General features: G+C 35.9%; 8 protein-coding genes and 4 pseudogenes across 14 annotated transcripts; 4 read left to right on the forward strand and 8 right to left on the reverse strand.

The window, feature by feature from the left end:
* Positions 1-5,309: 5,309 nt before the first annotated feature.
* On the reverse strand, positions 5,310-10,464 carry LOC143570669 (sucrose nonfermenting 4-like protein). 2 transcript variants are annotated; one of them, XM_077056264.1, is made up of 12 exons: positions 10,264-10,464; positions 9,122-9,294; positions 8,784-8,891; positions 8,631-8,690; positions 8,172-8,261; positions 7,908-8,042; positions 6,807-6,942; positions 6,555-6,728; positions 6,408-6,471; positions 6,245-6,314; positions 5,995-6,088; positions 5,310-5,572 (listed from the first exon to the last, which is right to left on the reverse strand). In XM_077056264.1, exons 2-12 carry the CDS (start codon positions 9,203-9,205, stop codon positions 5,481-5,483), a joined length of 1,107 nt encoding a protein of 368 aa, XP_076912379.1. In that variant the 5' UTR covers positions 9,206-9,294; positions 10,264-10,464; the 3' UTR covers positions 5,310-5,480. The 2 variants fall into 2 exon arrangements, with proteins under 2 accessions (XP_076912379.1, XP_076912378.1); XM_077056263.1 differs by having other exon boundaries at positions 8,784-8,894.
* Positions 10,465-12,189: 1,725 nt separating this feature from the next.
* On the forward strand, positions 12,190-13,140 carry LOC143570681 (mitogen-activated protein kinase kinase kinase 20 pseudogene; annotated as a pseudogene).
* A 3,840-nt stretch (positions 13,141-16,980) lies between these two features.
* Positions 16,981-24,089, reverse strand: LOC143570670 (ultraviolet-B receptor UVR8-like). Its single transcript, XM_077056265.1, has 12 exons — positions 23,938-24,089; positions 23,151-23,337; positions 22,914-23,060; positions 22,734-22,815; positions 22,489-22,644; positions 22,208-22,381; positions 22,029-22,100; positions 18,415-18,486; positions 18,168-18,286; positions 17,467-17,552; positions 17,322-17,374; positions 16,981-17,238 (listed from the first exon to the last, which is right to left on the reverse strand). The coding sequence occupies exons 1-12, from the start codon at positions 24,050-24,052 to the stop codon at positions 17,170-17,172; spliced, it is 1,332 nt and encodes a 443-aa protein (XP_076912380.1). The 5' UTR covers positions 24,053-24,089; the 3' UTR covers positions 16,981-17,169.
* A 2,615-nt stretch (positions 24,090-26,704) lies between these two features.
* Positions 26,705-31,960, reverse strand: LOC143570682 (ATP sulfurylase 1, chloroplastic-like; annotated as a pseudogene). The gene is made up of 5 exons (XR_013141976.1): positions 31,248-31,960; positions 29,590-29,995; positions 28,303-28,555; positions 28,106-28,192; positions 26,705-27,122 (listed from the first exon to the last, which is right to left on the reverse strand). The product of XR_013141976.1 is annotated as an ATP sulfurylase 1, chloroplastic-like (transcript).
* Positions 31,961-49,282: 17,322 nt separating this feature from the next.
* Positions 49,283-61,694, forward strand: LOC143570671 (O-fucosyltransferase 11-like). 3 transcript variants are annotated; one of them, XR_013141973.1, is made up of 10 exons: positions 49,283-49,603; positions 50,595-50,673; positions 50,755-50,822; positions 51,006-51,098; positions 51,184-51,377; positions 52,441-52,645; positions 52,756-52,923; positions 60,036-60,208; positions 60,958-61,145; positions 61,219-61,694. XR_013141973.1 is itself a non-coding variant. In XM_077056266.1 (7 exons), exons 1-7 carry the CDS (start codon positions 49,283-49,285, stop codon positions 52,846-52,848), a joined length of 1,053 nt encoding a protein of 350 aa, XP_076912381.1. In that variant the 3' UTR covers positions 52,849-52,953. The 3 variants fall into 3 exon arrangements, 1 of the variants encoding a protein (XP_076912381.1); XR_013141972.1 differs by having other exon boundaries at positions 60,041-60,208; XM_077056266.1 differs by lacking the exons at positions 60,036-60,208; positions 60,958-61,145; positions 61,219-61,694 and having other exon boundaries at positions 52,756-52,953.
* A 645-nt stretch (positions 61,695-62,339) lies between these two features.
* LOC143570673 (increased DNA methylation 1-like) lies at positions 62,340-68,978 on the reverse strand (annotated as a pseudogene). Its single transcript, XR_013141974.1, has 7 exons — positions 67,843-68,978; positions 64,535-64,655; positions 64,373-64,458; positions 64,018-64,264; positions 63,751-63,837; positions 63,530-63,629; positions 62,340-63,335 (listed from the first exon to the last, which is right to left on the reverse strand). The product of XR_013141974.1 is annotated as an increased DNA methylation 1-like (transcript).
* A 2,501-nt stretch (positions 68,979-71,479) lies between these two features.
* LOC143570675 (disease resistance protein RPV1-like) lies at positions 71,480-79,338 on the reverse strand (annotated as a pseudogene). The gene is made up of 7 exons (XR_013141975.1): positions 79,250-79,338; positions 76,754-76,902; positions 76,114-76,418; positions 73,764-74,861; positions 73,328-73,678; positions 72,472-73,221; positions 71,480-72,381 (listed from the first exon to the last, which is right to left on the reverse strand). The product of XR_013141975.1 is annotated as a disease resistance protein RPV1-like (transcript).
* A 2,226-nt stretch (positions 79,339-81,564) lies between these two features.
* Positions 81,565-85,507, forward strand: LOC143570674 (putative serine/threonine-protein kinase WNK9). The gene is made up of 7 exons (XM_077056267.1): positions 81,565-81,847; positions 81,932-81,969; positions 82,040-82,267; positions 83,136-83,356; positions 83,437-83,594; positions 83,659-84,085; positions 84,705-85,507. The coding sequence occupies exons 1-7, from the start codon at positions 81,773-81,775 to the stop codon at positions 85,340-85,342; spliced, it is 1,785 nt and encodes a 594-aa protein (XP_076912382.1). The 5' UTR covers positions 81,565-81,772; the 3' UTR covers positions 85,343-85,507.
* Positions 85,508-90,734: 5,227 nt separating this feature from the next.
* LOC143570676 (cysteine synthase-like) lies at positions 90,735-97,814 on the forward strand. Its single transcript, XM_077056269.1, has 10 exons — positions 90,735-90,864; positions 91,037-91,146; positions 94,644-94,701; positions 94,814-95,077; positions 95,170-95,307; positions 96,069-96,120; positions 96,219-96,298; positions 96,437-96,496; positions 97,266-97,346; positions 97,600-97,814. Exons 1-10 carry the CDS (start codon positions 90,823-90,825, stop codon positions 97,690-97,692), a joined length of 978 nt encoding a protein of 325 aa, XP_076912384.1. The 5' UTR covers positions 90,735-90,822; the 3' UTR covers positions 97,693-97,814.
* On the reverse strand, positions 91,187-94,145 carry LOC143570662 (uncharacterized). The gene is made up of 2 exons (XM_077056257.1): positions 92,276-94,145; positions 91,187-92,188 (listed from the first exon to the last, which is right to left on the reverse strand). The coding sequence occupies exons 1-2, from the start codon at positions 92,875-92,877 to the stop codon at positions 91,300-91,302; spliced, it is 1,491 nt and encodes a 496-aa protein (XP_076912372.1). The 5' UTR covers positions 92,878-94,145; the 3' UTR covers positions 91,187-91,299.
* Positions 97,815-103,981: 6,167 nt separating the features above from the next.
* Positions 103,982-104,920, reverse strand: LOC143570683 (uncharacterized). The gene is made up of 3 exons (XM_077056273.1): positions 104,875-104,920; positions 104,597-104,796; positions 103,982-104,503 (listed from the first exon to the last, which is right to left on the reverse strand). The coding sequence occupies exons 1-3, from the start codon at positions 104,918-104,920 to the stop codon at positions 103,982-103,984; spliced, it is 768 nt and encodes a 255-aa protein (XP_076912388.1).
* Positions 104,921-107,043: 2,123 nt separating this feature from the next.
* LOC143570663 (putative uridine nucleosidase 2) lies at positions 107,044-112,343 on the reverse strand. The gene is made up of 9 exons (XM_077056258.1): positions 112,191-112,343; positions 111,906-112,021; positions 111,752-111,811; positions 109,060-109,245; positions 108,862-108,966; positions 108,693-108,789; positions 108,475-108,582; positions 108,198-108,333; positions 107,044-107,227 (listed from the first exon to the last, which is right to left on the reverse strand). Exons 1-9 carry the CDS (start codon positions 112,234-112,236, stop codon positions 107,122-107,124), a joined length of 960 nt encoding a protein of 319 aa, XP_076912373.1. The 5' UTR covers positions 112,237-112,343; the 3' UTR covers positions 107,044-107,121.
* Between the last annotated feature and the right edge of the window lie 31,836 nt (positions 112,344-144,179).

Here is a 144,179-nt window from a genome sequence, read left to right on the forward strand (position 1 = left end):
ATCAAATTTAAAGATTGTCGAAACACGAAATGAATCTGACCTGATCCATGACGATGTTTTCACGGATTTTCGAGATGAACGAACCACGTCTTGATCTTCTTCTCCGGTTGCTTGAGACCTGCAATGGTTTTTCGGGGGTGTGGAGGTGACTGCTAAGAAATCCTGAGGATCTCTTGTTTACAGACACAAAAAAGTGGTGGTGGCTCTTATTGAGCATGACCCCTTAATAAGGAGGTGGAGACCTCCTTATATAGAGAGTCTCATGGCCACCATTATGGTACCCTAATGGGCCTAGCCCAGTTAGGGTTACCTCCACAAAACCCCCTCAGCCCAATAACATTGTATTAGTCCATATAATAAAATAAGCCAAACATAATAAATTTAGGGTCGTAAAACCGGGTTTAGTACCATACCCCTACACAAGAAATGAATCTGACCTGATCCATGACGATGTTTCCACGGATTTTCGAGATGAACGAACCACGTCTTGATCTTCTTCTCCGGTTGCTTGAGACCTGCAATGGTTTTTCGGGGGTGTGGAGGTGACTGCTAAGAAATCCTGAGGATCTCTTGTTTACAGACACAAAAAAGTGGTGGTGGCTCTTATTGAGCATGACCCCTTAATAAGGAGGTGGAGACCTCCTTATATAGAGAGTCTCATGGCCACCATCATGGTACCCTAATGGGCCTAGCCCAGTTAGGGTTACCTCCACAAAACCCCCTCAGCCCAATAACATTGTATTAGTCCATATAATAAAATAAGCCAAACATAATAAATTTAGGGTCGTAAAACCGGGTTTAGTACCATACCCCTACAAAGATTTTTCTTGTTTTAACAACCCATTCGGATGATGCTTGAGTCGATCCACGTTGATATGACTCTTGAACACATTGCATAGCTTGCGCCAACAAATATGATTATGAAAAGTATATGAAATGATAATTAACCATGTAAATTAATTAGGCTATTAATTTCTCATGATTTCAGGATAAGTTGTTTGGTCTTTCTTGTATGATCAACTAATTAGATAATCGTGAGCTAGCATACACCTTTTGCCTTATTACCTATAAACTTTCTTATACTTGTTTAGCATAAAGTGTGTGGACATAAAATGTCCACCAACATATGTGTACTTTTTCTAAATGGATATGTGAAAATCAACATAGGCTTGCTTAGGGTTTTGTCCCTAAATATGGGAACAAAGAATTCCTTTAATAGATTTATATTAGGTTATAAAGATATGATCCTAGATGAGATTGCTATATCATATAAACTAATTATATGCTACAATGTGTCAGCACATCACTTGTTAGCCACCTTTTAGTTGCACATACACAGCATGTGATTGGTGAAACAATTGTGACAATACCAATGAAACATAATTATGCATCTATTAAACGATATAATACTAGATATATGCATCCCTTTAGGAATTTCTTTTCTACGAATAAAGATCGGCTATCCTGGATAACTTAGTAATTTTAGTATAAATGGGAATTGACTTTTTGATCAAGTTAATTGTAATTTGGATTTAAATAAGTCGGGTGCGGGGTGTCTTATTATAATTGGTACTTAGGGGCGAAGCCCCAAAGTCATGGAGGTTCCAAGGGGGCAACGCTCCCTTGGTGGGGGTTCCGGGGGCATTGCCCTTGGTACCAGGGTCCAAGGGGCGGCAGCCCCTGGTAGGGTTCATAATATAATGTAGTTTGATCGTATGATACAATCTCTGGTTCATAAAAACTCTCTTAATCTCCATACTGATTCTTGTACTCAATCTGAGTTTTATCCTGTCAAAACATTTGGGAATAGGGCTGTGCAACGGTTCAGAACCGTGAGAACCGAACCGGAACCGAAAATGAGTGAAAAATAGAACCGGAACCGGAACCGGAACCTATTATAGTAAACCGGTTCGGTTCCAGAACCGCTAAAGCCGGTTCTCGCTAAGCAGTTCTGGCTAGAACCGTTTCGATCACTTATTTATCAAATGAGTTATGGAAATTTTGCAAATTACAAAACAAGTTTATACAATTGTATGTCTTCTTTCACGGTAAAACTAATTTAGATTACAACATGAGCATCTGTTATTAAAACCTAAGTGTTGAAGTTAAAAAACTCATTAGCAACGATAGATTAATAGAAGATCATATCATTTTATATTAAATTACCTTGATAGCTTAAATCAAAATTGATCATGGTTGTTAGTTCTTGAACGTAAAGAAAGAAGATTTGAATTAAAAATGATTGAATGGATGCCGGTTAATAAGTTACTCTATAAAAATGGGGATTGGTAAACTTATTTAAAACGTTTTGAATATTCCGGTTCTTCGGTTCCAAGTTTAGAACCGCCGGTTTTACCCGGAACCGAACCGGGAACCGTTTAATGCAAATTCTGAGAACCGAGAACCGAACCGGTACACACATTAGCGGTTCTGAGGCACCGGTTCAGTTTCGGTTCCTCGATTCTGACGGTTCCGAACCGTTTTTTGCTCACCCCTATTTGGGAACCAACAAACAGTTTTGATTTGAAAGTGTTTCACGACTCTCAGATTTTCCAAAGATATACGATTTGCAGAAATTCCCCAACCTAATGATAAAAGCCTACCTATACGATCGTGATCACATACAACATTGGGAAGCCCGAACTAATCATCTTTTGTTTTGAGAAAACCCGTCGCTTGAAGGCCCACTGCGATAAAACATGTTTGAGATCGGATTCAGACTTTCTGTGGTCTCCACCCAACTCTTCACTTTCACTTCAATATTAGTTGAGCTAAGCTCATTGACACATCCCTTCCGAAAATAATGATTTTGTACAGTAGTACTGTCAAAATTTCCAAAATTTCTTTATGAAAATCTAAAAAAAAAGAACACTAAAGGAGTGGCCATTTCATTAGTAAACATTATATAATCCTATAGAAGACGTTCAAATTTGTTTCCCACGGTTTCATGTCATAACCTTTGAAAGCCACATGCCCTGGTTCAGTTGCGATTTACATGATACATAGATTAAACGAGTGTTGACAAGGTCCATTAAGTTTTCAATTAACAGATTCTAATGATTACAAAACATCATGTCTTTAGAAATTAAGATTTAATTAATGTTAACATGAATCATGTACATGCACTATTCTACATGAATCATGTAAAAAAAATTAATGTGCTAAATGAAATAATTGCCTTTGGTTCTAATTCCTAATTTGCAAAGAAGCAAAAGAGGAACTAAGTTCTGTGTCAAAGTTTTGTATCTTATTAATTTACACTGCATAATATTCAATGAATTTGTTGTGTTACAATTTTTTTTATTAGCCGATTTTTTGAAAAACCAAAAGAGAGACTAATTACAAGATGCAAGTAGCCTAAACAAAATAAGCAAAACAAAACACCATACAACCCAACTGAACATCTAATTATAGTGGAAAATTAACGAAGTTAAACCAGCATCATTTCTCCTAATTTTATTCGCTTGCTCATCTGCTTCACCCATAGAATGAGGTAGCCTTAATGTCATTCACTACTTTAGAATGCACGAAAGGGACGTTGATCTTAAGAATGTTGTCATTTCTAGATAGCCGAATCATCTAATACGTAGCAGCCAAGATAGATTGAACCGCATTACATGTCTCTTTACACGAAACCGACGTTCTTAAAATGTTACAGTTGTTACAGTGAATTTTGTAATTTCTGGAAATCATTATCATTATGGATAGCCTTTATCTCTTTAGTGAGTACTTCTCAAATGATTTTTTATTTTAGCTTTTGTGATATATACCTCTACCAATGAAGAGAGATTTTGAGAATCTTGGATACTCTAAAAAGAGATTATTCCCATATCACCCAGAACCTTCATTAGTATTATAAATACTTAACGAATATTGGATCAAGAATAATCATTCAATATCTCATAAATAAATCCCTCATAACCAACCACTTCATCTATCAAGATTTGGGCAATAGGGATTGCTTTATTCTTACAAAGATTTCTTGTCTATAATTTTTTGGTTATTTCTTTTATCATATATGATCATATAGTACATCTAGGTGATATGAATATATGATCCCATTTGATGTTCAAGTAAGATTTGTGTTCTAGTTTGATCGTATGACGCACATTGCACGTCACGTTTGAGATGTGTTAAGTACGTTCACCTACAATTTTATGAATGAAGAAGCCTAGAATGTAACCATATATATACACGTTGAAGACAAGAAAATGCAAATTTGTTTATAAGACTGCATATCTGATGATGTTTATTGCAATCGAGGTTTAATTTTAGGTTGTATGTACGTTACTGTTAGCTTAATTAGTCAATCGAAGTTTCTATTATAAAAACAGAAAGGAGCATATGTAGGAGGTATGTGTACTTTTACAGTAAATAGAAGGGAAATACGGGAAGGAATTAGTTGAACTGAAAGAAAGCTATTTAACTTCCAACTCAAAACTTACTTCAACGAACTTATATACGATAAGGACGTTCATAATTTTGTGGAATAGAATGCCCGATCAATGCATGCAAACGTAAACTAAAACATCTCACGGTGGTTAAACCAGTAATCATTACCACCTAAATACCCTTAGTTGTTCGGTTGGTTGTATTGTGTTTTGCTTCTTTTGTTTGGACTACTTTCTTTTGTTTGAGCGACTTGCCTCTTGTAAGTAGTCTCTCTTATGGTTTTTAATAAAATCAGCAAATCAAAAAAAATGTGTAAGAATAGGAAACTACCTTATTCTTTTACAACATAAATTGTGAGCTTCCAAAACAGTTAAAAACCAAAAACTAAAATAGAAAATAAACAAACACAAGACAAGACAAGACAAGACAAGACAAGACAAGACAGGAACTTTTATTTGCATTCAATTAACAACATACAAACAATATAAAGTTTCAAACTTTACTGTTAATTTGATGATAAGAAATAGTAACATGTGTATGTATATGATAAAGGCTTGATTGTTTACTAATGCACATCAAATTTTTATTCCGTTATATCAAATAAACATTGTTGGGTTCTAAAAACTTGTAAAAGCGACTCTGATAATACTGTTTGGATTTTCCATGTCCGTTTAAAAGTAAAAACACAAGAGGCCACAGTCTAATCCAATAATACTTTAAACCATATCTCACCCGAACCACTTTCAACCGTTACCTAACCCGACCCACCATTTCGCCAGTCTAAATAAAATCTTTGCAAAACAATTATTAACCGAAATCCACATAGTCGAATCCTCTTGAGATTTACAGAAATTGCTTATAAAACTAAAAAAGTTGACTTGACAATGATGCATTACATTAAAGCCAGGACAACAAAAAACATTGAATCTTGTTGAAATTTACAGAAATTTCTGTTTGAACTAGTACAATAAATTAAAAACAAATTAAAAAAGAAAACGTCTCAAGACTTGTACCAACCGAAAACTCGTCATAGCAAAGAACTTTGATTTCCTTTAGCGTTTATGAAGAGGACTACAACGGTTGTTGAATTATCCAAGCAAAAACCTGAATAAGTCGGTTAGGGAAATGATGCCCTCTACACGTTTGCTTCCTGCTTCCACTATAACAAGTCTCCTGACTCCTGAAAGCAAATGATTAAAGACAATGAGACTACGAATAAAATAAAAAACTAAAAAAAACATCTGAATAGAGCTGGCAAGATGATCAGGTCATGCTAGTTGGATATGAGTTAAAACGAGTCAACGAGTCATCTATAGTACGAGTCAAAATGGACGGGGTTGACCCACAAGCACACATATGCACCTTGAACATTTATAGTGTTTACTCAAGAGCCTAAATCTTTGAGGTTGTGTGCTTTCAAAAGGGCAATGAGTGCCTAACAACCATTTGACCCATTTTCATTTTAACCCAACTTATTGAGTTGACCAGTTTGAGATGAAATACAGTCAAAATTGGCCCATTAATAGGTGAACGTGAATAGGTCGAAAATGTTAAATCAATATTGAGGTGAGGATTTTAAACTTGGTTGCTGAGATAAATTACCAGGAATAGCAAGCCTATCCATGACTTTATGCAGTGGATCAGATCTCAAACACATGTGACATCTTTGTCCGTTTTCTTGAGTGAGTTGTAATGCCTGAATATACAAGGTAAATGTCTATTAGGATATAAACCTACATGATATAAAATAGCATTTTGAATAGAACACACGTTACAAAAGACATTAATTATACAGAACCACAAATCATGAACTAAATGACCTTAAAATCAATGTTGAGCCTGAATTACTTACCTGGTGAATGCTGAGTTCATTAAGGTGAATTTGTGCATATGCTCTGTCTTTTGCCAAAGCAGTGATATCACTGTCAATGTCAAACGTCAAATGTCAAATGCCAAAAATGCATCAAGAATATAAACAAGATCTCAAAACATTCCTAAAGTACACAGAAATTTACCTGCGGCTGTATATATCAAGCAATGAGTCATTATCATCCACTATAGGTACTGCACTCACCTCAGCTGTGATAAAAAGGAAGATTAAAAAAATGCAAACATATAGAATACTGAATAAAAAAAATTAATAGGTATACTTCAATAAGCACCTTGAACAAATAAAGACAAGGCATCACTAAGTGATGCATTTGGTCTCAACATCGCAAAGGGTCGTCCATTTGATTCCCCGATCTTGGGGACCCACGTGCCCAACGGGATTGAACAGATTGGTTGTTGTAGAATTGGCAAAGAGGCAGGTGAATGTTTAAAATGTCTGCAGATGCCTGAAATTGGTTGCTTTCTGTTGGTAAAGATGCATCATATACATATGTATTTAACCAATATTTCAAAAGATAACTAACATTTTAGAACACCAGTTAGGGATGCCAAATGTAGCAGCTGAGGGACCGAACCATCATGTGTGATTATTGGAACACTAGCAACCTTGTTTTGCAACAGTTTCAAAGCAACGTCTTTTAACGAATCATGAGGCCCAGCCTGCATGAAAACACTAGTTAAGCCCTGTAATCATTCTTAGTGTAAGTTAGGGGTGTAAACAAACCGAGCCCCTGTAAAGATCACCTCGCTAAAATCTTGAACTGAGCCGAGTTGAACGAGCATGGGCCTAAATCAAAGCTAATTTAATAAACTACCATGAGCACGAGCTCCGTATACCATGCTACTACGCTTGAGCTAAACAAGCTTATTATTTATATTTTCTATAAACAAATATATAACTAAATAATAAATACTATACTATTATTGTATATAATCATGATAAATATAACACCAATAAGAGAACTTCATTCATTAGTAACCAAGTTTCCCAAGTGTTAAGTTATTTATCCCTCTAAAGTCACTGAACTTTTATTAGATATTTTAATCCTATGTAATGCTTTCAAAATGTTTAATTTTTCTAAAATTTAGTCAAATGAAACATAGATGAATCTTCGTTACCAAAAAGTGAGAATTAATTTCCAATTGACTTGATGTATGAGATCATAGTGAACTTTTCATTAAATAATAACCAAGTTCCATAATTGTTAAATTAAATTCAAACTGGAGAATTTGCCGCTAAATAGTAACCAAGATCCATATATGCTTCGTTTTGTCTCACTTAATTTTTAACCTTTTTAACATTTATAAAATAACTACCTAGGATTGGAACACCTAATGAAAGTTGAGTGACTTCAGAAGAACAAAAAAATCTGAGTAACTTTAGTGGAACACTTGAGAAACTTAGTACCTGTTATGTGAAGCTACCCCTAATATAAGTTATGTTATACATGTAACTTTAACCATAAATATATATAAAAATAATACGTGTATATGAATAAAACAACTGAATAGTTTAATAAATAAGAAGCGAAGCTCAAACTTGAAAAAATTCTCATGAGACAAGCTCGGCTTGTTTAAACCCCTAGTAAGTGAATAATTATAATAACTACAAAAAGGGGACTTACATCAATGAAGCGTCTTGAATGCAAAGAACCATTGCCATCAAATTTCCTGGTAAGCTGTAATTTCCCCTCTTTCCAGGATGATATGGCATGAGTCTCAAGCTCTTCTTCAGTCAAGTCCGATCCATGATTTCCCAACTAAAGATTAATAAAAGTAAACAGACTTTTTTATTGTAATGGAACCCAATTTATGTGAAAAGATTATGCAAAATCATGATGAAATAGCAATTGTGATATTGTATACAAGTTAATTGGAAAGTGCTATACCTCTCTAAGTATCAAGATAAAGTCTAACGGGCTGAGTATTCCAACAAATCGACCAACATCATGATCCCAAAGGGGGGCAACTGATATTCCCTGTTAAAAAACCATATGCTCAAAATTAAGATATAACTGTTAAATTTTACTCAATTGAATGCAAATGATATTGTGTGATAAGAAAAATGCAACAGATATAAGAAATCGATGGAACATGATGAAATCATAAACTCGAGTCGCAACTAACAAAATGTATTTATAAATTATGTTTGTAAAATGGTATTTGAATGTGTAATTACAAAGCGTAATATGTTTACAACACATAAGCCTACTACCTAGTAGTTTAGTCCTCATAGCAAATTCAGCTTATCAATGTGCTAATGCAATGTCTCATTGACACACACAGCAAGAAGATTTACTGCTCAATGTTCTATGCTAGAATCAAAAATATGATTCATACAGTATTACCTGTTCATACAGAATGTGGAAAGCTTGCTTAACTGGTAGTGCGACATCCAAGGCAACAACCTAAACAATGCAAAGGGCAAACACTCAACAACTATAACAGCAGTCCAAATATGTCACAATAATTTGACGATGAGAGAATTTCAGATAATAAACCTTGCCAGATTCTGGGAGCAACTCGTATGCAGTATGTGTAGAAAGAAATACAGATATGCGATGGCGAGATAATTCCACATCAGCCTCCAGTATCTTTGGAACCGCCGCCTCCTGTAAAGTATCAATACAGACACATGCATACATATCATATTATGTTATATAGACATAGTATACAACATTACAACTGATATGAACAGTATGCTAAAATGCATCATAGACTATGTGCTCTTATAACAGAAAAATCACACAAACACCATGAAATAATTAAACAAGTTGATTGGCAAGATTCGACATTTTAATCCATAAAAAGATTAGCAGTTATAGAAAGATAATCTTACTGAGTGATGAAAAGGATCACCATCAATTTCCATACTATCTCCACTAAGGCCAGGAGTTTTTGACACTGGAAACCGAGGAATCATATCAAACTCTCTACCCTCAAAGATTGTGCTCAATACAGTATCAAGGACTGCTGTCCATCAGTTTACCATCCATGAACAAAGAGAATGCACTGCACAGAATTCACAAAAATATGTGAAAACCTTTGAAACATCTATCATGCAATTTCCATAATGCATTTTGGGTAAAACATATGCATAGATAACTAAGCATTAAACTTCTACAACCAAGTTATTAATAATGAGAACTATAGGATATTGGGATACCAATAACCAATTATCAAACATAGACTGCATATATAACTTTCTTAAAATGATGATAAATATTTTCGGTTATTGAAGTCAAAATCTCAAACCTAACACTATAGCTATAAACCTAGATACACAATTTCTTGAAAACTCATCATAAGCTTCAATATATATGATAAATCACCATAATTTTTAACTTATTTGTTAAACTAAACAGATAGTAAGAAATTCTTAGTAACTCAATAATTCCAAAGCAGAATCACACTGATACGTGATTGGGGTTAAACCGAACCATTTATTTTGCATTCTAGTCATGGTCTCCACGTAGTGGTACACTATGCATCTGCACGTTTACTTATTTTCATGTGTTTACAGTTCAATTAGAGTTAACGAAACCAAGCAGAAAACTGAATCAAGTTCATGTCATTTAGAGTTTATAATTGGTGTACATCTGATTATTTATTATAAATAGGGAAATAAAAGGTAACAATTAGCCGATGCATTTAGCAACCTAAAACTTATGCAACTGTAATCTTTATATCAGAATCTGCCTTCAATATTATTCCTCTTATTACTATCTCAAAAACCTAACCTAATTGCTATCAATTCAGAGATAGATAGATAGATAAAGCTTGAATTTGTAAAATAATAATAATTCCTCTAATATATTATTATTCTAAACCTCAACACGTGCCCTAATAATAATAATAATAATAATAATAATAATAATAATAATAATAATAACAATATGTTCCTCTTCCTTGTTAAAATAAGGAATGTTAATAAGAAAAAAATAGAGATAAAAGTATAAGAATGAAATTAGGTATTCTAACCGAAGAAATTGAAGCAATGAACAACGACGAGTGTAACGAAGAAGAAGAAGGTGTGATTGTAATTGTATTTGGTGAATTGAAAGCAGGATTGATTGATTGATTGATTGATTGATTCTAGGGCGTGTAATCGAGAAGCATGATGATGATGATGATGATGATGATGATGATATTATACGGAAGGAGGATTGGGGATTTGGAGATTGGAGTCGAGTGTGTTACCTTACAACGTAATAATAATAATAATAATATGGTCAATTTAACAGTGTGCTTTACCTTTTGATTGTCATTCTAATTCTTATTATTCTCATCGTGACCTAATCAAACTTTATATGATTGCGTTTTTTTATAAATTTCTAGGAATTTCAATTTTGTAGTAAACATTAATGGTCCATAAGTATTTTTATTACGTTTCGTGTATTCACGTAATAGATGCACAACAGTTTATTGCTTTATCCCCGTCTTTGTTTTCTTTTCTTCTGGCTGCTAAGTTGTTAAAGTTTGTTGTTGTGTTGATTTATCCTAGCATTTGATTAGAAGTACGACGTTTATTGATAAGCTTATTGTTGTTACTCCAGATAGTCCAGAATGGTAAGGATAAGTATATTACTATGCAAATATTTCTTTTGATTTTCATCTTCATATATCTTTTTACCGGAATCAAACTTTCAAATCAGCGACTCTGGTACATTTGCTAGATTTCAAAACAAAATTGTTATGGTCGCCCCCAATTGGAGGGCGAAGAGGTGGTGGCGTTCACTATCTAAGGGTGATAATAATATATGGTATTGAGCTTGGGCTTGATGAAGAGCTTTAACTTTTTAATTTGGGCTTAAAATATTTAATGCCAATGAAAAATATTCCTTCCGTCCCAGTCAAAGTGTCTTATTTTGAAAAACACAAAGTTTAAAGTAGATTAAATTATTTTTTTCTTACTAAATGACAATAATGCCTTAAAAATTGGGTCCATAAATCTTGTTTATTAATGTTAGTTGTGTGTGTTTAATTGTAAACTTGAAAATTGGCTAATAAATTTTTGAAATTGACATTTGTAATTGGACAGATATAAAAGGGAATATGGACACTATTAATGAGACGGAGGGATTCAAAATTAGAATTAAAAGTTTATAAATTTATTTAATATAAACATTTAAAACGCTCAAACTTGACTAAAAATAATTGATTAACGTCAAAATTATAATAAAACAAATATCCAGGTTGACAAAATAGAAAAAAATAAAAATAAAACAATAATTGGTTCAGTTTTAATGGTTACGGTTTTGTCCGGTCGCTACAAATTTTTTTCGGTTTCTACAGTATTTTCGGTTTGGTTTTCTTGGTTCTTCACAAAATAAAAAACCAAACCAAACCAAACCAAACCGTTATTTCGATTTTTTCAGAAAGCAAAGCCAAACCGTTGGTTTCTAGTTCGGTTAAGTTTTTTTCAGTTTCTTCAATTTCGATAAGCTGGTTTTTCGGTTCTATATATGCACACCTCTAAATTCCCTTCTAACATATTATCTTGCTTAACTCCAACCCATGAACGAACATAAGTGGCTTAACTTGGTCATTAAGAGAACCATGATGGATAATTGGATATACACTAAAATTGAAATATTTGTTTTCTTAACTATGTGATCTTATAACACACAACTTACCAAATTGAAATATTATTATCTTGATTTATTTGAATATTTCCGATCTCTTCGTTTTTCTTTTAACTTTCAAAATTTTTTTGAACTTTTAAAATCATTTTCTTATAAACATTTTTCATAAATATTCACATTAGGAGGAGACGTGACCGCCAAGTTTCATAACATAATTAACCGTTACCCATGCATATATAAACATGCATAACACACAACCATTGCACAACACATCAATCAGTCCATGGAATCGAAGAAGATGAAACGAAGGTTGTTTGGTAAGAGAAGTAAGCAAGAAGATTGTAAGAAGATGTATGGCGATGGTGTTTCTTGGTTCAGAGGTGCAATGATCGGTAAAGGCAGTTTCGGCCGTGTTTTCGTTGCGAATGTCAAGTCGAGATACAGCTTGTATCCCCCAATCATGGCCGTGAAATCTGCGGATGTCTCTGCTTCGGGTTCCATTCAGAAGGAGAAAGAGGTTCTGGATAACATTCGCGGTTGTTCGAATGTTATCAGCTGTTTCGGGGAAGAGGTTACGATTGGAGATGAAGGCGTGATGGTGTACAATTTGTTATTGGAGTATGGCTCTGGTGGAACCCTTGCTGATCTCATCAAGAACTCGAATGGTGTGGGATTGCCGGAGTTGGATGCGCGACGACACGCTAGATCCATTCTTCGCGGATTGAGTCACATTCACAGGCGCGGGTTTGTTCATTGTGATTTGAAACCAGAAAATGTATTGCTTGTAGCGGGAAAAACCGGTAAATGTATTGCTAAAATTGGGGATTTCGGATTGGCGAAGAGGACGAAACGTGCCAAGAAGAACAATTATGGTTGGGGCACCCCTATGTATTTATCACCGGAAGCTTTGATTAATGGTGTTCAAGAACAGCCTGCTGATATTTGGGCGTTCGGGTGTATCGTGTTTGAGATGTTGACTGGAAAACCGCTCTGGTTTTCGGATCGAGATTTGGGTGTTGAAGAGATGTTAACTCGCATTGGTGACGAAGTTGACTTGATTTCAGTTTCTAGCAGCATATCTGCAGAAGGGAAGAGTTTCTTGAAACATTGTTTGTGCAAAAAGGTTATGTGCAGATTAACTGCTAACATGTTGCTGAGTCATCCTTTCTTAAAAGGGTTGTGCAATGATGACGATGATCGTATAAAAGAAGTTGGAGAAACACGCGAGGTTTTTGACATAAACAACATAACGTCGTCATTGTTATCTTTCTAACATATCATGATTCTGTATATGTTCAAAGGTTTGATTTTAAAATTGTATAAACTCTTTCATGATTGTGTGTTATTATGTTAGTGATCATTCGTTCTTGTAAAGTTTACGCCCGGAAGTAAGTCAAATCTATACCTTCTATGATTATCTAATCTTGAAGTAATTGGATGAGAAATCTAATCATGCATGATTATAATATGACATAAATGTTACGTTGTTTTGTAAGGAAATGGACGGTTACACAGCTATGGTATAAAGTTATAAACAACTAGTCATAGCACCGACTCCTGGCCAGATCAATCAGTCCCATGCATGCTTGTTTCTTCAATGACTTAATTGCTTCAACCCCTATCAACCAATAAGATTGCACTAACCCCCCAACCCCACGGTTGTTTTGGCTAGCATTTTGGTGATGAACTTTGTATGCACATTACACAACATGATGAATTAGGCGTTTTGTGAGAGAGAGGGAGAGAATAATTAATGATTGTAGGAGAGTCGTGGACATTTTACGACTACGGTTGTTTTATGTAAAAAATATTGAAATGTTGACCAGACGTCTCATATGCCGGGAGTGTTTAGTTTTGACTTAACCATTTACCAAATTTGTAAACTTTTACCATATATAATATCGATAAAAATCATTTTTTGATAACTTTTTAACAATTTTAAATTCATACAAAGCATTAATTTTATGTGTTTTTAATTTTTTTTATTTATCTAAGTTACGTCATCCACACTCATGTAATTTTATTAAAATATTGTTAAAACCTTTAGTCTGTCTAAATAGTTTATTATTATTGTTATGTTTCTATTAATCCTTATTATTATTTCACCAAACTCTATGGTATTTAGATGAGAAGTTGGTCTAGTGGTAAGAGGGTTGTCCTATCTAAGTGGAGGTTCGATTCTCACTTGGGTCAAGGGACATATGGGTGTAAGGATGAATCGTGACTTTAATCCTGGGTTCGAATCCAACAGGGGGCGAGGGTTTACGAATTTCATCTGGTTCCCGCGCATCAGGGTGGTACGGTCTCACGACGGTCGAGGAATCAACCTTGAACATAGTCCCGAAAGAGTAAGTTTACACCTGAGATTTTATGCCGTTAGAAAGGAAAAAATTGATTTTAGAGTTAGGAAAGGTATATGTTCCTAACAGAATGGTAAAACTCATATGTACAAACAAATTTTCTTATACATAAATCAGATCTTAATTGAAATTCTAAAATTTCAACTCTTAAATAACACACAAATATGTAAATATTTTGGGCATAGTTGAATTAATATCATGTAACACAATGATCAAGTCCATCATCAAAGGCTAAAAAGTTATCCGTGTGTGTGAGGTAGTAGTTTAGAGAGAGATTATAATCTTGAAACTCATTATAATCACAGATATATACATATATCACAAGACTTAAATCCCATTCTTGAATAAAATGGCACCTAGAAAACATAAGCACGTGTACGTAGTAATAAAAGTACAAACGCGAAGCTGATAAGTTAATAACAAGCAACTAATTAAACACAAATACTAATAATAATGTGTACTAACACTGAGGAATCGCACCCAAACATCGTTTGGACCCAAAACCGGACATGAACAGCATATAAGAATCCTTCAACTTCAAGTTAATATGAGGCCGAAACGCTCCTCCCATCGCCATTTTCTTATAAAACTTCTTCTCCTTCATCATAACCGAACACTTGTGCTTCGTCACACGTACCATACAATTATCTTCCATAGCCTCAGATTCTTCCTTGATGGTTTCTAGCTTAGCTTTAAGTATTTGCTCGATATCCATTCGTGATTCGCTTGGCAAACTCTTCTTCGCCCACCACGTTTTTCGGCCTCCTTTCCTCATATTCTGTATGTTTGTCAAGTGTTAACTGTTATATGATGAAAGTGGGCTTATAATATGGTTGTATATAACATGTTATTAGGTATGTTCTAAGAAGGATGATGTTGATGCTTTACAGGTTGGTTTGATGATGAAATGTTTTCTTTGATAGTAGGTGAGTACCTTTAATTGTCCACCAAACTTTCTCCTAATTATTAGGGTGTTTAAGATAATGTATATAAAGGTACTCAACATTTGGTTTATTGTACAACAACTTTAGGTATGTCTTGTTGGTTAGGAACATTTTATATAATGGTGTTACCAAAAGCTTAAAAAAGAATTGGAATGCTCCATGATTAATTATTAAACTATTATAGTATGCTTGACACAAAAGTTGAATAAAATATAGAAAGTAATGTGGAATGGTATGAGAGGAATCATGCACTCGTGAGAGACTTTATTTAATCATCCAACTCATCTAATCATAGACGATTAGACGAATGTATTTTGTTAACACGGAAGATTAAATAAAAAAATAAAAATCACTAAAATATTTAAAATTTTTGAAAAACCATTTTAAACAATAATATTTTTTATACTTTTCCTCTTTTTATATGTTTGTAATAGTTTTTTAAACAATATATATTCTTATTATTCTTTAATGACCATGTTTTGGCACTTATCGTTCACTCTTACATTGATTCTCACAAATTTAAAACAAACTAAATCTCTAAAATCATTTATTACTATTTATATTTGTTAATTGATAACTTCTAAATACTAATTTGAGTGATGAATATATTTAAATAAATATTAGAAAACACCATTGTACAACGGTTGTCTTTCTAAAAATGCAAGATAAATTTATCGTTTTTTTGTATTTCGCATAATTATTTAATATTTTTTATCATCATCAACCAAGCTCATGTATTACACGAGTTTCAAGCTAGTATATATATGCTCACACACACGTATATGTAGCTCGTTATCTACATATATATATAGTTTGAGGCCCATGTATTACACGGATAATTGTTGAAAATTTTAAACTTTGACCATTAAGTGAAATACAGTCAACAAATTGATCATATATTGTTAATACAATTACAATGTATGAGATGCACGTAAGTTACATATATATTTGTATTTTTTTAAAAATATTTTTTAACAAAACTAACCTTATAATTAAAATAAATGAAAATATCAATTGATTGATAGTGGTTTTCATTATAACATTTAGTAACTCCTTACTCTAATAAAGCAACATGTTTGATGCCACATGACACATTTTTAACCATTGTTAAAGGTATTTCCGCGTCCATTCTCATATATTCCAAAAACAGTTACATGCAGATTCTTTGTAGATCCAAACGCAAATTATAATTTCAATTGCTAACCTTTGTTTTGACAAACATAACTTAAATTATCCATCTCTCACCACATTCTCTTGCTTCTCACATCGCCGGTTTTGTATTTTGATTTGTCGATTCTCAACTCGCTGTTGCATTTCCAAACCAACTAGGTATGTTCTTTTATTGCAATTTTGTGTGTTTTTCCCGAATGGTTCACATTCCGGTCTTTTTTTTGTCTTTCTAGTTGCCATTGTTATTCGGGGGTTTTATTTGATTGTAAATGTCCTCCTTATAACTTTGTTTATTTTTTTTACTAATGTTTATTACTTAATTCATTTTAGGGAATATTAAAATGGCACGATAATTATGATGCGCCTCGTGTTTTAACCCACGACAACCCAAATTAGAGTGGGCGGTGTACACACAATACAATTCCCATACTCGCTTTGACTTTTTTGTTCCATCCATCCTCACACATCATCCGAGTTCCATCTCCCTTCCTCTTGAGTTATGGTCCTCGGTCGCCAACCCAAATTCAACCTACTCGCTTCACGTCGCCCACCTGGCCTACTCGCCCCAAACCCACAAAGAACTCGCAAGAGAACAAAATATACTTAGCCGCACAAAAGTCTAACCAAATACTCCACACATCAACATCCTCATACAACATGATTACAACACCATATAATACAACAATCGCAACCAGCTAAACACAACATTCACTCTTACATAGTGGAAAAGATGCACAAAAACTAAACTAAAATGGAATTAATATTCAAACTTCCTTTTATTTCCTAACAACATGATGGACCTTTGTGGTTAGTTTGGAGCTGCAAAATTCAAAGCCTCATTCTCTTCACATCATTCTCAGGGACACTAGCGTCATTTCCATTAGCACCACCTTGAACCTGCATAACGCGTATAACCATCTTAACCTCGTCTATTCACATAAAAAAGTTTCATTTAATGTATTGTTAAAGTTAAATCATACGGTTTCATCAGGTACAACTGCATATCTATCAGATGGTAATGTTGAAAGTTTCCCTGCCAAAAGAATCATAGTTAAAAGATTAACATCAGGTTAATAATAATATTAAACATAAGTTTACAAACAAAGAAATATGAAAAGTTAGTACCTGCAGACGGGTTTGTGCTAGATGATTCTATATGTTGTCCACCAGATCCATCCATGCTCAAAGCTTCAATTATCTTGGGAATGTTTCTGCAAGTATTACATATAACACACATATAAGTTAATGGCACATTGCAAAGAAAGAACTACACAAATGGTCCCTGTGGTATGTCCAAATGTCACTTTCAGTCCTTATTCCTCCTACACGCCATTGATCCCAACTTATGCATAAATGTAACATAAATGGTCTCTGACATGGATGGATGTAAACTTTTTCTAGTTAAATTTTATAGAATGACTAATACATCCTTTACTGTGTTATGTTCATAGTACACGGCTAAAATACCCTTTACTGTTTTATAAGCTCGAGCTTTACAAATAGAACTCCAAACGAGACGATCTTGAGGAAAATAGAGATTTACAAATGACTAAATACCTTTTAATGTTATCTCTGTGGTAAAATGACTAAAATACCCTTTACTAAACTATAAGCTCGAGATTTACAAATGGAGCTCGAAACAAGCCAATCTCAAGAAAAATAAAGCTTTACAAATGACTAAAAGGGGTACTTTTTTGTCTCTATAGTAAAATGACTAAAATAACCTTTACTATTTTATAAACTTGGGATTTACAAATAGAACTCGAAACGAGCCAAACTCGAAGAAAATAGAGCTTTACAGATGACTAAAATGCCTTTTACCATACCTGTCAATAGCCTCCTTATGGCCAAGCTGTCCATTTGTACCTCTGCCCCAAGAAAATACATTGCTCCTTTCAGTAACAGCTAGTGTGTGTCTCCATCCACATGATATTTGAACTACTTTCTGTCAACAGATAGACAGAAAAAAAACTTACACTTAAGACAGATGAATAAATATTACACAAAAATACATACGATAATTTAATCTCCTAGACATGAAAGAAAGTAAGATCACATGGAAAAATGATGTGCCTGCTCATCTGGAAATTTCACTTCCATAGGAAAGCAATGATCTATATTGTCCCCGACACCGACTTGTCCAAACTGTCCACATAGAAAATATCAGGATAAGTTAATTAGAAATATTAGAACCAACAATCTTCAAGTTATGTAAATAAAGCATAATGATGTTAGATAAATTAACAAAAAGATAATATGATATCACAAAAGTCAGTAATTTATAGCCCAAATTCATAATTTTGGGCCGATGTTTTTTGAATTTTCAAGCCAAATCGCACCCAACTTGTTTGAATATTGGTTATTGTTAGGATTAAACGCACACACGAAACTGAACACACACACGAAAGCAGTAAACGAACACGAGGATTTAACGTGGTTCGGTCTAAACTGACCTACGTCCACGGGTGGCAACTAGGTATATCTTTATTGAGTGACCAAATATTACAAGTACATAATGTTGTTTATATAGAGACTGAACTAGGGTTAGTAAATTATTATGCAAGAAATCTAAACCGGGCCGGGCTTGGGCCCGACCGCCCACACCCGTCTCCTCTTTTGACTTCATATAATAAACCGGGCCAACAAGGCCTACGAACCCAACAATCTCCCACTCGGAGGCCTTGAGTACTCTCGTCTGCACTCCTGATTGTACTTCTGTAATCTGAACATTAAACTTCTTCTAGTTGCCACCGCCTTCTCATCAATTAACCTGAAGGCCCGTTGAAGCTCCCCGGAGCTCCAACACGTCAGTCACGGCTAAAACTGCCCCTGACCCGTTCTCTGTCCCTACCGGCTCCCATTGAAACAAACTACCGGATCCCGAGATACTCTGAGAACAAACACTCTTCATATTCAGCAAGTAATTCACTGGAGAGACTTTTACAGCTGGAATACTGGTTTTCTTAATCCACTGTCGACCTGGAACTGTAACTGAAACACGACCTGTGCTCCCACTGTTACGATGTCCCCCAACTGATTTAACCTTCCTAGCTCGTTCATCCTGAATCTTCACTTTGACTCTGGGTTTGTTACTTGCAAAACGAACCTTCTTCTGCCCACGAGATTCTGTGAACCGGATTTTGTCTTTCACCAAAACTGGATCCACTCCTTTCGATGACATGCCGACCATATACAATGAACCAATTTTCTTTCCACGAGCAACAACGAGATTCCCTTTGACTACTTTCCACTGCCCATTCCCGAACTTAACATCGTGCCCTTGGTCATCCAACTGCCCAACTGAAATCAAACGTTTCTTCAAACTTGGAATAACCCTCACGTCTTTCAAAGTCCAAGAAGTACCGGCTGAAGTTATCAAATCAACGTCTCCCATACCCGTAACCTCTAAAATATCATCATTCGCTAGTCGAACCTTTCCAAAATCCCCAAATTTAAGATTCTTCATCGTTTCACTACAGTGAGTGGCATGAAACGATGCACCAGAATCCATCACCCAAGCATCAACGCTACTCTCAACACTACAAACCAAAGCCTCATCACTACTGACCCCGTCATCTGTGTCGTCTTCTGTAACGTTCACCTCTTTCTTACCATTCGGACACTGATTCCTGAAGTGTCCTTTCTCTTTACAACCCCAACATTCAATATCCTTACGAGTCTTAGACTGACTCCTCTTCCTGCTCCCACTGCCTCGCTGTTTTCCCCTACCTCTACCTTCTGTGACTAGCATATTGCCTGATGATTCACCTGAACTTCTGCGTCTTGAATCTTCTCCCAGAATCAGATCTCGAATCCCATCGAAAGTAATATTTGTAGACGAACTACAAACTGCAGTCACTGTTTGCGACCAACTGTCGGGCAAAGAGGATAATAACAAGAGGCCTTGAACTTCATCATCAAACTTAATGTCAACTGACACTAAGCGGGACAAGATCGAATTAAGATTATTGATATGAGTTGTAACTGACCCACCCTCTTTCATTCGAGTTGTCACTAGCTCTCTGATAAGATAGACCTTATTCGCTGCCGAAGGCTTCTCATACATGTTGGATAGCGCCTCCATCATACCACGTGCTGTGGTTTCTTTCATGATGTTAAACGCCACATCTTCCGACAACGACAATGTAATACAAGCCCTAGCTTTCTTGTCTAACTTCTTCCAATCTGCTTCTGACAACTTTTCTGGTTTTTCATCCTCAAACACTACATCCAAGTCTTTCTGACAAAGTAGTGCCTCAATCTGCATCTTCCACCAAGCGAACTTCTGTCCGTCAAACTTCTGTATCGAAAACTTTCCGTCTTCTGCCATAACAATGACTAAAACGAAAAACTGGATAAAAAAACAGAGACAGACACAGCAACACGAACCTGAACTTAACGACTGTTCTACTGAACTCTGTTAAAAAAATCAACCTATTTATACGCAGCGGAATATCGAACTGAAAATCAGAAACCGAAACTTTAAACTGAAACGATAAACCTGACAAACGCGGTTGGCACTGGTTCTCCGTTTCTTTAACGCTTCTTCTGACTTGACAACGATTCTTCAATGAAAAATAGAATCCTGATTCAACTTGTTCTTGGTTCGGTTAGGCTGATCAGCGATAACAGGTAATCAGGCCGGCTTCACTGCTCGGCTACCACACTTATAATTCGACCACAAACCCGTAACGGCAGCTGGTTACTCAGTTCTGTCGGCTAGACTGCCCGACACGACTTTTAGCGGTTGATGCTTCTTGAATGACGATCGAACAAATCGGTAATAGGGTGGCACTACTGCCGGCAAACCCTAATCGAACTGATGACCAACAAGACGAACCCGGTGACCGCTGGGTTAATTTGGCGGCTGCCAAAAAAACGAAACCCTAGATCAACCCTATCTTCTGCAACTCAAAAAACAACAAGCGTTGGCTTACGGTGGTGTATGGCGGTGGACTGAACCCTAGTCGCGATCGTCGGGCTGGGTTTAGTGGCGGCGAAACAGCGGCGGCGTAAACCCTAACGACAATCGGAGAACCGTAGCGGCGGCGGAACCCTAGCGCAGTAGGGTGGCGGCGGCTGGATGGTTTGGCGGCGACTCGGCTGGTTCAACGTGTTCTTTGCGTGATCCGAACCTAAGCTCTAGATACCACTTGTTAGGATTAAACGCACACACGAAACTGAACACACACACGAAAGCAGTAAACGAACACGAGGATTTAACGTGGTTCGGTCTAAACTGACCTACGTCCACGGGTGGCAACTAGGTATATCTTTATTGAGTGACCAAATATTACAAGTACATAATGTTGTTTATATAGAGACTGAACTAGGGTTAGTAAATTATTATGCAAGAAATCTAAACCGGGCCGGGCTTGGGCCCGACCGCCCACACCCGTCTCCTCTTTTGACTTCATATAATAAACCGGGCCAACAAGGCCTACGAACCCAACAGTTATTGAGCTTATGGTCCAGATTATTTTGGGCCAAAAGTTTCAAGCCCAAACTAATGAGTAAGTGGTTAAAAACATTTTTAGGCCAACACCGACCCATGCATCGAACCGGGCCCATAAGTAAAACTGAAGTTTCGTTTTTGGTTCGGTTTGTGCCCAACACCGACCCATGCACACCCTAATGAAAAAAAAACATAATAAAGAAAAATAGGATATTAATATTAGCATTCCAACCTTATTCCATCCCCATCCATAAAGCTTTCCCTCTGATGTTAATGCCATCGTGTGCCTCCAGCCACCCGAGATCTGGGACATCAAAAGACACATTTAAAAACATCAAAATAATTGTAACATCCACACACAAGTATTCAATAATGGCATAATATGACACACATTAAAGGAAAAACATATACCTGTGATATAAAGTGGCCTTGCAATGCTTGGAGTTTATGTGGGACAAGATGGTCCTTAAAATCTCCATGACCTAGTTGACCATACTTGCTCCAACCGAAAGTATAAAGATCACCAGAAGATGACACAGAGATTGTATGCCTCCAACCGCATGCAACAAGCACCATTTTTTCCTCCTGTTAGTCAACTAGTTTACTTAAAAAGGCAGTAACCCAATATCCATTATATAGCAACCCGTGTGATAGTTACTTAACGATTGACAATATACCAAATGGCTACATACACTGATAACTGAAGCTTTCTCGGGAATCATGCGATCTTTTCTGTCACCTAAACCCAAATTACCATATCTCCCCCAGCCCCAGCCATAAAGCTCACCATCTTCAGTTATAGCGACTGTATGCTCTGCACCAGCAGCCACCATTTTCACATTTATACCCTAGTTAAAACACATAAAAAATCACAGGACATTTAGTTATAGTTATACACAACCATAATCAGAATAAAACAGAAATATTTAAATTTTACCTGAAAAGCTTCAATCTTTTGTGGGACAAGAGAGTCCTCAGTTGTACCTAAACCAAGTTGACCATTTTGGTTCCGACCCCAACTACATTAAAGTCAAAAACAAGAAACATAATCAATTTACTTCATTTTTGGATTAACACAATAATAACAACAACAACAACAACAGAATATAATGCAAACCTCTGCACTTCGCCTTCCATGGTAACCGCCAAACAATGGCTGTCACCACAAGCAATTTGTCTTATCCGTATCCCCTGTAATGCTTTTATCGGCTGAGGAATAAAGAAATCAGTAGAGTTTCCATGCCCTAATCTCCCAAAATCACCCCTGACACCAAAATTACAAAATCACCCTTGTTAGTACTTCTCATATACATGTGAATCTGAAGCAAACTATAACAGAGATAAGAGAACAAACCATCCCCAACTGAATACTTTGAGTTGTGACTCCGAAAATGCAGTTGTGTGATCAGCTCCACAAGTAAGAGACACAATTTCTTCACCATCTAAAGCACTTAACTGTGTAGGCGACAGCCTGTCTTCAGCATCACCATGCCCTAGTTGTCCATCTTCTCCTCTTCCCCATGAACAAACAATATATCCAGCTGATACAATAACAATAATAGTATGTCATGATCTTGTACAGTGTAAATCACATAATACACAATGCATGCAACTGGTCTGATGCGCTCTAAATCTCATAATGTGCGACACACTGAGTTAAAGTAAGTTCATGCATAGATTGTGATAGATTACTTGTACACATAGAGAAAGACTTATTTTGGTTATACATAAAAATTCTCTGATGGTGCTATAGCTTTTCTTTTTAATTCATTTACTTTATTCTCTTACTTTTAGTGTTTAAAAGTTAAAATATTATCTACAAAAGCATTTATTTAGTAATTTTTTAATAACAAACAAACACCTCACATAAGCATCATGCATATCATATCACACAGATCACTTGAAGTAATACTAATTCAGCCACGAAATCAATGACACAGTTCAAGTCAATCTTCAACACCTAACAATTTAAGCAAAAAACCTAAAAAAATGTTTTCAAATCAAACAAATTTCACCAAAAATGAAGTCAATCAAAGGCCGTACAACAAACACCTCAAATAAAACCAAAACGCCTCTAATTTCACACTCCAAGCTCAAAATCATTCAATTGAACAAATTAGGGTTTCGTAAATAAATCTTACATAAAAGCGCAACGGAGTGACTGGCACCAGCAGAGATCAAAAGCACCTGACGAATCGGAACAGAAGTAACAGTTGCTTCACTTTGAGTAGTAGTAGTAGTAAGTGTATCTTCCATTTTGGAATTGCAGGTAGTATGTGTGAATAATATTATTATTATTATGTGGTTGGAGCCGAGGGAGTAAATAGGAGTATTGAATTTGGGGTAGGCTTGAGGATTTATTATTGTTGTTGATAGAAGATGACAATGCGGCAGTAGTTGTTTCAGGAAGGATACAGACAAAATACATTCTATCGACTCATTTGCCTTTATACAGTCATCTTCTTATGTGTCTCTAAAAGAAGGATGCATCGTTTTCAATGGTTACGAAATCTTAGTTCACATGGCCACTTTACTATCTGGTTGATTTGCCTCCAATTTTAAACCAACTACACGATAATGGGTATACTTCATCTCTTTCCAAGGAATCAGAATATACTACTACATATATATACGCACGTTTACTTTACTTCCTATCTAGTTAGTTTTCTACTCTCCGGTATTGGTGTGAGTTCTATTGGTAATGGTTAAGTTTGTAACAATCTCGATACAAAATTATAAAATTAATATGTCAGTGCAGAAAACAGTATAGACATTAGACATTAGAGCACCCGGGGCACCGCGTGATGGGTTTATCAACACCGCCGCCACTCCCTTGTCAAGCTTGAGGGATGAGATTTGCGTGATGGCCATCACGCATGTGATGGGGTGAAAACCAAGGAACGGAGCCGTTGGGTGGATTATTTCATCACATCCATCACACACCACACACCACGCCACCACCCCTAGTAAAAAACCACCACATGTGATGGATTTGGGGTTGGTGATGTGGCACAATTTGATTGGGTGGGTTGTGTGATGAGCAGTGGCGGAGACAAGAATTTTATCCTATGGGTTTGGTATTTTTCGGTGCTCGATTTTTTTCAATTGTTAATGTGTTTGGACCCGGATGTATCTGGTCGGGTCTAGTCGGGTCGATCATTTGATTAGATAGATAAAACGCAATATCATTATTACAACAAAAGTATATCGTTAATATTTAATAAAATACAAAGTCATGTTAAATAAAAAAAGATATAACATATTATAATTGTTCCATACGTTTTTTCATGTTTTGAAAACTATCATAACATATTCAACCGTGACTTAAAAAAAGAACTCATTTCTAATATAATAAATGAAAACATCATCCATATAATCATCAATCATCCGATTACTTAAAGCATCACTCATCTGATTACGCATCATTTATGTTTAGTTTTTATTTTGGTGTTATGTTTAAAAATGTTAGTTGAGTTGGGCTTATTGACTCATTATATGAATAACTTTGAACATTTTTTATAATATATGTATGTGTTATATTTTGTCCTTTTATAATGTTTGTTAATAACTTTTATAGTTTTTTAATGCTTTTCATATTTTATAAAAATATATTCATTTCGTAAAAAGAATTTAACTAAATTTTTCATAATTCATGGGTTCGAACTTCTTATTTTGAAACGATATTGGGTTTGCTCGCCGAAAAAGAATGAGTTTGCTTGTTAATTCGATACTATAGGTTATATATAAAACCGAAAAAGACCGGGTTCGGCCGAACCCAATGGTCAACATGTGGCTCCGCCACTGGTGATGAGAAACTTTATCACATCCACCACCCCTCCCCCCTTTAGGATAAATTTATAATAAAAAAAATAACATATTAAAAAAAACAATTACAGCATTTGAACAAACACATATGAATTTAGTTGGTATCAGTTAGATTTTTCTTGTGAATGATGATGTATATAGATATAGGCCATTTATCTTTCTAGTATGTAACAAAAATTTATATATGAATGAATCCCTTGATGTGTTTTATACTAATAATTAAATATAAAATAATTCATTAATAAGACTTTTTTTTATGAAGCACAAGTTGTCAACACAATATTTGGTGGTGGATATTAAGAGGAAATTCTATTTGGTATCTGTCAAAAAAAAAAAACTATACACGTGTGACATCTACCTTAAGGTAACTATAGATTTCTCAATCAATTTATTTACACATCTATAAAATTTTCAACCAAACCGAAAGCATCTACAAGGGTCGAGATATCTCTATTCTCTATTATGCAGTTGTCTTGACAGTAAGCCATAGATGGCAAACCTCTTTCCACGAACCTCCCTCTTTCACAAAGGCAAAACGACCCTCTTCCTCCATGAACGGTCCGTGCCACTAACTCCCCTCTCCTCCATGTTGACTGCTTTTCTCCTTATTCCGAAGCCATCTCTCCGCGACATCAACGGATCACCATTGCATACACTGTTAGTCCGATCTTGATTTCGTACTAAGTATGAATGCCATTCAACATCACCACCAACTACATGGCCCACAACCACCACCTACTGCCATCAATTGTCAACTTAACCCATGTGTTATTGTGTTTTTCATTTCTGCCTTTGATGTGAACTCATCAAAGTTACGGCAGACAATTTAGTACACCCGAGGTTGATAATTGATCAAAAGTCATCAAAGATGATAAATATTCAATCTTTATATTTCACTAAATGAACCCATGTGACCACTTAAATATATATATTAAAATCACGAGAAAATAAGGATGTTGACTTCATAATACACCATTATTGATTTTATTATAACTTGTACGTTTTTACCACTTAATGCAAATGTTGTGTCACATTCTTCTTGTGATTGGTTTTCTATACATTTGATCAAATATTATTCTCTGATTTCCCAATATATAAACAGAGAAAACGCAACCGATACACTAGAAGAAAACGAAAAAAGTTTCTTTACACCCAACAAGTAAATAACTGCGTCTAAAGCACAAATACAAATATGTTACAATGTGCCCAAGAACCAGCACATGACTTTACACATGGAGGCAGAAGCACAGCCTCAACTTATTTGGATAAGTAGCATTTATCTAAACAACCCACACTTACTAAAACAAGCCCACATCATGGACCATGATTCGGGGACCGAACCATTTGTGTCACGTGCCAATGACTCACGCTGGGATGGCTTCAGGGACCCTACCAGAGTCATTTGTGGCCAACTATCATAATACTCGACTAGCACTTCCCAACCACCAGGGCACATGAATCCATCTGGCGGGTTTTCTCTATTCTTTGCAAGTGTCCGCATCTGTGTCACACAAATGAAATCGGATGTAAGCATACAAAAAAACAGCCCACAAATTTTATATAGCACAAGAATCTTTGTAAGACTATTGTACTTGTAAACATTTAATACAAATCAAAATGGTTAGTTTTATTCGGGGTTTTTTCGCTACAATATGAAGTTGAATGAAAACTGAGTTAAATCCAGCGTAAAGTATTTTTCAATCTCGTAGTTCCAAGATATACTTTATTGTTGGATGTAACTCGGTTAAAATAAAATTTTGTATCTAACTGTAGAGAAAAAGATGAATAAAGTCCATAACGTATATTGTTGTAAAAAATATTTCAAATATTGACTAGTTACCTCTTATTTTGGACAAAAAAATGTAAATAAATTTTTTTTTTCAAAATTGTTGATTTGTTGAATGTCACTTCATTGAATACATTTCCACAATTGAAGACAATTTTAAGGACTTTAATATATTGAGAGACTTTTTTTTAGTTTATTATTTACATGTTTAGGACTTCAAAAAGACTAAATAATGTCGAGACTCGAGAGACTATTTCGTGAAAAAATGAGAAAGTGCATTGGTTTTTATTATGATACTAACCCTATTTAGATGTATGAACATATGCTAAGTATTTAATATTACAAATGATTAAGGAAAAACTAAAGTATGTTTTATATGAATATTTTAAAAACAAGAATCAAAAAAGAAAATTATTATATTCTGAATGTAGGTTAGCTACTAAGCCATGAGAGAGAACCCAGATAAGACTTGGTTAGTGGGTTAGCAACCTGGGTTGCTATACTTTAAAAAAGCCGAAAAGAAATTACAATAAAAGTAAAATAACTCTAGAGGTAGAGATGAATATTTCGACTATTTACTGATATACAGGTCAAGTCGCGTTATATATATTATTTTAATTTTCAATAGTTTAGAATATAGCAGGTCAAATGCAATTCGGCTAAAGTGTATATTGTTAAGTCTATATTCGGTAAAATACCTTGGGACCCGAGATGAATAGGAAATCCTGCGCTCTAGACGGATCAAAGAATTTCATTTTCTGTTGCGTCTTGTCATACGCCGCCACCTGAAATAATAAAGAAATAGATAAATAAATAAACAAATCAATGTAAAAGAATTAGTGGTTTATGATGTTTAAAAAGAATTATTGTTATAGTAAATTTTAAAAGAAAGTACCTTGAAAGGGAGGATGTTTAACCGTTCGAGTCCGGGTGCCATGCTAAGTACTTTCTTGCCATGGTCAGCATCACATAAATCTCTTTTCTCGACCGGATGACTCATGCCAGCTGGATCACGGCCCACTATGTAAAAGTTGGCACCTGCGTTGATACGGGCCTTGGCAGACCTCGGTGGGCCCCGCATAGTGCATTGGAGATGGAAATATTGAGACCACCGTGTTTTCTGGATCAAGAACACCATCTTCTAGTACCTGATAGTCATAAACATCAAAACATTTTTACCCTTTTTTTAAAGATTTGAATTATTAATGTAAAATACTTGAATAGGAAAATTATAATATTATAACAAGGATCTAAAGTTTATTTTGATAAAGCAATTTAGAAGCTTTCATGCATTTCAACTTTGCATACTTGTTAATGGGTCATGCGAGTTGTGTTTGAAATAAAACACAGGTCAAGAGTGCCAAAAGTGTGTTTATCATAAACCCTCTTAATTGTTTTATTCAAAGAACTAGATTAATATAAAAAATTAAAAATATACATTTTTAATCATATTTGACATTTTGATTGTATATAAAAAAGTCAAACTGTTTGGATTTCGGGCCCACCTAATCTAGGGGCGCAATCCATGACATAAATTCAAACGACACAAAAATAATTAAGCTTTGGGCTGTTATATCCTGTTTAAAAAACATGTTGTGTTCGGGTTTACCTGTTTAACCTGTGTAAATAAATGAGTCGACCCACTTATTACAGCCCACCAACCCATTTACAGCCTATTTAACACGTTTACAACATACATATAATCTGCGAACCCGTTTAGATAAATGGGCTAAACATGTCGTGTTCGGGTCGCATGATTCAGGTATTCCGGGCTACAGTTGATGTCATCTACATGAACAAATAATGTTGGGTCGTGTTGTGTTGGGTACAGGTGCTAAACAAGTAATGTTGGCGGGTCCAACCCAAACACAAAATGAATATTGCCAATTGACACGAACACACCCCTTTAACCCAAACTTTAAAAAAAAAAATCTTTTGAAAGTTGTACTTTAGAATCACAATTTTACAATAAAAATCAATGTATATAAAAGAGTTACATTTGATCATAAAATCCTATGTCAATTCCTCTTTTTTAAGTTCCTAATCTTGGCATAAATATTTAACATATGACATAAAACACATTTTAACCAAAAATAAATTGGACACAACACGACCCGTTTAGCTAAACATGTTGGTGGGTTCTACCCGAAACAGGCCGGAGTCAAGTAGAACAAAAAATTACCTTCTGATGCTGCTTCATACGCCAGCTAAGTGGGACATCATCCGCCTTGGTAAACCCACCGAGTGGATGAAGCAAAAGCACCGGGTTCTTGTAACCCATTTCAAGAAGCCTACGCCTCGTGTCGGTCATCAAAAGCGCGTGACCATTGTGCACAGGATTCCTGAGCTGGAAAGCAAAAACAGCATCTGCATTCCGCTTTTCAAATTCTGCACGCAGTTCTGAAGGGGATAGTCTGTAATGGTCAAGACCGTCATTATATTTGATTGGTTCTAGGACTTCAAGGTCGCCCCCAATTAGCCAGTCACCCGCACCAGTAATGGCTTCTTCAACGTAAGGAAGACCCGGGGCTGTTGTACCCCAAGTTCTTGCTATCCGTTCTTCTTTGTTATGTTTGTAGATCTCGATGCTAAACAGTAGATACACGAAACGAAAGAGTGTAAATACACAATCATGATTCCTCGAATAAACTATTTTTAGTTGTTTACAACTAAGAAAATTCAACCAAACGTAACAAAATAGCTTGTGTTTTTTTCTATTTGGTGTCATGAAAACAAATGTTCTGTTTCTAAAATTGTATTGTGTTTCCTGTAATTGGTTTGTGAAATACCAAAATTACCCCCACCAAAGTAAAGGGATCCGGTTGGTTGGATCAGCCGGACTAGCAGAAACGGTTCAGTTTCACGGTTTAAGCATGTTTCTTAAACCAAAACGATTAGTGGCTATTAAAGAGAAGCGATACAACATGCAAAAACTAAAAACTATCCTTTATAAAGGTTTTATAAAGGCGTTCACAGTACAGTCTACCCCTTTTGATGAAAATTCTCGGCTGAACAATTAACTAAGGTTCAAACTGTAAAGCAGACAGGTCAGGTTGCTTGGGTCAGCCAAAACGGGTCAGTTTCATGATTTAAGCATGTTCCTTTTGTATCAAAATTATTAGTGCCCGTTAAAACTTTAAAATGATATGATAGCGTTACACACATATATATATATATATTAAAAGAAAACAAAAATAAAATGATCGATATGGTACGTTCAAGTTTCAAAAAGTGACCCGAGGTTATTAATATTATACATACGCTTAAAACGAAGTCTTTTATTGGTTCAATGGTTGGACTACTCAGATAGATTTGACTAGACATAAGACCCTGATGACTTCATATAATAATATAAAAATTAAAAGTATAAAATAAGATTTGGAATCAAAACAAAAGGTGAAAATAATTGAAAATTCGGTCCCACACCCGGTCCAGTTCATTATCTGACCAGTAACCTCCCGGTTTAAATGGAAAATGATTAAAATAGGCTTAACCAAACCAGTTCCATGCCCAATTCCTAGTTCGACCGGACTCAACGCCACGTTGGTCACAAACAACCATCGTCGGCGCCACGTCAGTGTCACACGCCCTCAAAAACCAACCGTTGATGCTCTAATTTAAAAAAAATATACCAAAAAAAAAACTAACTCGAAACTTTTAAATTTCAAACCTTAAAACTTAATTACCATCTCTAACTTTACATGCTCTAAATAAAAATAAAAACTCTAGTTTTAAACCATAAACCAAACCGTTAAAGTTTCGTTTTTTTAACTACACTAAACATACAATTAACAACATATGCAATCATAGTATTCATAAAAAGTTATAAACCCTTCTTACTTGTTCAAAATGGCAACCGGGTTACCCGCCCCATCGACAAGGGCCACCGCGGTCGCACCAGAACCCGAAATCCTTTCCTTCTGGGCATCATCAACATCCAATACAATCGGCAAGGACATATTAACAACCGACCCGTCTCCTAACCGGAGCGAGTTAAAATGAAGAGTTTGGAGGAACTCGGATTCTCTCATGAACCCGGTTATCGGACTGGCCCAGCCTTCGCTAAGCACATGAACCCATTGCAAATCAATCCTTGAAAGCTTAATCTGAATCAAACCCATTGCTTCTTTCTTCTTAATATCCCTCTTTGACTCCGGAACCACCAGGTCAACGAGTTTCCCACCATCGGGTTCAATTAACCCGCACGAGACCGGGATCGGTTTCCGAATTGGGTTTTGTTTGAATGAGATTAAAGTTGTCGAATTTGAGAAATTGGGGTTGAAATTGAAATGGGTTTTGTGTGTCTTGGGTGAAATTGGGTTTTGATTGAAAGATGGGTCATGGCCGCCATTGATGCATGTTGGAAGGAAGAATGAGGAAGACAAACAAGACAATGGGTTGGTTGGTTGGTTTAGTGGAATGGAGATTATTAATAATAATATAGTAACTTGTTGGGAGGATGAACCTGGACACCCTGGGTGGGTTTGAACTATATTATATTTGTGTAACACCTTTTTGATTTTGTTTCTAGTTATACAACTTATAATTACTTTTTGGCATAATCAATGGTTTCATTATTAAATTTATATTTTTGTGGATAATGGAATGAGGTGTTTTGAACGGGAGTTATATGTTTGATGGTCCGGGGAATACTTTATAAATTAGTCAACGTCAACTTTAAAATGTCTTTTAAGGCTGATAGAGTTTTTTATCAAAATGGATGGAGAGGAAAAATTATTTACCAATAGATGATTTAAAAAGTATTTATCAAAATAGGTGAAGTTACTTTTTTTTCACTCCTAATCTCATTGAATAAAAACATTTCTTATTAAATATATATTGAATATCAAATATATTACATTTATAAAATTTAGTGGCTTGTATATAAAAAAAATATTTTTTGGTCATATCATAACAATAAAGAAAAATAGCAGTAAGGATTTAAAATATGTTTTCAAGTTTGGAATTTTCAAATAACTTATTAAAAATACATTTATTCAGATAAGTATGCAAAATCTTTTTTATATATTAACGTAGATTTTAATATGTTTATTTTTTATATGTAAATGCCATACTATTTTTTAATATATAGATATGAAATTATTGTTGTTATATGTATAAAAGGAAAAGGCGTATATATAGAGGATTTTTGTTTTTCGTGTAGTTAACATTGTAAAACAGATATTTTAAAAATATAGTTTATTTTTTGGAACGTAAGCCATACGAGTTGCGGTACTCCGAACAATATTGGTACCTGTATTAGTATTATTGAAACCGGTATCGGTACTTGTCGATGTATCAACATCTTTTAGGACATATCACAATTTTATTATTGTGAGTTTTCCTAAATTCTTTATTTTAGGTATTTAGAAAAATAAACTTTAAAATAAAATATCCCCCAACTATTTTTTCTGAAATAAGAACTAAATTTTAAATTGTTTAACTAATTTTTTAATTCTCAATTAAAGATGTTTTTTAGTTTTCCATATATAACTAGACTAAAGAAAACATTTAAAACAAAATGTTATTTAAAAATGATCTAAAACAATTATTTTTAGTCATATATAACAATTATTAATATTTATATATAAGAAAAATAATATATGACTAAAAAGACGAAGAAGAGAAATATAATTGATTTAGTTTCTAACCTTTTTCAAAAGACGGTTCTAATTTATTTTTTTAACTTCTGTATAGAATTGTTTTTTAGTCATATATATCGTAACACTAAAAATAATTATTAACTAAGAATTAAATTAATTATTTAAACAAAAAAGTTAAGATATAGGTTTTATTTTTGAAAAAAAAGCTGGAGAATATTTTTTTGAAAACCATGTTTACTTTTTATCTAATAAACATTGTTTTTATTCAATGAGATTAAGAGTGAGAAAAAAGAAATTTCATCTATTTTGGTAATTAATTTTCAAATCACCTATATTGGTAAATACTTTTTCCCTCCACCCATTTTGATAAAAAAACTCGACTTCTACGTCAACATTTATAGTATTATACGCATCCATGATAGTTTGGGGCCGACAGGCCGTATGCCAGGCACATGCCACTGAGGCATGTCATCCTTCTTGCTTCACTAGTGGCTATGTGCGGGCTATGGTTTCATTTACTTTTTTCCCTTTTACGAAATTATTGTTTGATAAATACATTGAGGTATGTATGAACTAGTGATGAGCGAATACCATAGTCGGGTTGTTTTTCTTGGGGGGTGGGGGGTTGTCACGACCTCATATGAAATATGGGTAAATCGAGAACTAATTACTTTTTTACCTATAACGTAAGATACCGTATGATATAATTGTTTTGTACTTTATGCACTATGCATGTGTTATTAGTTTACTTAATAATGGATGTATCATGAATGTACGAATGTTACGAAAGCTATAACACACTTGGTGAAACTGACTTTTAGTATAAATATCATATTAGCAGGTGTGATCATATGAGGGTATGGATGGCACTACGACGGGACTATAACATCCATATGTTTTTTATTATTATGCATGTTATATTTCATAAAAAAATACTTAGTATATGGGTATTATATCTTCGAATATGAATGATGTTATATTTTCGCTGCAAGTTTTATGGATTTCAAAATATAAGAACTATATGTTATATGTGTAAAATAGATTGCTAAGACGCCCTTGGGTTTGAGGTGTCACATAATCCAAAATATGAAATTAGTTATTTTTGTTATGTGGGTATTCAAAAAATCGAAACAAAATCGTACGTTTTATCATCTGCCACGTATATTTGGGATCTACCCAACGAGCAATTCGCAAAGGTACAATTCTAGTAAACTGTGTGGAGCCGACCAAGCATCGATAGTCCCACACTGGTTTTAAATTTTCAAAACCTTAATTAATTTGTTTTTTTTTCTTTGCATAAATGTAAACAATGATGTCTATGAGTTGAACGACTTACGTGATTGTAAAGCAGTTGCAAAGTTTCTTGAATAATTTTTGTCAAGCGTTGGTTGTCAAAGTGGTCAATAATAAACCCTTTTGAATCACGAACTTTGCAAATCGATGTTGAACCATATTAATGTCAAAATTTCGAAGATTTTCCATCGCACACCATTGATGATTGACCTTTAGCGGGGTGCTTTTACTCATCGTGCAATATTTTTCTATATAACTTTTCATAGTTGAGCTTGACTCGGCTTTGAAAAGCATACCACATCTTTTGTACCTAGTACGCCTTGAACCGTCGACATCTCGCATAAACCAAATTGTCAAAAAAAATTGGGGTTTCGATTGGTGGATAAAGTATTTACAGCTTGGAGGATGCTAATGAAGCACCAACATTAATGGATGCTAGGAATTCCTTGATTGCCATTTTTAAAGTACTGACTTGAAACGTATCTAAATTAGTACGGTTGTTTTAAGAGTGTTTTTATGTGTTTTTGAGTGTTGTGACTAATCAAAACAACCAATACCTATTTAAAAGAATTGACTTGTGAAAACGTATCTAAATTGCTTTTTGCATTAACCGTTCTCTACTTCTCTTGTTTGAAGCTTTTCTCTCTCGTAAATGTTCATTCATTGTAATGAGCCAAAAACTTATTTGTGAATCGAGTCTTGGCTCAAATTAGACCCATGTCGTTTTCTTTTATGCGGGACGGAGGCTTTGTTTGTTTCCAAAGGTTTTTACTATTGCTTTAGTGGTTTCAACTTTAAATCATTCGTTATTGGAAAACATCCTCCTATCGAAGATTTCTTCTAAACATATTTTGTACTTAGACATATTTTATATGGATTTGAATTGTTTTAATCGATCATGTATTATGAATTGTATTGAGTTTTGTTAGATACGGCTGGTTGAGACGCATCAACAACATGGCTTCTGATGATGATTAAGCGATTTCCAAAGAGGTTGGACAATCGATATGGGATATCGCCCACGGTTCTTATGTTTGATTTTTTTGTCTTGCAAACAACCAGGTTTTGAGAAATTTTCATGGAAATGAAGGTTACTTTACATGATCCTTCAATGATTGTCAAAGTCATGTAGATTGCTACTTGAATAAATCTCTTCATGTATTCTTCAACGTAAGCAATTAACTGTGATTCAATCTTCCATTGTAATGATATTTCGCCTGAAAAATAAATTTTAAATATTTAATGGCCCCTATTGATCAATGTATACCAACTTAATTGTACATATATTTTCATAAAAATATAGAAGTTTTTTTTTTCTAGCTTTAATCTAGAACTATACTATCTCGTTAAACGTCAAATGTCTCTATGATGTTAGTCAATAAAAAAGGAAAGAGTCTACTTCTTTGTTAGCCAATGTTAGCCGTGCAATCTACCTTGCCAACAAGTTCTCGAACACCCGACTCGACAACTTCACGAATTGCACCGCGTATTGCCAAGAACTAAAGATGCTTGCCGATCAGATGGCGGATGTGGGAAAAGAAATCGACGATTCAAAACTAGTAACACAACTAATAACGGGTCTCAATGAAGCCTATAGTCCTTTTGCCACGGTTCTTCAACAAACCGAACCTCTGATTTATGCCCGATCCCGACTTTAACATGAAGAAACTCGAAAATCTGAAACTGCTATGGCTGCCGCTACGACCGCCGGCACGGCCTTGCTGCATCAGCCTCCAAACCCGCAACCGCAAACACACCCGCAAACAGCCCTCATATTCTCGATTATCGCTATGAACCCTCTCAAGATCGGTCTCGTGGTCGCGGAAGGTCTCGTGGGCGTGGGCGTGGAAGACAAAACTTTGGCAAAGGACGTGGTTACTCACCACAACAAAACCCATGGCAACAACCCTATTATCCCACTTGGCCAACCCCATCCCACTACCAAGCCAATCACCCTCCGACCCCATACTACCCAACTCAATCACCCTCCTGGCCTATACCACCATGCCCATATCCCACACAACCTCACAACAATCAGAACCAAAATGGTATTCTTGGGCCAAGACCAAATCAAGTGTGACATTCGTCAATTTCGGGTCACTTTTGTTATGTAAACCCGACCCGTTTGTAACCCGAACATTTCAAATATATAAAATATTGGATCTTGTCATTTAAAATATATAAAATATATAAAATATTGATTTTTTTATATTATGCATTGTTTGACCATTTAAACATACCCATTTTTATGCAAACCATAAAAGAATCTTTATACCCAACCCTTCACTCCTTCCCTATATATACACACCCATCTTCTTCATTTTACTCTTGCTACATCTCCAAAAAACTCTCTCAAACTCCATAGATTCAAGGTTGCTATTTCTTATGTATTTTTTTGAAGTCAAACTAACTATAGTCTTTCATTCTAACTTGTTCATCTAACATTACTAACTCTTGAATATGGTGGTACAACATATATATAATACACACCCCTTGTTTCCTTTATTTGTTACTTCACCCACTTTGGTTGGTTAAGTTTCGAATGTCATAAGGCAAGGCTTCATGGAGGACTTCGTGTTCTTGATATATATTTACACACACATAACTTATTATACATATCACTTATGACTAACTTCTAACCCTTTAGTTTGTTCATCTTATTTACAAGTTCCATGGTGTGGGTTTGTATAAAACTAACCTCGGTTTAACCGAAACTAGTCCAAACCGGAAACCGAACTTTTGTTTACTAGTTTTGCTAAAATAGTTGTTTAAACTTGTTTATTGCTAGATTTGAGTTTCAAAAATCATTTTTACAAGTTCTTTGATATTAAGCATATGGAATCCATCTATGAACTCGTTGGGAGATGGAAACCGAACTAAACCGAAACTTTTGCTTAAAAGACTTGTAGTTAACTTTTTTTTTTTTGTAAAATTTAAGTTTTCTTCATTTATAAACCAATATACAAGTTCTATGATATTTGGGCATGTAGAAACCATCTATGAACTATTTGTGAGATGGAGACCAAACCAAACCGAACTATACCGACTTTTACTCGCTTAAGACACACAAGTGTGTTTTTAGCTATCAAGACTTGTATATTTCTTTAAAAAATAGTTTACAAACTGATTTTAATTATTTTCTTAAGTACTTGGAATAGTTGGATCCAACTTGATCTCATAACATAGTTTTGACCGACAAAACCGAACACTCGCTTAACGTGCGTTGTTAGTTATAAACAATAGATCTACGTACTTGGTTAAGTGTTAGTATGTTTCAATGAGTTATCTCATAACAATTAATATTTTGGAAAGTTGACTTTGGGTTCGACCATTTGTCAAGACCCGAACCGATAACCCGAACACTCGTTAAAAACCCGTTTTAGTATCTTTAGCCTAATGGAACTTGCATTTTAGCATTTTCCCCACCTTATTACTTAACATTGGTTAAGTAAATATTAAGGTTAGATACTTTAACCCGGTTTTGAGCAAACATACATTTTTTAAAAGGGTTATTATTATAAATTCTTAAATAGTTACATTTTAAACCTTGAACTTTAATTGATTAGTTTTTGCAACAATTATTTTATTTAAAGATCTTCAAAACAACCTTTCTAAATCCAAGACTTTCTTTTATTTAGGCTTCATACGTTAAACTCGTCGTTCCGGCAAATCTCCAAATAATCAATCTTTCAAGTTTATTACTTGAACGTGAGTAACTTCATACCCCGTTTTCTATCTTTTATTTTGGGGGTGACATTTCAACTTATCTAAACTAAATGTTTTATACTTGGGGTCTTAAACCACAAACGTTGTTGTATACCTTACTTGAATAATTGCTCGATTTGGTGTTCTATGCTTATTTGACTATGTGTTTATCGCTTTTGGATGGTGGAACTATAAATCCTAGACCATTTGGCAACCCCTCATGTCAAGGTGTCGTTAACGTAATGCAATTAACGATAACTATAAAATCCTAAACTATTTGGCAACCCCTTATAGTTGGGTGTCGCTAACTTGTTAGCGATAACTATTTATCCAAGTTTATAGCTATTATTTATGGTTTTGTATACTAGTTTTGTGGCTTTTCATACTATATATCTATTGTTCAAACTTATGAATTGCTCACCAACCTTTGTGTTGATAAACTTTATTTTATGAAATGTTACAGGTTTGCATCTAGGTTGATTATGGAGTTCGGTGAAGAAAACGTCACAAATACCATTTTGAGAAGATGTGTGGGGGCACGAATGGCGAAAGAGCATGCCGGTGGTGGCGCAAAATTCTTTGAATGAGTTGTTGACATATTCGGTGCCATTATCACATTGCAAGGTTTTAATTTTGCGTTCAAATTGGGTTTCGATTTGTTTGTAAAGCTGAGTAAAGGTGGTGAAAACTTGAGATTTGTTTGCTATAGGGTATGTCCACAAGAAATTAGTATAGTCATCTAAGAACAGTATGTAATAACGGTGTCCGACCGAGCTTAAAATGGGTGATGTCCATAGATCACTATGAACAATATCAAAAGGTATTTGTGACGTTTTCTTCACCGAACTCCATAATCAACCTAGATGCAAACCTGTAACATTTCATAAAATAAAGTTTATCAACACAAAGGTTGGTGAGCAATTCATAAGTTTGAACAATAGATATATAGTATGAAAAGCCACAAAACTAGTATACAAAACCATAAATAATAGCTATAAACTTGGATAAATAGTTATCGCTAACAAGTTAGCGACACCCAACTATAAGGGGTTGCCAAATAGTTTAGGATTTTATAGTTATCGTTAATTGCATTACGTTAACGACACCTTGACATGAGGGGTTGCCAAATGGTCTAGGATTTATAGTTCCACCATCCAAAAGCGATAAACACATAGTCAAATAAGCATAGAACACCAAATCGAGCAATTATTCAAGTAAGGTATACAACAACGTTTGTGGTTTAAGACCCCAAGTATAAAACATTTAGTTTAGATAAGTTGAAATGTCACCCCCAAAATAAAAGATAGAAAACGGGGTATGAAGTTACTCACGTTCAAGTAATAAACTTGAAAGATTGATTATTTGGAGATTTGCCGGAACGACGAGTTTAACGTATGAAGCCTAAATAAAAGAAAGTCTTGGATTTAGAAAGGTTGTTTTGAAGATCTTTAAATAAAATAATTGTTGCAAAAACTAATCAATTAAAGTTCAAGGTTTAAAATGTAACTATTTAAGAATTTATAATAATAACCCTTTTAAAAAATGTATGTTTGCTCAAAACCGGGTTAAAGTATCTAACCTTAATATTTACTTAACCAATGTTAAGTAATAAGGTGGGGAAAATGCTAAAATGCAAGTTCCATTAGGCTAAAGATACTAAAACGGGTTTTTAAACGAGTGTTCGGGTTATCGGTTCGGGTCTTGACAAATGGTCGAACCCAAAGTCAACTTTCCAAAATATTAATTGTTATGAGATAACTCATTGAAACATACTAACACTTAACCAAGTACGTAGATCTATTGTTTATAACTAACAACGCACGTTAAGCGAGTGTTCGGTTTTGTCGGTCAAAACTATGTTATGAGATCAAGTTGGATCCAACTATTCCAAGTACTTAAGAAAATAATTAAAATCAGTTTGTAAACTATTTTTTAAAGAAATATACAAGTCTTGATAGCTAAAAACACACTTGTGTGTCTTAAGCGAGTAAAAGTCGGTATAGTTCGGTTTGGTTTGGTCTCCATCTCACAAATAGTTCATAGATGGTTTCTACATGCCCAAATATCATAGAACTTGTATATTGGTTTATAAATGAAGAAAACTTAAATTTTACAAAAAAAAAAAAGTTAACTACAAGTCTTTTAAGCAAAAGTTTCGGTTTAGTTCGGTTTCCATCTCCCAACGAGTTCATAGATGGATTCCATATGCTTAATATCAAAGAACTTGTAAAAATGATTTTTGAAACTCAAATCTAGCAATAAACATGTTTAAACAACTATTTTAGCAAAACTAGTAAACAAAAGTTCGGTTTTCGGTTTGGACTAGTTTCGGTTAAACCGAGGTTAGTCTTATACAAACCCACACCATGGAACTTGTAAATAAGGTGAACAAACTAAAGGGTTAGAAGTTAGTTATAAGTGATATGTATAATAAGTTATGTGTGTGTAAATATATATCAAGAACACGAAGTCCTCCAAGAAGCCTTGCCTTATGACATTCGAAACTTAACCAACCAAAGTCGGTGTCGTAACAAATAAAGGAAATAATGGGTGTGTATTATATATATGTTGTACCACCATATTCAAGAGTTAGTAATGTTAGATGAACAAGTTAGAATGAAAGACTATAGTTAGTTTGACTTGAGAAGTCAAAACTTCAAAAAAATACATAAGAAATAACAACCTTGAATCTATGGAGTTTGAGAGAGTTTTTTTGGAGATGTAGCAAGAGTAAAATGAAGAAGATGGGTGTGTATATATAGGGAAGGAGTGAAGGGTTGGGTATAAAGATTCTTTTATGGTTTGCATAAAAATGGGTATGTTTAAATGGTCAAACAATGCATAATATAAAAAAAACCATATTTTATATATTTTAAATGACAAGATCCAATATTTTATATATTTGAAATGTTCGGGTTACAAACGGGTCGGGTTTACATAACAAAAGTGACCCGAAATTGACGAATGTCACAACTGACTATGTTCTTACTTTGGGCTTCTCTGAAAGAAAGTGTGATTCTTCCCTCTTTACACTTCACAATGGTAAAGAAACGGCCTACCTACTTTTATATGTCGACGACATTCTTTTGGTAACCTCAACTGACACTCTTAGACACCACTTACTGGGGGGGGGGGGGGGCTTTCTAAAGAGTTTTCCATGAAAGATCTAGGCCCATTAAGCTACTTCTTGGGTATTTCGGTTTCACGACAAGGCGACACCATGTTTTTTACACAACAGGCTTACGCGAAAGATATAATTAAACGTGCTGGCATGCACACGTGCAAGCCCGTATCTACCCCCGTAGACACGAACCCGAAACTTGGAGCAACATCTGGTGACGTTTTTGACAACCCGACTCTATATAAAAGCCTCGCCGGGGCGTTACAATATCTTACTTTTACGCGACCCGATATAACTTATGCGGTTCAACAAATTTGCATGCACATGCATGCTCCCTACACGGCACATTGGGAGGCTCTGAAGAGAATAATACGGTATATTCAGGGCACGTCCGATCTCGGTCTCACTCTCGGATGTCCACCGAACCTCTCACTAATAGCTTATACCGATGCTGATTGGGCGGGATGTCCGGATACCCGCTGCTCTACCTCGGGCTATTGTGTGTACTTGGGTAACAATCTAATTTCATGGTGTAAGGCCCCGAACCCGGTGACCCTAATTTAGCGTCGGATTTACTCATAAACACAGTTCTTCAAATTAGAGTTTATTAAAACTTTTCGCGGAATATAAAATATCAATCATTTGTTACAAAACATTAAATCTTTTCTTTGATACTATAACACAAAACTTTATATTTAAAACATCTTTACTTCATTCTTCAGATGACAGCCGTTCAATCCATGCCATGCGTCATCCTCATGCTAGCTCTGTAATCAGCTCACCTGCGTGCATACTAAAAGTCAGCTACGCTGAGTGAGTTCTAGTTAATCGAACGCCATACAATACATACACATACATACTTATCCGTATATACATATCCATACATCATTAGTTACCCTTCTGTTCTACGTACATACTTGCTACCATACATACACACATATCTACAATCACTAACCTCAGTCTACCGAGAGTACGTTCATAGTCCGCCGTCTATACCCGTACTCAAGGTTGTGAACACGTACAAGGTTCGCAGTCCTTACCTATGTTCACCATTTATGGTACGTACAAGGTTCGCGGTCCTTCCCTATACCATAATACATCCACAACACGTACAAGGTTCACAGTCCTTCCCTATGTTGCAACCTAATTCATAGCACGTACGAGGTTCGCAGTCCTCCCCTATGCTACAAAATCAGCACGTATAAGGTTCACAATCCTTTCCTATGCTGACATACATCCACAACACGTACAAGGTTCGTAGTCCTTCCCTATGTTGCAACCTAATTCATAGCACGTACGAGGTTCGCAGTCCTCCCCTATGCTACAAAATCAGCACGTATAAGGTTCACAGTCCTTTCCTATGCTTACATCTATTATCTACATCACGTATAAGGCTCGCAGTCCTTAACTACGCCATCACCTGCCAAGTCTATGTCCAACAGGAGTTAGAGGGATTCGCCACCCTAACTTACTATGTCGAACGTAGGACTCACATACCATTCGTGTACCTATATACACATACTTCACATATACAATAATTACATTATAGCATAAGAACACTCTAGGCGTTCTTTACATCATTCATTTAATAACCATACCCCTTGTCGATACGTGCAATATCCGAAGATCGTTCACGCCCCGACAAGTATTCATTTGTAATGTTCATACATTTTCGATATATAATATTCGTATCTTTATTTTTAACCTGACAGTACGCGCAATATCCGAAGATCGTTCGCGTACCGACAAGTAATCATTCATATCCATCACATATATCACATATGGCATACACTTATCACTTAGGATAAATGTATTAACAACACATCGAGTATGCACACAGCCACGAAAACATAACAAGGAATGGGGCTAGAAACTCACCTGAACACGGTTACGTTCACCGTTAATCGTAATCCCTTTCTTCAGTTGTGCACGGCTGACTGTATAACAAGTATACGTATCAATTAACTATCACTTCTCATAATGTATTTCTATCTTTATTTGACCCACAACGAACGGGGGTCCGGGGGCAGCGCCCCTGGCAGCAGGGTCTAGGGGCTGCAGCCTCTAGCAGGGTCCAAGGGGCAGAGCCCCTGGCTGGGGTCGAGCTGCCAGGTCAGCTTAGAAAAATTTTATTTCCATTAACTGTCTTAACACATTTTTCATTAGGTTTTTAATTTATTTCCTAATCGAACTTGGCTTTAGGCGAAGTTAAACCTTAGGCGAACTTAGCTTTAGGCGAAGTTAAACCTTAGGCGAACTTAGCTTTAGGCGAAGTTGTCATCAGGCGAACTTGGCTTTAGGCGAAGTTGTCGTCAGGCGAACTTGGCTTTAGGCGAAGTTGTCATCAGGCGAACATAGCTTGCAGGTGAAGTTCATCAGGCGAACTTAGCTTGCAGGCGAAGTTGTCGTCTGCAGCTACTGTTCGTTCTTAAATCCCTTAATCTCCTTCGTTTCTTAACCAAATAACTCGATTTAGGTACCCACGGAATCGTCTGACCAGCGCCTACAAACCCCAACCATCAAATCGACCTAACATCGATGTTTAAAGGGTGCGATTTAGACATAAAGGTACGGGTTCTTTTTATCAATCGATTAACCCATCAAATCATAACCATTTTCAGTAAGATTAGCTTTGTTGGATTCGTTTTTACCATACAAACTCAGATCTACCATTTCTCAAATCGAACCGAACCTATACGAACGATTTCTAACTATAAACGTACCTTGAACGAGTCGAACTACGAACACGGTTAAGCCTTGATGCTGTTTTGGTCCGTCACGACGTTCCAGCACCGACAAGCTCGGGTTTTCGCCTTCGGATCTTGGTTCGGGTCGTGTGTGTTTTGGGTGTGTGTATGGAATATGTGAGAAATGATGGTTAAGGGTATTTATATTAGGGATCATGGGCTTAAGCCCATGGACTCTCCTTACTTCTTTCATAACCCAAGTCCATAACCCATATCCATTACCCAACACTAGCCCGACCCATACAAACTCCTACTCTATTTATTTATCTCCCGATAATCCGAGTAAACTTTCCCTCTATTATTAAGTAATATAATTAATATCATTTTGGAAATTTCGGGATGTTACACATGGTCTTCAAAACGCCAACCCACTATCTCTCGTTCGAGTGCCGAAGCTGAATACCGCGGGGTTGCAAATGTTGTCGCCGAAATATGTTGGTTACGTAATCTTCTGCTCGAGCTTCGCCGTCCCTTGTCTCGTGCCACCCTGGTATACTGCGATAATGTCAGTGCCATTTATCTCTCCAATAACCCGGTTCAACACCAGCGCACGAAACATAATGAGTTGGATATTCACTTTGTACGTGAACAAGTTCAGAGGGGTCAAGTTCGTGTGCTCCATATGCCCACGCGTCATCAGGTCGCGGACATCTTCACCAAGGGCCTACCTCGAGCACTATTTGAAGATTTTCGATCCAGTCTCAGCATCCGTTCACCTCCCGCTTTGACTGCGGGGGTATAATAGGAACCGTATTTATCTTGTATTTAGTTATGTGATCTCCATATATTTGGCATTTATTGTTGAGATAATATCTCAACTATAGGATATATCATTGTAACTATATAAAGGGAATTGTGAATGAGAAGAAGGCAACGAGGCATTACTTTACACTCCAGAACTAGTAGAGGAAGGAAGCCATAAATATACTGAGTTTAGAAACTCTTTTCGGACAATTGAACATTCTCCAACTGCTTCTAACTAAGAACAAAAAATATTTGTGCCAAAATAACATATGTGAAGAAAAACAAAAGACCTTCTACACGTAATGATCTTGCAGTACTAATTCTGCATCTCCCTGAATCGAAAATGTCAGTGTTTTATTAAGCATGTTTAGAATAAAAATGTTGAATAATTAATTTAAGGTTATTGTATGTTTCACAACGTTAGGTTTGCGTCATATTAGGGCCGGCCCAGAGGATGGTAGGGAAGGTGGGCAGCCGCCCAAGTCCCCCTTTTCTCATAGGCTCGTTATAATCGCAAAAAGGGTTATATATATATATATATGTTTAAATTTATTTTAAAACAAAAATTTTAAAAATGACACTTTGGTGAAATAGAAAAAGTGTTGTCTTTGAAACCAATGGTTTTGGTGCAGTTGTACAAATGGTAGGAGTGATGAATTTTTTTTTTCTTTTTTAATTTTAGAAGCCAATATTTTGTTGATTGCCCCGACCCCTAGAATTTTTAGAGGATTTTGGGAACGGCCCTACACCATATTATTTCTGTTTATACTTTTGTATGTGTGTATATTTATATTTATTTGTTCAATATTCGAGTTACTTCTATTCATATTTTATTATTTGTTTATGTGTTGTTTAACACTAACCAAGTTTCTTATCTTCTTATGAATGACACAAACACAATTTTTATTTATTTATTAAATTTATTTTTGTTTATTCAACTAAACTCAGGGAACAAACACTAGCAAGCCTGATTAGTGATTACAACCTCAAAATTTAAATTTCTTGATCATTGTCCTCATATTAAATAAAAAAACATTTTTCTAATAAATTATGTAGTTTGTATTCATAGAAATTATTATTAATTTTAATAAAATAAATATACACCAATCATGTAAAAGCATTATGGATGTTTTATTTCTAGATTAGTGTTGGGGTTAGTGGTCCATAGCAAAGAAACCACTTGCCATGTTCATTTATTGTAACTTTTAGTTTGTTACATTAACTTTTATTTTTTAAGATAATAATTCGATAAAAAGAAGACATGGACAGTGATGCTTTAATTATTATATTGTATTTGTTAATAAAAAATTATTTAAAAGACCGTCTAAAGATCTTTTGGACACAAGCTATATTGAAAACAGAAAGTGACGTTAGGTCTGTTCTTTCACCTATGAGTCAAATTATGAGTGGCCAAAAAATTATATTTGTTTAATTTTCACAGTTATGTATAAAACTTATTTATTGAAATCACAATAATAACACCACTACACCAGGCTCAGTAATTTTAATTTTAGGTATAAAAATCTTGGTCTATTGACAAAAGTAAAAGCTTTTAAATATATTGTGTTGATAGAGTTTAGAAGGTCCTCAAGTGTAATTCTTACAAATGATAAAAATTTAAAAAAATACGTTAACAAATAAAGGTATATAAATCCCAAATAGTGTAGTGGTTCTTCACTTCTTCTAGCTATGCATAACGAAACAGGCAACCGAATATGAATGATAAAAGCTGTTAAAACACTTAAAAAAACTCACGTGTATTAATTTAAAGAACATTAATACACCTAACATCAATAATAGAGATTCTGAATTTTTTAAAATTTGAAATAACTAACGGCTTAAAGTTAGCTTAAAAAACACCAAGCCAAGCTAAAATGACTCATATAAATTATAAAGATCAAGCCGAGTTTGAGTGTGAAGATAATTTCGCTCGGTTTCATAATAGTCTTGGGATTGATGACCTAGTTTTAAAGACAAAGTCTTTTAAACACCCAAAGGTCTTCGACTCTTCAGTTCAAGTTATGAGAAATAAAAGAAATTTATGTTAAAAATAATACTATAAATTAATAGTCCACCTGTATAAAAGGCTTTAGACAAACCTACAAATAGAGCCACTTGAGCCACATCCGCAAACACACCTAATTCTAAAAGTAGAAGTATAATTAGAATTTATATAATTATTATTACATGTGAGTTTATGGATTTTGATTTAGGTGATTGATTTATTTGTTCTTCTTATTCGTGTAATGCAAATATGTAATTACATGTGTATTATCTATCATGCATTTGGATTTAGGTTTTCAAATGTTGGGGATATTTTTAAATCTCTCGTTAGGTGCTATTGCTTTTCTGATAGGCTTCAAAGTTTGTACTATACTGATTGATTTTCTATGTTAACTTCTTAGCTAGATGGGTCACGAGTTTAGCTTGACTTTTAAAGAACCGAGTTCGAACTCAAATTCCAACTTGATAGATAGACACTACTAAACCAATGAGCATCACCAATGTTCAAGTACAGACGGTACGGTTCTGTCGGTAATTACCGACGTACAACCTGAAAAAAAATTTAATATTTTAAAAAACATGTTATGTTTCAAAATGACGTAAGTTTGTTGTAGGTGTGATTAGTATTCAAATCAGACTCCAAAAAGAATCTAAATTTGGTTCAAATCGAATTCAAATTATAAGGTTCTAATTCATATTTCAAATATTCTAATTCGATTTGATGTAAGTAATTGAATTTTAAATCAAATACAAGTTTAAGTTTATGATTTTCGATTCGATTTGAATTCAAATAATGCATTTTATTTTTATTAAATATATCATGTTATATTGTAACACATTTGAGGAGAACATATTGCCCTTTTACATTAATTTTTAATAGTTTAAGTGAGCAAAATTGTTTTTTTATTTTTTATGAATTTGATTGATGAGCTAGATCATGGTTTGGGTCCATGAAACAACCCCATATCCGTTTGGGACTTGTGTGATGAGTATCTAGTTATTTAATTTATCCTTTTAGTTTGTTTGCTATATTTTTTGGATCTAGATGTTTTACATTTTGAGTTTATTTTTTTTACGAACAATGGTTAATTTATTTATAGTCTTAACAATTTTGATTTGCTTTGATCTTGCTTGAGAATTCTCGGTCCAACTTGATTGCTAGTTGGAGGTATACCCGTAGAGATGCCGACCAAGACAATGAGAATGAAGGAGGGACCCACGTGATATCGCAGAGATTGCAAGGTTGCAACAACGGGTCCGAGACCTGAATTGCAAGACAAAGATCAGTAACAAAAACGGGTCCTAGACCTGAATTGCAACAACGGGTTCGAGACATTGTCACCGATGCGTATTCTATGAAATTAGTAGCAAAAAGGCAGGCTACTACTAGGAGTTGACTTTCCATGTGCACACATGTAAAGGATTACGGGGTATTATTATTTTTATTTGTATGTATTGTCTATAGCAGACAATCATAACTCATTAGCTCACACATAAATGTATTTTTATTATTTTACATGTTGCACCTGTCTACTAATCAGATTGTCTGTCACACATTTAAAGAGAAGGAATGTGTTCCCAGGGTGCTATGATGACTGATGAGTCATGGTACACTACGTGGCACACATGTAAAGATCAAGGAATAATGTATAAACTTCTTCTACGTAAAAACAATTTATCGTTTTTTGTAGTAATAACCCTTCAACGTTAGCCCATTAATGCTAATGACGATACGACATGCAATCACTAGCAATTTATCCTTTATCAGTCTTAGCATTTCGTTAACTTTGGTAGCATCCTTTCATCAACACTACTCACTTTTCATGATTAACTCAATCTCAGTGGTATCTTATTAGCACCCACACTAATCACTATTAACTTTACTTTTCCATACTAGCTCTCAACAACAATTTTCAACATCGGCATCATCAACTTATACTTAAGTTTTATAACACTAATTCTAAAGATTTTAAACTGAACAACTGTAGTATATACTAAATGGAGGTCATTTAGACCACATATCATGTGAACCAATTGAGGTAGTGGCATATCAATGCAAGTCATATAACCTATAACCTATAATAGATTGCAAAAACATTCAACCGAGCAACAACAAGGAAAAAAATATATTTAAAGCCAATATATAGTATAAATTAGAACACAATGTAACGAAAATCACATTATCCTTAACGACTTGACTTTTATAGGTATACAATATATCTACTTCCCATGAGGTATCAATTTAGAGTGACCATTTGATACCATTCTCAACCTACACATATTAAGCTCATTAGAGCTCGTAGTCATCCCTCCCTCCGTTGTACCATGTCGATGACGGACCTCTTGATCTCCAATCTCTCTTAATCCTAGCTATACATACACATCAAACTTATTACGTGTACACTCCATATCCCTAAAAAGATCTATTATGCGATACAGAACAAAAACTTATAGAATCTTTTATTTTACAAGAAAACTTTATAGAAAATGAACAACTTAGCTTAAAAACAAGGGAGTCTCATTAAAATAATAATAAGTATGAAATTTTGTGACACAATTAAATTCACACGAGCTACGTCCATAAAAAGGGGAAACAAACAAAAGATCTACAAACTGAATCACGCATTCAGTGATTCACACAAGTACAAGTACAATGCAATGGATACCACTTTCAAATACTATAACAGCAATACCAGCAGTAGCAGCAGTACCAGCTCTCAAACTAAAACCTCTCGCCGGAAACTTAACCGCCGGCGTGAAAGCCTTCTGACCGGAAAGTTTTTCCGGCGACGGATATGTCGGTACTTGCTTCTACTGCTTTTACTGTTCGTGTCCGGTACGATCACGTTCGTGAGTCCGTTGTTCGAGCTGATGTACTCTAATTATTATTATTATTTGCCTGGATCGGTTTACCGGAGCCATGAGGTGTTCCAGAATCTTCTCACTGATATTCGGTCTGACAATTCGTCAGAAATTCAGGTTTAATTGTTGTTATTGTTATTGAATCTGTTTATACCTAATTTACATTAGTGCAGTAAGACAGTCACATAGCTCTAAATGTTGCAGTGTAATATAAAGCAGGCTTTAAAACACTTATGATTAGATATTAAAATGCATTCACTGGTGCAGTCAATACTATGCTATAGTGTACATATATCATATCAGTCGCAGACTCGCAGTATGAATTTTATAAACCACTAACCTAAGCACACTTTTACATCATACAGCCTGAATGACTATTGACACAACATACCACTGGTAAGTTATACGAGTCTGTATAAACAGCTTTTATAACACCGTATTTGGCCCGTAAGAACGCTTTCGACATGTATTATGGGCGCATATACGGCCCGTGTGATTTGGTGAAGATGTCATATGCTCCATATGACTTGCTGGTGGTGTATGGATAGTATGTCAGTGGCGTTTATTTAGCACAGAAGTACTGAACTACTATAATATATGTTGTGTTATAGGGTCACAGGCCCATATGATTTGGCAAAAATGTATGTATGGTATGTTAGTGGCTTAGTGCTGTTTAGTTGAGACAAACTGGCAATTGTCTTTTGCACTGGAATATGTTTGGCATACGTGGATTTGGTATATGTATGAATACTAGGTTTGCTGGTGCTATTTAGAATTCTCTTGAAAGCTCGAGTTTGTACTTGATTTGATCCACACTCATCATTTATGCTGCAATAATAGTATTCCTGTCCTGTTTCCCGTCTATATGTATCAGAGTTAGTTTCAAGGCATTTGTTTTTTTAATGGGATTTTGCTACTTGAAAAATGGGAATAAGATAATCAGATAACAAGTTGCTAAACCTGTCTCAGTAATCACCTTTTCCTACTGATAATCCTTTGCTAGTTATTGACTATGAATATATGATTACTTTGACCAAAATGTGGAGTATATATGATAACTGCTTTATCTGCTTGAATCTGATGGAAAGTTGTATCTTTTTTGCTTTAGTTGTCTAATGTATGGAGATATAAAATGAAGTTAAAAGAGAACAAGCCTTGCGTGACGCCAACTACTCGACAGTCTCGTGGTACTAATACTTGTGAAGAACTTATTGAATAATAACATTTTCTTTATATGTAGCTATAAATCAACGAAACTTTTGTCACAGAGACAGACTTAGCTGATAAGTACTTGATTATCGAGGCAAATGGTGGTCTAAATCAGCAACGTGGATCGGTAGGCCGCATACCTGTAACCATTATACGTGTTTTTAGCTCTATAATTTTTAGATTAGATAAAGGCTTTATTTTCTTGGCTTGTAGCACACAAATTGGATATATATTGATGCCAATTTGTAATAATGAATACTTAATATTATTCTCTAGATGTGTTAGGTAACAGTAAACCTTTAAATGACAGATATGTAATGCGGTGGCTGTGGCAGGTCTTTTAAACGCAACACTACTCATTCCTCGTCTTAATTTCCATAACGTTTGGAGGGATTCAAGGCAAGTTAATTAATAAATTATCTTTCAACAGTTTCATATTATCCTTTTTTGTTAAATCGCCCCTTGAAATGTGACATTTTCACAGTGAGTTTGGGGACATATATGATGAAGAACATTTCATATCCACCCTTAAAAAATACGTTGATGTCGTTCGGGAGCTTCCAAAGGAATTAATGGAACGTTATGATTTCAATATAAGTAATATACCAACCATTAGAGTTCCGGCTTGGGCTTATGCAAGTTACTATCTGGAACAAGTTGATCCTGCCCTAAAAAGAGAAAGGTTGGTCTTTTAAATATTGAGTGTTTTGAGTATTTATGTTAAACAACCTTTTTTTGCCCCACAAGAAACCAGAGGTGTAAATGAGCCAAGCTGCTCCTGAGCAATTTGTGACCGGCTCGTTAAAAGCTCAACCGAGCCGAGCTTAAATTAATTCGAGGCTGAAAGTAAGCTTGTTTAATTAAGGAGCCCCAGCCCGAGCTTCACTTATCGGGTCCGTGCTGGCTTGTGAGTATAAACGAGCCTATTATTTAGAACCATAATCTTATAATAATATACTTTATATAAATTTATGCTAAAAGTAACTATATAATTTATATTATGTTATATATAATATATTGATTAAAATATATATAAAAACAATTATAAATGTATATAAATTAATTAATAAATAATAAACGAGTCGTGCTCGAGCTTTAGAAATATCGCTTGTAGCGAGCCGAGCCCGAGCTTCACTTATCAAGCTCAAGCTGGCTTACGAGCCTAAATATGTTACTTGTGTACTTTTTATTTAATATGTTAAATATATAATTTAATAATAGTTATTATTACTTCTTATAAAATTATGCTAAAAATAACTATATAAATATAGTAAGTTATGTGCAAAAATTACAACTAAAAAATATATAGAAAAATATTTATAAATGTGTGTAAGTTAATTAATAAACAATTAGTGAGCCGAGTGCGAGCTTGTAAACTACTCACGAGCCGAGCTCGAGCCTAAATGAGCCAAGCTCGAGTGTAGACGAGCTCGGGCTCTGCTCGTTTACACCCCTACAAGAAACCCTCAGAACTTTCAAAAGTTCTGATTATCCTCTAACCTTGTCAACCATTACAGTTTCCAAATGGCACATCAGAAAAAAGTCAACATAGGTAAAAGTAATGGACACATTAGCAGCCATGTCAGTGTTTTCACATAAATTTGAGGGTTTCTGTTAGAAATGTAACAACTTAGTGTTCCTTTTTCTGGCAAAAACATGAATACCTGGAACTGAAATTGGACACTTGTTTAAATCCTCTTAAAAGGACTTATCATTTTTGTGGTTTATAAACAAATAAAATGCAGGATCATTCGGATTGCTCCATTTGCAAATAGACTGGCTACAAGTCTCCCTCCTCATATCCAATATCTTAGATGTTTAACAAATTATCATGCGTTAAGATTCTCTATCCCCATTACAAGGCTTGGTAAATCTCTAGTACAAAGAATGACCCGTGATAGTTCAGGTTCAGGTGGTAAATATGTTTCCGTCCACCTTCGATTTGAAGAGGCATGATACATTTTTGTTATTCTTTTATCGTTGTGTTTTTATATGCTCATGTATTAAGTTAGATTAGATACTCGGTTTTTAAGTTTTCCAATACGTTTGATTTCATATAGGACATGGTTGCATTTTCATGTTGTGTGTATGATGGAGGAAAATATGAACAACTTGAAATGGAGCAAATACGCGAGAAGGGGTGGGGTGATTAGTTTAAACGTAAAGATTATATCATAGATCCGGTTCGTAATCGAATCATGGGTAAGTGCCCCATGACCCCTTTGGAGGTTAGTTTTAAAGCTATTAATTTTTATATCATAATCATATTATGTGGCTATATGAAAGTAAATGTAACACCCCAACCGGGAGCAGGCTGACGTGTTACTATTACAGATATCATAGACCAAACAAAAACCATTTAAAAGAAATGAAAAGAATCCCACAGCAACCAAAAGTGTTAAAAACACTGAAAGAAATTCTAAGTCCAGTTTATTTAATGCTTAAAGAAAATTAAATCAAGTCCTTATTCTTGAGCTTCATTTTACTCTCATCACTGATCTCCCCGATTTCCCGAATTACCTGATAGCAAATAAGACAGACACAAACAAGAAAATACGGCTGAGCCAAAAATTGCCCAGTAACGGAAAGAACAATAGTATAGGTAAAGGCACACATAAGACAAAACACATACTGAAATAAAACTGAAACTATTGCGGATATAAAACCACATTTTAGACCGAACTATAATTAGATGCGAAACATAATCCGATACACGATCGGGACGTAATCTGAATATACTCAAATTTAACCAAATGCATATACACATATCAAAACGGACCAGAAATATAGCGAAACAAAATATAATTACTAATATACACGACGATGATGTTAAAATAAATAGGTCGTGTAATACGGAAGCACCCAGAGCCTAAACAGAGGGGTACACAGCTAGCTAGTCCATGCACCAAAGAGACGGTGTGGGTGGCGTGCACACATTGTTCCATCTCAAACAGAAGTCAGGAGTCAGGAGTCAGGAGTCAGAGCTAAGATCGATCTATCCGCCTCTAGGGGCCAAAGTGCTACACGAGCACAAGCTAGAGACGCCATGAACTTTTATTACGCACTGTCATGATAAGTGCCATGTCAGGAGTCAGGAGTCAGGAGTCGGAGTTAAGATCGATCTATACGCCTCTAAGTGGCCAAGGTACTACATGAGTACTTTCAGAGACGCCGTGAACTTTGATTACGCACTGTCACGATAAGTGCCATGTCGTTGACGCCCCAACGACAAGTCAGAAATGCTCGGGTAACAGAGTACTGAACTAAAGTCGTATAACTAAAATATATTATATAAAATAACTGAACTCAAAATATAACCGACGCGTAGCGAAATCCGTACTACAAAGTAACGGAATAGAAATAATACTAAAAGGAAACAAAAACAGAATCCGTACTACGAAGTAACAAGAAACAGAATCCGTAATGAAGTAACGGAATATAATTTATACTATGATTGACAGAAACCAGAAACCGTACCTTAGCCTAGGAAAGCAAAGATGATTAAGATAACTTCAACAAGTTGAGAGCCTACATTTTGATTATACACCGAATTAAGTTACTTAAATTGTGTTACGCAGTTTAAAGTTTAGTGATTGTTCCGGCAACGAATGACTCATGGCGTTTAATATGGTACACCTATTTTAATAATCTGGAAGGAAAGGTTATTAATTATCCTCAACGAATTTACAATCGGAAGCATGAGTCTTTACCATAAACAAATCTTATTCAGGGTTATTAATTATTGAGTTCACTTATATATAATTTAGTATACTTCAATGAAAGAAATAAATACCAATTCAAAGTCCTTAAATTCAATTGTTTGATGGGCCAAACTGTCAAAGATATAATAATAATAATAATAATAATAATAATAATAATAATATCTTGCATGACTCTTTGTCATTTAATGACGTGTGGATCATGCATCAAGAGCAAAAGAACACACAAGCTTTTATAAGTTTTCTTCGAAGTTAAGTTTTCAGATTTCGTCTCAGTCGCCGGAACCAATCAGTCGTACCGAAGCTAAATATTCAAGAGTTGTAAACGCGGAATGAAGATCCTTACCTCAATGGACGAGCAGGAACGAATCGGAGAGGTGAAACAGAAACAGCGGTAACAGTTACTATGCGCGGCGGTGGTGGCGTACGTCGTCCGAGTTTGAAACTGAGTATAGCAAGAATTTACATTAAAACTAAGATGTATGAACCAATTGACTTAGAATATGGTTTGTTTATTTACCTAGTGTCGTGAACAGGAAGAAACTAGATTGCTAAGTTGTCGGTTCGTAACGGTTCGTCGGCAATGGAGTCGCCGGCGGCCACTTGTAGCAGGAGCAGTGCCGGATCACACGGAGATATAGGCGAGGAGAGTGAGCAGATAATATGGTTGTGAGGAGTTCTCCTAGGGTTCAAGGAATTTGGATTTTATAATGAGTGGTCCAGAGGCTTCGGAGTTTTTTTCCAAAATAATTGGCAAAGTTGAGTGAATTGCGAAGATGACTAGCTGAGATTTTGGAAATTCAAATGAACATATGAGATAATATATTAAATTGATTTTAAACCTCCTGCTTTATCTTTTATAAGTTTGTTCCATTATTTTATTATTATTATTATATAAACATTAATATATCATATTTTGAAAAACTTAAATTTACGGGTGTTACAACTCTTCCACCCTAAAAAAAAATTTCATCCTCGAAATTTCTAATTACCAACGAAGTTTGACATAACCTATACAAAACACAACTTCAAACTTTCATAAATTCAGACATGACAATTGCAAAGTCTTGGAAACAAATATTAGGACAAATAAAACAGAATTCATATGAAATCAAAACCATCCAAACTGAAATCACCAAGTGCTAAAACGGAAATAAATACGGATATTGGGAACGAATTGTATCCTCCATTTCCCATGTAGCTTCTCGTTCAGAATGGTTCTTCCAAAGAATCTTAACGAATGGAATAGTTTTCTTTCGCATAATGCGTTCCTGACGATCAAGAATAGCTTCAGGTTCTTCTTCAACAGATAAATCCTCGCGAATCTGATGGAGCGGATAGGTAACAACATGTAACGGGTGATAATTATACCCCCTAAGAAGAGATACGTGAAAGACCCTATGCACATGAGATAACTGAGGTGGTAAAGCCAAACGATAAGAGACTTCGCCAACTCTTTCAAGAATTTCAAACGGTCCGATGAATCTTGGGCTAAGTTTTCCCTTGATTCCAAAACGTTGAACGCCTCTACAAGGTGAAACTCGCAAGAATACCCGATCACCGACATTAAATTCCAAAGCTCGACGATGTCGGTCTGCATAGCTCTTTTGTCGACTCTGAGCCTCTTTTAGCTTCTCACGAGCAATGGTAACCTTCTCATTTGTAATCTGTACCAACTCGGGCCCTTCAATAATTTTCTCACCAACCTCATCCCAACAATTAGGGGCTCTACACTTACGACCATATAAAAGCTCGAATGGCGCCATACCGATGCTAGCTTGCCAACTATTATTGCAGGCAAACTCAACCAGACTTAAATACTCGTCCCAGTTTCCACTCCACTCTAAAGCACATGCTCGAAGCATATCTTCGAGTGTCTGAATGGTACGTTCTGATTGACCGTCAGTCTGAGGATGAAACGCGGTACTGAATCTCAATCTAGTACCCCATGCGGCCTGCAACCCTTTCCAAAAACGCGAAGTGAAATGTGGGTCTCGATCACAAACAATAGAGACGGGGGTGCCATGGAGTCTCACAATCTCTCGAGTAAAAATATCGGATAACTTACTGACTGAGAATCCTTTTTGAATCGGAAGAAAGTGAGCCGATTTTGACAATCGATCGACTACAACCCAAATAGCATCATTTCTTTTGAACGTTTTAGGTAGTCCGGTAATAAAATCCATTGAGATATCATCCCACTTCCATACCGGAATGTCAAGTGTCTGAAGTAAACCCCCAGCTCTTTGATTCTCAGTTTTAACTTGCTGACAAGTAAGGCATCTGCTGACATAACTGGCCACGTCCTCTTTCATACCGCTCCACCAAAAATGTTGACGAAGATCTCTATACATCTTTGTGGATCCGGGGTGGATTGAGAACGGTGAACTGTGAGCCTCGGCTAACAACGACTCCCGTAGGGTGGAATCGCTAGGAACACATAACCGTTTCCCACACCAACCTACGCCATGCTCGTCTTCTCTGAATTCTGACTGTTTACCAACCTCCAAATTCTGTATAATTGCCCAAATTTCTCCGTCTTCATATTGCGCACTCTTGATTCGAGAAATTAGATCAGGCTCAATCTGAAATCTGGCTAGATATCCATTGGTATCACCAAAATGGAGACCAATACCCAATCTATCCAGATCATTGAGGATATGAGGTTGCAGCTGAAAAGAATTTATCGTTCCGGAACTCTTCCGACTAAGAGCATCGGCTACAACGTTTGCCTTCCCCGGATGATACTGTATGATAGCGTCGTAATCTTTTAGAAGTTCTAACCAACGTCTCTGTCTCATGTCCAGTTCCTTCTGAGTGAAGATATATTTCAAGCTCTTATGATCAGTGAAAATATCGCAAGTCTCTCCATAAAGATAATGACGCCAGATTTTCAACGCGAAAATAACTGCAGCGAGTTCGAGGTCATGCGTCGGATAGTTAACCTCGTAAGGTTTCAACTGTCGTGAGGCGTATGCAATGACTTTACCATGCTGCATTAAAACGCAGCCGAGACCTTTCTTAGAAGCATCACTATAAATTTGGTATCCACCCGAGCCTGAAGGAAGTGTAAGAATCGGATTAGAAACCAATCGCTTCTTTAGTTCTTCAAAACTTTTCTCTCGATCATCATTCCAGGAGAACTTAACCCCTTTCCTTAACAGTTGCGTGAGGGGTAGGGCGATGGCGGAAAAACCTTCAACAAATCGGCGATAATAACCGGCAAGGCCGAGAAAACTACGGACTTCTGAGACTGAGGTAGGTCTAGGCCAATTAGTGACTGCCTCGATTTTAGCCGGGTCCATTGAAATGCCTTCGGCCGACACAACGGGACCCAAAAATGCTACCATGCTTAGCCAGAACTCGCATTTTGAGAATTTTGCATACAGCTTCTTTTTACGTAAAATCTCGAGTACGATACGAAGATGATCCTCATGTTCCGCTTTACTTTTAGAATAAATTAGAATATCGTCGATGAAGACTATCACGAACTTATCAAGAAATTCTCGAAAAACTCGGTTCATCAAGTCCATGAAAACGGCGGGGGCATTGGTTAACCCAAACGGCATCACCAAGAATTCATAATGGCCATAACGAGTACGAAAGGCTGACTTAGAAACATCTGAATCTTTGATCTTAAGCTGATGGTAACCAGATCTCAAATCAATCTTAGAAAAACATTTGGCGCCTTGAAGCTGGTCGAATAGATCATCGATACGAGGCAAGGGATAACGATTTCGAATGGTGATTTTATTCAACTCCCGATAGTCAATACAAAGTCTTAATGAACCGTCCTTCTTCTTCACAAATAAGACCGGTGCACCCCAAGGAGAGACACTCGGTCTAATAAAACCCAGTTCCAATAATTCTTGTAGCTGCTCTTTGAGCTCCTTAAGCTCCAAAGGTGCCATACGATAGGGTGCCTTAGAAATCGGCTCGGCACCAGGGACAAGATCAATAGTAAATTCTACCTCGCGATCTGGTGGAAGTCCAGGCAATTCTTTAGGAAAAACGTCCGGAAAATCACAAACAGTCGGATAATCAGAGATTTTGGGTTCGTTAGAAGATGTAGCTTTAACCGAAGCAAGAAATCCCGCACAACCGTGCGATAGAAACTTATGAGCCTTAAGCGCAGAAATAATTTTTAAAGATTTTCGAGGCTGGGTACCCTGATAGATAATTTCGGGACACTGAGGATTTCCAAATAAAACACGACGAGTCTGACATTCGATCGTAACATTATGTTGCGATAACCAGTCCATACCCAGAATAACGTCAAAGTCGCTCATATGCATAGGATACAAGTCTGCGGCACGGATAACTGAATTGATTCGGATTGGACACTCGTTATAAACGTGAGAGATAACAGTGGTGTCTCTCAGAGGAGTAGATATCACTAAAGGGTACTCTAAGGCAGTAGGCATAGTCATTAAATGTTTAGCAAATAAGAGTGATACCACAGAATGTGTCGCACCAGTATCAAATAAAACATACGTATCACGATCACCAATTTGTAAATTACCGGAAACCATACCTGGGGCATTAGCTGCATCTTTAGCTGTAAGTGTAAAAACTCGTCCTCCTGCAGCAGATCTAGCATCTTCCCTAGTATTAGCCCTAGGGTCCAGCTGAAGGCAGTCTTTGATCATGTGTCCTGCATCTCCGCATCTAAAACAACGACCTTCAGCTCGACGACAAGCACCTCCGTGACGTTTCCCACACGTGCCACACAGAGGAGTATTTCGGTTTTGTTGATTTAGTGGTTGAGCTCTGGTGGGGTTATGATGTTGTTGCATATTATTCTGTGCGGGCCTATGATTCTGATTTCGATTTCCCCCATTTCGTGGCTGATTGTTGAAATTCCTATCAGTACGCTGTCTACGGTCTCGGGGTACAAGGGACTGTTCGGTTCCAACTTGAGAAGACGATTGACCCTGATTATTTTCTCTAGGCCGCTTACGACTTTCATCAAAAGATTTCTGGCGGTGTTTCTTATCATTATCAAGGTTCTTAACCGCATCGACTATCTCATTTATGTCATTAAAACGGAGGTTCAAGATAAACTTCCTATCTCGGTCACAAATGGCCCACTTGAAATGGTTGGTCTGTTGTTCTTGCGTGCCTACAGTTGGGCCAAGAAAACTAACCAATCGACTGAAACGATTTTTAAACTCAACGATGGGCTCATCATTAGCCTGAATAATTGAAGAATATTCTCTCAAATATTCACTGCGATCAGCATCAGTGAAGTACTGTTGGTAAAACAAAGTACGGAATTCATTCCAAGGAAGTGTAGCAGCATAATTGTCTCCACCACGGGCAGCTTTCAGTGTCTTCCACCATCTGTGAGCGTCATCTTCGAGCTTGTAAGTAGCTAATCGAACCTTAAACACATCTTCAACACCCAGCACTTCAAACAGTTTCTCGATGTGCGCGATCCAGTTTTCAGCTTCTACTGGAGAACTAGCAGTACTAAAGGATTTTGGCTTTTGCTTTATCTTTTATAAGTTTGTTCCATTATTTTATTATTATTATTATATAAACATTAATATATCATATTTTGAAAAACTTAAATTTACGGGTGTTACAGTAAATTTGTTATTTTTGGTAAAATTTGGTAGCATAGGTAGGGATGATGCTAAGGGGTATGGGTTTTTCAAATACAACTCCAATATATCTGGCATCTGGTAAAATTAATGAGGCTGAGAAAAATATAGCTCCTTTGAAGAAAATGTTCCCCCTTTTACACACCAAAGACTTGCTTGCTTCTTCAGATGAGTTGGCATCATTTAAGGTATTAAAGGCTTTAACCAATTGACCTATCAACTTGTTTTTATTAGCTATGCAACTAAAATATTTAAATATTATAATAGGTTAACTTTGGTTTTTGTTCATGGGGTTTACCCAATTTAACCATTTGAGTACGGAGTCTCATTTTTTCTCTTATCGTGGCTTGAGTTTCAAAATTTTAAACATTTGAGTTCTTTTGGCCAACTCCGTTAGATTTTTCTGTTATATGAAAGGGCATTTCAGTCCTTTCACACCTAAGGGACTATTTATGTAGATTAGTAAATAAATTATGTAATCTATAATATTGGGTTTATATTTGTTACATTTATATTTATTATTGATTACTTGTATATTACCAATAAAACTTATATATACAGGACTCGTATTTTTTATTTAGTTACAAAAGGGTAACAAAACATATGCAGTTTTTTATATTTTGTTTTCCCCATCTATGTCTAAATAAAGTTGCAGTTTTTGTATTTCATATCTTTAAATTATTATTTTTATATGACATCGTTCGGTCCAACCGGTCTAGTCGTCAGATCGATAAGACGTCGGGTCTCGTGTCTGGACTGGTTCTGAAAACATTGGCCCATGGAAGGCCACCTGGCCAGTGCAAGTTGTGTTTTATCTGATCTTATTGGTTAGTATGGTATTTGTGGGGTCCCATGAGTTCTACTTGTAATGGGTTCTCACCTCACTAATAAAAACATATGTGTTGAACTTAATTTAACTTATTTACGGGTCGTTAAGGGCTATTCTTCAAGGTTGGCTGCTTTGGACTATATTGTGTGTTTGTTTAGTGAAGTGTTTGTAACCACACAAGGAGGAAATTTCCCACATTTTCTGTTGGGTCACCGCACATTTAAATACGGGCATGCAAAGACCATAATGCCAGATAAGCGTAAGCTCGTTGTTTTGCTGCATAATACAACTATGAGGTGAGTTCCTTTTTTAAATATATATTAATGCTTTTACCAAACATATTAGCATAAAGTTTTGTTTGATTTGCAGCTGGCATGCCTTCAAGAACGAAATGCAAGTAATGCTAGACGAAAGCGACCACAAGGGTGTTTTTGTACCCAAAATTAAGAAATCAACAAGACAGAATTCAATCTATGCGCACCCTTTTCCAGAATGTCAATGTCTTCAGGATTTAAGAAACTCAACATGAACAGAAGAATAATGCAGTTTGGTTCTTCTCATATTTTTGATCACACGATAATAACATGGTCATATTTAGTATCACACAATTTTGTTTGTATTTTTATACCATGAAGTGGTTACAGAATGAAGTTTTAGAGTATGTATGTGGCCTGAACCATTTCTAAATCCGTGCCCTGGCCACAGTCACTCATGATGGGAAGCCTTACGTTGAAGTAACATCACGGATCCGGTTTATCATGATGGATTGTTGCGAGTTTCTTTAGGTATTATTTGAGTTTTTTTTGCATGATAGATTTCAGAGTCCTCATTGTTAAGATTTTGTATATGATGTCAGAAGTTTATATGTGTTTATTTTAAATATATAATTTAAGAACACCCTGTCACCTTTTCATGCATATATAAACATATGCAATTGATCCGAAAATCTATTAGTCATACGGTATATGGTCTCCGAAATGGAGGGTTTAAAGGGTTGATAGAATGTCTAGAGGTTCAGGGTTCAGCTGGTGAGGTCACGGAGAGAAATCTATCAAGGATCAAGTGAAAGCGAACGTGGAGAATCTTGAGGGCATGACTAAAAGCTTTATGTTTTTAGATGGGGAGGATGATGGTGATGGAATAAAGACGGTTAGGGAATATTTATGTTTACATCGCTTGCTCTATACGAGCATATGCCGTTCCATTATCGTATACATGACCTATACAAGTGAAATGTACAGCCCTATACGCCCATATAACATCACATGACTAGAGGTTTGCATGTAAACTCTCCCTTTATCAAGAACTTTACTATTTTAATACTATCTTCTATTTTACTTAAGAATTATTCAATCTAATATATAATATTTGAAAGTATTAATAACATATATTATTTTAATTTGTGGTTAAATACAAAAATTATATATAAAACGTCAATACAAATTTAAGTGTCTTAGAAACTGAAAAATCACGAATCACATGCTTATGTTGGCAATAGCCAGCCACATTACAAATAAAGATGGTTTGAACAATGCACTTTGTAACATAATGTCATGAATATACACTGAACACAAATTTATATCCTCAATTCTTCATAAAACCGGGATCCTCACAAAACTTCTTAACCTATACGCACTTAGGGTTCATGGTTCAGAATACACGGATTATTGTAACATCAATATGATATAATACAACAATGCAAAGTCAAATCTCATCAAGCAATTCAGTATTTCAACTTCTGCACACAAAAAAGGCTCTGCAACGGCTTCAATATATATATATCTCCTTAGGTTTACCAGCCAGCATCACCATTGCGGTTCAAAAACAATATCCGAGAAAATAACATAAGCGACTCTTATGATATAATATCAATGATGGTATCAGATTCCGTTTCTGCAAGTAAACCAAGGTTCTCGGAAACACATTCTTCCACAGGAGCTTCAGATTTTGCATCTACAGAATCCGATTCTTGCAGTGGAATAGAATTGCAAATCTGCACAGCAAATCCATCTACTTTGGAATGGGAATCAACATCAGCAGTTTTGTCAGTAGTCGGTTTGACATCTTGCACAACGTCTATTGCTTCAATGGAAAGCATCAGCAGTTTTGTCAATAGTCAGTCCGACATCTTGTACAACGTCCTTAGCTTCAATGGAATCAGATTGTACATTTTCGGCTAAAATGGGCAAGGGCGTGTCATTTTTAACAGAACAGGTGGAATCATGAGAATCTGAATTTGTTGGACCCGTTTTTTCACTTAATTCTTTAACAGGAGAAATCGGGTCTGATATTTTTATTTGAATATTTGTCTTATCTAATGACTTTTGCAGCATATCGGTTCCAGGGAACACCAACATGTTAATGGATCTCAGTTCTTGTTTGTGGGATTCTTCAAGGGGTTTGAAACCGAAAACATCAGTCCATGTATGCATGTGTTCAGCAATTGCAGGAAAAATCAATTTCTCAACATGAAGAGAAGCCAATGCCTGAAACAAAAAACATTACATAAGTAAATGCTTATTAGTAACCATGAGAAACCGTTAAGGAAAATGCACGGGCCCCACCAATACCCTGCTAACCAGTGGGATCAGCTAAAGGTTTTGCAATTTGTCAAACATTTTAAAAGCTAACAAATTAAAGTAGAGAAATGAATATAGAATCTACAGAGGATTATCCTTACTGATTCAATAACCGATAACAACCGTCTGCACATTCCTTGGCGTCTGTATACATGGCGGGTCCCAATAAATGGCATCTCTGCTAGTTGAGTCCCATGAATCCTGATCAACAAAGTTAGATTATTAATGCATATTAAACATAATAAATCTACCGTTAATAAAATATATAGATTATTAATTACACGGTTTTAAAGTTCATATTTAACGAATTAGTCACTCATACCTGATGGATGCAGCACAAACTATTTCATCAGCTCTCTCCAAAACAGCTGTAAAGAAGCCACTATAGTTTAATCGGTTGAAGTTTGACCTACAAAATATTGAAAAAATTAATAATTTAGGCGTCACAAAGAATATGCAAATAATTATTTTCCAGCTTTTGTCACAACATTTATAAAGTCCAATTGTACATCTTACTGACAATAATAACCAATAAAAACCATCAGGTTATGTTTTTTCCCTAACAAGGTAAACGGGCAATATAACTTACCCACAATTGTAAACAACATTATGAATTAAGTTGAGCCCGCTTCTCCTATCAGCAATAGGCATAAAGCACTCGTCTATGACTGAAAGAGCGCAACAGCTAACTTAGAATTGCATTCCACCTTCTGAGATATCTCTATGGATGAACAAGTATCTGCTGCTGCTGCTGCTGATCGATGAATAAAACTCCACGAGAATCCAGAATCTAGTTCATGTTTCACCCCAACAAGCTTCTGGAAGTTGTTGTATAGCTGCAAAATTTCAAGACAATTACAATTTTATCCCATTTAGGTTGTAAAAGGTCAAAATAGTTTAAAAAAAATATATCCAACTCAGAACACAAGAAAGAAGTTTAGTACCTGTAGGCAATTGTGGCTACAAAAGGACAAATTTGGATCAGTGGGATTGATATTGTCATCCATATCCAGACTGCATGATTTATGATCTGCAACCAACCAAAAATCATTATTTGACCCATATCCCAAATTGACTAGAAGACAGTTTCAAGAGTGTAGTATTACATTTTTTCTCACACATGTGACACACAAGAAGTGTGCTTTCAGTTTTAACAGCAGATTCGGTGACTGTTTCACAATATTTACACGAGCAGTTTGGACAGCGCCAATCACCTTGAGGAAGCATCTGAAAGGAGAGGAAAATAAGAAGCTGATCAAACAAGAAAGATGGAATCTTTGAACACTTCATTCACTAAAATAAAAAGGTAGCAAGTTCGGCCCGTTTACTCATGAATGGGTCAACTGAATCAATTCAGGTGATGTTTATAACGGGTCAAGCAGATACAAGAAAACCCATCACAAGAATTGAAGATCGCCAAAAGTGTACTTTTAATGCATAAAGCCTCCTAAATCATCTTATTTATACAAAGATTTTGGTAATCATGACACACTAGTTATTCTTTAAATTAAATCTGAAAGGCAAAAAGTGTTTCGGGCCAACCCAACCTATTAGGGGTGTGCACAAAACCAAAATAGCCGAATCCAACAAAAAACCAACAGTTTGGTTTTATGTTTTTTAAAAAGCCGATTTTGTGGTCTTGATATCAACAAAACTGAAAACTCCAAACCAAACTGCAAAAAAGTTGATTTTAAGAACTTAATAAATTGAACATTCTAATACTTACAATTAGAATTGAGAGGTAAAATGGTAATTTCTCCATATTCAAAAGTAAATATATATACAACGAGCAAGCTTACCAGCAGGGTTTTATCGCATCCCATAATTCGCAAGTATTGTACATAAACACGGCTGCCACACGTGCTACTTATTGTCCAATATCAACATTATTTTTAATGTATATTTTGACAAAAAGTTAAGGCTTTTCTATAAAAAATTAGTTAAGTAAGCAAATAAAAATTAAGTAAAGATTATCTATATAAATGTCTACCTTACTTCTGTAACACCCCGGCCTCTCGTACCACCAATATTGTCCGCTTTGCCCCCGATGGGTTGCCCATCCGGGAACTCACGGCTTTGTTTTTGGTTGCCCAGGTAGAGACTTCCCAGGTGGTCACCCATCCTAGTACTACTTCCACCTAAGCGCGCTTAACCGTGGCATTCATGTGCTCCACAGCCAACTAAGCCCAAAGCGCGTTGGTGATGCTAAGAGGCAGGACATTACTTATGAACCAAGGATATCTCTTGTCCACGGCCGATGTGGGATATGCCTAAGAGTGGGACTATGTTGTGTTTGCCAAGGGTGTTACAAACAACCCCCCTTTGGACTCATCGTCCTCGATGAGGCGTGTCCCATCATCCCGAACGGCACAAGAGTGGCTCTGATACCACCTGTAACACCCCGGCCTCTCGTACCACCAGTATTGTCCGCTTTACCCCCGATGGGTTGCCCATCCGAGAACTCACGGCTTTGTTTTTGGTTGCCCAGGTAGAGACTTCCCAGGTGGTCACCCATCCTAGTACTACTTCCACCTAAGCACGCTTAACCGTGGAGTTTTCATGTGCTCCACAGCCAACTAAGCCCAAAACGCGTTGGTGATGTTAAGAGGCAGGACATTACTTATGAACCAAGGATATCTCTTGTCCACGGCCGATGTGGGATATGCCTAAGAGTGGGACGATGTTGTGTTTGCCATGGATGTTACAACTTCCACAATATATCCTTACTCATTTGGGAATACAATTACTCAAAAAAATGTTATAGATGCATATTTGATTTTTCATTGTGAAAAATGAAAGGCAACTCTATTTATAGGTTCTGAGCTACCCCCACCCCCCTCTAAAAGAAATGGCGTCCATTTCAATTTATACGAAAAGGTTTGCCTTTCACATGTTTTTTATAAAAAAAAGTGAGTTTTGAAATTACTTGTCTGATTTGGGATCATTGGATCTTGTGAAGTATGAAAATTCTGTGCATATATCAAATGAAGGAGGGTCCTATTTATAGGAAACCAAAAACCCCATCCGAACCATTACATCCTTTCACAAAAAGGATATGTTGTTTCACTTTTATTAATAAAGTGAATTACTAGTTTAACTTTAATCGTTGTATTGGTTGCATAATTTGTGTCACTTTACTATTTAATAAAGAAAATGAAATATTGTGAATTCATGCAAGCGATTGCTAATTAAAGCTGTTACTTTTAATTTAATGCAACGTTTCACTTACTGCACATGTGTATTTCTCAATTTTAATATAAACGTATATTCTAGTGCTTACACTTAGAATTGAGAGGTAAAATGGTGTTTCTCTATATTCAAAAGTAAATATATATACAATATACGTTTATATTAAAATTGAGGTAAAATGTTTGAAAGCTGGTTTTTTTTCCCACGGTGTTACATCTCTCTATATTCACTTTTGGTCCGTGTACAAATACAACCGGAGACACAAGGTTTTTGCCTGATAAAGGTTGCATCTACAGAGAACACACCATTTTACCTCTCAATTCTAATTGTAAGTATTATATATATTATAATATACGTTTATATTAAAATTGAAAAATACACACGTGCAATAAGTGAAACGTTTCACTATTTCGTTACACCAAATTAAAGCATCAGCCTTAATCAACAACCGCTTGCATGAATTCACAATATTTCATTTTGTTTATTAAATAAAGTGAAGCGACATAGATTATGGAACCAACGCAACGACTAAAGTTATGACTAATAATTCACTTTATTAATAAGAAGAAACACCATATCCTTTCACGAAAGGATGTAATGGTTCTGATGGGGTGTTTGGTTTCCTACAAATAGGGTTCTCATTCATTTGATTTATGCATGAAATTTCCATACCAGACAAGATCCAATGATCCCAATTCATACATAAGTATTTTCAAAACTCTCCTTTTTATAAAAACCAATCGGCATGCGAATGACACACCTGCTCGTATAAACTCAAAGGGACAATAATTCAATTCTTTATAGAAGGGGTATCTAATAACCTATAGATAGAGTGCCTTTCATTTCACATCGAAAAATCAAATATGCATCTATAACATTTTCTTGAGTAACTGTATTCCCAAATGAGTAGGCTATATTGTTGAAGTAAGGTAGAAATTTTTATAGATTTTCTTACTTAGGCCCAATGCTTCAAGCCCAAATTCTTTTTTCGGCCCAATATTTTCAATCCAATGGTACAGCTAAAAAAACTAAAACTGAACAGAACACATTATGAGAACCTAAAACCAAACAAACCAAAAGATTTTCAAAAACCTAAAAACCAAACTTTGGGTTTGAGCCCAAAAGTCCAAAACTCACGCAAACCGACCAATGCGCACCCCTATATGTCATCTATCTACTTATTTTACACAAAAGATCCAGTAAACTGTCAAAAATATTTTATTACCTGTATGCCTAAGCAACTCTGATGAAAAGTTGATGGACACCCATCACAACAAATCAAATCACCACCATCGCCACATAAGCCGCACGTGTCATCATTAGGATCATCACCGATCATATCAACAGCATGAAACCCCTTCCTTTCTAGCTCCCCTTGTTTATTCCAAGCATCCATTAAACACTGAGTCAATGACTTTCCCGACTGCACATAAATGTTCAAAAATGGCTGCCTAAGTTTGCTTCCTGCATGAAGCTCAAACTTCAAAACCGTTAACATTTTACTACAACAACCGCAACACATTCCTTCTTTTGTAATCCACCCTTCTTGCATGGCCCGTGTCTTCTTACGGTTCATGTATTGAACCTTTTCACCCGTTTGAACCGTTTCAGAATCGATTAGCCAAGAAAGCAGTGTTCTTTTTCCTGCATACGGAACAAACAGATCGTTTTCGGTTTGTTTCCCTCCGTTTCGGATTAATAAAGTACATCTACCGAACTTATTACTTTTACGCCCCTGAACTGAATTAATCCCAAAATTCTGTTTTTTAACCGTTTCCATTGAATCATTATCGTTTGAATCATCATCATCACCACTGTCTTCACCTTTACCTTCATCTATTCTCTTCCTTTTCATTTCTCTTTCGATTTTCTTGCGTGTTTGTCTCGTTAATTTACTAAGTGTTTCGACAGGTAAAGGTGTAAATTCACCACCAGCTTGTGAATGATCTGTTCCTTCCTTTTGAAGTGCCTCATAAGCTTTGATTATAGACCAATAAGCGGTTCCAGAAGTGTTTATATAAACCGCATCAAGATAATCTCGGTTCCTTCTTGGTCTATAATCAATAGTCCACCCTGCACTAAGAAGCATACTCCTGATTTTCTCTCTTAATAATTGTTTTTCAGTACCGCTTCCACGTTTAACCACCTTGGTTTCCTTACCTTTAACCGAAGCAACACTATTGCTTAACGGGGTTAATCTCTTTTCACTTTTAACCACCTTTTCATTGCTAGTACGCAAAACACTGTCACGTTTAACCAATTTTACAGGCAATGATGCATCACTATCACTTATCTCTCGACTCTTAGATAAAACATGTTTTTTCGAACCAGGGTACATCGAAGACCTCATAACCGCTTTACTTTTATTAGAAACATCCCAACGATCATCATCTTTACGCGAAACGCTCAAATGTTTCTTTTTATACAAAACCGGTGTAGACTCTTTCCGCTCTTCCGGTTCATAATCTTGAAACGGAACAGGTATCGGCTTAGCTTCTTCACCATCACCTTCAACACACCATTTTTCCCCTGCAACCTAATCGGCGCATCAAATGTATTACTTTTCGCATCCAAAACCGCATTTCTACCATCATAAACCCGCCTACCGTTACTACTACTCCCGCTTCCCGACACCATCCGATCACCACCACTGTCTTGCCAACGTGAATAATGCGAATGATGTGAATTCAACCTATGATTATTATTATTGTTATTATCATAATCATACACATCCTTCCTTACCTTCCTCTCAAGATACACATCCTGTTCACCAAACCCTAACCCACCACTCGCCTTTCTTCGGGGGTCGAATTCCCGACCCGACACAAGCCCGCCATTACTAAACCCGAAACGAAGAGATCTATCTGGGTTTTTAACATAAGGGTCTTGTGTAAAGTCATCATCTTCATCATCATCACTGGAGTCAGAATCATTCCTAGTGATGAGTCTAGGTCTTTTAGGCAAAGGCTGTTTAATTGATGATGAATCAGTAGCAGTAGCAGTAGCAGCAGTATCAGTAGTGGGTAATTTGCGTTTAATAATCAAACACCCAGAAGAGCTTTTCTTCTTTACTATATCTACAGAATGAACACCAGATCTTTCTATGTCTTTCATCGCATCAAATTGCATCGAATTGAATACAAATTTTACAGATCTAGACACGGCGAATTGAATAGCACAACAAATTAATAATATCGGAAGTGATAGATAGGCGATGAAAATTAGGTTTTCTTACCGACGAGAGAATTGGATCGGGCGTTGGGTGTGCGTGCGATGATGACAGTGCCTAATCTAATTAGGGCTTGTGTTTCATGTCATGTATACAATAGACGTAACCTTTATCACCCAAAAACCCTGTGTATTTGTACAAATACAATATACTATTTATTCAAAGAATTTGTTTTTCTTATGCTTATAGTTTATTTCAGAGTCTGATTGTCCAATAGTTTCATTCGACTTATCAATTTAAGTCTAACCCGCAAACTCTATTCACCCAACTGTTTGTTAATTAACATGTGATTCTCACGTGAGGTCATATTTTGTCTTTTTAACCACAATTGTAAAAAACAGTTAAAAATTATACCATTTGTGTCACTCTAACCTTTGTTCTTTAGCGCGATGTTTATATAGAAATATAAGGTTTGTTATTCTTTATTATCTTTCCACAACAATTGGTTTCTCGCTTTCCATAACTGCCAACAAAGAAGATACTGAATCTTCTTTTGTCTTTCTTGAGAATTCCCGACAAATGAAACTAATACGGACACTCTCACTTTACTATTCAACACCCTATAGGATCTTTGCATAAAAACTTGCAGCCGAATCAACTTAGATGGTAAATGGTTCCATGTAATTGGTTTTACCTGTTAAATTGCAACCACATTAATTTGTAGCTCGTTAAGTAATGCATATACCCAAGAACCTTGCCTACCGGTCTCACCATACCTGCTTAAAATGCAGACTAACCAACGTCAGTTTCCAGGTTTGAAATCTAAGCTACACGTTTGGGTTTCTCGTTCTCGTCTGGGTTGGGCCGAACTCCGAAAGCTATAAAATTAGTTGTTTCATTGAAACGAGTACGTCTTATTGAAATGTACCGAACTCTGAAAGCTATAAAACTCGTTGTTTGATTGAAATGGGTACGTCTTATACATTATTTTAGAAGTTTGCATATATAAAAGTTATCATTTGTAAAACACTATCCTAATATATTATATCCTATTATGTTTTTAAAATGGTATATTGGTTTTTATTAATCTCAAATATCATTTTTTGGTCGATGTCGGTCCCAACTAAGGAATTGGTTGTTAACGGTCCCATCTTTTAATGTATTTGTTCCAACAGTCCGTGACTAACAGAATCCTAACGTCGTTACTTGCAGATCGCCGGAAAAATCACATTTTTTACCGATTCCTACGGGTTTGATCCAAGGTTACAAGGGTGTTTGAGACGAAAATGTTGAGTTTTCCAGCCAAAAACGTTTTTTCCGGCAATCTGCAACTAACGGTGTTAAGATTATATCAGTCGCAAACCATTGGGAACGAACGTTAAAAGATGGGACCGTCAGCAACTAACTCGTTAGTTGGGACCGACATCGAGCAAAAGATGATAATTGGGACTAACTAAAACCAATACACCTATTAAAATTAAACAAAACAAAAAAAATTACACATTAACATACATCAGTAAGCATAAGAATAATTTTTATTATTAAATATGAATTTTATGGTTATATGTGAAATTGATTTTTATAAATTTTACATATTTTATTATATATTGTTATTAATATGTTTAAAAAAGACATTTTCTCAACCCGTGTAGCACACGGGCATATAAGCTAGTAAATTAGATATACGAATGTAAGTGTTGATACAAAACTATGACTGTGATGGGCAATTGAAGGTGAATCGAATGGCTATAATTGTGGTCAGTGTTTTATTCTTCGAATCTCAACGAAAGTCCTGCATTTGCACAACAAAACAATTAGGTAACCAAACATCATCATGTAGATATTACATGCAAGGGAACTGTAATCAAAACAAAACATACTCTGCACTAATGTCTCTGTCCTTGATTAGGCCCCACCAATCCACATACTGATCTAAACATAGCAACAAATATTTCATATAAGTAGGTTATCATGATAACCCAGTTGAAATTGGTTTAAGGATTTTAAGAGCTTACTAGAAGGAAATGGATCACCAATCCTAAAGCAGTATGTTTTCCCATGATGAACGTAATCCGAAACCTCTACTTACATTCTATCAGTCCATGAAATGTGATTGAATAAGACGACACGGGTGTCATCCATTTCTTCTTGTTTATCCTCCCTAACTTCATCATCACCGTCGTCGTTGTCATCATCATACACCAGGTTTACACAACACTCTTCTACTATTTGTCTTCTTCTATCATTCCTGATGCTTACAACAATTTCGTCCCCATCCTCGAATAAATTGCCAGTTCGCCAAACACTTAACCAAACGTACTTAAAATCATTTAGTATTTTTTTGCATCTTAGTTTTAACGTAGGAGTGTATTTCCATATCAAGTCCTTAGTAATGTTATTGACTTCAGCACACCAAAAATCTAGTTTATCAAAGTATGAAGTAGACATGAAACACACATTTAGACCACTTATTCTTGAACCATTAGGATGTGAAGGAACTCTAAATGATATCCTTGATCCACTTTCTTTATACCTAAAGCATGGAAGTGTTTTCCCTAAAACGACGGCACTGAATATACCAAACTCATAAGATACCTGCACGTAGCATAAACCATTTGTTAGTTTAGTTTCCTTAACATTAATAGGTTAAAGAAAAATACAGACAATAAATAGCAATAGACTGGCCTTGATGGACTCATTTTCTGCATATGCTTGTTCTTTATCAAATCCATTTTCTGAAATCGATTCTAAGCCAAGATATCTTATAACTTTCCTGTCAACATTTTTAATTGATCCAAGCTTAAAACAACCCTCCACCACCAACAGTTTTTCGCATTCATCAATGCAGAAGGCATCTAAAGGATTTGGTCTTAGTTGCACTATTTCCAATGACTTATTGCAAGAGATAGCCAGGCCTGTTATGGATTTTGGGAGATCTAGAATTGACTGAAGATGTGAACAATTGCTAGCTACGAGTTGTTCAAGACTTGGTAAACTTTTGACACAACCTGGTAATGAGGTTATATGATTCGAGCTTATATCTAAGAACTTTAAGGAAATGAGGTTACTCCAATCTCCTGGAAAAGAATTATCAAAGAGATTACATCGCGAGATGTTAATATTCACCAAAAGAAAAGGTAGTATAGAACATGAATCCAAACATTTAACTTGTCCTAGACCTCCAAGGTTTGAGCAACCACACATTTGAAGTGATATGAGAGATCTTGGTAAGCATGGAATATCTTTCTAACTATTGCATCCGCTTATATCTAACAGCACCAGTCTTTCAAGGTATCCTATGGATTCACAAACCTTAATCAACCTTAAGCATCCTACAAGGACCAAGCACTCCAAGCCAGGGAGTCCACCAAAATCAGGCGTCTTAATAAGCTTCAAAGAATAACTCAGATTAAGGATTTTTAGAGATCTAATCACCTGTGACATGTAAAACAAGAGTGTTTATATAAATAACTTTTTATGTAGGTCCATCCGACAGAATAAAAATTATAATTAGTAATTCACTGAAACTAATAATATATACTTTGAGTCCATCCCAAACTTGTTTTAGTTTGCTGTAACCCAAGTCAAGAACTACCAACATCAGTAAAGGAACATCACTTGGTATGGATTTTAAAGGAAACCCATGCCAACGAAGCAATCGTAGTTTTTTGGGCAGTTTCTTGTAGCTTCCAGAAAAAGTTGCATAGTCGAGTTGAAGCAGCATTAGGTTCTTCATCCTTTCTATTGCTCCAATCTTCAAGTTTTCTTTATTTAGGCCACATAAATCTTCATAACTACGTTTTCTTCCTTTGTCCATCTTTACAATTGAAGTTGAATTAATTCCATTGATCTTTTGCATATCAAGAGCAAGCCCCTCTACCTTCCTGGTACCCTAATTAAGAAAGGTAAGTTGCGGCTTAACTAAACACATATGATAAATTTAGTACAGCTATTGAAATTTAATATACATTGCTTACTCCATTTTCTTTCAATACATTAAACGACTCTTGATGGTGCCATAATCTACTTCGTTTCCCAGGATCCTTTGGAGATTCTTGCCGAACAACTTCTTGACCCATCTCCTTGATTAAGTGATGCATCAGCACTCTCCCATTTTTAACATCAAGTAGACATCTATCCATTAGATTTTGGATCCCAATTACAAGGTACAAATCACATTCTGCTAACAGTTTCACAATGAATTCTCTATACTCTCCCACAAAAAAACAAGCAATATGTAGGAATAAATCTTTGTCGTTGGTATCTTCAAGAGTTTCATAGCTCAATTGCAATAGTTTTTGAATCTCGGGATTAGGAATTGCTTGTAGTTTGCGCATTGTATCTTCCCACACATCGATGGTCTTTCCATGTAGAGAAGAACCCAATACTTTAAGAGCTAAAGGATGACCACTACAATGATGAGCTATAAGTTTTGATAGGGCAATGTAGGGTTCAATAGGGTGATCTCTATGAAAGGCATACAAACTAAAGAGATTATATGAGTCATAGACACATAATCCTTCCATATTATGGACCTTTGGATTTACTTCAAAAAATGTTAACAACCACTTGTGCCTAGTTGTTATAATCACTTTACTATCAGGATGAAACTGCTGTGGCCCTAGCAATGTTGTTAATTGTTGCCTTGTTGAGACATCATCTATGACAAGAAGTACGTTTTTGTTGCATAAGGCATTTGTAACCTTAATGGTTCCCTCATCAAGATTCCATATAAGTTCTTCCTTGTTACTGCTTAATATTGTGGAGACGAACTGACTTTGCAAACGCAACAATCCGTTGGGCTGATTTGATGTCTCGTGTATGTCTGTGAGAAAGCAACTGCCATCATAGTCAAGGTGGTTTGAGTTAAGGATGCATTTGGATAGGGTTGTTTTTCCAATGCCTCAGGATGAATAAAGAAGAAAACTGCATCAGGTGGTGGATCTTGTAACCATGATTCGATCTCAACAACATTGTTCTTTATTCCAACTAGTTTGTCCTCAATGTACAAGAGCTTGTAGTTGAGTTTCTTTCTTATAACACTGACAATATTACCTATGAATTTGGCCTCGTGTCTGCAAAGAGAATCAATGTGTCTCTAAAAGTTAGTGTCTGATTTTTGTTACTTCCATGATTGCAGCAAAGTTTTTACTGGCTTGGGTATGCTATAAAAACGCTTCAGATCATGTTGACCATTGTTGTCCATTTGGCGTCTATTGACTGACTTACTCATTGAGGATAGGTAAACCAATTAATGAGTAAGTTTTCTAAGTAAACTTTTTTTTTGTGTTTTTTAAATTTGTCCATATTGAGTCTTTGCCTATAAAATTAAAAGTTTTGTTTATTTCGCATTCATACTTCGCAGAATTAAGCTCAAGTTACAGTTAAGTTGGGTGGTTGTAGACATTGTGCGGCTTCTTAATTCTTCAGTTTGGTTAATTCGTTTTCTGTCGCTTCAATCATATTCGTTTTCTGTCGCTTCAGTCCTCTGGACTCATTGATCTAACTCCTTAGGGATTAGATCCGTGTTTCTTCAGTGGCTTTTTAGCAACAAAATGGTGCAGTGTATTTTTGATCGGGTAATATGTTTTACAATATGACATTTTATTTAACTTAATAATCTTTGTTCCTTACCCATCTTATGTATTTATGCTTAACATTTCAATCTGATCTTTACTTAAAGGATGAATTTTGGATCAATCCCCAAAAGTTATAGGATTTGTGTTTTTTCGGATGCACTAGAAGCAATATCCAGAGACGTTCCAACATACCATACACTCTCAAGTATCAACTAGGTAATTGTGGATAATGCGCCTCCATTTATTTACTCAAATAGTCAAATGTGCTATGGAGTAATATAAACTCTTTCAGTCTTTCAACTCTTAAAAAAATTTATGACGAATTTGAACTTTTTAGGTAATAAGAGATATGCTGCTAATTATGTGGGAAAATCCGTTCGGTTTTATGTTTGCAAAGTTTTATTTTACCACTCACCACCACTATATCGCCCGTTATTAGTTGTTTATGAGACGATCTACCAATAACTTTTGACTGTCCGGAACAGTATCATGCTTTAGAAATCCCCATGACAAACTTGAGGGAGTTAACTTAATGTCATTTGCTTTAAAAGTTAAAATTATGGTATTATATAGTTCTGTTTTTATGAATTAAGAATCTACATTTGTATTGTAATTAGTTGATTTTGTAAGTGCACATTAAATAACTAGATTGTGAGCTCATATTTATATGTGTTTACTGTACTTTTAAGTCCTCTGTTTCTGAAAATGAAACAATGCTAGCATCTAATTGTATAGATTAGAAGCATACCCGTTGGCAGTTAATTCCATTCCCGTCAAGCTTCCGGCTTTTCTAAGTGAATCCCTCCACGCCTTCACTTTCTCCACCCATTCAACCTTCTTCTCATCATCTGTTTGTGCCTCAATTATCTTATCATACTCACCAAATGCTTCAGCAAAGCTTCCTGTTTGATTCCGGACATCAGACGGATCCACGTTGTAGAACTCAGGAACGACTTCATGTTTAGAAGACATTCTCTCCTGTTCTTGGATGATGGTTAAGACCTCATCCAGACACCACTTGGAAGAAGCATAGCTTCTTGAGAAGACTATGATGTTAAAATTGCAATGTGCAGTTGGCTTTACACATGGAGTGTTTGGCTCATTAGTTTAATTTTAGCATGTGTCTAATTAATATTTATGATTTATTTTTTCTGCAAGTTATTTGTTCCTAAAGTTTAGGTAATTTTATGTTAAGGATTAGTGGAGTAGTGGAGTCTGTTTCCTACTTTTAAGTTAGTTTTCCATTATTTATGTAATCGTTCTTTTATCTTGAATTAATCAAGTCAATTTCCATAAACTAGTTAATTCATTCTTCTTTAGTTTCCTGCATTTTCAATTCTCATACCATCATATTTGAGTCTTGTGATCCACTGTGTTTATCATATGATCGAATTTGCGGACTCATGGATAGCTCTTTTGAGCTCTGGGCCTAGCAGTCTTCCTCGGTCCATGGCATAATCATCCCTGAAAGTGCGGAGTCCTGCTTGCATAAGGGCTGCATAGAGGTGATCGGTAAAAGTGGTACGAGTATCTTCACCTGTAACATCTTGCTTTCGTTATAAATTAATAAAATAAATCTCGTTTATTTTATAATGTGTCGTTTACTGGTTTAAATAAATAAACTAATGGAAGGTGGGCTTATACCTTAAAAGATGGAATAAGGAATGGAATGGGCCTTAGGTTCATGGGCTTAAGGGAGTATAAATACACTTAAACCCTAAACCTTTCCATTTTTATCCATCTCTTCACCATAGCCTAGACCTTGGAAAACACACACAAACACTATTCTATAACCCGAACCAAGATCCGAAGATGAAAACCCGAACTCGTTGGTGCTAGATCATTGTGACGAACCAAAACATCATCAAACACCAGCTCGTGTTCGTAGTTCGACTCGCTTAAGGTACATTTATGATTAGAAATCGTTCATATAGGTTCGGAATCGTTTAGAAATCATAGATCTATGTTAGTATGGAAAAACAAATCCAACGAAGCCAAACTTACTGAAATTGATTACAGTTTGATAGGCTAATTGTTAGTATGAAGAACCAGTAACATATACGCCTAAATCGCACCCCATAAACGTGAATAATTGGACGAACAAAGGGTTAGGGTTTGTAGGCGCTTGGATTCCGAATCCATTGATACCTAAATCGTGTTATTTGGTTAAGGAACAAATGTTTAATTGCAGATCTAAGATCTGTTGACTGTGTGATGTTCTTGGCGATTTTGACTTTGACCCTTGAGTCAAAGTCTGGATAAGACTGATGCAATTCGTTAAGTTGAGTTAACGAATTAGCTTGTCCATTCGTTATGTCCAGATACCGAATTAGCTCAGCTATCTGTTAATGAATTAGATTTTCCATTCGTTATGTCCAGATAACGAATTAGCTCAGCTATCTGTTAACGAATTAGCTTGTCCATTCCTTATAACCAGATAACGAATTAGCTCAACTATTCGCTAAATTGAGATAACGAATTAGCTACCCAATTCGTTATGATAAGATAACGAACCAAGATGACGAATCAGCTAACGAATCAGTTGACGAACCAGATCGCAAAGATATAGTTAACGAATCAGACTTAATTCGTTATAGCAAATGAGTTAGCGAATTAAGAAAATAATTTTAAATCCTAATGGAAAATGTGTTAAGACAGTTAATGGAAATAAAATTTTTAAAGCTGATATGGCAGCTTAACCCCAGCCAGGGGCTCTGCCCCTTGGACCCCGCTAGGGGCTGCCGCCCCTAGAACCCTGCTGCCAGGGGCGCTGCCCCCAACCCCCGTTCGTTGTGGGTAATAATTAAACCAGAAAGATGATATGGATAGTGATAGTCAATTGATACGTGTAATTGTTATACAGTTAGTCGTGCACAACTCAAGAAGGGAATAACGATAAACGGTGAACGTAACCGACTTCAAGTGAGTTTCTAGCCCCATTCCTTGTTATGTTTTCGGGGCTGTGTGCATACTCGATGTGATAGTTAATACACTTACCTTAAACGGTAAGTGTATGCCATGTATGATTTATATGTTATGTATGTATATCTTAAATGTGAATGAAAGCTTGTCGATACGTGAACGATCTTCGGATATTGCACGTGTTGACAAAGGAGTGAATGATAGATATATATATATAATGTATGGGTGTTTATGAATGATCAAAGAAAGTATGTATGTTATGGGTATGAGCATGCACGAAGATGAAGAAAGATGGATCAGACCCTAATATATCTGAGATAGAGAAGAAAGAGATCAGACCCTAATAATATCTGAGATAGAGAAGTAAAAAGGGATCAGACCCTAATAATATTTGAGATAGACAAGAAAGGGACCAGACCCTAATAATATCTGAGATAGACAAAGGAAAGAGGGATCGGACCCTAATAATATCTGAGATAGAAAAGGAAGAGATCGGACCCTAATAAATCCGAGATAGAAAAGGACAGTAATTTATATAGTATGAAAGTAATAAAGTATGAACGTATGTATGAACATGTAATGAAAGCAAGTTAGTAAAGTAATGATTATGTGTCTACGAATGCATAATTAAAGGTAAGTGTATGTATGGTATAATGTGCGATTAACTAGAACTCACTCAGCGTATCTGACTTTTAGTATGCACTCAGGTTAGCAGATTGAGACAGCTGGCTTGAGATAGACACATGGCAGGATCGAAGAGGCTGGCATCTGAAGATTGTCATGATGTTTTAAATGTTATACTTTATGTTATGTTTTAAAAGACAAATTATGGATTATTGTAATGAATGGTTGATGTTTTATATTATTCCGTGAACGTTTTAATTAACTCTGATATTTAGAACTGTGTTTATGAGTAAACCCAACACCAAATGTAGGGCACCGGTAACGGGGCCTTACATCACCTCGAAAACTTAAAAACACATCATAACTGAAACCAGTAGCCATGGATGAGCAAGCTGTCGTGTCTCTTGTGATGATAAAAGTACTAGTGTCTAGTACCACCGATGATCTAAGTGTTCTGATAATTGAATCTGGATGTTTTGGGGTATAAAAGATCTTGTTTAAGACTTTAATAAGTGAAGTGGACGACATAAAAGAAATATTAAAATGGTTTAACAAAATTTCTCTAGAAATGACTGAATTCTTTTTTTTTTACACAATTGCCTCCATTAAATAATTACAACGTTCGGTTTCCCCTTTTATAATTTACTTTTTTCAGTTTGTTTTGAATATTGTTGTTACACACTAAAGTTAGGATTGGGATAATTAATCTATAAAATTTCGGTTTTTTAATAGTCATCACTGATCTAACCGATCATGTCCACATTATTTTGTTTATTATGTTAATCTAAAAAGAAGCGTCTTTCTACAACGCACACCCTTCAAATGAAAACGTCCAAAGCATCGTGCAACAAAAGGTTACAAAGCATGCTAATGCAGGTGCCACCGGGCAGGGAACAGTGGCGGATCCAGGAATTTTTTTTAGGTGGTGCACTAGTATTAAATGATTCAATTTCATGGAATCGGGTATAAAATTTTCGGGTCGGTTTGACGATTAGGGTCGGTTCATTACATAATAATGCTTTACGATTGGTTTAATTTGCTAATTATAATCTAAAATTTAACAAATAACTTAACAATTAATAATTGAATCTATACAATTAACAATATCAAGAACAATTAACAAATGAATCTAAAGTCACCATCACGGTCGGAGGATTCGAGGATGAGTAACAACGAACAAGTCTGGAATAAGGTGGCTGGGGAAAAGCATGAGCCCGCGACGCACGGAGGTGGTTGGCATAGACTTCTAAGTAGATGGCCTATCTAATTTCATCTTTTTGGCTTGGGTAATGATACTATCTTGTTTCTTAATACCTCAAAATTTGTTGACCATGAAGGGCAGGTGCTGCCATGTCATCATCTTCCAAAGCATGAAGAAGAGTTGGGACAATTTCGGCAATTGCTTGTTTTCCGGCACTCTACAAATATTTAAATAAAACATTTCAAAATAATATACGAAACACTATTTGTTTATAAAAGCACTTGGACCTAAATGGTAAGAGTACCTTATACAGAGTACCGAATGAAACACCAGCAGCTTCATGAAACTCAACCATGCTATATCAGAAATTAATGTAACACAAAACATATAATAAAAACCAAACAGATGTTATAATTAACAAAATAATTAGAAAGGCCAAAATGTGCCTATCACAAAGAGTTACGGATTAGGAAAAATAATCCATAAAACTGCTTTATCATGGAATCAAACTCGTGACCTTGAGCTTAGAAGAACAACATCTTGCCAACCAGACCATCATTTCAATTGTTAATAGGGTGGTTCCTCTAGTATCTTCTATATACCCGTACATTATTATTTCGAAACTCGGGTGGTTCCGAGGAACCACCCTTTTCTTCATTAGATCCGCCCATGGCAGGGAAAGGTGACAATGAGGTGAGGACACATGTACACCTAGTACGCACAGAACCACCGACACATACCCGCAATGGTAACAACAATACCATAAGGTGGGACCAGAGCAAAATAACATCCACGATCTAACAGTTCTACACTATGATTGTTGCAGAGAGGGTAATCCAATATACCGCCCATTCCTTTCTACGAGCATGTATCTACCCGTACACAATTTTTATCCTCTCATACGGGACATGCAACACGATAGTATACACTCGTAGATAGATATATCCAACTTTTTTTGAACGACCATTTGGATCATTGACATGCCACTGACCCACTCGATCATCTATTCTCCCCAAATATCGGAGGTCACCCTCAGGAAGAACACCCATCATAGGTAAGAAAACGCTCTACCCAAACCTCTATTTTATCTCAATGAAGAGTTAAATCCAACACCTCTTTTTTCTTTAAAAATAAATTGGATTCCTCAACTCAACCACTTGAATCTAGGGATGAGTCGGGATGGTATCGGTACCGATCACAAAAATTCAAAATATTTGGTACTGGAAAATGGAAGTGTTCGGTTCGGTACTGGTATTTTATGTAAAATTCAAGAAATACCGGTAACAAACCGAACCGTACCAATACCGAAAACTAAAAACATGTTATTGATAGTACCAAATCAATACCGAATTCGATACAAGTACTGGGACGGAAATGCTCATCCCTCCTTAAATCAATTGAGATCATTGGCCCGATAGAAATATCCACCAAATTCCCTAAAATGGGAAAAAGTATAACCATTTTGATCACATTATCTGTCTGGTCAAAACAGATAAAATGACATACCTCGGTAACACTAAAATTGATAAAATCGAGAATATTATTATTATGACCTTACCTTCATTTCATCAACACTACTTATATTATTATTATCATTATCATCAATCAACTCCAGATTAACCTTCTTATTATCAATCAATCATCTTCATTTCATCAAGGTATGAACGATGATAAACCCCCTGAATCAGATCAATCAGAGTACATTGAAGTCGATCCCACCGGAAGATACGGCCGGGTAACCCTAATTATCCCATCAATTACATAAATTTCATATTTTTAATCAATAATATCATCAATTGAACTTCAATTCGTGTTCCAGTACAATGAAGTATTGGGCAAAGGAGCTTCAAAGATAGTGTAAGCACTTCAATTATGCGAATTAGGGTTTTTAGGGTTTGAATTAGGGATAATTTGGGGGGTTTTGCAGATTTAGGGCCTTTGACGAGTACGAAGGGATAGATGTGGCGTGGAATCAGGTGAAGTTGTATGATTTTTTGCGGAGTCCAGAAGATCTTGAGAGGTTGTATGGTGAGATTCATCTGTTGAAGACGTTGAAACATAGTAATATTATGAAGTTTTATACTTGGTGGGTCGATGCCGATAACAGGAATATTAATTTTGTTACTGAGATGTTTACTTCTGGCACTCTTAGACAGTAAGTTAGTTAGTTCTGATCAAATGATTATGAAATCGTCGTAGGGGTGTGCACGGTTTGGTGTGGGTCAGTTTTGGTTTCGGTTTTTAAATTTTGAAAATTGTTCGGCTTTGCTTTCGGTTTTGCATTTGAGCTTGGTAATTCTGGGCTGATAATTTTGTTTTGGCAAAAAATACTGAATTTGGGCCTGAGTCGTTTTTTTGATTAATAACTAATTAATTATTGTGCATTTGGGTGAGAATATATGAGTTACATATCTATTAAATTCTTATTATAAATTACTTAAACCAAGAAAAACCTTTAATTTCAGTTCGGTTTTTATTACATGCAAAACCAAAACCAAAACCGAACCGTAAGTTCAGATCAAGTGATTACGAAATGTAGCGGTGTGCACGGTCCGGTTTGGGGTCGTCTTGGGTTGAAACCGAAACTTCGGTTTTTAAATTTTGAAAACTGTTGGGTCTTTTCGGTTTGGGTTCGGTTTTGCATTTGAACTTGGAAAGTTTTGGGACGAATTTGCCAAAAATAATGAATTTGGGCCTAAGTCATTTTGTTAATTAATGATTAATTGATTATTATACATTTGGGCTAAAATATTTGAGTTACATATTCATTAAATTCTTATAAGTTACTTAATACAAGAAAAACCTATAAAGTCGGTTCGGTTTTTTGTTTTTATTACATGCAACACCAAAACCAAACCATAAGTTCGGTTTTTATAGAAATATAAAACCAAACCGTTGGTTCGATTTGATTTTTCGGGTTTTTTTGGTTTTGGAACGGTGTTTTTGGTTTCATGTACACCCCTAACAAAATGTGAATAACTGATTGATGTTAATTTGAATGTATGTATTGGTGATTGGTTTAGGTATAGGCAAAAGCACAAAAAGGTTAATATGAATGCAATTAAGCACTGGTGTAGGCAGATCTTGAAATGTTTGGTGTATCTTCACAGCCATGATCCACCTGTGATTCACAGAGATCTTAAATGTGATAATATATTTATTAATGGTAATCAAGGAGAGGTTAAGATTGGTGATTTGGGGCTTGCGGCTATCCTCCATAAATCTCATGCCGCTCGCTGTGTTGGTTAGTTAATGATGATCGTGATTCATATTGCATAATAATAGTAATAACGATGGATCATGGATGATCTTGTTTCTTATCAGGTACACCGGAATTTATGGCTCTAGAGGTTTATGCTGAGGAGTATAATGAACTGGTTGATATATATGCATTTGGAATGTGCATATTGGAAATGGTTACATTTGAGTACCCTTATAGCGAATGCACTCATCCTGCTCAAATCTACAAGAAAGTTACTTCGGTATGAGCTTTTATCTTCTATTTTATCTATCGAACTCTAAATTAAATTATTTTGCCATAAATAGGGGAAAAAGCCCGATGCTTTCTACAAAGTTAAGGATCCTGAAGTGAGACACTTTATTGAAAAATGTCTTGTTACAGTTTCTGAGAGACAGTCAGCAATAGAGCTACTCAAAGACCCGTTTCTTCAGTTTGATGATTATGGGTATGATTTGAGATCAATCGATTATTGTAGAGAGTTTAATGGAGTCGATCTCAATAATCATCATCATCATCATAGTAATGGTTATCCTATTGACAATGATTTACACGAGTTTGGTTATGAATGGGAAACTGAGTTGGATAATCAACACGGTGGATTTGAAACGACTGAAAATGGACTAGTTACAAGTCAAGAAGTTGACCGTCTTGGTGAAGTCAACATTTCTATCAAAGGAAGGAGAAATGATGATGACGATATTGTGTTGAAGCTACGAATTGCAGATAAAGAAGGTATCCATTTTTTAGTGGGATTAATTTTCTCAACTTGGTTATATTTGACCTGAAAATGGGTCAAGTTAAAATTTAGCTAAAAGATAGCATGTCAGATGAGTCAATCTGGTTGAAAGTCACCCAAAATATATATTTTTAACGCATACAACCTTCTAAATTGTTTCATTCAAATAGTTAGGTTATTCTAATAATATAGTTTTGTAGTCATACTTAAAGCTTAATTTTGTGAGAAGATTCTAAAAAGTAGAAAAAACATGTTTGGGTTCGACCCGACCCGACCTGACCTGACTTGTGAATCAAAGTAAGTCAAAAGGTGGATTTCTAGAATCTAGCTTATACAACTTCCTAAATTGTTTTATTCAAAAGTTAAAAGCTTTTTAATTTTATATTGTAATGTTATAGTTTGTCATAATATTAATATATTATACACATTAATTATTTACTAAAAGAAAGAAGATTTTAGGGAAAAAAGTTGTTTGCTGGGTCAATGACTCAATTCAACCTGACCCGTTTTGACTTTTGACCCAAACCGGTTACCTGATCCCACCCTTTTGCACCTTTATCCTCAATTTTCAATTCAACTAACTTATTCAACTATTTTCAATGAATAAAATTATAGGCCGAGTTCGGAACATTTATTTTCGGTTTGACATTGAAGCCGACACAGCATTTGATATTGCAAATGAAATGGTTGCCGACCTGGACATTGCGAATCAAGACGTTCACAAGATAGCCGACATGATCAACGGTGAGATCTTATGCTTGGTGCCCGAATGGCAAACAGGATTAAACTTGTTACCAGAAAACCGTCAGTCAGAAGCAGTCAACGGTTCAAGACACGAGTCAACATCAGTTCATGGCCGGTTTGAAGAAATAACATATCAGGTTGATGTTTCCGAGCAATGTGTGACAGATGGTGCACCAGTGGTCTCGAGCCAGTCGGATGACTTGCACTATTCTGATACATGTTTGGAACCAGATCCGCCTGAACCGGAATTGCACCAACAAGAAGCGTGTGATGATTATGAAAACGAGGTTCAACGGGAATTAAGGTGGCTCAGAGCTAAGTATCAGATGGAATTTAGAGATCAACAACTTGAACTTACATCGCATTCATACCGTGGTTTTAATAATATAAGTTTGGATAGAAGGATATGTAAAAAAGATGAAAATGAGTCATTTAGTGGTTATAGGGACTTGCTTCCTAAACATCTTCATAGGACTACTTCCCTTCCTGTTGATGCCATTGATGTTTGATATTCTTCTAACTAATTTTTTAGCAATATTCTTTTCTTTATAAACTATTTATAAACTTATTTATTAACTATGCTATCGAAATTTTTCCTGACTCGAGACACGTCACGATCTGATACAAAAATCATAATGCCTTGAGGTTTCTTGTCGGATCAGACGTGTTCTTGTTGACCAGTTTAATTAGACGGGTCTTGGTCGTGTTTAGTTCTTAAATCATTTAAAATTAGGATAAGATAAAAAAAAATTTAAATGTCTACCTATCAACCAGGTGATCTGCTTAACTGAATTACTATAACTTGTTTATAACTCATCAATCTGTTTGACTTGTTTACGTAAATTACGTGATTTGGGTTAGAGTTTATGCATTTTACACTATTAGTGTTTGATAGCGGCAATAAATACATGCCCTAAATACAAAATTTACAAAATTTACAATAAATACCGAAGTTATTCTATAGATATAGGTTGCGTGTTATGAAAGGTATAAGTTGGACTATGTGAAATGAACATTTTGCGACAACTAAGAGTCATTAACTCCCAATAACACATGCCCTAAATACAAAATTTACAAAAATAGAGATGTGATCGTCCCAACATTATTTGATGAATATTAATGTATATATAGTCAATGCTAGTACCAACATCAAATTTTGTATTTTTTGAAGCACCCAGTATTTAGCAAAGAAATATGTGACTTGGAATGTACAGATGTTAATATGCGTTGAGGCTTGACTTTGACAATTCCAGTCCTCAGTTTGTCGTCTCTAAAAGAGCATATTCTTTGTAAATTTATCTTTGTGAAAATTCCTAAAATATCCATTTTGAGTAAGGTGGTAGGGGCGGATTTAGGGTGGATTCCCCGGGTTTACGGGAACCCACTGATTTTCAAATTTTGCGTTAAAACGAATATAAAAAGTATTAGCAAACCCATAAGATTTTTAAAAGTTAACCAATATAAAAAAGTTTAAGATGGTGTAGTGCCAAACTTCTTTTTTTAAAACATTCATACTCTCTTGAAAGTTGAAATGTCTCAAGTTCAAGTCTTTTAAAGACTCATTTTGATTACAATTTTTTTTTTGGTAAACCATCATTGTGTTATTAGTTTGAGTTTTACTTTAAAGGTCTCAAGTTCAAGTCTTTTTAAGTCCCATTTTGATAGCTTTTTTTTTCTTTTAGGTAAATCATTACTGTGTATTTAATAGGGGTTTTTAATAGTTAAAAAAAAGAACATTTTTGTTTCCGATTGTTTCCAAAGTACTTATTAACATTACGCATCCACAACCCATTTATTGTAAAAAAATATCATTTTTAATGACCTTATATGTTTTTTAAATTAATATATTGTTTTATTATGGTATCGTTTATATCATATTCTCCGATAAGGCCCGACCGGCCCGAAAATTTAACGTTTGGTTGTGTAAAATTTGAACACCAAAATAGATGAACCCACAGGAAAAAAATCCTAGATCCGTCACTGAAGGTTTTGCCAACCATCATAAATTCCCCAAATGTCCATTATCAATACCGCGAGATCCTCTCTTAAATTTTGTCAAACTCACTTATTTTAAACCAATAGCTACTTGTCATGTGTCATACATACTGTCAGACTCTCATATATACCGTCGACCTTACATATATATCGTCGGAAGATGGTATATACCGTCGGCCTTGCAAAAATTTAGAAAATGATTTTAAAAAAATAAATTCTTTTACAAAAGAAATTTAAAAAAAAATAAATTCTTTTACAAAAGAAATTATTAAGTTAGGATCCGGCGGTTTATTTGTGAGGCCGCATTATATATCATCTTCCGACGGTATATAAGTAAGGCCGACGGTATATACCACATGTGACAAGTAACTACTGATATAAAATAAGTGAGTGTAAAGAAGTTTAAAGGAGAAGCCAAGATTATTGATAATGAACATTTAAGGAATATATGATGATGATATACAACAACTAACCACATATTTGAGGATTTTCCCTTTATCTTTTGGCTTATGGACTATGCTATTTTGTTTGAAAATTGAATATAACATTTAAACTAAAAAAAAGACTTTAAATCTTGGCTCCTTATTTTCTCCTTTTGTTATTTAATTTTCCTAAAATGATAAAGTTGTGTCTATAAAATTTTCTAATTTTTATATTTACTAGCACACATGCCTTTTATCTTTTCTTAAAATAACCTATTTTATTGTTATTATGACTATTACTAATAACTAGTACTGAACCGTTGGCTGCTTTTGAGTGATGATTTTCTTGTGATAAGTTTAATCCCATTTGCCATTTGGGCACCAAGCACAAGATTTCACCGTTGATCATGTCGTCTATCTTGTGAACATCTTGATTGGCAATGGCTCGGTAAGCCACTATTTCGTTTGCAACGTCAAAAGTTGCGTCGATTCGATGCCAAACCGAAAATAAATGGTGCTAAGTCGGCCTATAAAGGTTATTCATTGAAAATAGTTTTGGACGAATACTATTATACACGTATACTAACAACTGTTTTAGAACACGACAAACCAAACTAACTGAACTGGTTGGGTTAGTCAGATCGGCCGACTTTAGCGGTTCGACGATTTATAAAAACCACTTAAGACTATTAATCGTTTCTGATTTATGCCTTTGGATGGTTGAGGTCTTACTTTTTTGTCTCTTTCAACCATATCATCTGGTGGTTTATAAGCGAGTTGAATCCTGACAATGTTATGTGCAAAGTTCATTGTCCAATTATGTATATATATTTTCTGTTTTATTTTATATTTATTATTTTCTTAAGTTTTATTTCTAAAACTTATTTTATCTTGTTTAATAATTATAAAATATCTTTATTTAAATGTGATATTTTAAAACTTAAAATTCAAATGCAAATATTTATCTTGTTACATCCAGTGTTTTAAAAACCGGTTTAAATCGGCCGGTTGAACCGGCTAAACCGGATTTTGCACAGTAGGCCGGTAATTTGAGTCCGATATTTTTTACCGGTTTGCTTGAACATCGTACCGCCGGTTTTTGTTAAAAATACCGTTTTTTACCGGCAAACCGGTTTTAAGCCCCATAAATTTTATATATTTGCGGTCCATATTTTTTCAAAATTACTTTTAATCCAACAATTAACATTCAAACGTGTATATTTTAAGACTATTGTTTTAAAATTGAGTGCTTTTGTATTATTTTTTTAATATGGATTAACTTTTGGATTATTTTTTGTTTTAGGAATCATTTAGTTTTGGGTTATTTTTGGATTAAGGTTACATTCATAGGAAATTATAAGGTAAGCTATTCAACCGATTGAACCTCCCGGTATAACCCGGTTCAACCGGTTGTACCATTTTTTAGTTTAATCCGGTACAAATAAAATACCGGTTTTTAAAACATTGGTTACACCTTCCAACTAATAATTATATATCTATAACAAATGTGATATATAATTATTTAAAAGGCATATATAGCAAGTAAGCAGACAAGATTATATATGTTTCTCGCTGATGTTTTGTTAGTTTTCTTTTGAGAAATTTGTGTACTTATTTAGGCATTTGTTATCACAACACGAAAAAGGTTCTAACAGAATGTCCAAATAAATAGACAATTTATTTTTCTTTTTTCCTTCCTTTAAAACCATAAGTGGTTGAAGATATTTACCTTGAGAAACAGTGATGCGTCTTGTATCCATCACTTTCTCTCTATAGTACGTGGTGATGGTGAGAAAGAAGAAAGATAAATATTTTACGTTATAAAAAGTCCAACTTGCCTTGGCTTAACATGCATGCCATCTCACTCACATGCATGTAACTTTCAACATATATACTGTTAAGTATTATTGCTTGTGGAAATTTCCCAAGTCTTAATGTGTGATCAACATAACGTGTGGAATTCTAATTCATACCAAAAATCTCAATATTAAGATTTTCCAATATTTATTTCACATCATATTATTTCTCTATAACGTATTGACTTAAAATTGTTTATCTTACGTTAGTAATATAAATAAGCAATATGTCCTATTATAATAAGTTAAACGGACAATTGCCATGAGGAAGGTGCTTATGCTTATGTGCGTTGAAACTAATTACAAAGCCGAACAAACCAAATAACCTAGATAAATTAAAGTAACGGCTATTGTAATTAATTAGTTGTACACAATTTTGACAAATTTGGACGACCTCATTTAATCAACAAAACTATCATCAATTTTCTTTTAAAAAAATATGATTTTTATTGTATAATACTTTTATAAAATTAATCAAGTATATAAAATGAACTTAATATTAAAGTTTAATAAAACTAAATTTCATTAATTATAATAGTTTTTCTCACGTGAATTGATTGTGACAGAAGATTACATTGTATTTTAGGTCTACTATATGTATCTGAATTATTCTGAAAGGGTCCACACACCTCTAGTTTCGGAAATTTACCAAAATATATATAGTTCACTAGGATTTTACTAGAATAGGTATGCCTTTTCAACCTATAAATCTCGTACACATCTTTCATTTAAGTCAATCAAAGACGAGTATTTCCAAGATCCCAACTAAGCCGGCACCATTGGCATTAAAAATTACAAACTTTTACCCGTAGAAGCGTCGAGGTGATCAAAATGCATGTTGAATTAGCCTGCAAGTCCACATCACTAGTCAATAGGTTTCCATCAACTTGTAGGCAATTTTAGCCAATCATCTCATCCCACATACATGCTTGGCCGAGGGCTCGAAAAGAGTTTTTTAAGGCTAAGCTGGAGTAAATTATGCTGAGACGACATCCAGTAACTCAGTCTATTATGTAGAAGTAGGCTTAGCCAATGCCAAATTCATAAAAATATTTGATAAAGTTATTGAAAAAATGTCATTTAATAAAAAAAATAAGAAATATTATGATAGTTGCATTGATATAAATATGTAGACTAAAGAATAAACCTATATCTTGCAAGCATACGTGATTATCTTACACGCACACCAAAAAATACAGACCGGTGGGCAAATTGATAATTTAACATACGGAGGGACGCATCGTGTAACGAATATATAAGAACATATGCTCAATGGGTTAAATTTAAAAAATAGGGTAATAAGTTTAAAAAAAGTACTTTAATAAATAATAATAATAATAATAATAATAATATAAAAAAAATCTGATTGTAATGGAATTAGAGAGTTTGACTGGATCAAGGTTTTAGCTAGCCCTTGAAGCTCACCAAAGTCCATTTTCATTTACTTATAAATAAATACAACATTAACAAGATGCTTCATCTTGTAATCTTCCTCGACAAAGGTATCTTTTCATTCGATTTGCAGATAATTAATTAATTAATTAAATAAACTGCGATAATTCACTTCGTTAAACTCGTGGCCAATATAATAATAAATATCATATTTCATATCGACTTTACTTATTATCATTTTGTTAATTCCGCCAACTGCAATCCAGCACATAATTAATAATTTGTTAATTAAGCTTCTATTTGTGTGATTATTCCAGTGAAACAATGGCGGAAGGAAAGAGTGCGATCGCTAAGGATGTTACGGAAGTAAGTCTATTTGCTTGCTGATTGTTTGATTTCAATTTCTCTGATTATTATATATAATATATATATTAGAAACCAGATCTTTGATTATACCTGCTGCTGTTTAATCAGATATTATTTAGTTAGATTAGGTTTTGTTTTGTAACTATTTTGATTAGTTTTTGAATTCATACAGTTGATTGGTAACACTCCTTTGGTTTATCTCAACAATGTTGTGGACGGTTGTGTCGGCCGGATTGCGGCTAAACTGGAATCCATGGAACCCTGCTCCAGTGTGAAAGACAGGTGTGTTGTGTTTATCACTGGATTATTTTCATTACTGTTAGGGTTGGATCCGTAAAGAGAGAAAAACTAAGAGATGAAGAAGATTTGACTCAAATTCTGGATACCCTCCACGATTCACTAATTATATAAAAACTAGAGTTACAAATATAACCCTCAAACAAATAGGAAACAACCCATATAGAATGCAAAGTACTTATAACCCAAATAAACTAAAAACGACACGTAACAATACTCCACCCTTAAAAGATTCTTGACCCCAAGAATCATAAAATAAATTAAACTAAAATAACAGCTGAATCCGGGTACTCTTTGGTTCGACCCATTCCATGGTGCACGACACTTAGTTCTTCTGTTTGCATTCGGATGAATTGTCACAAAGTACCATGGTGGATGCCACTCGAATCTTCCGTTGACACTCGAAGCTGTTTTAGTAACATGCCATGGTGGGCGCCACTCCCGCTCCCTAGCTACACGACCAACTTCAACATTCATCTTATCACCATCAGATGCCCCATCCCTTAGCAAGTAGTGTACCATAAAGTATAATATTAGGCCGCAGTGACCTCTTTGAGAACTCGCCCAACTCTTGTTAAACTTCATGACCCAAATTACAGAATAATAACACTTACACTTATTTGTACAGCAATAGAAACTCCTAAAAGATTGAACATGAAGTCCTCTAAGCCGAACACTACACCACCATGCAATCGTACTTTGGCCCGTTTCGCTCATAATCAAAATAGCATCAGCACCTCGAAATACTGCTACTGCCTTGCTAGAAATACCATCTTGTATTATGTTCAGGTGACTAATCATTCTTATAACGTTTTGGCTCGCTATAATAATATCTCCTTGAAATGAAGGAACTAATTCGGTTGGAAATTCTGCACCAAAATCACCATATGCTACCGCTCCATCACTTCCATTTTTTGCGGCCGGTAATAGTTCCGCCCAACTCATTTTGATCCACCCTGGTTTGAATTTCCATCTATCCCATAAACACACCAAGGCATTTCCACTTAACTTTTCCCTGCTACAAACTCTAACAAGATCAACATATATTGGCAGAATCAGTTTCCACGCATGCTCAATATTCATAAAAATATCTTCAAAAAACAGTTTGGTGCACCCATATGGATGTTTTCCCTCCCGTTCAAAGTTCTTCAAACACGAGCCATCATCCACTAGTGAAACTAATGCAAAATTCACACCACAAATAACCCCAGTCTTATTCTTTTCCACAAACTTTTTCAAAACTTGCATTATGTTTACTTCATTAACTTTTGTTGTTTCACCCACCAATTTCATACTATAGTTCTCATGTTTATTTTCATAATTGATTTGAACGAAATCAGGAAAATTGTATAATGAGATATGTTGAACTTCACTTCTGTTTCCAACCCAGCCACGTTGCCAACCCGGTTTCCATTCAAATAATTGAACAACCATTACTTCAACACTTAATTGCCACTTTTTCTTAGTCTTAATAACATTAACCCCCTTTTCTTTTGTAACCATTTGTAAAGTATAGGCTTTTCCAATATTATCTTCAACATAATCATCAACCATGATTCCTCCAGAAGCAACACCACTACACGGCTTTGTATGGACATTTCCATTATACAGATGCAAGTCCATATCCAAAAATCCATAAATCTCTACCTTCCCAAACATACCATATAAAATTTCATTAGAAAGTCTAGCCAATATATTATAATAATCACAGACCATATTGCTTTTCCATTTCCACTTAAACAACCACCTTTTCAAACTTTCATTTTTATACTTAAATGCCAAAAATCCAACCCAGATAACACTCTTTGCAACAACTCCCACTAATTAGCATGGAATGAGTTCTTCTTGATTTGTTGTCACATTACACGCTGTGATTGTGACCACCTCTTCAGCTGTAGCAATATCCAACTTAAGCCCTTTAATATCTTCATATAAATAATTGTTTTCACATGTCTCCATAGAATTATAAAACTTAATATAACCGATATTATCTTTTATATATGCATGGTTGTTTAGATCACATTCATTGCTCATATTATCCTCCAACCCATTTGTTTGATCCTCTGTTGCCATAGTTTTTGCCCTAAATAATAAGGGAACCTCAATATCAAATTTAACACTAGAGTCCAAAAGTAGAGCTTCATTGTTAATTTCTTTCGCTCCCTTTCTTGAATCATTACCCAAAACTTCCTTTATTTCAGTACTAACATGCCCATGCATTTCATCAAACACCTTGGGTGCAGTCTCAGCCTTTGTAAATTGAGAAAAATATGGTGATCCAAAACTCCTTTCACTAACACTAGAAGTAACATAACTACTTTCATGTTGTAAAGAACAATTGATTACCTCAAGATCTGGTGATATTCCTTGAATTGAGCCATGAATTGAACCCCCGTTTAGAATCCTTTCTTCTAATCTAGCCAAAGAAAACGCTTGCTCCAACTTTAAACCTCTGGGCATACTATGATAACCCATTAGAATATCACCAATTTTTGGTTTAAGGCCAAAAATGAATAGATATGTTGCATAATCTTCGGAAACTTCTTCAAAAGCTTTGACCTTATTTAACAAGAGTGTGAATTCATCACAATTTTCATCAACTGTACCTTCTTGGTTAAGTGACATGAACTCGTCCATGGTAATCTGCTCGTTTTGATTTGTTGATGCAAAATCGTCTTCCACCATTTAATTAATCGCTTGTTGCCTGTTGCCCTAATTCTTGAATTGTTGTTGCTGTTGATTGTTGTTGCTATAGTATCCTAACCCATGGTCAGAGGAAAGAATGCTCTGATACCATTGTTAGGGTTGGATCCGTAAAGAGAGAAAAACTAAGAGATGAAGAAGATTTGACTCAAATTCTGGATACCCTCCACGATTCACTAATTATATAAAAACTAGAGTTACAAATATAACCCTCAAACAAATAGGAAACAACCCATATAGAATGCAAAGTACTTATAACCCAAATAAACTAAAAACGACACGTAACAATTACAACTACTTGAATTTGACCTTTGACTAAAAGTCAAACTGTAGAACTGAGTTTATTATCTATTAGAGCTGTTATGATTTGATTTTCGATTTATCTTTAAGTTTGTTATTTAGTTATTGTTTTGTATCTTGTTTGAATGTTATGATAGTTATTAATGTTTTGTTATATCATTTAATCTCTATATAAAGAGATCTTGTTTTCAGTTATTTAGTACACAAGAAATATTATTCAGCAGCAATACAGTTTTACAGATCTTTTGAATTCTTTCAGGAGTATAATAATACAGATAACGTATAGTGTAGCTAGGGAAAAGCATCACAAAAGTTACTAACATAACCAATAATAGTAGACTACCGTTAACAAAAGAAGTTAAAATAGTAATAGTAGTAACATAGAAAAGAGGAAAGGCAACTAACCACCTAGGAAGTAACTGTAAGGGTGATGATATGATATGAATTTGATTATGGTTGTGTGTACTTTGCGTGTGCAGGATTGGTTATAGCATGATCACAGAAGCTGAAAAAAAGGGGCTCATAACACCTGGAGTGGTATGTTAGAATATCAGTCATAGATTCTTGAACAATATTGTGCGTTTGTACTTTAGTTTTCATACTTCATAGTTACGATTGACATATTGTATTTGTTGTATTATTGGTAAAGAGTGTCCTTATTGAACCAACAAGTGGCAACACGGGCATTGGGCTAGCCTTCATGGCTGCAGCCAAGGGTTACAAACTCATCATCACCATGCCTGCATCAATGAGTCTTGAGAGACGAATTGTTCTCCGTGCTTTTGGCGCTGAGTTGGTCCTTACTGACCCTGCTAAAGGAGTCAAAGGCGCTCTTCAGAAGGCAGAGGAGATAATAGCTAAAACACCAAATGCTTACATGCTTCAACAGTTTGAGAATCCTACTAATCCAAAGGTACTTTTCTTTTATTATCATCATTATTATTGTTGCTGTTAATTTATATTTATGTTACAACTCTAGATTGACTTTTTTTTTTATCTTTTTAGATACATTATGAAACAACTGGACCTGAAATCTGGAAAGGTTCAGATGGGAAAATTGATGCTTTTGTTTCTGGCATTGGTACTGGTGGTACGATTACGGGTGCAGGGAAATATCTTAAAGAGCAAAACCCTAACATAAAGGTTTGATTTCTTTTACTTGTAACCATAACCGAACTTTTGGTTAACCGGAGAATGATAACCGGTATGTTTCTTCTAAGTCGGTTATGTGTAATCAGTTTTACATGTTGGTTAGGTACTTCGGTTATAGATCGGTTAATTGTGAACCAGATTTCGTTTTGAAATGTTTGGGCCTGGCTAAAATGGCTTAAAATTTATGCAGTTGGGCCTGAAAGTGTGGGCTTGAACATATTTAACCACTAAATGAATTGTAAGAACACATTTGGGCTTGAATAATTTAAGTTTTACCATTTAACATTTGTATCATTCGGTTATACGTAATTACGTATTGGGTCAGTTCGGTTAACCATGGATTTACTAAAACTTGGTTAATCTTTTCTTTGAAAACCGAAATAAGTTGGTCGGTTTTGGTTAACCACGCATGTACTAAAACTTGGTTTGGGTCTGTTTTGTCAGTTATGGAAATATTGATAACCAAAACCAACCGACTAATTTCGGTTTTTAAAAAAACACTAAACTGACCCATCAGTATTTTATTATGTTCGGTTATATTGGTTAACTGCATAAACCATCACTACAAATAATATCTTATAGGCATTTAGGATATTGTAAATAAATACACACGCGGCGACTTTTGACTCGTTTGACCCATTTGACCTGTTTCAGTTTTAGCTAATTTTTCGCATATACCTGTTCAACCCGATACCAATAAAATAAACTCTAATTAATTAATTGATTATTTTATTTTATTCATTTGGAACCAGCTTTATGGCCTTGAACCTTCTGAAAGTGCTGTTTTGTCTGGAGGAAAGCCAGGTGAGCTACACTGATGGTTTCTTTATATAATTTTTTTAACTTGTATTATATTAGAGGGCTTACTAATGAATATTTTTGTCTTATTTCTCATGTGTAAGGTCCACATAAGATCCAAGGGCTTGGTGCTGGATTCATTCCCGGTGTTTTAGAAGTCGATCTTATTGATGAAGTTATTCAAGTATGACCCACCCCTAACTTCTTCTAAATATGGCTTTTTGGTTTTTTTTTTATTATTTTCTACAGTTAGAAATTGTGTATTTGATGTTCGATGTTGATTGGTCTCACTAATGTGATTTTTTTATGCATATTTGTTAAGATTTCAAGTGAAGAAGCCATTGAAACTGCAAAGCTTCTTGCCTTTAAAGAAGGATTACTTGTAAGTTAAAGTTACTCACAAGTCACAATATGAATCTCTGAAAATGCTAAATTGAGCCATTTACTTTTGATTGGGTTAACTTGGATTATGTTTTATCTCTAACTGTCAAATGGGCTAATTAAAAAATTCGATTAATGGGAAATGGGCCAAATAGAATGCATACAGCCTCCTAAATAACTTTATTCAAAAGCTGGATTAATGTTAAAATAATATAGTTTTGGTGTATATACAGAACATTAAAGAGTTTTACATAAGTGTTGTGGTTCAACCCAACTCGGCCCAGGACATAATATACATGTTTTGATCTTGACCCGTTACCCAACCGAGTCAATTTACCAAATTTTATCCAACGATGTCACTTTGCTATTCATGATTAAAAGCTTATTTTCTTATTGATGTTCTGAGATGGGCAACCTTAGGCGCATGGGTTGTTTTTGTGGTCAAACTGAACCAATTCGGTAATTGGTCGGATTTCAGTTTCCATTTGGCCTGAAAAAGTTGCCTAAAAATAATGAATTTGGGTATAAAATTTTTGTTAGCCACCTTGAATGAATTTGGGTGTTTAACTTTTGGCCCAAATAACGAATTTTGGGCCATGAATCAAGTAACAAAGTTTCAAACAAGTTCAATGGGGTTTGTTCGGTTTTGGAGCGTGCCATAACCGCAAAACAAACCGTAATTTTCGATGTTTTATCGGTTCGGCCTTTCAGTTTCAGTTCATCTAATTGATTTTTTGCTCACCCTAATGGGCGGGCCTTTTCTGTTGCAGGTGGGGATATCATCTGGTGCTGCAGCTGCTGCTGCAATCAAGATTGCAAAGAGGCCCGAAAGTGCTGGAAAGCTCATTGTTGTAAGTTTCTTCATTATTTCAGTTTATTTAATTTTATATTTGCAATGTTATCTACGTGATGTGAACATGGAAACACGATCCATTTGAAGGATATTACATAAAAGATTATTGATTACATACTCAGGCTCTTGTAATAATATCAGTCATATTGTTTCGTTGTCAGTTTGTCACGAGACTAGAGATGGCAAATTTCACGTGATTACTTGTGGTGCTTGTATGCAGCTAATGAGATTTTTTTGTGCGTTAACTGCAGGCTGTATTCCCTAGTTTTGGGGAGCGATATCTGTCTTCTGTGCTGTTTGACTCGATACGGAAAGAGGCGGAGAATATGACTTTTGAGACTTGAACACAGTGGCTTTGTGTTTGAAGAGGATTTGTGTTAAAAGTTATTTGAAGTTAATTTGTGAGTTTTGTTGTGTCTTTTTTCATGGGACACCCTGGTCTATTTTTTTCGTCCCGTTGTATGTTTCTTTGGAATGTATGTTTTTGAACGGTGTTATATCATATTAATATCTTTTTCTAGAATTTGTGGTAATTACAAATAATTCAATTCATTTACTTGTTAACAATCTGGTTTAGTTGGTTTGACAAAAGCTACATGTTGAATCACTAAATACGATTTTAAAAGTGTAAACAAAACTGGCTTTTAGTAATTTCTTTTTAAAAAATGTTAGTAGTTTTTACTCTGTAGCATCATTTGAGGTAATCTAAGTAGGATGATTAATGTGGATGATTCTAATCCATCATTTTCAGAAAGGAAAAATGGAATACATGTGAAAAGATTGTCACTTTGCTTCTACTGATCACCATATATCTGCACATCATAAAGTGTAAATTAAATACTAATTGGTGTAAATTAACATTCCAACAAAAGTGAGTTACTTACATTAGCCTCACTAGCAGGATTCACATTCCACCAAGAAGAACAATCTGTCCAATGTTTTTGGTAAACATAGGATCAAGTTTAACAGCCTTCAATCAAGTTCTAGAATCTAGATGCCTCCATAAGACAGTTACTTGCTTGTATGAATAATATATGAGTAAAAAGCAGAATTACAAAGTGTTTGCAACGCTTTCATATGATAATTTGTGTTTCAATAATTACACTACATGTATAGTGTAGTGTAATTACTTGTATTAGAAGTTTGATGTAATTAAATTACAATGTAATTATTATGCTAAAATTACACCATATTATTTGTATGTTTACTATGTTAGTTTTATTGGTATCGAACTCCACCCCTATAATAATAAGACCCTTATAACTTTATCTTTCCCCGTTGCATATATTTGATACTGTTAAATTTTAATTTATATTAGATAAATATGATATTATATCAAAATTTGTTTTGTGGGGTTCATTGGTCTTTTGGTTTAATAGTAAGGGGCGGTGGTTAAAACTTGAGATTTCTAAGGTTTCAAGTTTAAAGCCTAACTCAAGGGTTCTCACACAGTGGTGAGTTTCCTTCTTGATAGTGTTCTTAAGTGAGTCAGATCTGGAGCGTTAAAAATTGAGCGAACGATTGACATCCCGTCTCAAAATAGCTCACTTGAGTATTGTGAGTAGTTCCAAAGTCACGCTATTAAAAATGAGTAATCTATCATGATCATATCTTATATTTATTTTAACACCAATTAATGCGTCTTTTTATGCTATATGTTTCTCATTTTCATTCCTGCCAACCTTTCACAAGTTAAAACGTACATTGTATGTTACATTTCCTTTTTTTTTTGTCGATGATGAACATGTTATTGCTCGATTTATATATACATTAAACATTTAAACTTTAAAAAGAATCAAAATCTAGTGGAAAATGAGCAAAAAGAACACTAAAAGCCACCAAAAACATATAATAGATATTGATCAATAACAAAATCAGTGGATACTATGCTAGTATCGGAGGCTTTGTATAATAAGACACACTAGTGTTTCTACAACTAGAAGTAGGATGAGAAAGAACAGGAAGCCCCCATTGACAAGTGAAAACAATTGCGGGATACGAACATCAACCTTCATCTGGTTCAACATATCACTATATATCTTCATCGTCCTCCTCGATGGCATCACCGCCATCCAAAAACTCCTCCACTTGAGTTTACGCGTCACCAATAACCTAAAGCCCTTGAATCTTCTGTTCACTCTCTTCAACAATGGCTTCTTCCCCATTGTTAGCTTCTTGTAGCCCGTGTTTTGATATCTTTTAATCAATTCTTGCAAGCCGGCCATATTCATCGTTGATTGATTGCGAATAACGAGTGTTATGTGAGTTGATCAAACATGCTTAAATACATATATATATACAAACACATGCATGGAGAGTATATATATAATAAGATAAGTTGTTTGAAATTTGAAAACATATGATTGGAGTAGGTTTGATTCCTTAGTCACATGGCTAGCTAGCTAGGTAGCATATTAATTAGTTGATTTGTAATTTGTTTGATTTGAATCGATGAAAACGAGTTCAAGATTTGTAGTTTACAATGGCTCCATTTTTGGAGTGTTTAGAGAAGCTTACCTGCTGCTTCTGGATGACTTGTTTAGTGAATAGTTTATGAGGGGATGAATATGGTTTGCAAGTGGAAATGATTAGAAGCTATAAGCATGTGAGGAGAGAATCTCAAAAGTCAAAAGTGAAAAGTGGAAGAATGTTGTTGACTGAGTTTGATCTCCACAAGAATTAATATCAAATTTGGTGTAGATTTGCATCAACCATTTCCAACACAATTTGACATAAACTATATAAGTGTATATATGCATGGTATTCCTTTTGTGAATATTTTATCACCTCTAGATTTAAATAAAGTTTGATATAATGAGTTTGCGCCGATATGGTACACTGGCGAGAACCTCTTGCGTCCCATTTTTTAAAAATAAGCAGTCTATTTCTCTGTGGTTATCAAACGGGATCATTTTGCGTCCCTCTGTTATGTTACCGTTTGTTACTTCCTCAGGTGAAGAGACACTCTCGTCTTTTCAGCCCTATATCAAAATCGTAGCCCCACTTATTCGTTAATCAATAATGTTACTATACTATGCTATTTGAATCTTTAATAATTTTAATCGATGGTGAATGAATTATTAAAATGTATTTGATGCATTTGATTATTAATGATCTTTTTTATTTTTATTTCTTTTATATATAATAAAATACAGTTTTTAGACTTGGCTGACCACTCAAGTCTCAATTAGACGTTTGTTTTCTTCTCTTTTTTATTTTTAAAATTTTAAATTCCATGTTCTTTCTCTTATTGGAGCAATACATTATTATATTTATATATTATTCAAAATAATGCATAAATGATAGGGAGTGTAAGGTCGCATGAAAATTAAAAAAAATGGTACATTCAAGTTGCGGATGATTCATGATTGTGATAAGTCGGCTAAATTATAAAAGAATATTTGTCTCGTAATGTTGACTATAAAAATCATCCAAATGTACATTCATTCACACTGCATTAGCTAATTAAGAAATATTTACCACTAAAAAAAGAAAAATTTTATCTAAAGAAATGCATTGAGAAAGGAAAAATGCATAAAACTTATAACGGAATAGTGCTAACTTTAAATAACTATTTAGAGTTCTTGGAGCTTATTGTAAGACTTTTTGAAAAACCTTTTGTTAAATCTGTTACTAGCCTTTTGTTGTTCAAAATTTGTAGTTTCATTTTTTTAGTTTTCTAGTTGTTCCAAAGTCTTATAATTAGTTGAATCAGTCAAATCCAATTTTTCTCACTTTATTTCAGAGTATCCGTCATGCGAAACTTATCTGCTTCTAATTCTATTTTCCGAAAGTGAGCTCGGGCTTTCCGAGTTGTCCAATGGCCTCTTCACACAAGTTTACTGAATTTCTAAAAGTATCTAAGGGTAGATTTAGTTCACAAAATGTTTTGGAAATGGAAAATTTGCATGAGAATTGGAATATGAAGGAATTGGATTTGGAATTTAAGCATTCCAATATTTATCATGCTATAACAAAATAAGTGACGTAATAGTTATTATTCTTTTTCAAAACTGTAACACAATAATAAATACTCTACTTACTTTATGTCAAAATCTATTTATATCATATTTCACCTATATATATATGTGTGTGTAAAGTGTGGCGATTAGGTAGTGTCTTATATGTTTCATGATCAAAACAATACATATAAACACGAAATACGATTTTTAATATGTCCCGTGATCAAAGCAACACATACAAACACAAAATTCAATTTTACGGTTCTCAATATATTATTGGCCGGTTTGTTAAATTAAGGATATATATTTTTATATAGTAAGAGAGAAAGAAGCAAAGAGAGATTTTCATCTCCGTTGATACTACTCAAAACCTAAATGCAGTATTTTGTCATTTCTTAAAGATTTGACACTTAAATCCTTGTGATTTTATAACAAAAGCTTCAAAGTAAGCATATGTTCGTATAGCTTAGGATGGTGGTATAATCTTTTAGAGGTCTAGAGGTTGAGTACTTGAGTACATTGTCGGACATAGTATAACTCATTTTTGGTGATATATTTTCGTAGAAAATGAAGCATTAGGATATCTACAACTAGAAGTAGGATAAGAAAGAACAGGAAGCCCCCATTGACAAGTGAAAACAATGGCGGGATATGAATCATCAACCTTCATCATCTGATTCAACATATCACTATATATCTTCATCATCCTCCTCGATGGCATCACCGCCACCCAAAAATGCCTCCACTTGAGTTTACGTGTCACCATTAACCTAAAACCCTTCAATCTTCTGTTCACTCTCTTCAACAATGGCCTCTTCCTCACTATTAGCTTCTTGTAGCCTGTATTCGGACATCTTTCGATTAGTTCGTGAAAACCCATATTCGTTAATCGGTTGAATAGCTATTCGACTCAGAATGTTGTGTGGATTGATCAACCATGCTTGAATATATATACACACCAACGTGCATGCATGGATAATATATAATCATGTAATTTGCTTGCAAAGGTGCATATAAATATTTGAGTAGCTATAATTTGATTCCTTAATCACATGGCTAGCTAGCATCTTAATTAGTTGGAGTGTAATTTGTTCGGTTTAGACCGATGAAAACGAGTTCAATATTTGTAGTTTACAATGGCTCCATTTTTGGAGTGTTTAGCTAGAGAACCTTACCTACTGCTTCTGGATGATCACTTATTGTTTAGTGATTAGTCTATGAGGGGGATGAATATGGATCGCATGTACGTAGTAATGACTAATGATTAGGAGCTAGCTAGCTAAGTAGAAGAATGTTGTTGACTGATCGAGTTCGGTCCCCACAGGAATATCAAATTAGGTGTAGATTTGCATCAACCATTTCATTCATGCATGGTTATGTACTTATGTATATATCATCAATACGTTCAAGAAAACTGAATTGAAACATTTAAACGATCCTAATAATAATGCATAGTTACATTTTAACCAATAGTAATCATACTTTATTTTTGTTGACAAAAGATATCCAGATAGTATATGAATTTTACACTCAGTTGTCATTTTATTTACACTTGATTTTGCTAGTATGTTTCTTCATTTCGTTCATAATCATTATTGTGAAATCAAGTGAAGACCAACTAATCAAGTAAAAGTTTATGATGATTATGTTAACGGGATTGCTCTTGACAAAAAAACAATGAAAGTTAAAATTGTTATCATGCATTAATCATTGTGTAAGTATAAATTATTATCAGTAAATAAGTTATAGTTTGAATCATTAAAATCCAATTTCCCATACATTTATAGCCATTGGCTATTACAGTATTACGGAGTAATAAGTTCACTTGGATAAAAAGTGAGGCATATGTGTCTATGTTTTAAGTTGATGTATGTAGAATATATCCTACGTCTAGTTCTAGACCAAACTCGGAATTAAAACTAGAACTAGTCAAATCTTGGATCAAGTTTAAACATATTTAAATTTTTTTATAACAAAATGAGCTTTATCAATGGGTTACCAAAAACATTAACTCTCCGTCAAAAAAGGTTTAAAGAACTCGTGGGCAACATGTTGGTAAACATTCAAGGTAATTTGTCGCAAAAACATCTATGAAGCTTAAAGAGATGTCAATAATCGGTCATTGGTAATTTCATCGGTGACCCTCGGTCATTTTGTTGGTAACCCATCAGAAATTACATTACAACGTCCTGATTCTCGACAGAGTATTATTGGCGAGTTACTAACTGGAACAACCTTGGTTATGGTGATGACTGACGAGCAGAATTGGTTTCAATTATATGGATTGAGTCCTTGATTATTAACAGTTGCTTGGTTTTATAGGGGGGCGGAAAATTTGATAAATATTCTACCTTTCAGAAGCCAGGCATGTTTAAATCTATCCGTTTGCTAATCTAGCTATTTGCTTTTATCCCATTGTTTCAAATACAAATATGCCAAGCGCCTTTGTATAAGGCTGAGAGTAATGGGGCTTGATTGAGCCCCAGGTGAGCCAAGCAAAATCTGACACGTAGGCGATGATATGGCCATGGATCAAGCCCCTCAACCAAGCCCCAGAGGGTGTAGTGGTCCATGTGAGCAGGGGATTGATCCAGTTTTTTATTTATTTAATTATTTTAAATAATACATTAAATAATAATATAAAACATTACATTAATAATAATATAAAACATTACGTTGATACTAGTCTAATACAAAGATCATCGGGTCTTCTATCCCACAAATGCTTGACCAACTCATGCCGAACGTTGCCATGTAACTCACGGCTCTTGATGATATTTATGTTGGCGAGTCGTTGTTCATTGGTGATCGTCGATTCTTGTCTTGGAATATCACCTTGGTAGTTTTGACAAATAGTTTTACCCTCGTCTTCTAGTATCATGTTATGTAGGATTATACACGTGATGACGACTTCCGTTATCTTCTCCCTTGTCCAAAATCTTATTGGATTCGCCAACATTGCCCATCTTTTCTTTAGGACTCCAAACGCCATTTCAATATCTTTCCTTGCCGATTCTTGTTTCTTCGTGAAGTACTTTCGTTTGTCAGAAACTGGAGCCGCATAAGCTTGAACAAGTATCCCCCATTCGTTGTAAATACCATCAACGAGGTAGTACCCGTAGAAATGTTCTCCATTTGCAAAAAAAGCTTGAGGAGGTTCTGTCCCGTCGATAAGGTCATCGATTATCGGTGACTGATCGATAACATTGAGGTCATTATTAGACCCGGCAACCCCAAAGAACGCATGCCAAATCCAAAGATCCTGTGACGCCGCCGCCTCAAGTACGATAGTAGGGCCGGGGTGATCACCTCGATGGAATTGACCTCGCCAAGCAGTGGGACACATAGCCCAACCAACATGCATACAATCAAGGCTACCGAGCATCCCAGGGAAATCATGCTTTTCACCATGCACCTCGTATATGCGTTGAATATCATACATTGTTAGTCTACCTAAGTATCTCCGCTTGTATAGCGATATGACCCCTAAATATAATTATTAAAGTTATATAAGTTATGTAAATATTTGAAAAATATATAAACAAACGTAAAAAAAATATATACCTCTACAAAAGTGGTTAAGCGCATCGCGTCCGGTCTTTTTAGCCATTTGTAGATACTCGTCCAACATGTCCGATCGAACACCATACGCTAGTTGTCGAAGAGCGGCGGTAATTTTTTAAGTAGCCGTGAACCCGGGCTTACCTCTAACGTCATCCCTTTGTTGAAAATACTCAAAGTGCTCCGGCAAGTCATTTGCTAGACGCATGAATAATCGTCTAGTCATTCGAAAACAGGTTCTAAAACTATCCTCACCATATGTGGGATTGGGACTAAAATAGTGACGTATCAAAGTTTCGTTAGCGGTCTTTCGATCACGAATACGCGGTTGGCGGAACAATGGGGCTCGGGGGCGATTTTGATCTCTCAAAAAGCTTATCGTCGTTTGAATCGCTTGACAAATGAGTTCGTCTTCTTCGGTAGAATAGGAAGACGAAGACGATGACGACAATGCCATTTATAAATATATAAATAGAAGTTTTGATAGAGAGAATGTATGGTTTGAGTTTTTATAGAAAGTGTGGATTTATATGATAAAAAAAAATATTTAAACTGGCCAACGGTAAAGTTGACCAGTCAACACACCCTCCAACGGCTAGTTAGCCCCGCGACCACAGCCACGCTGGCCGGCCGCGCCCTCGCTCACCGGAGGGGTGTAGCGGTGTTCGCGAGCCACGTAGGCGGCCGCGCCCACCCCTCACCCCCCACTACCCTCAGTCTAACTCCCGTATTAATTTAACAATAATTAATAAATTAAAATAAGAACAAGAACAAATATTAGTCAATGACATAACTTATTTCATCTATAAAAAAATTACTCGTCATAAGTATTTTTTTTTCTCTGTCATCCAAAATCATTTGAAATAATCTTCAAATATTTTGGTCGCGCGATGATTAATGTATTTTATGCAAGTGATAATAATCAGTTCAAAATTTAATTGCTTTAAGAAGAAATAATAAAATACAATCTTGAGACTTTGTTGGCTGGCACACAGTGACCCACGACTCCTCAATTAGACGTTTGTTTTCTTCTCTTTTTTCATTTTTAAAATCCTGAATATTCCATGTTTTTCCAACTTGTTGGAGCAATATAAATATATTATTATGTAATATAAAATAATGTATAGATGATAGAATGTAGGGTCACATGGAAATTGAAAAACGGTGCATTCAACTTACGGAATCTTGTGATAAGTTGGCCTGGCTGACTAATAAAACTAGTTTTATCATCCTAACATGACAAAATGCATTTTAATATATTGGTTTTATTTATTTAATTAATTTGACGCATGAAGATTTCATTAATGAGCCCAACACAACATGAATTTAGTTAGTAATTTTTGTATTTTAGCCTCTAGCATTCTAGAGGGGCGAAATTTTCACACATGAGAATCTAGCATGAAATTCATGTATTTATGTTTAATCTAAACGAGTTTGGATACTTTTAGCTAAATGATCGTGTTCCAGACAGGTTTGCATGTTGACTTATTTAACCTATTTATTAATTAGTTTTTTTTTAAAGTACTCATATAATATCTTCAACTACGTGGGTTTTTTATTGTGTCACATTTTAAATTTTAATAACTAATTGACATAGTACAAACATAATTGCTTTGGAAAATAAAACTAATATGTAGATTCTAAATTTTAGATTATTGATCATATGTAAAGAAGTTAAATAAGTTAATCAGGTTACGAGTCTTGTTCATGTAAACCCATGAATACACTAAAGTGTTACATGTGACAAGATATTTGGGGGTGTCGGGTTTAACCCCCAAACACAACCCGCTTAGCAGTGCTAATATACGAGTTTTGAGAGAAAGGAAGTAAAGAGAGATTTCCAACTCCACTTACAAAACCTAATTGTAGTACTATCATTTCTTAAAGATGTAACAGTTGTATTCTTGTATGGTTCTGATTTTAGAACAGAAGTTTCGTAACATATTTAAAGATTCCTAAGGTGTGAGTTCGAGTTCATGTTACGACTTACGACACAACTTGTTTTCCGTTTCCTTACCACTTTATTGTAATAAGTTGACATTGTAATTATATTTTTATTGGCATAGTAAAATTTTTTTTGGATGATTCCGGTTTATCATATTTGGAAAGTAAAAATAGAATAAATGTGAAAGATTATTATTTGGCTGCTGCTGATTGATTATAAAACAAATATGAGAAGAAACTGTTTACATTTAAGAAACAAAGTACATGTTATTTAGCTTTGAAATACAAATTTGAGGATGCTACTAATCAATACATAAGGCGTTCCATAATCAATTTAACTACCTCAGTAGCGTCCACAGTAACTGCCACCTTCACCGTCGGTTTGTTGCACCATTCAGTCTCTTCGTTAAACCTAGCATAGTAGCAATAACAAATCAAAAACAAAACATCAGTATACACGCGCTGCTTATGTCTTTGAATTATTAAGCACTAAATTATATTGTTATTTCAGACATTCCCTACTGAAATAAATCATCTTTCTACACCAGTAACAAATTAAAAGTTGAAATCAGACCAAACTGTGTCTTTAATGCATACACCCTAAACCACTTCGTTCATTGAGAACCGTATAATGCATTGAAGATAACCTAAGTAGAGGGAGAGAAAGTGTGTAAAGTATATACATATCACATATGTGTCTGTGTGTGTAGGGATTGGTTTTACTAAAGAGCGGGGTTTGCCTAAGAAGGGTAGGAAGCAATGAGAATGGTAGTCAGAATACGCAGCTACTTCTATGGACACGGGCTACTTCTATGGACACGGGATATTTGCGTCCATTTATAACTGTGTTGTTTTATCATATAGTGCTGTTTTACTAAATCTAATACAATTTTCACAATAATTGTAAAACAATACAGTTATAATGTTACAATCACTGTTATAGGGATGCATTCATTTTAAAACCAAAAGATGTTAAGAACTGTTAGAACCGCATAAAGCACTTGTACCTAATGCGTTAATGATTTAATGAGATAGTGGGTAGGTGGTTAATCGGTTATGTAATCGCCTTCTGCATAACAGTTGAAGCAAAAGACACAAGTGTAATATGTGGATCTCGTAGTTCTCAACATGTTTTTTGGTTCTCATTTGAATGTCTGCCCACCGTTATAATGGTAAAAAAACTCATTTATATAAGATAAACTAACAAAATCCTGCAAAGTGTATTATATTTTTGCAAAAAAATTGTTTTTTAATATAACAATATCATACTCAAATTAAGCTCGATTTTATGGTGTAATTGTTTTTAAAAGATAATGTCATATAAAAAAGTTGTTTCTGTTAATGAAAATGAAATACTTAAACAGAAAATTAACAAGTTCCACCTTTTCTGTTTGTTGAAAAACAATGAAAGGCCCCTCGTGATGCCAGTTGTCTGGACTCTGACAACACCTTCCGTGTATGTCATTAACGAAGGATTAACAGCTGCAAGAATCGTTGTCGGGTCATGAAGGTATACACCTACACAAATCAATAGCGTAAGCAGCTGATTAAGTGATTAACCAAACATCAAATGCCTTTCCTTAATCACAAAATCAGAATTAAAACTGAAGGAAATAAACATGCGCATTCTTAACAGTTCACATTTGTCAAAACAATTACCGTTCATATTGTACGCTTCACGATGATATGAAAAGTAAAATTCCAGAATCTTGCTCAAATACTTAGCAAATATTCCATCCGAATCTGCCAAGATGTCACGATCATGATCTACAACATATTGCACATGATAATTAATTGATTATTAATGAACTGATGATTAAAATATCAGTAATACCATGAGAATATGGGATGCATTCAAAACATACAAAAATGATTACCCTTAAGAATAACTTGATGAGTAACATTAAGCCCAATAGCCAAAATATCAGCACCACAAGTAAACACAATATCAGCAGCTTCTGGATCACCAAATATCTGCATATCATAAAATGTAAACTAAATACAATTTAATGTATATAAACATTTGTACAAAAGTGAGCGACTTACATTAGCCTCACTAGCTGGATTCACATTCCCGTTCACTAAATACGCACCACCAAGAAGAACAATCTGTCCAATGTTTTTGGTGAACATAGGATCCAGTTCGACAGCCTGCGTCAATCAAAAAGACAAGTTCTAGATGTTTCCATGAAATAGTTTTGCTTGTATGAATAATAAACAAATTAATAAGGTTATGAACGAGACCAATGCAATGTTGGTAAGAGGGCCCAATGCCACCACAGTGATTTGACCAGGGTAAAGTTTAGCTTGCTCAACCAAATATTCTGCTGCTGACTTTTCTATTGGCTTTGACTTTGGCTGAGGGAAGTTTTGGTTTCCGAGCCCGTCTACTCCGTGAACAAAGTCTGCAACTCGAAGCTTCGTTGCTTTCTTCACACATGGAGATAAAATATAGAAATGACCATCTTATCCTTACAAACTTGTAAAATATCATATATACCCAATCTAAAGTTAGAAAATATCATATATATGCCCTTAAAAACTAGTTAAAATATAAGATTTACGTATTTCTATATATACAATTCAAGAAATGATCAGTTTACACTTATTTTTCTAAAACTTTAAATTTCACATGTACCCGTTTTAACCTTAAAAGTTTAAAACTTTGCATTTACCCATTAACAGTATTTTCCTTAAAATCTGAGATTTATCTATTTCATAAAAAACAAGTCAATCTTAATGATGCAGTTTCGACTAGCAATCAAATGGCTCAAGAACACATTGATTTTATTCAAACGATTCGAACCGAATGATTCGGTTAACAAGCTTAAAAGCTTACAATCTTTAATTCAAAAACAATCAACTAACTAAACAAAAAGACCTAACAAACCTATTTATAAATAAAAATAAACATTTGAGATGGGCCGGGCCTGACCGACTTAATGAGATGGGCCGGGCCTGACCATCTTATCCTTACAAACTTGTAAAATATCATATATACCCAATCTAAAGTTAGAAAATATCATATATATGCCCTTAAAAACTAGTTAAAATATAAGATTTACGTATTTCTATATATACAATTCAAGAAATGATCAGTTTACACTTATTTTTCTAAAACTTTAAATTTCACATGTACCCGTTTTAACCTTAAAAGTTTAAAACTTTGCATTTACCCATTAACAGTATTTTCCTTAAAATCTGAGATTTATCTATTTCATAAAAAACAAGTCAATCTTAATGATGCAGTTTCGACTAGCAATCAAATGGCTCAAGAACACATTGATTTTATTCAAACGATTCGAACCGAATGATTCGGTTAACAAGCTTAAAAGCTTACAATCTTTAATTCAAAAACAATCAACTAACTAAACAAAAAGACCTAACAAACCTATTTATAAATAAAAATAAACATTTGAGATGGGCCGGGCCTGACCGACTTAATGAACCAGATGCTCCTGCATCATACTCCCGCTCTTAAAAAAAACCGTCCTCGAGTTTTGCCTCCAGGATCGAATGGAACATCAACCCGCTTCTCATTTATTATTATCATGACTGAGCTAAACAATTTAACTTCATAAGTCGTTTCACTCAACTCTTGATTTATACCACCCGGGTCAAAGGGAACATCAACCCTATTCACCTTACTAATCGTCTCGAGGCTTGTACCACCATGATGTTGAAATTCCCCACTAGATTTTGCATGTGAAACACGTGGATTTGTAGCTAACGTACACTTATATAAATTGTTTTGCACAATCTTATTTTTTGCTGGCTCAAACTTTTCAATATTATATGGAAATAACAAATTAAATAACCCTTCACGTGGATTGCCATCGTAACTAGCAACCTCAAAATTCAAATTATGTTTCTTATCAAAATTACCTTTATCTTTAGAAATGTTCAAATAGCCCATAATCATGCATGGAGATAATGGAATGTCAACATTTAAACCAAAATTACCATCTGACTCCATAAATGTAGGCATCTTGATTGAAACTTCCAAAAACAAGTCCACGCCTCCAACTGATTCATCGTCACTAGTAGTCACGGTCTCGCCACACAAATCCATCGCATGACCTTCATCAACATCTAAAGAAACAATTATATTTTTCCGCACATCAGACTTTGTATCACAGTCATTAACGTCTTTATCTTTCTTTGGCTCGGTCTCTTGGACGGTAATCCCGCTAAGAATGTTTTGCACAAACGAAAATTCTTCTTCATCGAAATCAAATCTGTCTTCATCAAACACGGGTTGTCTTCAGACACACTTTCTGGATAAATTGGTTCAAATAACCGAGGTGGGTGACTGCCAAACGGATGCTGTTCTCCGTCGTCACCCTCGTCCCAGACGATGGTGCCCGACTCGGTTTCCGCTTTGCACATATCCCCTTTCAACTCGAGATCTCGAATCCTCTGTCGGAGCCGCTTGATCTCTTGTTGTATTTCAAGATCTCTTGTTGTAATTCAAAAACAATCAACTAACTAAACAAAAAGACCTAACAAACCTATTTATAAATAAAAATAAACATTTGAGATGGGCCGGGCCTGACCGACTTAATGAACCAGATGCTCCTGCATCACTTAACCTTCTCGTCTTCTTTTATAATCCTTTCGAGAATTTTAATTTATGTTTTAATGTTTGGCTTTCATTGATAAGCTTACAAGCTTGTTACTATTACTACGTTTAATATAAAATAACTGCACATGATCTTAACTAAGTCGCAAGATTTTTGCTCTAAATGGTCTTTTCAGTCATGCAAAAAATAGTTAAGGCCTAGTTTATAAACTTAATTCAATTTGTACATGATTAACTTATTATGATAAATTATGAAAAGTTTATTTGATACATATGATAATATGTAAAATAAATGAGAAGTAGTGTTGTGAAGTGTGTATAATAAAATAGAAATAGAAATGAAAGAAGATGTACCATATAACTAACATGAGAGCCTTCTGCAACAGGGATATCTGTTCTTCCAGCAACCTCCAACTAAACATAATCAACAAAACAAGAAATCATTAGATAATAATTCAAATTTCTGAAACAAAAAATAAAATAAAATAAAATAAAAATGAGGTATTACCAAATGCAGTGCATTTCTAGTGGCAAGAGTGGTGTAAACATTGCCATAAACAGTTGTAAGCCCAATCACATTCACTTCAGGTGACCTTAATGCCAGAAATATTGCCATAGCATCATCTGATTGCACATAAACAGATGATCAATTATTTGCCCTAATGAATATTCATTTGATCTAATTGTAGTGAAGAATCAGTAAAAGCACTAGTTAGTAATAACAGATTGAAATCAAGCAGATGCTGATGATCATATTATTATTATTCAATAGAGTCGTGTAATTAGGGATTACCGATGCCAGGATCCGTGTCTATGATGATCTTCTTTGGTTCCGCCATGAATTATTATTATTATTAGTTAGTGTATCAGAAACTGAATCTGTGACCTAATTAATTGAACAAAAAAGTTATAAGATTAATATTATTATTATTATTATTATTATTATTATTATTATTATTATTATTATTATTATTATTATTATTATCAAGCAGATGTATGTATCATGTATGTATGTATGTGTGAAGTGACGGTGAATCCAAATGAAACAAACCGAATTTGGAATGAAAGATAGGATAGTTGGTGGGGTTAGCTGTAATCTACGCTGGCCCACGTTACCAAAAGGTATCATCATCATTCATCTATTGTAATCTAGTAAAGTAAAATCTTTTTTTCTTTTTTTCCAAAGGTAAACTTTAATAATATAAAGGTTAGAGTGACGTTTAAAACATGTGTATGCAAGAACGAAAAACTGTTTGTGAGCACGTAACTCGCTTAATCAAGAATATGAGTTTTAAGTATTAGGTTAGACTGGCTTTGATGGTATTGCACTGATAATAGCGGATGCATACGGATGCCCATTACATCCAGGGCCGGCCCAATACGCTTGTTGGGCCAAGCAAGGGCTTTAGGCCCCCAAATTTAAAAAAAAACCATAAATATATTAGGGTTTTTTTTGTCTGGCCGTCGTGGAGACATGGAGTCTACTGCCTGGAAGATTAAAACAACAGAACTAAAGCGACTTTTGTTGGAAATCGGAAATCGAAAATCGGAATGAAATCACCATTTAATAGCTAACAACTATAGCCTTTAGTTCTACCTCTTTGATTCAGTTTTCTTCATCTTTATATACTGGGTAAGTCTCATAATATTTGTTTATACTATTACTAGCATTCTTAGATTCTATTGTGATTGAATAAGCAATTGGGTTTTTATTTCGATTTGCATGTTGGTTTATTGGTGTGTTGACTATTGTGATTCAATTAAAGCCTCTCTTGTGGTCTGCAGTGGACAGCCGTGAGCGGTGGGCAACCGTGAGCCGTGCATATCAAATACAATATTTGACTTTTGGAGAATTGGCAATATAAGGTTAGTATATTGTCACCACTTCATGCCAATATAGAATCTGCATATTTGTTATTTGCTTTAGAATCTGCCCATTTATCAATTTATTTGCTATTTGCTATTTGTTTCAATGTCACATCGACACCGAACTTACGAATATGAAGCAATATGCATCTATTAAAGCTAGAAATTTTTTTTTCATATAAACATTATTTTTTACCGACACGAAATAACTTAAAAAAAAAATTTTAACTCCGCCGACAATAAACGTTTGGTTTATTATTGTCGGTCCCAAGCCCGGAAAAAGGAGGAGGGTTTATACTTAAAATTTTGGAAAAGAAAGGCCTCAATTGATAGTTCGCTTGAGGCCTCTAAAAACCTTGGGCCGCCGCTGATTACACCTACAAACACTTTCTTTCATTTTTCTTCACCTCATCGACAAAAAAATCTCTGGCTTTCGGATGACCCAAGCGGATATAAAAACTAGGTCTTTATATGCAATTTTCTTTTTTCAAATATTGACGATAGTTGTGATAATAATAAAGAAAATAAAGTTATTATATCTGGTCCGAATTATTTTTAAAAATAAGAAGACATTTTTTAGGCTTGTATTTAACTACTTCGTTATTAGCCAGACTCACTAGTCGGAATTTGGCTAACTAGACTACCAGTATTATTGGGCTATATTATGTTGTTATTATTGGGTTTGAAAAAATTGTAAGCTTAATAAATTAATTACATGGTCTCGAGACCATCTCTGGCTCGAACTAGGTATTTTAATAAATTAAGCAAAACCAGTTAGTTTGTTAAGTCGATAACTGCATAATACAATTTAGTTTTGATAGTTTGGCAAAGGAGTTTTTATATGGATCGTACCTTTTTCAATATTTATTTCAATATTTAAGTTTGAGGTGACACTTCCTTGTTACTCCATTTTTGTTTGGGAAAATTATCAAAATAGATGTTTATGAATACATTTTTCAGGTTTTAGGTGTCATTTCAAACAAATTCCCAAAATAGGTATTCCAAACTAGTCGTGACGAATAGATTATGATTGTTCACGAGTAGTTTGTATAACCAATTAAAATTTGCCACGTGTGTATAAACTAACCGTAACGACCAGTTTCACTAATAATCTACTCGTAAAGATTAAATAAGTTTAAAGCCTCGTAATCAACGCCCACGAGTAAATAAGGTATCCTTTAGTCGCGACGAGCAGATTATAAACCTTAAAAGTCGCGAGTAGTTTATCTGATAAACTACTCGCGACGAGCAGATTATAAACCTTAAAAGTCGCGAGTAGTTTATCTGATAAACTACTCGCGACTCTTAAGGTTTATAATCTGCTCGTCGCGACTAAAGGATACCTTATTTACTCGTGGGCGTTGATTACGAGGCTTTAAACTTATTTAATCTTTACGAGTAGATTATTAGTGAAACTGGTCGTTACGGTTAGTTTATACACACGTGGCAAATTTTAATTGGTTATACAAACTACTCGTGAACAATCATAATCTATTCGTCACGACTAGTTTGGAATACCTATTTTGGGAATTTGTTTGAAATGACACCTAAAACCTGAAAAACGTATTCATAAACACCTATTTTGGGAATTTTCCCTTTTTGTTCATAATTCAAATAGTATCCACTAGATTGTCTTTAGGTTTAAACTTGTATGTGTACCGTAACACATTGTTACTCGTACTATAACACTTTAGTTTAATCTTACTTCTGTCACCGTTATGGACATAAACATAAAGAAAACCTGACTTCAAAGTTCAAATATCACCAATGTTGTAACACCCCAACTCAGCTGGCACATTGCTGTCATGTCACTCACACAAAAAAAACACCCAAAAAAAAGTGTACGACTGATCGAATTTTACCTGTTAACGGATATAGGGAAATAAAATAGTTCTGAAAAAAAGGTCAATTTTGTTAAAACTCGTTCCAACATTCTAAGGGTCACATATTCTTTCATGTTTTAAACTCATATTATATTGAGTAAAAAATATATATTCTAATCAAATTCAAACCATTCAATCGCATAAGACCATCATTCGATCCTGTAGGCCCATCCTAAAGTGACAACAACTCAGTACTGCTTCACGATAATTTGTCAAAAAAAACCTTATTCAAGTAAAATAAAGTTACAAAACACATAGTGAATTACACGAATGATATTCTTTCAAAAAAAAAGTGAAATTTTGCTTTTAGTCATAACATTTGATAATTTATGCACACGATTTTACCTGTGTACTCAAACCGTTACACCTTTTGTTATAGACTCGTTGAGTGAGTTAAACTTCAAGAATATTAGTGAAGAGAACGAAGACTTGCTAGGTATTTCTTTCTTGCTTTCGTACACAAAACACCGTTATCCTAATTCTACCTGCAATAGATAGAGTCATAGAACATGGGAATAAAAGAAGGAAACAACTAGTGCAGCAATCAGCCACGTAGGTTGAATGGAATGCTAACGTGTGCATTTAGGGACTCAGGGAATGTGCACGTATCGCTGTTGAGAATTGAGATAGATGGACATTATTTTTAATAGCAGCTGGAACCATCCCGATACTTGGTTGAGCCTTCTTCTTAAGACGGAATGTCAGCCGTCCATGCGTCCATACTGATTTTAACACTTCATCCCAATAACACCATAAAAAAGGAAACCAACAAACGTGAGTAAACCTCGATGTTACAAACTTGAGACCTTAAGATCCTAAACGTTAATCATGATCCCCAATTCATTAGACCAAAAATCAACTGTTAAGTATATGAAATTATCAAACTGCCTTTTCACTAAAAAGTTACAGTATAAAAATATATATAAAACTGACTTATTTGGTTTCGAAATTTGGTTTCGAAATGACCATCACAAAGTGACACTGATTTGTCCATCTCGATGACCAAAAGGTGACGATTGAGCAAACAGTTGGGATGGATAAGTAGTTTATTATAAGTTATAATTAGAAGCAACAACGAAATTTTGAATCAAACAGAATTACAATTTTTATCCTTTAAACATTGCAAAATTATGGAATAGATCGTTTAAAAAGTTTGCTTCCACTTGTTGTTCTTTATATTAAAAAAATGAAAAAGTACCTTGTTTTTAGTCTTTTGCATTAACGGTCATCCAAAAACTCCGTTAACTATGTGTATATATAACCTACTTTCCTAAACATCATACTGTAAGGTATCGTTTGGTATACAGGAATTACAGGCGGAATGAAATAGACCATTGTGAGGGAATGAAAAAAGGGTATTTTGTTGGTCAATGGGATATAATCAACGATTACACAACGAATCTCGTTCCCTCTTGTCCATCAAACTGTTTTAAAAATACTTGGCTGATTCTTTTAAAACCATAGGTTATGACAGAAACTAAACCCACAGATCACACTTGGTTCAGCTAATTTGGTTGTTTTAAGTTTAAACTATTTGCTTCACTGTTTAGCATAAAGGTGTGCAACTGTGCATGGATCATGACCAATTTTTATTGGTCCACTAGTTTGGGTATGATTTTGGCCGACCATATATTGATTTTGGATCTGAAATATTGGGCTTGAGAAAGAGTGAATTTGGACCTAAAATTTTAGACTTACAAATTTTGATTAACCAACTTAATATTACACATTTGAGGCCTGGTTATTTTTGGTTTTACCACTATTAAGTGTACCAAACAAGCAACAGCTTATCCGGAGAATCATTCTCAGTTTGCGGAGACTCATTCTCGCCTTCTCGGTTTAGGTTTGGTTTAATAAAGACTAGAAAGAGAAAGCCGGTTATCGACCTCATGGAGATCGAAGATGAAGATAAAGGAGGTTGTGAACGAGCATCCCATACTCTCTTTTATTTAAGCCCGTTTAGTTTTCTTATTCTCATAGTATGTATCTCTATTTATATTCATTCTTATATTTTTAATTCATCACGAAAATGAAAAGCAGCGCAATAATAAATCCTGATTGCAGCCACTCGACGTTCCATGTAAAGTCTTGTCCGCTGCATTTTACTTCTATGTAGTTATTCCTGAATCACTGATTATTAATTTCATCTTTAACATATAATAATCAAAACTATATATCATGAACCACAAAACCATTAATAAAATCATGTAATGTTCAAAACCAGTTAACCATCCAAGTAATCATATATACCTCTAGTCACCTGATGATTTTATATACTCTATAGAAATCATATACCTCTTATTAGTTACCAATTAATATTCATATTCATAACAATTGTAACCCTAAATCTCCATCATTCTGTATACTTCATTCAAAGCTTCAGTAACCTCAATTCCATCATCATCATCATCAACATCATCATCATCAACCACAACATTATCATAATAATAATCTCTTGTATTATTATCAATCTCCACAAGCTTCACAAACCGATTAACATCATCTTTCGCCTTCTTCCTCCAATCAGCAGCCTCCTTCACTCTCCAATCAACTTCCATAGCCGCATCTTCCTCCGCTTTCTTCATCGACAGCATCGATATCTCCGCCGCCGCCACCAGCAGCCTCGCAGCCGTTACGTCTATTATCCGGTTACTGTTAGGGTTAAACACGAGACGGTTAGGGTTTACGCAAGTGGCGCAGCGTGTGCTGCCGGTGAGTAACGGCGAGACGCAGGTGCGGTGGGAGGATGAGCCGCATTTGTGGCAGAAGACGGCGGTGTCTGGTGGTGAGCCGTGGTAGACGGTGAGGCATGACGGACAGAAGGATTCACGGTGGAGACGGAGGAGGCAGGTGGTGCAGAGGCGGCGGAAGGTGCCGTTGAGACGGACGCTGTGGAGGATTTTGTGATCGGTGAACACGCATTGGCTGCAGCCGGTGGTGGTGGTTGCGTGGTGGAGTTAACTTCCATTGTGATATTTTCCGGTTAATAGTGAAACGTGATTTATTTGTGACAAATTTAGGGCTCTTATTATTAGGGAGAAGATTATTCAGAGATTACATTCTTTATGAATTATAATAATCCTCACTATTTTTGGAAAAAAATTAAAAAATAATTAATAAAAAAAATAAAAAAATATTCCCGATTGCAAGTTTCAACGGGTTTTGACTTCTGTTTTCATGTTTTGTCATTTCGGATTTGGAGCAAATTATTATCCATTGATCCACTCTCTTTCACAAAGCAGTTAAACACTCGTTTGCTAAACCTTAAGATTTGTCTGGTGTCCAGGTCTTTGAAAGCATGGAGCTAAGCCTTCGCCCAACGTCGCCTTTTTCTAGATAACTCCATTGTCGTGAATCGTGACCTTCTAATTCTCGGTCGGGAATGAGATTTCGTTGATCCATAGAGTGATATTTTAGGAGAAGAATATGAAAATATGACTAAAAAATATATATATGAGAAGAAAGTGTTTGTTTGGGGTAAAAAAAAGTTGGAAAGGAGTGTATTAATTTAGGCATATGATCTTCATACATTACCGTGGATTTTTACACACCACTTTTCACCTATGTTGTTCGTATATAAACTGAGTTGTTAAAGACCTATACGGATCGTATAAACTGAAACTTGTTTTTTTGTGTTCCTATCGTACATTTCTCAGTCATCATTGACTTGTACGAGCCGTATATAAGCTTATACAGACACCATGATAGTAGTGTGTGATAATCACATCCCTTAATTTATATGGTATTAAAAAGCATGTTAATTTTTTTATATATTTGTAATTTGTAAATGGTCATATGACTATTGACCAACATGTATATCACAAAGTTCTTTTGGTTCACTAACCTGAATTCTTTACCCGATTTCCCTACCCCGAATGGTTGGCAGCTGCATTGCTTACCAACATGAGAGCCACTCCAACCTCTCGGTTTCTCACCTCTTGGATTTAAGAAAAAAAAGGATAAAATTAAGATACACATATGCATGTGGAAACATTTATTTTTTTGTTAAAAGGTTTCAAAAAGCACTAACTTACAAAGACGGAAAAATTATATATACAAACATGGGCATGACTCTCGTGCATGTCAAGAGACAAGAAACAATTTAGTAGAACGATTTTAAAAATACAATTCACATACAAAGACTAAGCTCTACGTACGTAAGGTTAGCATGACTCGTGCATGTCAAGAGACAAGAAACAGTTTAACATGTTTTTTAACCCCCTATATGCAAATATGCAGCATATAAGGTTAGCACCATCCTTCAAACAGATAAAGAACAATATACTCAGAAATGCTTCACGCTTATATTATCAGGATAAGAAAGTAAGAAACACTAGGACTAAGACTAAGATCTATATTAGAGTGTGTTTATCTTCTTCTCTCAACATGAAGTATTCTTCTTTCGGTCAGCTTTGTAGTTGTGCTTCTTTGGATATGTCTAAAAATGCATTAGATAATTAGATTATTAATTAGTTTCTTCTTGTCTCACTATATTACAAGCTTTAAGACCACACGTTGTGATTGTGATCCCACTAGCCAAATAAACAAAAAAAGAAAAATAATAGTATGAATAACTAAATGAATAATAATAAAAGCGGGTTGACAACAAAACCAAAACAAATACATGTATGTAATTGTATAAATTTGATGTGCATGACGCATCAATATTAATCGTAGTGCCAATTGCCAAAACAAACAAATGCATATGATTGATTAATTTCACTTCGTCAACTACATAATATAAAAGCATTAGAACATATCGGTCATAACTAACCAATGCTACTCATGAATTATAAGGCCATAACACCAATGGTACCATCAAATGAAGAAGAATGCTTCATGTTTTTTTTAATATAATTAATGAACAATAAAATTTTATTTTTTAATTAAAATTTATATTACACCATGTCGTTTATTTGATATCGACTAGAAGGTTCTATGGTTGAACTCACATATACAAATAAACCATCTATGCATTAAAGCAGTGTTGTAAAGCACTGGATTTTGACCATCATCAAGGTTCTATGATTAATCTAACATAATAGTATAATACTAATTAAACGATTTTTATTTTTTAGTATTGGCATTTGATTTAAATTTCTATTAACTGTGACTTAGTAAAATTTTTATGAACCAAAAAAAGCATGTAAATGTGTCATTATATATTCATTTAAATATCAAGCACCTGAACATAAATAAAAGCATACGAACCCATCAATATCAATTAGTTTGATATGATTACGCAACCTTGGTTTTCACAATACATCTCTCTTCGTTAGAGACAAAATGAGTCACTTTGTGGCCTTCTATTAATTTCAGTATTTCACTCTAAATTTAAATGAAATCGAGCTATTGTATACAAGTATACAACACTATTAAAATATCATAAAATATTCGAAGTCTTAAATAACCATCTTTCATAAAATCTATTCTACTGTTCTTAAAAAAATCAATTCGATTTTTCTTAAAAGGTTCAAAATTTCATAATAAACTATGTATTTACATAATGAATTAAATATTCCTTGAAACAAAATTTATTTGATCAATTTAAAATATAAAACCTATATTTTATAAATTTTTTTAATATAAATTCCATCCATTTGTTGAAAGAGGCATAGAAACTTATTATAGGGCTATTATTTAAATGAAAGTATTTAAACATGTGTACTTAGATTTATTTATAAACTAGATTTTCACCGGATGTGTTGCGTCGGGCTAAGTGGTAACAACCTTAACGTTGAAATCTGGGTGCTGGTAAAACACGAGAGTTACATCGGTGAGTTGACATGAATTCAGTTAGTATAGATTACGATCCTTACTTAATAAACATCATTGGTAAAACCTTAGCGTCCAAAAAATATATATTCATCATATTAACATCTAAAAAATAAATTATTTAAAACGAAGTTTGTTTGGCCAGTAAACCCGGGCGGTACTCGGTAGTAACAACCAATCATTGTCAATCCTGGGCATTGAGGCAATAACTGTACACGAATTCGATCAGTTTCGGCTTCGTTCGTTACGGTATCAGAATAAAAATGGGGAATTGAGTTGACCGGTGGGGTGGTGTCGGTCGGTAAACTCGGGCGTTGGTAAAACCGAGCGTTGTCGGTCGCGGACTTTGAGACGTTGAGGCTATGTGAATTGGGTCGGTATATTCGTTATGATATCGGAATTAAAACAAAAGAAAAAACAAAATTATCATTCGATCAACTTACGTTATGTTCGTTACTGTACTAAAACGAAATAAAAAAGCAAAAAAGAAAAACAAAATTGGATGAACAAGGTGCCGCAAAGTGGCCTAATGACGGCTTAGCGGCACCAAACTTGTAATTTATATATATTAGATAATAAGCATTTTAAAATAAACCTTGTAATTTTAATTTTTAATGTACTTAAGTACATAGTATAAAATTGAACAAACATGATATTGTTACTACGAAGCTAGTTGTTCAAAATTATAGATGTCACAAAAGAGATTAAATATTTCTCTTGGAAAACATACATAATCCACCTTAATTATTCAACTTAATAACGAATTTGCTTTAAATCAAAAGAAGCATGTATCTTACTCAGTGTCATAATTCGAAAACTTTAAGTTATATACTTGTTTTAAACCTCTAAATATGTTAAAAACACTTATGATAAACCGAACTATCAGCAAATAACATGTTACGTACTTCTTACACAATCTTCCAACTAATCAGTATTTTAAACGAAAAAATCAGTTTAATATTGACCTACTTAATTAGAAAGAACTATTTCTATGATGCTTACATCTAAACTTCAATAACTGAATGGGTTTAAAGAGCATCAAAACTAAAAACTTTCTAGGATAATGCTTATTATATTTAGATGGAAATAACACGTTGACAAAGAAGCCAACATGATTAATCCAATTTGGCAAGATTAGAGTGGAAGAGGCATGTGAACCCCACGTGCATTTTTAATATAGCACAACCTATCCTCATGGTCCCATTAAAGTGGAAACATTCAATGATAACATTACTGGTTCATGCACCATGCACCGCTCGCTATTATTCCAAAGTTATAAGATCGATTCTAAAAGCTCCAACTAGCCTTTAATAGTAAGTGATGTTAAAGGGTCTTGATGGTCATTGTACTTTGAGAAATGATCGGCACTAATATATAATCGAGAGGTCTAGAAATCAACCGAACATTATGATCGAGACGAATGATGGTGTGATTATTAGTTAACTGTTAAGTGATGTGTTGAATTTAAATGAATTTAGTTAAGTTTTATGTATCGGGTTAGGTATGCTGATCTTTAGTTTTGATGTTTGTAAGCAAACGAATTGCGTAAGTGGTGAGTTAGTTAACGTTCTATAGATCGAGTTTGAGCTACTAATCTTCTGTCTTGATGCCTTGATCTTTAATAGTTTACATAGATTAGGGATTTTCACTCAAAAGCTAGTTATTTGTAATGGTCGGTTTTCACCATTTGACCAAAAACCGATTTCGGATAGTAACCTATATCCAAAAAAACCAGTAGATCGACGGTTGCACACTTGCACCTCTATGTTTATGAATGGTACTTCATATTTTATTTAAATTTAACTTCTTATAATGTAACACCGTGAAAATTTCGAGTTCAAAAGTATCAACTTTCCAAAGTCTAGGGACTAAAATTGCTAAATTCCAAACTTGAGGGTTTAAAATGAAAATTTTAATTTCCTGAGTCATCGCGCTACGCGATAAGTCAGAGGAGAGCCCCATCGCGTACCGCGATGGGGTGCCTGACACATTGTGACACGTGTACCACGTGGCACACGGTGGCACTAGGTGCTGCCACGTGTCACCACGTGGCAACACTACCGACACGTGTCGCCACGTGGAGCGGCAACTGCCACGTGTCGACACGTGGCAAGCCTATATGGGTGACTCACCTGGGCTACATCGCGGTACGCGATGGGTGCCCAGAAGCCCATCGCGTACCGCGATGGGATCCGATTTTTCGTCTATAAATAGCAAGGTTCGGGTTCTCATTTTCCACACACCAAACTGAGTTCTCAACTCTCTCTCTAACATCTCACTAGAATCCCAAGTTCATATTAACGATCTGCCTCGATAAACGTGTCCCGAGCCCTCGTTTGTGTACCACAATTTCCTCGAAGTTCGTGCCACCCTCCACCCTCATTCATCAAGAAGGTGTTGCTATAATGGCGAGGAATCTCGAGAATCGTACCCTCAAGTGTTGAAGGTTTGGCGTTCCTCGAATAGCGTGTCGAGCAAAGTAAAGTGGCGTTGAAGTGATGCTCAAGTCCCTAGGAATTTCGGTACGCCACTAAGGTTAGGCGTAATATCGAATTCAATATAATTTAATATTATATTCAAGGCTTAGGCCTAAAGGTTTATAATTTACTTTTAAACAAGAGGTTTTCAAGTAAATAAGAATTGAACTAGAGGTTCAATCGAGGATTGAGATATAAGACTAAAGGTCTTAAGCCGGATCGTGTATCCGACTAACAAATATTTATACTCGTAACTATATATTTGAGATAAAGAAAAGGGAAAGACCCTTGGACGGTGAGTGAAGCCGATCCTAAAGAGCTAAGGTGAATACGCCCCCAAACTTTTAAACTTGTTTTCAAAATAAGTCAACTTGTTATATGAAATTGTTTACAAGGGACTATGTGTTCCTAAAACCGTTATAACTATGGGTATAAACCTAGCCCTCAGGCTGTGGTATACATATGTCTGGATCCTTACATAGGTGGTACTGTGCGATGTATGGGCATGATTGCACCACCCTTGGTCGTAGGACGCTCTCCTGCAGGGAGTATGACCGTATGTGTATATTTACGGGTACTTAATTGAAGTCAAACGCTGCGGTGTTTGTGAGGTGACCTATTGTAGAGGCTCTAGTTTATAATGTGTTATTTGACTTGGTTATTCCTAAGCCACGTTGGGCCGAGACAGGCGTAGCCTCGAGGGGTAATTAAGTAAAAGAATTATTTTGCGTCAGCGTGTTCACCAGCATTCGTTGCTGACGTATTTTATTACATTTTGCAGGTGAACAAGATTAGCACTTGGAATGTCGAAGTGCTATTGATATATCTGATGGCTCGGATTTCTTTTGAAAACTTAAATATATGGTGGTTTGTAAAACATAAACAAGTAATCTTTTGTACAACTTAACGGGTGTATTTATAACCCCATCTTTTGACTGTAAATATAAATATTACATTTTCGATTCTAAAGTTTATAAGTCTTCCACAATTAAACGTAACTCTGATTTATTTACAATCACGATACCAACTTATGGGTCATATTCCTAGGCCCTAGACAGGGTGTGACAGGTTGGTATCAGAGCCATCGATCTTAGCGAATTGGGTATCATAAAACAATACCCAAGCTTTGATCCATGTATAGGGATTAATTGTTTATGTGTTTTAGGGATAAGATAGGCTGGTAACCTTTCTTTCCCACTCTACATTCTAAACTACCCCTAATATTAGTTATCGTTCAAAGTTCATATAGAAGAATTTGTACGCAAGACAAAGGAGGCGGAAATTGCCGAACCCTACCCTAAGGATAACATGAGCGAAGGATATTATGAAGCTTACTTCAACCAAGATGTGGAACACGACCTGTCCAAAACCGTGTACTACCCCGGAAGCAGACACTATCCGATCAACATCCCCGATAGTCCACCGAAGCCAAGTATTGAGGCACCAAGGCACTCAAGCTATCATCCACCGACTATGCCAATGTACCAATCCACGGAAATACCACAATGTTTCCCAACTGGTTATGTACCGCCAAATCCACAATCAACAGAATTTTTCACTTACCAACCCTCGGAGGCAACACAATGCTATTCAGCCGGATACCTACCACACTCTCAACCATCCGCCGAGTGGATGAAATATATTTCCGAACAACAAGAATGGCATGCCGGAAGCTCTACTTTCAATGAAGCTAGTTCTCAACCAAACAACGGTGCAGGACCATCCCGTAGACCAAAGATGAGAGTAATGATGCCCACTGAAACCTTCCAAATGATCCTAATCATCAACGAAATCACACAACCCATGGAGGAAGATGAACCAGAAGAAGAGGAACCAGAGGAGGAAGAGGAACCAGAAGAAGAGACAGATTCTGATGAAGAGGAAGAGGAACTTGTGGAAGAGACTGATGATGAACTGGAAGAAGTGCATCCAGAAAATCCTAATGAAATGGCAAGCCCCATGGATGGAACACTCACTTCCCAAAATCCAAGCTATGGTTCTGTGGATCCCTTTGTCCAATGCCTAGAGAAACTTAGGATTGGGACTTCATCAAGCTTTCCACCATTCCAAGGTGAGATTCCGTCAATTCAAGAACAAGCTGATGAGATCCGTGAACAGAATCAAGCTGCCAAGACCTACCTCTACCTTTCATCCACCATGGATTATGTTCCGTATCCAGACCCGAGGAATCATTACGAGATGGTGACGCTGGGTTACCGTGACCCACCTCCGCAGTATGGATACCCCAACATAATCCCACAATCGTATGAAGAACATATGGATCGTGCATTGCATGAAACCGACGATTGGAGGAAGAAAGTGCATGAGGAAGAGAAGAAAAAGAAGAAAGTTGGAGAAACCATCCTTCGTAAATGCAACAAGATATCGAAGGTGATAAAGAAGTTCTTGAAGAACTAAAGATGATGGTCATGCAGAAGTTATGTGTAAAATAGTCTTGTGTGAAATATGTATGAATAAAAAAACATACGAAACGTTCTAATGTAATGATAGGATGAATTATATATCGTTGAACGATATATACATATATATGTAATATGAAAAATATATATCTTTGATATATATTTATGTATAATAAATAAACGTGTGTTTAATATAAGAAATGTTCTAAAAATTTCAGACCTAATTGAAAAGAAAAGAAAATGTCTGAACAAAGTAACAACAATGAGAATGCTCGTAAAGAGAGAGAAATGAGAGACAAAGGGAAAGGCCCCGAGAATATAAATGAAAGGGATGAAGAAATCCCCGAAAAATACATGAACAAAATTCATATGATGATAAAAGATGCTGTTAGGGAAGAATCAGCGTTTATAACTCAATCTCGTCAATCTAGACATTCCCGAACTGTTAATCCTTCCATTCATCCCTCTCGAAAAATCAAAAGATCCCGTCCAAATACATCTCATGATGAACAAAGCGATCATGGGTCTAATGCCGACAAAGGTATTCGGCAAAAGTTTAAAAGAATGAAAGTTAGTGGGTGTACGTTCAAAGATTTTAAGTACTATGGACCGAAGGAGTTCCATGGTGACAAAGGAGCCATCACAACCGTGAGGTGGCTCGAGGAGATGGAAACCCTTGTGATCACGAGTAAGTGCTCCGAGGAGGAAAAGATTCAATACTCCGCTTTGATGTTTAAGGGAGAAGCGCACGAGTGGTGGAATGCGCTGCTGATGAGCAAGGAAAAAGACAAGATGTATAGCCTGAGTTGGGAAGAGTTCAAATCCATGGTGATGGCAAAGTTTTGCCCCATGCACGAAACCGACCAAGTGCAAACCAAGTTCCTTAATCACAAGGTCGTAGGGACGAATTTCCAAGAGTACAATACCAAATTCCTCGAGTACTGTCGCCTTGTTCCCCAGTTGGTTAACCCAGAGTCCAGCAAAGTCACACGTTACATTTGGGGACTACCACGGGAAATTCGTGACATGGTGAGGTCTCACCTGCCTCAAACCGCTGACTCTGCGATGGAGTTGGCTGGGTACTTGATGGGCGGCATGGTCCGCAATAAGGAAGAGGAAAAAAGGTGACTCCAGCAACTGCTCAAGGAAGAACTGGAGGAGGTTTCAACTTTAGGGGAAAAGGCGTAAACCGAAACAACTCTACGCCATGCAAGACTTGTAGGAGATACCACAAGGGCTGATGCAATTTTGCCCGATCTCCTAAAGTCTGTGAGTCCTGTAATCGTACGGGACATGATGCAGCTAACTGTTGGAAGAAGAAAATGACTTGCTTCAATTGCAAGGAGATGGGCTATTTGAGTTTTGAGTGCCCAAAGAACAAGCCTTCTGTCGGTGGTGCGGGTGGAAGTGGCCAGAACAAAAAGGGAAATGCTCGAGTCTTTGTACTTGTCACACCCTCAAAATCCACTAACGGAGTTTTACCGTCAGAGTGTGTGAACTAACAGGATCGGATTCATTAGTTATAATCAAACCATAAAAACGTTTACGAGTAATTAAATACGGAAGCGTAAAAACCATAAAATAAATGTTGCGTCACGCAGGACAACTTAAACCCAATGATAACAGTTTTAAATAGTTTGCATAAACAAAAGCGTTTCAGATAATGCATGATCCTATACCGCGTGCCCGCCTCGGCTACCTGAGAATAACATACTAAAAGTGTCAACACGGGGTTGGTGAGTTCACAAGTTTATATAAAATAAAGCGTTTAGCGTTTGCGTTCAGCGTTTTGCGTTAAGCGTTTTGCGTTCAGCGTTTTGCGTTAAGCGTTTTGCGTTACCAGATAGTGTTAAATCAATTATATATCTATAGGTAGCTAGCCTATAAAGCAAGTATTACTAAGTGTTCGACACCGAAGCTGACTGTTTATCATTTGCCTTGCCACCAGGTCTATCCCGACCATGGTAATGTGTTAGCCAAGATTACACCCACTCGACCTCCAGTCGAGTTTAGCGTTGGGTGGGGTTTGTCAAACCCAGTAGTACTACTCAACAGTGACTCGCTATTATCCAATACTAAACGGTTCGATGTGTATGAAGGACTTTTGTTGTTTCGTTTGCCACTTAGCCTTTACAAGTGATATATAACTAAATAACAAAATCTAAAAGCGTTTCGGAGTATGTATTCTCCCCCAAGTAAAAAAGCGTTTAAAAGAGTTAAAAGGGGAACGTGAAACTCACTGTTTGCGAAGTATTCCCAAAATAATTCACCAAGATGCGCGTCACAGAAAAACTCTCTCTAGCGTTCTAAAACAACAAGGAGATTTTCTAAGTGTCGGAACTATTATCGAGTCTCTAGACTCGGCACATAATACCTATGCACACAACATGTTTCGTGTTTCGTTTGTGAATCGTGTGTGACTTTAACAAGTGTATTTGTGATACGTTACATGTGTGAGCAATTATTTACGTGTCATGTATTCATAATGTACATCACTAGCAATTACTCCCCGTAAGGGCAATTTGGTCAACACATAACAATTAACTAACAATTATTCCCCACGAGGGAAATTTGGTCAAATCATGACAATCAATTAGCAATTATTCCCCGCAAGGGCATTTTGGTCAAAACACGATAATAATTAGCAATCACGTTGTTTCATTCAACTTTCACAAAATTCAGCAACTAGTTTCTTAACGACAGAATTCTACTTGAAAAACTAGTCTATTCCACCGATCATAGCATCTCAAATTTTTTACCAAAAATCATCACAAAAGCATACATGTATTAGGTTTCCAGAACATATTTTATTTTATTTTTATTCCACACAGATTTCTCATAATGATCAAAACATTACAGCAAGCTCATAACAGTCAAATTCATGCGCAACAGAATGTTATTTGAAATTCCCGTTAAATGAAAAATCCAAAAAATGCAAGACCACTTGGGTTAGGTTCCTAACTCAACAAGTCAACTTCCAGAAGTGGAACTAACCCAATTGGTCTCGTGGTTCATGAGATATAACATTTACAAAACAACCTAACAGCAGGTCTAACAACTCAGATTTGCACCACGTTTTTGTAAAATCATAAAGGTTAACTTTTACACGTCCAAAAATTGCAAATTTATATTCTTTAGAAACTAGACTCAACCTAGTTTACTGTAGTATCAATTATCTTAACCAATTTTCAAATTTACACCCCGGTACAGTCAATTGAACATCAACAACACAATCTGTCCAGAAACTGTTTGCATCCAAACTCAATATATTAACTATCTATGGACCACAAATCATTCATATAACATTCTAGACACTATAAACACTATCCATGCATATCAATTACACCATACACACATGGTTAGGGTTTTATTTGATCTCAAACTCAAAGACACAACAATTAACATGCAATAGCACCAATACTAGCTATCAATTCGACAATCAATACATCTTTCAATCAAAACAAGACACATGAACACCATCACATATAAAAATCAGACCTAGGGTTTATAATTAGCCCATTAAAATCGAAATTAAGCATAGAGGATGCATAGGATAGTTGTTTATACCTTCCTAACACCTTAATCTTCAATCAAACTTGAACAATCTTGATTGTATGTGTGTATATGAGGCCGATCGCAAGGGGTGGGGGGCTTAGAGCTGCCGTCGGGTTTGGGAGGGAGAGAAAGAGTGTTAGGGTTTTAGTTTATGTTATTATTTATAATAACATGTTACACTTTAGTCCCTCAACTTCCAAATGTTACTTTTCTAGCTTAAATAACTAGTTCTAGCACATTGAGTTAACGTTTATACCATGTTATCACATAACACATAAGTCTAACACATAATTATCACATAATTATTGTTTTGACGTTTTTTGTTTATTCACCAATCGTTTGCGTCAACTCGTTTGCGTTTCGGTGCAATTCCCGAAAGACTACACATGTAGTAAGTGTTAAGCGTCATTTAAACCCTAGTTTAAATGTAATGAGGTGTGCGTTATAGATTCATTGATCTTTAAGTTTGAATTGACGGAGTTGAGTTAACGGAGTTAATGGAGTTAACCTGAAATTGACGATTGTCACATCATTCCTATGTTAAAGAATTTTTGTCCCGAAAATTTGAGTCAAGTCGTGATGAGTGTCTGAAAAAGTAAGAAAAATTTTCAGTTTGTCATATCATCCCCTTGTAGAAAGAAATTTCGTTCCGAAATTTAATTCATACCTCCGGTGATTTCTGACGGTTTGTCGGGTTTCGCGGTTTCCGGTGTTTGGTCAGCCCTTCAAAAAGGTGAGGATACTTTTTCATCATTTGATCCTCGCGTTCCCATGTGAACTCCGGTCCACGTCTCTAGTTCCAACGAACCTTAACGATTGGAATTTTGCTGTGCTTGAGTGTTTTGGTTTCCCAATCCAAAACTTCAACTGGTTCTTCAATGAAGCGTAGCTGTTCATCAACTTGCAATTCGTCCAAAGGGACTACTTGGGTTTCATCAGATAGGCATTTCTTCAAATTGGATACGTGGAATACATTGTGTACGCAACTGAGTTCCGTTGGTAGGTCCAGTCGGTACGCCATCGGACCAACGCGTTCCGTTATCCGGTAAGGACCAACATATCGTGGGTTGAGTTTGTTTCGCTTTCCAAAGCGAACCACACCTTTCCAAGGTGAGACTTTGAGTAACACCCGATCGTTCACTTGAAATTCGAGAGGTTTTCGGCGCTTGTCGGCGTAACTCTTTTGGCGATCTCGTGCTGCTGCCATGCGATTTCGGATTTGAACAATATTTTCCGAAGTTTCGAGTACCAGTTCTGGACCAGTGATTTGGCTGTCACCCACCTCTGCCCAGCAGAGAGGTGATCGACACTTTCGTCCGTACAGTGCTTCAAACGGCGCTGCTTTAATACTTGCGTGGTAGCTGTTATTATACGAAAACTCTACCAAAGGTAAGTGAGGTTCCCAACTTTTTCCGAAATCCAACACACATGCACGCAACATGTCCTCTAAGGTCTGAATAGTTCGTTCACTTTGCCCATCCGTCTGAGGATGGTATGCTGTGCTCATATCAAGACGGGTGCCTAGCGCGCTTTGCAGTGACTTCCAAAAGTGCGAAGTGAAACGGGAATCTCGATCAGAAATGATTGAGACAGGCACTCCGTGTCTAGACACTACTTCCTTCATGTAGACGCGAGTCAGTCTTTCCATTTTGTCTGATTCCTTAATCGCTAAGAAATGTGCAGACTTAGTCAACCGGTCAACGATCACCCAGATGGTATCGCATCCCGTCGGTGTCTTTGGTAATCCCGTGATGAAGTCCATTGAAATGTGTTCCCATTTCCACATAGGAAGTTCCGGTTATTGTAGTAGGCCAGATGGTTTCTGGTATTCTATTTTGACTCTGGCACAAGTCAAGCATTTGCTCACGTAGGTGGCAATGTTGGCTTTCATGTTTGGCCACCAGTAAAGTGCCTTTATGTCATGATACATTTTATCTTAGCCAGGGTGGATAGAATATCGGGACTTGTGTGCTTCGTCCATCACCAAAGTTCTCAACTCTCCGTATCGTGGAACCCAAATCCGGTTCTCAAAATATCAGACCCCGTCCGATTTGGTTTCAAGTTGCTTGTTCATGCCCCGCATGAGTTCCGATGGAAGATTATCATCTTTCAAAGCTTCGAGTTGCGCCTCGCGAATCTGATCGGGTAAGTTGGTATGAATCGTGAGTTGCAATGCTCGCACTCGTCTGGGTTTATCTGTTTCTTTTCTGCTGAGGGCGTCGGCCACTACATTGGCCTTGCCAGGGTGGTACTTGATGGCACAATCATAATCTTTAAGTAGCTCGACCCAACAACGCTGTCGCATGTTCAGCTCCTTCTGATCGTAGATATGTTGGAGACTCTTGTGGTCGGTGTAAATGGTAAACTTGGTACCGTACAAGTAATGCCTCCATATCTTAAGAGCAAACACCACAGCTCCGAGTTCCAAATCATGGGTCGTGTAGTTCTTCTCGTGAACCCGTAGTTGTCGAGAGGCATAAGCTATAACCTTCTCGAGTTGCATCAGCACGCAACCGAGACCTTGTATCGATGCGTCACAATGTACCTCGAAATTCTCTGCTCCCTCGGATAGGGCTAGAATAGGGGCGCTACAGAGTTTGGTTTTCAACAGTTGAAAAGCGGATTCTTGCGCGTCACCCCAATTGTACTTAGTGCCTTTGTGAGTCAAAGCGGTGAGGGGTTGAGCAATCTTTGAAAATACCTCGATGAAACGTCGGTAGTAGCCGGCCAGTCCTAGGAATTGCCGCACCTCAGTCGGAGTCTTAGGTGCTTCCTAGTTTTTGATGGCCTCTACCTTATCGGGATCGACATGGATACCATTTTCGTTGATCACATGTCCTAAAAAGTGAACTTCGCGAAGCCAAAATTCGCATTTCGAGAGTTTAGCATACAGTTGTTCGTTCTTCAATAATTCCAGAATTACCCTTAAGTGTTCCTCATGGTCAGCCTTGTCCTTGGAGTAAACCAGGATATCGTCAATAAACACAATCACAAACTTGTTTAGGTACGCCTTGCATACTCGATTCATGAGATCCATAAATACGGCTGGTGCGTTAGTTAGTCCAAAAGGCATAACCAAAAACTCATAGTGACCATACCGTGTTCTGAAAGCCGTCTTTGAAATATCTTCTTCGCGCACTCTTAGTTGATGGTAACCAGATCGCAGATCGATCTTCAAGTAATAACTCGATCCTTGGAGCTGGTCAAACAGATCATCAATTCGGGGTAAAGGATAACGGTTCTTGACCTTCACCTTGTTCAACCCCCGGTAGTCGATGCACATACGGAAAGTCCCGTCCTTCTTTCTGACAAATAAGACAGGGGCTCCCCATGGCGATGAGCTAGGTCGGATAAAACCCTTATCCAACAAATCTTGCAACTGGGTGGACAACTCCTGAAGCTCCGCCGGTGCGAGCCGATACGGGGCTCGTGCTATGGGTGCTGCACCGGGTGTCAATTCGATTTGGAATTCGACTTGTCGTATAGGAGGGAGTCCGGGCAAATCCTCCGGGAAAACTTCCGGAAAATCTCGCACAACTGGTATATCTTCAATTCGCTTCTCCTCCGCGGGTTTCTCAACAATATGCGCCAAAATTGCCAGGTGACCCTTTCTTAGATACTTCTACGCCTTCATGAGGGTAATGACGCTGGTGGTCATGCCGCTTCTTTCACCTCGGATCGAAATGATCTCGCCGGAAGGGGTAGTAATGTGGACTATCTTGTCATAACATATAATCTCCGCTTGGTTCTCGGATAACCAGTCCATGCCGACAACGACATAGAAACTACTAAGCGTAAAAGGAATAAGGTCAATATCAAAAACATGACCTGACAGTTTTAACTTACATCCCGCAAGTACATGAGTCGTTACTATAGTCTTTCCGTCAGCTAATTCAACAGGAAACTTAGCATCTAACGGAGTTGGAGTTAGGTCTAAGAGTTGACTAAAGGCTTTCGACACAAAACTCCTATCAGCTCTAGTTTCAAACAATACAGAAGCAAAACAATCGTTCACAGGGAACTTACCAGTCACCACGTACGGATCATTGCGGGCTTGACCCGACCCAATAACAAAAGCTCTTCCTTTTACCATTGTTTCCACCACCACTGCCATTTCCATTACCTCCATTGTTGTCGTTCTGTTTCAGCTTAGGGCAATCCTTCTTAAAATGGCCCTCTTGACCACATTTGAAACATCCCTTAGTCGTCATGGGTGGTTTAGGAGCACCCTTTGCCGCAAGGTCTCCTCTACATTCCTTTGCCTGGTGACCCATCTTTCCGCATCTCAGACACTTGACATGGTCACACGGGCCAGCATGATGATAGTTGCACCTGTTGCACTTCGGATATTTCCCAGCATATCCGCTCGAACCCTGCCCGCCACCGTTGTTATTGTTATTGTGACCCTGATTGTTGAAGCTCCGGGTGAATTCGGGCTTTCGGTAGTGTTGCTGCTGTGGGGGGTTCGAGGATGAGGATCTGGTGTTGTCAAACTTTTTCTTTCCATAGCTCTGGTTGTTGTTGCTGCCATTGTCAGTACTCGGGTTGTCACGGGCTTTAGTGGTTGAACCCCTAGGTGGTAGCGCACCTTGGGTCACTGCTTGATCCGTTAGTTTGTGAGCTAACCGAATCGCTTGTTGAATCGTGGCTGGTCTGGAAGACGTTACCATGCCCTGAATTTGCGGTGCTAACCCGTCAATATACATTTCAATCCTCTTACTCGGCGGGTCTACCATCCGCGGACACATCACAGCTAACTCGTGAGAACGGGTAGTGTAGGCTTCGATTTCTGAACCCACCATCTTCAATGACCAAAATTCTGACTCCAACTTTGCAATCTCTTCTCTCGGACAGTACTCCTCTGGCATCATGTTTTTGAACTCCTCCCAGTTCATCGCGTTAGCTAGTTCCAATCCAAGAATCTGTGCGTTCGAATTCCACCAAGTGAGGGCAGAATCCTCAAGTGTTCCAGCAGCGAATTTGACCCTACTGGCAGTGGGACAATTACACATCTCAAACGCCGATTCAGCTTTCTCAGCCCAACGCAGGAAGCCTATAGCTCCCTCGGTGCCCTTAAATGTACTGGGCTTGCAGTCAAGGTAGTTCTTGAAGGTACACGTTCCAATTGGACCTCCAGCTTGGTTCTGTACATGTGCGGCAAGAGCGGCCGCCGCGTGGTCATTCAGCAGAGTTTGGAGTTCTGCTGCAGTCAAGTTGATGTTACCACGTCCGTGTCCAGCGTTTCTTCCAGCCATTTCCTAAAATCACAGCATAAAATGTTAGACATGAATTTTTTTTTTCATATGCAACACGCCATACATGTAATAAAAAGATAGGCAGGAAAGAAATAAGAAAACAAACATCACATCACAACTATATATTAATCCAAATAAAAATTCATGATTAAAACCATTGTATTCGTTACAAAGTATTTCAAATCAATCCTTAAAATTATAGAAGAATAATAGTTTGGATGGAGACAACCCCTCCATCTAGGTGTTATCATCCTTAGATGTCATCATCTGAGGACACCTCTGAGTGTGCCTCCTCCTCATCCGGTTCTTCCTCCGGTTCTTCTTCAGGTTCCTCCTCGGGATCTTCCTCGGGATCCTCCTCAGGTTCCTCTGCGGGATCTTCTTCGGGTTCCTCTTCAGGCTCTGCCTCAGGCTCTGCCTCAGGTTCTGCCTCAGGCTCTACCTCAGGTTCGGCTGCGTTCTGAGCAATCTGCATTTGTAGGACATCACAACGCTCTAAGGCTATCTCGGTTCGAGTCCTTGCTACTTGGAGTTGCTCTTGCAAGTCTATCATCTCGGCTCGCATCTTTCTCATAATCTTCATCTGTTGATCACTAGCCTCTTGCATTTCCTTCATGGCCGCTGTCATGCGGGCAATTTCCTCCTTAGTCTCGGTTCCATCTTTTAACAGTCCGGAAACGTTCGCTCTCGTATAGCGCATGTAACTAACATCACGCTCCAAACAAGAAACAACATCTGCGAGCACACGCTCTACAGGTTCGGTTATAGGTGGTAGGGTGTTGGGGTAAGCAGGGTGGTTCGGGTGGGGTAGCGGGGGAACTTGTTCATGATAGACCATACACCTGATCATATTAGGGTACCAATCCCAGCTAACTTCGTTTTCGTACATGCCTCCGGATAAGCGATACCTCTTCGGTGCGGGAGCTTCGAGTTCAGGGACTACTCGGGGTGGCGATGTGGTAGGTAACTGCGGTTCCATCCCATGAGCATGAGTCATCGGATCGGATGACGATGATGGTGGCGTCGACATCCCTACAGGTAAGCCGTGTATGCGCGCGCGTATGAGTGAAAGAGGTAAAGAGATAAGATAACAAAGACTACACAAACTTATGCGGTGCGTATCATTATAACTAATGGGTCATCGCGGTTATAGTCTAGTATGCATGCAATTTCTAGTTCGCTATAACCAATGGCTTTGATACCTATCTGTCACACCCTCAAAATCCACTAACGGAGTTTTACAGTCAGAGGGTGTGAACCAACATGATCGGATTCATTAGTTATAATCAAACCATAAAAACGTTTACGAGTAATTAAATACGGAAGCGTAAAAACCATAAAATAAATGTTGCGTCACGCAGGACAACTTAAACCCAATAATAACAGTTTTAAATAGTTTGCATAAACAAAAGCGTTTCAGATAATGCATGATCCTATACCGCGCGCCCGCCTCGGCTACCTGAGAATAACATACTAAAAGTGTCAACACGGGGTTGGTGAGTTCACAAGTTTATATAAAATAAAGCGTTTAGCGTTTGCGTTAAGCGTTTTGCGTTAAGCGTTTTGCGTTCAGCGTTTTGCGTTAAGCGTTTTGCGTTAAGCGTTTTGCGTTCAGCGTTTTGCGTTAAGCGTTTTGCGTTACCAGATAGTGTTAAATCAATTATATATCTATAGGTAGCTATCTTATAAAGCAAGTATTACTAAGTGTTCGACACCGAAGCTGACTGTTTATCATTTGCCTTGCCACCAGGTCTATCCCGACCATGGTAATGTGTTAGCCAAGATTACACCCACTCGACCTCCAGTCGAGTTTAGCGTTGGGTGGGGTTTGTCAAACCCAGTAGTACTACTCAACAGTGACTCGCTATTATCCAATACTAAACGGTTCGATGTGTATGAAGGACTTTTGTTGTTTCGTTTGCCACTTAGCCTTTACAAGTGATATATAACTAAATAACAAAATCTAAAAGCGTTTCGGAGTATGTATTCTCCCCCAAGTGAAAAAGCGTTTAAAAGAGTTAAAAGGGGAACGTGAAACTCACTGTTTGCGAAGTATTCCCAAAATAATTCACCAAGATGCGCGTCACAGAAAAACTCTCTCTAGTGTTCTAAAACAACAAGGAGATTTTCTAAGTGTCGGAACTATTATCGAGTCTCTAGACTCGGCACATAATACCTATGCACACAACATGTTTCGTGTTTCGTTTGTGAATCGTGTGTGACTTTAACAAGTGTATTTGTGATACGTTACATGTGTGAGCAATTATTTACGTGTCACGTATTCATAATGTACATCACTAGTAATTACTCCCGGTAAGGGCAATTTGGTCAACACATAACAATTAACTAGCAATTATTCCCCATGAGGGCAATTTGGTCAAATCATGACAATCAATTAGCAATTATTCCCCGCAAGGGCATTTTGGTCAAAACACGATAATAAATTAGCAATCACGTTGTTTCATGCAACTTTCACAAAATTCAGCAACTAGTTTCTTAACGACAGAATTCTACTTGAAAAACTAGTCTATTCCACCGATCATAGCATCTCAATTAATTTACCAAAAATCATCACAAAAGCATACATGTATTAGGTTTCCAGAACATATTTTATTTTATTTTTATTCCACACAGATTTCTCATAATGATCAAAACATTACAGCAAGCTCATAACAGTCAAATTCATGCGCAACAGAATGTTATTTGAAATTCCCGTTAAATGAAAAATATAAAAAATGCAAGACCACTTGGGTTAGGTTCCTAACTCAACAAGACTTCCAGAAGTGGAACTAACCCAATTGGTCTCGTGGTTCATGAGATATAACATTTACAAAACAACCTAACAGCAGGTCTAACAACTCAGATTTGCACCACGTTTTTGTAAAATCATAAAGGTTAACTTTTACACGTCCAAAAATTGCAAATTTACATTCTTTAGAAACTAGACTCAACCTAGTTTACTGTAGTATCAATTATCTTAACCAATTTTCACATTTACACCCTGGTACAGTCAATTGAACATCAACAACACAATCTGTCCAGAAACTGTTTGCTTCCAAACTCAACATATTAACTATCTATGGACCACAAATCATTCATATAACATTCTAGACACTATAACCACTATCCATGCATATCAATTACACCATACACACATGGTTAGCGTTTTATTTGATCTCAAACTCAAAGACACAACAATTAACATGCAATAGCACCAATACTAGCTATCAATTCGACAATCAATACATCTTTCAATCAAAACAAGACACATGAACACCATCACATATAAAAATCAGACCTAGGGTTTATAATTAGCCCATTAAAATCGAAATTAAGCATAGAGGATGCATAGGATAGTTGTTTATACCTTCCTAACACCTTAATCTTCAATCAAACTTAAACAATCTTGATTGTATGTGTGTATATGAGGCCGATCGCAACGGGTGGGGGGGCTTAGAGCTGCCGTCGGGTTTGGGAGGGAGAGAAAGAGTGTTAGGGTTTTAGTTTATGTTATTATTTATAATAACATGTTACACTTTAGTCCCTCAACTTCCAAATGTTACTTTTCTAGCTTAAATAACTAGTTCTAGCACATTGAGTTAACGTTTATACCATGTTATCACATAACACATAAGTCTAACACATAATTATCACATAATTATTGTTTTGACGTTTTTCGTTTATTCACCAATCGTTTACGTCAACTCGTTTGCGTTTCGGTGCAATTCCCGAAAGACTACACATGTAGTAAGTGTTAAGCGTCATTTAAACCCTAGTTTAAATGTAATGAGGTGTGCGTTATAGATTCAGTGATCTTTAAGTTTGAATTGACGGAGTTGAGTTAATGGAGTTAACCTGAAATTGACGATTGTCACAGTACTCGACACAAAAAGGGCCGCTGACATGCCAGAAACCATAACCGGTACGTTTCTAGTCAACGACACCTATGCTAGAGTTGTATTTGATTCGGGTGCTAATTTCAGTTTTATAGATTATAGTTTTTGTAGTCTATTAAACAAACCATTAACAAAATTAGATAAAACTCTAAGCGTCGAGACTGCTAGTGGCGAAATCATTAAGATCTCCGAAGCCTTTGAAAGCGAAAAAATTCTTTTAGCCGGTTATATCTTACCTATTTGTTTGTTACCCATGAGTTTAGCTGGTTTTGATATAGTACTTGGTATGGATTGGTTATCCGATAACCAAGCTCGTATCATCTGCAATAGCAAAACCGTAGAACTTCAAGCCCATGATAAGCGAACAATTCGAATTGAAAGGGACAAAGACGCTGGCCAATTTAGCATGATTTCCATGATTAGGGATAACAAATGTTTAAATCAAGGATGCCTCGCATTCATGGCCTACGTCACTGAAGAGTCTAAGCCAAAACAAATCCAAGACGTTCCTATCGTTTCTGACTTTTCTGACGTCTTTCCTGATGAACTTCCTGGAATCCCTCCCGATCGTGAAGTAGAGTTTAGGATTGATCTTATTCCCGGTACTGCTCCGATCGCCAAAGCTTCGTATCGCTTAGCGCCGACCGAGATGAAGGAGTTGAAGAAACAACTAGATGAGTTATTGGATAAAGGCTTTATTCGACCGAGTTCGTCGCCTTGGGGAGTGCCTATTCTATTCGTCAAGAAGAAGGATGGTTCCATGTGTATGTGTATCGATTATCGTGCGTTGAACAAAGTTACAATCAAGAATCGTTATCCACTCCCTCGTATCGATGATCTTTTCGACCAACTTCAAGGTGCTAGCTTCTTTTCAAAAATTGATCTTCGTTCCGGCTATCACCAACTTAAAGTTCAATCCGAAGACATTCCGAAGACTGCTTTTCGAACAAGGTATGGACATTATGAGTTCACGGTTATGCCTTTTGGACTTACTAATGCCCCAGCCGCATTCATGGACATGATGAATCGTATTTGCAAGCCGTACTTGGATAAATTTGTTATCGTCTTCATCGACGACATACTTATTTACTCTAAGTCTAAGGATGATCATGAAATTCATCTTCGAACATTGCTTGAAAAGAACTACACGACTCACGATCTAGAGTTAGGCGCCATAATCTTTGCACTTAAGATATGGAGGCACTATCTCTATGGAGTAAGATTTACCGTGTATACTGATCATAAGAGTTTGAAACATATCTTTGATCAAAAGAGTTGAACATGCGTCAACGGCGATGGATGGAAACGCTCAACGACTATGACTGTGAGTGTCTGGTCCCTCGATTTCAGCTGGATCTTACTTAATCATGTCATAACTCACACAGATTAATGTGCCGACAAGAGAGTTAATGACGGGTTGCTATATTTAGAAAGATATCCGTTTGTTAAATGCGGAATCAATAACAAACATACGGTTGCAATGAATAATCAAAGGTAGAAAGCACACACATGATTCACTCAAAAGATTTCCATCTATATAATTTTCATCATACAAAGTGGATAATCGAATTAGGGTTTTAGGAATCCTAGGACAGCCGTCACACGATATATTCTATCTCAATAAATGTGTCTGTCTATCCTTTTTTGTGTGTCTTTTGCGGCGTGCCCTAAAACATTCTATTTATAGGCCTGCGAACCTATGACAGCCGTCATTCCTTCTAGAAACCCTAAATACAACGTACATATCCAAATTACATATTCAAAATAAACTAAGTGTAAAACAAGTCTTCCGGGTAGGCTTTACAACATTCTACATTCTCCGAGTACGCTTTGTATGCCATCCTTTGGACTTGGTAACATAGAAGTGTGCTCGAAATCAGTTTCCGGGTAGACTTTACTTGAATAGTAATTTACCAAGTAAAATACTCACCGGGTAGACTTCAGTCTTCTTGGTTTTGTTAAACTTTGCCCGACAAATCCTTACGAGCAACCTTGTTCTTCAATGATCCATTTCAGCTCTTTGCTATGAAATAACTTATTAGCAAAGTGTACTCGGGAGTACTGTTCCTTGCTTGAGCTGAACCTTGCCCGATATTACTTAGAGATATTCCTTTAGATCATCAAGCATACTTGGACCATACTTATTAATGAATACCTTGCCCGGTCTTCCAATCACTTGTCTTCTTGGACTTGGTTAACCAAACCTTACTCGGAAGAGTAATATACTTGGCTCTGAAGAACAGACTTGCTTGATAAAGTGAACCTTACCCGGATTTACATAAACTAGTGAACCTTGCTCGGCAATACACTAATTTGCAAACCTTGCTCGGATAACCACTAAAGAAGACTACTTGAAGTAAACCTTGCCCGATAGACAAAATATCATACCCGGCTAAGTAAAACCTTGCTCGGATGTCTAAGGTGTGCCCGGATCCATACTTAGCGAATTCTGAGGAGGTTGAGAAGATTCCAATTTTCCATATACTTCATTCTGGTCAAATCTTTGACTCAACAATCTCCCCCTCAGGTCAATTGTTTGACACAACAATCTCCCCCTAGATTGGAACACCTCAGCTGACCCAAAACATTTCTATGGTTACTTACACTTAGCAAAAATACACATCAAATCAAAAATCAAAAAATTACATATTCAAATAACATAAGCAAATTACATAGTCAGAAAGTTGTTCGAAGACATTACAAAACAAAGCCTATTCTATTAAACTTGTCTCTTTCTTGCATCATGAATGGCTTGTCTTCTGTTGATGAGCTCTGAAGCTGCTTTCATCTTGAAAATATTAAGGGCTTGGTAGTGAGTGTGACTTTCTGGTATAGCCAAGTCCCTTATATCCATTAGATCTTCATTGTGCAGGCAGGTCAAGTCTTCATCCTTTTTAATGATCCCCAGAATTTTTCCATCCGAATTTCTCAGTACAAAATGATTAACATTCTCTTTGAATTCAATTTCAGCTATAATCCCATTTTTCTGTACTGTGTAATTGGGGCTTCTCATTCTTCTTCCCAGACTTATACATGTATTCAAATTGGACAATGGATTCTCATCTCTGAAGGTCATCTGAAAGTCTCTTTCTGCTATGTCCATTCTTTTCAGGTTTGCAATCCTTTTTGACTTGTGAGACTGAATCAACCTCCAGCTCCTCTTTTCTTTTAAGAATTTGAATCCTTTTCCAGCCTCTTCATACAAGTATTTTGATAGATCATTCATCTGTCTATCTGCCAATCTGCTTCTGTCTCTGTAATCATACAATCTGAGAGTGGCCATTCTATCCAACTGTTCTTCATTGTAGTCACGAAAGTCACTCCTAACCACAATCTCTCTCAGCAATCTGCTTTCCATAATCACTTTTAAAGATTCAGTAACTGAGTCAAAGTACAGTTCCCTAGGAAGATCCACATCAGACTAAGGTCTTGTTGTTCTTTGTTGTGCAGAACTGCTTGACTCACCTCTTCCTCCTTGACCTCTTCCTCCTTGTGGAACTCTTCTTGAAATAGGAGGTCTGAAGGGAATGGACTTCTTTGGTTTTGCAGGCCTCAAGTTAAAGACATTAATGTATATAGCCTCAACCATCTCTGTTGGTAGATTGGCAAGTTCAACAACATTGTGTCCTGCTGCTTTAAGTTCTTTTAACATTTTATCCATGCCAGGAGTTCTTGCCAATCCAGCAGGTATAAACCTACCATCAGCATAATATCTTGGGCTCTCTCCTTCCCTTAAGGCTTTCTCCCATTCATTCTTTTTAATATAAAAGAGGTATTTCAAATCCTCCTTTTCCAAAACATTGAAGTCTGCTTCAGTCATTCCTCTTTGATTTATCATTATGTTTCTTAGAATGTTTATCATTTCTTCATTTTCCCAAGGGAGAAATGGTTCATCCTCAGGTTCAGGCTTAGGTTCCTCTGGGATGGGTGTTTCAACACTAGGCACTTCATCTGGTTTTTCCTTTTCAGCCTGTTTCTTTTGTTTCTCCCTCAAAGTTTGGATTCTTCTCTTCTTTGCTTGAGGTTCATCAGTTGGTTCAGCCTGTTTGGTAGAGCTCTCAGCTTGGACCCTTTTCAATTTTTCTTTTCTTTTCTTTTCAGTTTGTTGTATTGGTCCAACACTGATTCTCTGGATAAATATTCAACAATCTCAGGCTTCATACCTCTTTCCAGCAGGTATCCACACATTCCTCCAAACTTTTTCTTCAAATTTTCCATCTTTTCAAGTTTCTCATTTTCTTTTACACACTTCTCAATCACCTTCTCTCTCTCTCTGTTATACAGATCTTGTAGTTTGTCAAAGTTTAGGTAAGATAGATCTTTTTCTGAATGATTGTGCCTTCTGAGATATTCCCTGAATTTCTGACTTTCCCTATTTTTCTCTTCCAACTTTTCCTTCAGGGCATCTCTCTCTTTGTCAAGTCTCATCTGCAACTGATCATCATCAAGATCAGCCAGTGAATCAAAACTTATGCCGTATCTTCTTAGTTTTTCAATCAAAGGATTTTTCCTTTTAGCCTCCCTCATACTCAACTCAATGTTTGTCCTCTGTTCCTCAGTCATTGTGACTTGAGGGGACACAACATTAGTAGATTTCACATGCATTTCTTGATCATTCTCAGAGTCATTATCATTATCATCAGAATCTTCAGATTCATCCTCTCCTTCAGATAGATCATTCATAGCATCAATCTGTGGTTCATCAGAGGATGGATTCTCAGGGATTGATACATCTGGCACTCCTTTCACGTGTTCATCTGGCCTTAAAGTCTGCAAAGGAATTGCCCTTATGGGACTTGCTTCATCATCAGGGGTTTCTACAAAGTAGTTGTTCTTTTCATCCCATCTCCCTTTCTTTACAAACTCAGTACCTTCATCTGACATGAATGTTTCTGGTCGATCCCTTTTCCTTGAATACTTCTTTCCATACTTGGGATCATCCACACACTCCCATTCATCAGGATTTTGTCTAATGTCATCTTTGATCTGTTGAGTCCATTTCTGTGCAGCCATTGAGGCCATGGACTCACCAATTTCTTCTTCAGCCATCATTTCAGTATTCAGATTTACTGGTTCAGCAGTCTCATTTGACTTTGTTTCTTGTTGACTTTCAGTTTGAAACATGCTGACCACCATAGCTAGGGAGTTATCAACTTCCTCATCTATTCTCAACTCAATCAAGGCCTCTATCACTTCTTGATCAGCCACTTCTTCAATGAATTCCTTTGCAAATTTGGCTTGATTGATCAAGTTTTCCTGCTCTGCCAACTCTACAGGGTCCATAGTTTGGGCCAGTATTTCTCTGTCCCTTGTTTCACTCAAAATGTTTTCTTGTTCCCTTAGAGCAGCAGCAGCAGCTTCATCATCCTCTCTAAATAATACAACCTTTTCAGGATATGCCTTAACAGGCTCTTCTTCTGTAACCTTTGCCTTACCCTTCTCAATCCTTCTCCTCACATCCTCCTTATCTTCAGACTGTACTTCCAGTTCTGGGTCATGCTCTATTCTCTTGGAACTTGCTTCTTGATCAGTTTCTGGTTCAGTGTTTATAAGTTCCTCAGTAGCAGCATTTTCATCAATCATTACTTCAGTCTCTTCTTCTGTCTGAACATCAGTCAAGACATCAGTAGCCCGGAAAGATTAAAATATCAGTAG

This window comes from Bidens hawaiensis, unplaced genomic scaffold (genome assembly GCF_021521415.1).
Source record: "Bidens hawaiensis isolate Kalapana, Puna unplaced genomic scaffold, B.hawaiensis_p1.1 tig00025015_1, whole genome shotgun sequence".
In the NCBI taxonomy this organism is placed as follows: domain Eukaryota; kingdom Viridiplantae; phylum Streptophyta; class Magnoliopsida; order Asterales; family Asteraceae; genus Bidens; species Bidens hawaiensis.

Bases quoted from the DNA above. Each gene is read 5' to 3' on its own strand.
- LOC143570669 (XM_077056263.1), bottom strand. From the start codon at position 9,205: ATGATTCCTCGGTTTCCAGTGTCAAAAACTCCTGGCCTTAGTGGAGAT. The intron at 6,729-6,806 runs GTTAGTTATCTT...AACCAATTTCAG, and splicing joins CCTAACTGGTGTTCTAAAAT to GCATCTGCAGACATTTTAAA. The intron at 6,315-6,407 runs GTAAATTTCTGT...TGACATTGACAG, and splicing joins CTTGATATATACAGCCGCAG to TGATATCACTGCTTTGGCAA.
- LOC143570670 (XM_077056265.1), bottom strand. From the start codon at position 24,052: ATGGAAGATACACTTACTACTACTACTACTCAAAGTGAAGCAACTGTT. The intron at 22,382-22,488 runs GTATGTAGCCAT...GTTGACTAACAG, and splicing joins AGAAAGCTTCAGTTATCAGT to GAGGAAAAAATGGTGCTTGT. The intron at 17,375-17,466 runs GTACTAACTTTT...TTCTTTTGGCAG, and splicing joins TAGCACAAACCCGTCTGCAG to GGAAACTTTCAACATTACCA.
- LOC143570671 (XM_077056266.1), top strand. From the start codon at position 49,283: ATGGATACCACTTTCAAATACTATAACAGCAATACCAGCAGTAGCAGC. The intron at 49,604-50,594 runs GTTTAATTGTTG...TTTTTGCTTTAG, and splicing joins ACAATTCGTCAGAAATTCAG to TTGTCTAATGTATGGAGATA. The intron at 50,823-51,005 runs GTAGGCCGCATA...TTTAAATGACAG, and splicing joins TAAATCAGCAACGTGGATCG to ATATGTAATGCGGTGGCTGT.
- LOC143570674 (XM_077056267.1), top strand. From the start codon at position 81,773: ATGAACGATGATAAACCCCCTGAATCAGATCAATCAGAGTACATTGAA. The intron at 81,970-82,039 runs GTAAGCACTTCA...GGGGTTTTGCAG, and splicing joins AAAGGAGCTTCAAAGATAGT to ATTTAGGGCCTTTGACGAGT. The intron at 84,086-84,704 runs GTATCCATTTTT...ATAAAATTATAG, and splicing joins ACGAATTGCAGATAAAGAAG to GCCGAGTTCGGAACATTTAT.
- LOC143570676 (XM_077056269.1), top strand. From the start codon at position 90,823: ATGGCGGAAGGAAAGAGTGCGATCGCTAAGGATGTTACGGAA. The intron at 95,078-95,169 runs GTACTTTTCTTT...TTATCTTTTTAG, and splicing joins AGAATCCTACTAATCCAAAG to ATACATTATGAAACAACTGG. The intron at 97,347-97,599 runs GTAAGTTTCTTC...CGTTAACTGCAG, and splicing joins GTGCTGGAAAGCTCATTGTT to GCTGTATTCCCTAGTTTTGG.
- LOC143570662 (XM_077056257.1), bottom strand. From the start codon at position 92,877: ATGGTCTGTGATTATTATAATATATTGGCTAGACTTTCTAATGAAATT. The intron at 92,189-92,275 runs GTGCACCAAACT...TGATCTTGTTAG, and splicing joins GAGGGAAAACATCCATATGG to AGTTTGTAGCAGGGAAAAGT.
- LOC143570683 (XM_077056273.1), bottom strand. From the start codon at position 104,920: ATGGCTAAAAAGACCGGACGCGATGCGCTTAACCACTTTTGTAGAG. The intron at 104,797-104,874 runs GTATATATTTTT...AATTATATTTAG, and splicing joins GCTTAACCACTTTTGTAGAG to GGGTCATATCGCTATACAAG. The intron at 104,504-104,596 runs GTACTTGAGGCG...GTTATCGATCAG, and splicing joins ATCACCCCGGCCCTACTATC to TCACCGATAATCGATGACCT.
- LOC143570663 (XM_077056258.1), bottom strand. From the start codon at position 112,236: ATGGCGGAACCAAAGAAGATCATCATAGACACGGATCCTGGCATCG. The intron at 108,967-109,059 runs GTCTCGTTCATA...TGATTGACGCAG, and splicing joins CTCTTACCAACATTGCATTG to GCTGTCGAACTGGATCCTAT. The intron at 108,334-108,474 runs GTAATTGTTTTG...TGATTTGTGTAG, and splicing joins TGAAGCGTACAATATGAACG to GTGTATACCTTCATGACCCG.